The sequence below is a fragment of the Anabrus simplex genome, chromosome 14 (assembly GCF_040414725.1).
Source record: "Anabrus simplex isolate iqAnaSimp1 chromosome 14, ASM4041472v1, whole genome shotgun sequence".
Classification (NCBI taxonomy): Eukaryota; Metazoa; Arthropoda; class Insecta; order Orthoptera; family Tettigoniidae; genus Anabrus; species Anabrus simplex.
In genome coordinates this window covers 14,559,898-14,704,076 of record NC_090278.1, presented here as the reverse complement: position 1 = coordinate 14,704,076, position 144,179 = coordinate 14,559,898, and the positions used below count along the sequence as shown (strand labels likewise).

At 40.6% G+C, this 144,179-nt stretch overlaps 1 protein-coding gene across 1 annotated transcript; it reads right to left on the bottom strand.

Annotated features, from left to right (window-relative positions):
* Positions 1–49,732: 49,732 nt before the first annotated feature.
* On the bottom strand, positions 49,733–124,110 carry LOC137502973 (uncharacterized). The gene is made up of 7 exons (XM_068230254.1): positions 123,913–124,110; positions 121,950–122,052; positions 109,975–110,070; positions 109,655–109,735; positions 92,359–92,441; positions 55,592–55,772; positions 49,733–50,077 (listed from the first exon to the last, which is right to left on the bottom strand). Exons 2-7 carry the CDS (start codon positions 122,010–122,012, stop codon positions 49,733–49,735), a joined length of 849 nt encoding a protein of 282 aa, XP_068086355.1. The 5' UTR covers positions 122,013–122,052; positions 123,913–124,110.
* Between the last annotated feature and the right edge of the window lie 20,069 nt (positions 124,111–144,179).

Sequence of the window (144,179 nt, the reverse complement as noted above, 5' to 3'; positions counted from 1 at the left end):
ACCTCTGACTTCCACAGATAACTCCGTAACAAGATGAAAGGAAGATGCATTGAACATTTGGAAAGTTAACATTTCTTATTATGTGGAAGACATTAAAAGCTATGGATCATTTAAAATTCATTGAATCATTTAGAATAACTCTGCATGTTTATGAAGAGAAACCTTGTTTCTGATATTGGCACATATTTCTTTAACTTTCTGCCAAAGCAGAATATTACTATGTGCTCACCCAACATTAGTAACATCGTAAAGAAGTTTAAGTGATGCAAATCTTATCTGAAATTTATTTTTGAGGAAAAAAAATATTTACTCTGATAGCTAGGGATGTGCCGGCCATAACCTACTTAAATCTAGCACCCATCATTCTCCATCAGTTCAGCACCACCTAGCACAGCAATTTGCTGACACACGATAGGATATAATGTTAATCCCACAGAGATATTGTTACCAAACCATGGAGAATAAGAACATAATCGCACCCCCTCCAGAAATCCATATAAAAAACCAAGTCATGACGAATAAACAATAAACAGTCATTCGATGGGTACTTAGCCATGAAATACACTGATATGTCGACCTTAAGACACTGCCTATCGTGATATCATCACTAGCTGGATCTAACAAAGGCTCCGTCACTATCAATCTCAAACCATTATTCCAGTTTTTTGCCGCTATCAAACATAGAATGCACTGCTGTCTCCCTAGGATATACCAGAGAACAATTGGCCACACTGTGGACATAATCTGGGGGCTAATGCCAACAGATCCCCTCTGCTTGCCCCATGAACATTGACTTCGTGACTAACCAGACCATAGATGTTTGTAGTTCCTAAGAGTTGGCAGCCTTGTATAGCATGCACTCATGCATTCCCAGATAAAGATATAAAACAGAGACAAACCACACCTTCATGCCCATACTACAAGTGGAGACTGATGGTGTTAATGGCAGGTAAGCATATAGTAAATTTTGCCCCTGCCAAACTTATTCATTTTCTAAGGGTTAAATTCCGATCTCTATAAATCTCTATAATGTTATCTGCAATGAGACTTACAAGTGAAGCAATTGCTATCCTGTCAAGCCAGGCTGGTTCCTCTTTGATCTCCATTTCTTGATCCATTTCACACTGCAGGTGATGTAGGTAGAAGGTACTGGAGTTGTTAAGTACTTCCAAACGCCTTACACTGAAACAAAGACCACAATAATATATTATTTTATTGCTGTTGTTGTTATTTATGTTATTTGTCAACAGACTGAGCAACAAGCTTGCAATTTCTTATGACGGTCAAATATCATGATCACAGAAAAAGACCCTAAATTTTACATGACTGTTGATATCATAATCATTCCTATAGAACGTCAAATTTTCTATGACTGATACTACGACCGTAGCCAAGGACCTCCAGTTTTACATGAGAGCTAATATTGTATACATAGCTATAGGACTTACAGTTTTACATGGAACTGAAACCACAGCAAGATGATTTTTCAATTTAAAAATCTAACATACGGTGATTGAAATTGGACTGCACAAAACAACTTGAAAATTCAAAGACTATATCCTTTGCTCTTGCTCCGATCACATGGATATCATCACAACATTATTATGTTCGGTGCTTCCCTTAAAACCTAACTATATAAGATCCCAGTGCCTTCATATTTGTTTAATCAAACTTTTCATTCTTCGGATCAAATTCTCTAAAACCGCTCCCCTCTCATCAAACCCATTCACTATCTCTTTATCTGAGACATATTCTATCCATCTGATCTTCAAAACCTTCTGATAACACTACACCAGTTATTATCCATGGTTCACTTCCATACAATTCTATACTCCACACTCAATGTAAACAGAATTTTTTAGTTTTGCAAACTTTTGAATCTAAGGAACATGATGGAGAAAAGATGGAAGTTCAGGTAGGATTTAGTGATGGATGATATTTATTGATATTCAAAAGGCACCTATCAGTGTACCACAGCAACTGGTCTAGGATGCACTGATAAAAATGAAGGCAGGGAGATGAGAAGAACCAGTTATAAAAGCCATAAATGCAAAGTGAGTAAGTAGTATGAAGACTACAATAGGACAAATAAACTGGTTCAAAGTAGAAACAGGACCTCAACAAGGATGTGTATTTTCCTTTCTACTTGTCATGACAGTTATGGATGAAATCCAAAAGATTATACAACAAAAAATTGGAAGCAATAAGGCAAAAGCCTTAATCATAGCAGATGAGATATAATAATATGGGGAGAAGATGAAAGGTAAGTAAAAGAACAAGTTAATGTATGGAATCAGGAGGACTGCCGACAGTGGGATTCGAACCCAATGACTCCTGGATGCAAGCTTACAGCCGCACGCCTCTAACCGCACAGCCAACTCGCCCGGTTACAAAGAAAGAGGTGGATGGCTACAGTGAGGGAGAGAACAGAGAAGGGAGGAGTAAAGGAAGAAGAAATATTGGAGGAAGGAAGAGGTGGAGAGATAGAAAACTGAGGAGGTCCTTCATTCACAACTCAAACCAGAAGACTGGAAATGTCTAATGACACAACCGACGGCTGCTTACCACATCACCCCTTAAAGGGAGTTCTGTGACAGGCAATTGGTCTACATGTTTAGTAGTTTCTATTGTTCCCCAGGTGGTACGAAAATTGTCTGTGTTGTATACTGTGAGTGGTGCCTCACTGAATTCATTTCAGCCAATAGTAGTGTTTGTTAGTGAATGATATTTTACTGTAAGCATAAACAAACTGCACTGACAATGAATACAACAATTTCTCCCACATGTAATATGAGTTTTGTTCCTGTGGCGAATCGCGTTGATTCTTACTCATTGCCATGGAACAGATTTCCATGTAACACACATCAATTCACAAAAATATGATCAATAGTATTTTGTATATTTCAACTAGGGTACACTTCTAAGGTGCACCACATTTACTTGTTCTGGCTTCACAGGTTATTCTTTTAATATACGAGTATAACTGGTTTTACTTGTAAGTTAACTACCTCTTACAGTTTCCAGAGCCAGAATTTAGTCCTGAAGATTTTTCTCAATTCTCGCTGTTGGCTTAATGTTGCACTAACACATCGAACATTCTTGGTGACATACATATGAAAAATGGCTAGGATTATGATGATGATGATGCTTGTTGTTTTAAGGGGCCTAACATCGAAGGTCATCGGCCCCTAATGGAACGAAATGAAGGACATGAGATATGAAGTTAAAATTTTAAAAAAGTATCCACTGACTAGAGTTAAAAAAGAATGGTAATGAAGAAAAATGAGGGTGAGATTAAAACAGTCAGTGGATCTAATACGCAATGCCTTATGGTCTATTAAAATAAGAGAAAGTACAGGAAATCGAAAGAATAAGGCATCGCCCAGTAATACACATATTAACACATAATGTACGTTAGACGTTAAAATAACACATTAAAATGCGCAACACAAACTAAAATGGAGTCAATGAGATAAAAGCGCAACTGACATAAACAACACTAGGGCAAAGGACATCATCACACACGATAAAACAGACCGCTATCCCTCATAAAGCGGATGACGAGGTCTGCTGACTGCTCGTCATCGCGCAAGATAAGGGAGATAGTACTCGGAAGGTTAATACTACGGCGCAGATCGACCAGGTCCACGCACTCCGTAAGGATGTGTACCACGGTAAGATGGTCGCCGCAGGTACACACCGGAGGGGGTTCTCCTTTCAGTAGATGGGAGTGCGTCAAGATACCGTGGCCGATCCGAAGGCGACATAATACCACGGCTTCCCTCCGCGAAGCCCGAAGGGAAGTCCTCCATACCTTCGTTGTTCCTTTTATCGCTCTCAGCTTATTGGGAAGTGGGATGGCCTGCCACTCCATCTCCCAATGAGACATAACCAGATGTCTCAGCTGAGAGCGAATATCACTTGCTGGAACCTTGAAAGGCAACGGGGGCAGTGTAACTGCCTCCTTGGCAGCCTGATCCGCTAACTCGTTTCCCTCTATGCCCATGTGGCTGGGGAGCCACACGAACGTAATTCTGGTGCCGGCATCCGAACACCCGGCCAGCAGGTCCTGGATCCGCTGCACCAGAGGGTGTCGAGGGAAACAGGTATCAATAGACTGAAGCGAACTCAAGGAGTCAATACACACGAGAAAGTGTCGGCGCACATTGTCTAGTGCGTACCGCAGAGCCTCACAGATAGCATAGAGCTCTGCCGTGTACACACTACAGGTGTCCGGGAGAGCAAAAAGAAACCGTTCATTGTCGACAACGAACGCACAGCCCACCTTCGTATCTGTCCTTGAACCATCCGTGTAAACGACGACCGAACCTGGATAGCGGCCAAGAACGGACAGGTAGATCCTCCGATAAATCGAAGGGTCCGTGTCTCCTTTCGGCCAGTGTGCAAATCCAGGATGATTTCAGTTCGTCGTACAACCCACGGAGGTACCCCACTTGGTTGTCTGACAAGGCAAGGAAACGAAGGTACGTCAAACAATTCATAACTGCTATCCAAGCGTATCCCAACCGGCCGCGTCGCACGAGGATGAGCAACGCACAACAAACGGTTGCCATTGTTGAAGACGCAGGGATAGCTCGGATGAAGTGGCATCTGTCGCAAATTTTCAGCATACGTAAGTAGTAGTTGCTGGCGCCTCAGGTGTAAAGGCGGCACACCAGACTCAGCGAGCAGGCTAGCGATGGGGCTAGTACGAAAAGCTCCCGTCGCCAACCTAACCCCGCTGTGGTGGATACTGTTCAGCTTCGCAAGAACGCTTGGCCTTGCGGAGCCATATGCTGCACTGCCGTAGTCTAACCGAGATAAAATGTGTGCCCGATAGAATCGCAGGAGCACCACGCGGTCAGCTCCCCAATTAGTGCTGCCAAGAAACTTCAAGAGGTTAAGCCACTTGGTGCATTGCACTTTTAGCTCCCGCACGTGTGGCTCCCACGATAATTTACTGTCAAAAAGGAGCCCAAGAAATCGGTAGGTGTCAACAACTGGAAGAACGACATTACCTAGATAAAGCTCAGGATGAGGGTGAAGTGTACGTTGACGACAAAAGTGGACAACGGAGGTCTTTGCGGCAGAAAACCGAAAGCCATGTTCTAAGGTCCACTTCTCCACCCTCCTAATAGCTTGCTGTAACTGTCGCTCTGCGACTGCCATACTGCACGAGCTATAGTGCAGAGCAAAATCATCCACATATAGGGACGGTATTACGGCTGGACCAGCAGCAGCGACAATACCGTTTATGGCAATCGCGAACAGAGTGACACTAAGAACCGATCCCTGTGGGACTCCATTTTCTTGAACGTGGTATTGCGAATATGTCCTCCCTACTCGGACACGGAATAGACGGAGGGACAAAAAATTCGCAATAAATACCGGCAAGTTACCTCGGAATCTCCATTGATGCAGGACTGAAAGGATGCCATATCGCCAGGTGGTGTCGTAGGCCTTCTCCAAGTCAAAGAAGACAGCTACCAAGTGCTGTTTGCGGAGAAACGCATCCTGGATAGAGCTCTCCAGGCGTACCAAGTGGTCTGTGGTGGATCGAGCGGCTCGAAATCCACATTGGTACTCGGACAAGAGTCCTTGTTTCTCCAGACACCACACGAGTCTGCGATTTACCATCCTCTCAAATAGCTTACACAGGCAATTTGTAAGACAAATCGGTCTGTAACTTCCTGCATACTTAGGATCTTTGTCAGGCTTGAGGACAGGGATGACTATGCCCTCTCGCCACTGAGACGGAAAATCACCCTCTGTCCAGATTCGGTTGAACACACGAAGGAGATATAGTAAACTATCATCACTAAGGTGTTTCAACATCTGGTTATGGATGTTGTCCGGTCCAGGAGACGTGTCCTTGCAAAGCGCTAAGGCGCTGCGGAGTTCCCACTCCGTAAAGGGCACGTTGTAGTCCTCTGAAGCTTGGGTAGCAAAACTAAGGTGATGACGTTCTGCCTCCCGCTTCAGAGGGAGGAAATCAGGATTGTAATTCCCGGAGCCAGAGACATCCGCGAAATGACTAGCGAGATGATTAGCAATCGCGAGGGGATCAGTGGCGACACTGCCTGCAATGGAAATTCCCGGTACATTAGATGATCCTTGAATACCCGAAATTCGTCGAAGTTTCGTCCACACTTGAGATGATGGAGTATGTGACGTCATGGACGACACATATCTCTCCCATGAAAACCTTCTTACTTTGTCGAATAAGAACTCGCGCCTTAGCGCGGAGTTTCTTAAATGTTACCAAGTTGGCCACAGTAGGCTGTCTACGGTAACGCTTATGAGCGCGACGGCGTTCTTTGATGGCTGCTGCTATTTCATCGTTCCACCAAGGAACGAGTTTTCGGCGAGGAGTCCCCGAGAAAAACGGAATGGACTCCTCAGCAGCAGCAAGAATAACTTGGGTGATGTAAGTTATTTCCTCGCCGACGGTCCGCCTGACATCATCGCTAAAGACAGCTAGTGATGTGTACTTTGGCCAATCAGCATGTTTAAGAATCCATCGAGGGGGAGCCTCGACGGGTTTATGATTCAACAAAGTAAGAACGATGGGAAAATGGTCACTGTCACAGAGATCATCGTGTGCATTCCACCGAAACAGTGGAACCAACGTTCGGCTGCATAGACTAACGTCTATGCGAGAATATGTGCCGTAACGTACACTAAAGTGAGTTGGTTCCCCTGTGTTCAAAACACATAAATCCAGATCTGATAGGAGTGCTTCCAGCTCTCTTCCTCGGGGGCAAGGCGTCTCAGAGCCCCATATGGGGTGATGGGCGTTAAGATCGCCCAATAAGAGGAAGGGTGGTGGAAGCTGATCCAGAAGATCAGCGACATCGTTGATGTTCAGATGCTGGCCTGGTGGAAGATAAACATTACACACTGTTGCTATGACAGGCAGCGAGACGCGAACAGCTACAGCCTCAAGAGGGGTTCTTAATGGAACCTCTTCGCTGTAGCTATCAGAACGTACAAAAATGCCAACGCCTCCGGAAGCCCGGTGAGCATAGTATCGTTCTGTCGAGTATAGTTTGAAATTCCTCAAGACCGTGTGATGACCAGGTCGGAAATTGGTCTCCTGAATACAGACTATACTCGCTGCGTACTCACTAATAAGCTGACGTAACTCAGCAAGATGCCTGTCATAACCGTTACAATTCCACTGTAACAGTGCCATAGTGTGGACTATAAAAGGAGTGTTAGGTTATGAGCGACAAAATGCTCGTAAGCCTAAACACTATCTAGTTCTACATCCGTAGATGTAGAGGACAGCGCGACATCCATACCGTCATCAAAAGATGGCAGGGGTGCCGCCCAGAACTTCGACGCTTTTCGGGCGCGAGGGGGTCCCCTACGAGGAGAGCGCGCAGGTTTGGGAGCAGGAGTGCCTCCCGGCGCAGACTCATATCCCCCAGATGGAGGGCATGACTTCTCCTTCGCAGGGGAAGTCCGAGAGCGCTCAGGACGGGCGCTCTTCTTCCCCTTTTTCTTTTCAAGTTTAGACGGGCTGGGAAATGGTTTCCCAGCCCTGGTCAACGAAGCCGCCTCCGCCGGCTGGGGCACGACTTTCGTCGACCTCCTAGGGGGGGGGGAGACTTAGTCTTCCCCCCTTGCTGTGCCGGCTGGCAGTTCCCAGCCGGCACAGACTTCTGGTTGGTCGAAGGTGGGGTGGTCCCCCCCTTCGAGCGTTGACTATTTGCGACGTTGCTGGGAGCAGCAACAGTCGCCTTGGGCGCAGCGGTCTGGACAGGTGTCTTGGTCGTAAATGACGAACCTGGAAGACTCTGAGCTATCAAGCTATAGTCGAGTGTACGGGCAGGTGTATTCATTGAATGAAACTTACGGCGCGCTTCCTGGTAGGAAAGACCATCCAGGGTCTTGATCTCCTGGATCTTCTTCTCACTCAGGTATGTCGGACAATTCCGATCCCGAGGAGAATGAAAACCGGAGCAGTTAGTGCACTTGTATGGAGTTGTGCACTCCTCCGCGCCGTGAGCTACTCGTCCACATGTACCACATACAGCCTGATTCGAACAGCGAGATACCATATGTCCGAATCGCTGGCATTGATAGCATCGCATAGGAGGCGGGATGTACGGCCTCACATCGCAACGATAAGTTGTTACCTTGACTTTCTCTGGTAACACTGACAACTTGAAAGAGACAATGAAGGCACCAGTGGCAACGTCTTCACCGTTGACCTTGCGCGTAATGCGCCGGACGTGTGTCACGCCACGGTTCTTCATGTCTTCCATCAACTCGTCGTCAGTGTTCAAAATAAGGTCGCGGTGAGAGATGACTCCGCGAACCAGGTTCAAGGACTTATGCTCCTCCACTTTGACGGGGATTTCGCCAAAGTGCTCGCACTTAAGCAACTGATCAGCTTGCAGTGCTGTACGAGTCTTCATAAGCAAACTACCGTTGCGCATTTTCTTAAGTTCCTCCAGTTCGCCATAGACGCCTTCGATGTGCCGACTAAAAAGGATCGACTTCACCAGCTTAAAATCGTTCCCATAGGTTCTGGTAGCGACCAGAAACCTAGGGAAGCTGGATCCCATTCCTTCACGCTGCGCATGTTCCCAGGGAGTTGAACCTCTCAGGGAAGCAAAAGTTAAAGACTTAGGTGGGGGACCACCTTGAGAAAGCAGACTTCGTTTGGAAGCCATGCCCGATAGCATCCTCCCCGAATGCCACCCACTCCGATCAGGGGTCTCTGTAGCCGAACCAAGCAGCCAAGGCAATACCCACCTGGTCATAGCAGGTACTGCCCGGGGTCCGATGTTGGACGATGCCTAATACGGCATGACTGAGGCAATGAGTACTAAGACTCCCTTCCTCCAGTCACCCGCAATAGCATGTACCCCATAGCGTTTACAGAGCACTAAATATAGAGAAAAAATTAAAAATAATTAATAATAATATGTCCTTCTGGCATTCGGCTGTGCGGGGACCTGTGTTGTCAGGCGGATACCACTGCCAAGGTACATGGCGCTCCCACCACGCAATGGTCCTGGGTGGACAGTTGCGGGCTTTTGGGCGTAATCGCACACGTAAGAGGCCCATCTCCGGGCAGCACGCACATCAAAATTTTGAATGGTCTACATCTGACCCTCGGAAAAATAATAATAAAATAAAGAGGGGACCATGGCCACATGACCCTTTAAGTCGCCTTTTACGACAGGCAGGGATTACCTGTGAATGTACTCGACCCCTCCCATCCACAGGAGGTCCAACACGTTATACCAAACCGCAATCCATGTCCGCGCCTAGGTCGCCCCTTTTAGTCGACTCATACGACAGGCAGGGGGTACCGCGGGTGTATTCTACATGTGCGTCCCACACCCGCAGGGGGTAGTGTGTTTGGTCCGCGAGAGGTATTTTATTTCCCTCAAGTCCGCCGGCAAGCCGGTTAGGACCCCCCTATCCGCCATCTGGGACGCGCCACGTGGGAGTATCACCTCTCCCCCTGCTACGCCATCGTAGTAGGTTCGTGGTGGCTAGGATTAGGAAGGTAGCACCCGTAGCCTCAATTAAGGTACATCCCCAGCATTTGTTAATGATGGTGGGATCGAACCCATGCACAATCACCACACTCGCCTCTAATGACGCAGCCAACTCGCTTGGTCCTGAAGATGTTCTTACAAAAGGGAGGCAGCCTACTGTTAAATAAAACATGAGGACTAAATACTGAATATAGCTGTTGTGAGGTAATGATGTGATACAGAAGAATCGCCATAACAAGACTGTTATACCAAGAATTCTACACATTCAGATAATCTCTCAATGTCCTAAATGGAATATCTCTCAAGATTTCGACCCCTACCACCATCTTTTGCAGCGTACAATGTAAAGAACAACTGAAGATTCACAGCGACACTTTTAAAGCACACACAGCAGTAATAACACATCCACACAATAATTAAAGTTATACATTACGTCTTGTAATTTCTTTCTGAAACTATCATCCACAATACTTCACCTGCATAGCACTTCAGAAAAATTCCTCATACCACTAAACTTAGATATCAGATAAATTGCTACACATACAAGGGATAGACTTGCTGGCACTTGTAATGCAAAGGCTGGGAACTTTCAAAACGAAAGCCAGTTTTCAGGAGCACATTTTAATGATTGGCTAAAAATAAAATTTAAGAAATTTAAAAATGGAACTACCTCAAAACATGTAGAATTCCGAAACTGAGAAAGATTATTATTTATTTCTTATAGCTCTAAATTGAGATCTTTGAGATGTTTGACAAAAGTAAATTATTGAAACTTGAACATTACCGACAATATGTTAGAGCTTGTGGGCACAGTGTAAAATGACAGAAAGCACAATTGCTGAATGATGAACATCTGTACCACAACGGAATAAGCTCAACAACTGGCTAAAATGCGTCTTATGTAACAACATACCACACATTTCAAACCAAAACCTGATATTTTAATGAAGTGTAATCACTTGAAATAAACGCTTGAAGAATAAATTTGAATTCTGTCAGTCAGTAGAACAGGCCGAATTTAGAAAATGATTTATCACCACTGACAACTCGAGAGTGTACGACACTTGTTGAAAAGAGCACTTGATCGTTATTGGACCCCGCATAAATTGCATTCATCCATTCACTGAATCGCGTTGGTGAATACAATGGCAGTGTCGAAGCGTGTTAGTATCTACTCTTACCAGTGGTAACAGTTTAAAAATATAAAAATCGAATATTCTTTTAACACTAAAATTTAATATTCATGTCTCTTCGCCTGGACGTGCCGCAAGAAGTCTTTTGCAGTAGATCATCACCGTCAAGGCTGAGCAGGAGGCTGTTACTAGTGATGGGTCGCGTGATGCAAAGCTCTCGATGCGTTCTGAGCAAGCGATGCAGTACGTGCCTCATAATGCACTTGTGTTTCGGGAACGCAGGTTGTAGAGCCATTCGGACAATCTCGGAACATTTCGGCACTCTTCGGTTCCACGAACTATAAATACGGTAGGTGGCAGAAAGGAAGGAGGCCCAGCGTCATGAGCCACCCCCTTCCAGGAGGAACCAGCCTCGGCGGGCTTGGCCTCATTCTCCGGGATCGGAGACTGGGTACGAGGGACCCCAAGGAGGTGATGCGGTGCGGCAGGCCTTAGGCTCCTTTTATGCTTACATGCGACATGCTACATGCCACATGCTTGAAGCCAGGCATGTGGCGTTAGCCCTTGGAAAGGACCCTTTTATAGTTTCGTATTGGTCGAGCAGGTACAATGGCAGAGTTTACAACTAAAGTTTTCGCAGCTGCATACCTCTGCGAGATAATGGCAAGAAAAACGAAGAGGAAAAGTCATTTCAGTTTTCATCCTCTGAACATTCAAACATATATGATAGGAGCTTTCGAAACCGTTTCACTGACCTACGAGAAGACGAAACAATGTTTTAATTATTTTAGGATGACCCCAAAATCATTTGATGAATTCTTTGGAAAAATAGAATGCCAGTCCCATATTACAAGAAAACACTTCATGTCCATTCGTCCAATAGAGCGGTTCTGTGTAACTCTGGGTATGTATATTTTTCTTTCGGCATACACAGTAGAACTAAGTTCTACAATCTGCAGATGTATTAAATACAAAGAACATTATATAAAATACCATATAAACAACTAAATATAAATTATATCTAATACTATGTTTTTTAACTTTGGCTTTGAATGAAGTTCATTGTCCTTTGTATATTGCTGACTAGTCACTTCACATTTAAAACTATTCGGTACTTGCTGATTTCCAAGAATGTGTAGATTCGTCCAGACAAATACATATATGATAACCAACGTTGATATGGATGAATATAGTGAATTTGGAATCGGCCTGGATCAGACAAAGATGTAGAAGGTTTTTTGGGAGGACATAACTCAATTGGGACTGACCCGAATCTGTTTGGTTTCGGGAGTGTGCATTATATGAATCTTTCTTCATACGTAGGGATGATAACTCTGCAGATTTCTCCCCACGCGTTATTCCGAAGATCATGGTTTTTGTAGTCGTTGCCTGGATCCCACAATACCGGTCTACTTTGCACTTCGGTAATGAGCACCCCTGTATCTAAACCAGCATCCATTGTCCTCGTTAGCACTCGACTACACCACAAACTATACTGAACAGCCCGGCATAACGCGTCAACTATAAACATCCCCATAAGGCTTTGGTTATTTTAAAAAGTAACATATTTAGCTCAGAATTTAAATCCTGACCTCCATTGTGACTAACCAATGGTAAGATTATCTCCACTAAAAAGAAATTGTAAATGCTAATTAAACACCACTACTAAAATAGGTATATTTTTGAGATTCACACAAAGTACTATTCCTCATTCGATTCTGAAGAGTTTTAAAGAAATACCCTATAGAGAGTGGCGCAAAATTCTCTGGACACTGATAAGAAAAGATTGAATTACAAGTACAAACAAAGCTGACAATTATATTTTCTGTTCAAACTGTCTTCCATCTGCACGAATACACGTCTCAAGTCTTTTTGGAGCACTTACATACGCTGCGGCATAGCGTGATATCACTGTCCAAATCATGAAATGCGCCGTGGATATAGAATTTTATTTCAGAATTGGACCGAGGCTTTTTAGAATAAGCAGAGTCCTTGACGACATCCCATAGGAAAAATCCAAGGGCGTAATATCTGATGAACGTGGAGGCATCTGCCTTTCGACCAATCACTTTTCTTTGGAATGTATCATTTAAATAATCGCTGACGGCAGTGGCATAATGTGATTGTGCCCCATCGTGTTGAAAGTACATTTCTTGAAAGTTTTCAGCACACATCATAAGTCCACTTACCACGTAATTCTGAAGCATATTTAATACATATCCCCTGTCGATTTCTCGCCAAACAAATATGGTCCAAGCACGCCAAATGTTGACATTGCCCCCCAGACACTCACATCAGATTGATTTACTTGTTCTTCTAACAAAATATGTTAATTCTCAATATACTTGTCAACTTCTCCGCTTGGCCTCGGCAGACCACACAATTTTATTGAATAAGTTATGATCAGGTTTCTTGGTCGAGCATCAATTCACAAAACTGAAGACGTCGATCTGAATCGTCTTCATGTGTCGTAAACGTGGAATGTGTAACATACTTTGCAATGACCTTCGTGATAAATCTGGCTCAGTTGCTAATCGTCTGGTTGATTTTCGAGGACTTTGGGTCACAGCTAAACATGTATGCAGTTTATTTTCCTCAGTTGTGACTGTTTTTGGGCGGCCATATCTTGGTGCATCCATGACAGATCCATGTTCTTCAAATGTATTCTGTATGTCGTGCACTGTTTGTGTAGGTGGAGGTTTTGATCTAAAGTGTTGTCCTCATTCACTAACAAGTGCAGTAGCACCACAGTTATAACATGTTTTAAAGCAAAAAAGCTTTCTTCTTTCTTTAACATCGTGACGATTCGGAAAGCTACAGCAGTGAACACGTCTCAGAGATCACGCTTTCAATAATGCACTAGTTTGATTATCGAATTTGCTTTGTTTGTCACAGCATTGTATTCCAACTTAACAAAGTGTAACCATCGCCATTTGGTAATAACTACTTAACGGGTTAAAACTTCCCACTGTACTAAGTCTTGCTGTTATTTTCGTTTTATTTTAACCAATTGTTCAGTGACTTTTGTGCCACCCTGTATATTCCAGTGCTTTGAAATACTCAGGCAACAAATGCAGTAATAATGATAATAACAGCAACACTGTATTTACGGTACATAACAGCCAACACATAATTCAAAAAAGATTGACATTGATGCTCTAATTTAAATAATAGTCAAAATACTCAATATTAGTAAAGTTTAATATTAATCCTTCCATTTAATTCATTTTACTCCAGATTAATGGAAAAATATGTCTTAGTACTTGAAATAATAAACCCAATAACAGATCAGAGAGGGAAGGAGAAGCAACAGACTGCTGGGGCTCGTGGCACCGTACCTGCCTTGTTCATGGAATTCCTCAAAACGTTCGGACTGCCTATGGACAGCAGTTACAGCACAGTTGTTACCACCACCAAACGTGGATCCGTAAATATTTTCGATATCTCAAATCTTTATAGATATCTATGGTTTAAAAAACTTTCCACCGTTTTATTCCTGTAAGAAATATATTCCTGATAAGCTATACTTTAATGGTTTCGTAAGAAAATATTTTCCATCTAATCAATACCTTTCTTTATTTTGCCTTTGGCAATTTACAATATCATTAAGAATAACACGACATGTTTCGATCGCTTTGTAATCATCGTCAGCTGCATACACAAAAGATTAGATAAAAAACATAAAGCAAGCACATAGTTGAAAATTTGTGACTTTAAAAGTAATGTCAGTAAAGGACGTATGGGGTGGAGGGGTAGTGTGCGACGGGAGGGACGGTTGTTACAGGGAAGTTAAATTTAAAATAAATTAAAAACTACTATCTTATGAGCTAAAATGTCTTTGGAATCATTTTAAGTCCCGAAGGCTTAATAAAATCACTAATTGTTCAAACACTAGGAACTGGAGATATAATCTTGAAGAAATGTTTTTACTGAAATGTGCTTCTTCCTTACTCGACTTCTAGTTTTCTTCAAGATAACAACACCAGTTATTAGTATTTAAACAGTGAGTGAATTTATTAAGCCTTCGAGACTCAAAATGATAGCAAGGACATTTTAGCTCGTAAGGTAGTAGTTTTATTTATTTTAAATTTAATTTTTTGTAACAACCGTCCTTCCCGTCACACGCTACCTCCCCCTCCACCCATCAAACCATACGTCCTTTAGAAAGATTCAACTATGTGCTTGCTTTATGCTTTTAATCTAAATTTTTGTGTATGCAGCTGATGATCGCAAAGCGATCGAATGCCCTGTTATTCTTAATGATATTATAAATTGCCAAATGCAAAATAAAGAAAGGTACCGATTAGGCGGAAAATATTTTCTTACGAAACCAATAGATTATAACATCGATACGGCTATGACGTGGATAGTTTGTAATAAGCTATACTTTGTCAATCGTGATAACTCGTAACTGTGGGAGGAGATTTCTTCAATATATAAATACAAAATGTAAGACTACCATCATGATGTATAAAACCAGAGTCTCACTGGTCCCTCATTCATCCAACATGCTTTGATAATGATCTTCAACATTTTGTAACATCCTTTACCATTATGACTTCTATGTGATCACTGTACTTTTACCAAACACATGAGAACATATCAGTGTTCTCCTACTTACACCTAACAAATCGTTTCAAAATACAGAGAGTTCAGTAAATGTATTAACATATCTTGTAAGCCTAGCTATATGACTAAGGAACACAAATACATTACATCGGTCCCCCTCCCTAAGCCAATGTAATGCGCAGTTACAGGTTAAACGACAGCAGGACTCGTGAGCGCCACTCTGAACTCATCATGGGTGCCCCGATGAACCTGTAAAACAAGCACAGATACAAAGAACACGTACCTTACAACAGGGCGTGAACACATAGACCACAAATAGGCACTGCCCCTTGTACGTCAAACCTTGCAATAGCTCACTTGGGAGGACTGCAGTCGGAGATGCTATAGTGGACAGTGCTCGAGAGCACGGAGCTTCCAATCCCATGCAAGTAACTTTTCCTACTTACCACCAATTACCCGGGATGTGGCAAGGTTGCAGACTTAAGAGATTCCACAGACTGATTTGTTTATTGGACCTGGAAAGGACCGTTGGTATCATGCCATAGGGCATGGAGCTAGACTGGACAAGGATGATGAGGTGATTGTCTATGGCCAGGACACAGGCAACCAGTCAGTCACGTTGTACGTGTTCCAATCTTCGTACGACAAAGTAGACCCATTGGAACAGTAACATGTGATGGCTGGCTGGTATGTAGCTCCATAAACTCCTCATATCCCAGACAGGTCGCAAAACATGAAGATTATTCACTGCCTTGTGATGTATTCCTGCGAGGAATATGAGGACATGTTTCTCATCTATGGAAAAGCAAGTCATTATGCGTACCGGGCACAAAGCCTGTATCAAGAACGCTATCCGAATAGACAAGCGACAGACATGACATTCTCGAGTGTGTAAAAATGTCTGCGGGCTACTGCATTCCTGGGAAGAACACAGTCCCTTCGAGATTGCCCACAATGAAGAGGTTATGTTGAAAGCTATCCAGCATAACCCTCACAAAGGTCCACGGGCCACTGCACAGGAGATGAGCTGCAGCCGAGTGTCTGTTATTCAGATACTGCATATCCAGCGGATGACCATACCATCTGCTCTTACATCAGGAACTCTAGGGTCTTCATTTTGAAGTCCGGGTAGTGTTTTCAATTGACCCTACAGCACGTGGACAATGATCGTGCCTTTTTAGAGACAATCCTATTTACGGAAAAAGCACGGTCCCACAACAATGGAACCGTTAATCGCCGTGATATGCACGGTTGGAGTGTGGTTAATCCCCATTCGGTACAACAAGCAGCATTTCAAGTACGGTGGAGCGTGAATGTATATGGCAAGCAGGCACAACAGCCTGACAGCAGTACAGTAAAACCTAGTTAATTTGAAGTACTTGGGACGAAAAACATCTGAGTTCGAATTACGCGATTTTGAATTAAGTGCCTAATCGTAATTCAGAAATGCTTGCTTCGTCACAAAATATTCTAAGACCCATTACTGCATGCAATTAACGTTGATTCACAGTTTAATCGTTTTAAATGTCATGTAGGAAAAGCTATTTCCAAAATGTATCCAAGGTGCATTTACAGCATTCAAATTCACTTGGATAACTCCCTACCTCACGAAAAAAAAGCAGATTCAAAGACGAGGAAAAATCAATGTTAGCATCCCTGTGCAAGTCCTTTGTGATTGTACTTGCGCGGAAAGTAAATGATGCCCTTAAAACATCGTAGCTTATCGAACTCTCCTATGACGAGGGGAGAAAGTTCCTTGCTTCCGGTTGCATTACAACAAAGGACAATTCTGAAATGTATCCAACAATGCATTTGCATTATTCAAATAAATAAAATAAATAAAAATAAATAAATCACTGGCAAACAAAACCTCACGCAAAGGCAGAAGAAAACGAGGACAAATTATGCTGACTCCCCTCCACAAATTCCCTATATTTTGGATTACTCTACTGTCCCCATTTTTAGATGCTTTGTACGGTACTTGCACGGAAGTTGCCCGACACCCTGCCTTACCGAACTCTCCCATGAAGTCTCTCGCTTTCGTTGCATTGCAACACAGTACAATGACCCCCACACTTGGCTGGCAATTCTCTCCCTTAAAACGATAAGTCGGTTTAGGTTCTGCATAAAAATGCAGTTTCATTGGCATTGACAATACTGTTCGGTGTGTACGAATTGATTATTTGGTCAACGCTTTTTCGCCACCTGTGTGCATCGCCAGTGTTCGCGGATTCTGCTTCACAGCACCATTTCTGCTTCATGACATTGTGGCATTCTTTAAATCGCTGAATGCAAATAATTACGATTTCCCTCGATCTCAGCAAACACGAAGCACATTGTAGACACATCGAAGTGAGTGAAAGTGCGGAAAGCCACCCCTACAAGTTCCAGAAGACGCGTTCTATCATGACACGGATACATTTTGAACTTAAATTACTTTGTAAAATATCACTTTTTAAAATGTAAAGGCAGTTTTGAATGAAAAGTATGAATTTAAGTAATGGGAGCGACAATGTTCTTTGAATAACGTATTATCCGTATTTCGAATTAAAAATTTAAATAACAAGCGAAAGCGTACCCAATGTTTCCGGGAAGGAGAGCTTCTTCGAATTAGGCAGGATTTTGAATTAACCGATTTTGAATTATCGAGGTACTAATGTACTGCTATTTGGAGCATATGTGTAGAACAACTTCCTGAACAGCTACTTTCATACTCTCTACAATAACCTCTTCCAGTGCATTAAAATGACATGTTTATAGAAGTTAATCTTGCTGTTGGAGCAGCTATGTTCATTATACCACGTAATAAGTTCCCACCTTCTCTACCAAGACCAACACAATTTAGGCCATAATCATACCTAATGTTTCCTTCATAAGTTCTGTTATTGGCCTTGGATGTTTTGAATGACATACCGCTGTTGCTATTTTCACACAAAATTTGTAATGTACGTATTAAACCTTCTCTCTTCTCATCATCCATCAAAGTCGCCTTTCCACACAATCAGAACAGCTACAAGGTTTCTGTATTACTTCTGATAACAATTCGATATCAATAATTCCATACCCTCTTCTTCCTCCATCATATCGTTCTTCTGGCAGAATGCCTGGTCCGATTCTCTGCTTTGAAGAACTTACAGATGAATGCTGGTTCATATTTTCATGTCTGTCCCTTATCTCACCCTGTCTTTTTGATTTTATGTTGTTTATATATGATTGCTTATGCTCCATGTACAATTTATCAATACTAGGCGTTGTTTAAGTACCTAAACCGCTGAATTACACCCAGGGATCACTAAAACACTGAATTACACCACTTAAAAACACACATACACACAATTTTTGAATGGAGTCCTCCGTCATCCACAAACTTCTATATCATGCCTGGCCTTCTGTAAATTGTTTCCAGAAGTTTAACTGACAGAACTGTGTAAGAGGACATCTTGTACTGCCACAGAGGTCAGTAGTGGGCGTGACAGTCTGCAGTGCTTGATTCCTTAATGTTTTATGCGATGTGTAGTTCGAATTCAATGTAAAATTTTGGGATAATATTCTCTTTGACATATACCTTCAAAAGACCAATAGAACAAATAGTGATGTTTACATGTTTTCTGCCTACGTCTCCCCTTAAAGACAATGGCGCAATGAGATTGGCGGAGGAAATAAGGTTGCTTTGCTACTTCCGGGTACGTAATTCAAATTGGCGAACTCGACGTGCTTTAGGAAAGATACGGGGAGGGAGGGGAGTTGGGGTGTATGCTGGAGACAGAGATAATGAACCTCGCATATGCACAAGTTTCCCATTTTATATATCAAGAAGGCAATATTGTTCTCGGTGGAGGACTGCAGTGGAGTCAAAACACCAGATCATTCTGCATTCATATGATCTAGCAAAGCTCGTGTTAATGGCAGAACACTTTATCCTGACACTCAACTCTTAATCACATCTCTGAGATAAACTTTGTATTCCATCAGGAAGAGAGACGGTAAAGAGGCCACGTTCATGCACGTTGCAAGTTGAATGCTGATACTCGTGAACACCGAGGATGCATGCGTGTTACCCCGACGCACCCGTTCCTTAACACAGGAATAGACTACGCTGGCCCAATTCTCATAAAACCTGCTATGAGGTTGAACAAGACCAGAGTGCCTAGCTGCCAAGGCTGTCTACATAGACGTGATATCTGATCTCACCACAAATACATTTCCTGCTGCTCTTCGTCGACAAAGTTATTTAAGGACATTTGTGGTTCTGTAAAAGGAAAAGGAAAGTTGTAAATTACGGACATTGAATTTGTGACTTTCTGCTTGATTTAGAATGTTAAACTAGTAGTATTGTCTTTCCGGGGAATTGCTCGTTGTATTCGTGTTGTTGTAGTTGTTATTGTTGGGTAGTTATGTTTTAAGTTTACTTTATCACGTGTAATGTTAAGCTGATAGTAAGCCCGACGTATAGTATTGTTAGACGTACTGTTGAGCACTGGAAATATTTAAGTTGTGTGCAAATTCGTACATATATTATAATTTTGGACTTAGAATGTTAAACTGATTTTCCCTTTCCATGGAATTGTTTGTTGTAGTCTAGTTGTTGTTTTTGTGTTGTTGGGTAGTTAGGTTTCATGTTTAGTTCGGCTCCACGGCTAAATTGTTATCATGCTCGCCTTTGGTCATAAGGGTCCCGGGTTCGATTCCCGGCACGGTCGGGAATCTTAACCATCATTGGTTAATTTTGCTGGCACTGGGGCTGGGCGTATGCGCCGTCCTCATCATCATTTCATTTCATTCTCATCACGACGCGCAGGTCGCCTACAGACGTTAAATCAGAAGACCTGCAACTGACGAGCCAAACCCGTTTTCGGAACCTCCCGGCACTAAAAGTCATACACAATTACAACTTTAATATATCATCACTTGTGACACGCCAGCGCTGAATTACAATTACAACAAATACACCGGCCAGTACTACCTTTAAGCCGATGAGAGAAGGACAAGCAAAATCAAGGACAGATATACAAACAACAAAGGCAAAACAGGTACACACTCAGGTACTTACAAATTAATAGGTCCCAACCAACCCAGGGGATATGGAGAAAATATTCCGTTTTCTGCGTTGAATTACTTAAGACCATGAAAGAAAACTCATCCTTCAATAAAACCAAAGTTTTAATTCAGGAAAAGAAGGAATAACACATAAATAACCAAAATGGTCACCATCCATTAAATGAAAATCAAACGAATACGTCGAAATTAAAATTAATTAGTTAAACTAAATTTATAACTTAAAGACACGGGCCCGTCTTTCCTTACCAACTTAAAGAAAAAGATGGTAACCTCGGAAACAATAATAAAGAATGGGCGTCTCAGTGAGGTTTACGCAAGTGAGCTTTCACAAGAGTGTTAAATTGTAGCTCCGCAAAAAGTTAACTTCAGGAACTCGAATAACTTCAAAGTTAAGGATAACTCACAGGGAATGCAGAAAATATATACAATTGAAAAAGGAAAACGGATTGGCAAAAGCTTTACAAGCGCAAATATTAATATTCAGGAAGTAACTACATGACCAACTCGCGAAAACTTTCAGAAACAATAAATCCATCGTCATAGCAACAAATCCACATTCCAAAAACAAGCTAACGACCAATCACATAAAAGGACCCCAACAAAGGTCAGTAATGTGAAAAAAAGCAAATGAAAATCAAACACACCTAAGCCATAAATGACCAGAAAAAATATAAGGTGGGTTTAAAGGAAACGAGAATTTCATACACCTGCGTAACCTCACGTAGTTGCTAAGCCACCTTTAGTTTCAATGTACATTATCCAGGAAAACCACTTCACGGATGAATATAACTAGAAGATTAACACGTTTCTTTTACGACTAACAACATTTGACATACTTCTTGTAGAATATTTTACATCTATATTTTCACTTCCTTTAAAATGTTAACAAACATTCAAAAGCCGCCACGTCGAGGAAGTTAATTCCGAAACATTTTAACGCACTCCGTTTTCCTTGAAGTGATTCCCAAGAAGAATTTTAGTTCATGATCGCTGAAGTTAAAATTTTTATAGGCTTGTAGAACTTACTTGTACGTATCCAGTCGCCAGGAAGGATAAGTTTCATTCCTCTTGTGGGTCAACAAAATAATTAAAATTTAGTAGAAGCAGGACGATGCCAAGTAGAAATTAAATAGGGTTTTAAAACCGCGACTCAAGACCTTTCTCCAGGGTCAATATAGGACTCTAGCAGTTTGGGAGACCACATAACGCGTGTGCACACCATGGCTTCCACACATGAAGTCCATTCTATCATGGTTGGATGTTGCTCGCTAAGGTAACTTCGCCAGCATGCGCAGATGCCACGCGCTGATTGGTCGCTGAGATGTAGGAGGGGTGACCGAAGTAGATCGCTAACGGAAGATCGCAGCACTCTGCAGAAGCCGTAGGAAACGGCAAGTTTAAGTAGTACGTACGAGAATGAAGCCCTGAAGGAGTTCACCTTCTGTCCATAGATAGGAATGTAATTAACGTGGGATGAGTAAGTTCACAATCACCTTGTGGTACAGGTTAAACCACATACATTAGCAGTTTGAATTTCCACGGCGAGATAGCCAGTTTTAAATGTATCTGGGAAAGGGATTTAAACGCGTTTTTCCATAAGACTTGTAATGTTAAGCTATTATAAGCTGTATTATTAAGCACTGGATATACTTAAGAATGCTAAACTGGTAATACTTCTTGTGATACTTGCCTTCCATGGAATTGCTTCTTGTACTTTTTTGTTGTATTTTTGATGGGTTACTTTGTTGCTTTGTTGGGCCATTATGTTTTAACTTTACCTTACTATCATACTACTCTAAGCGACTGTTGCCACTGGGATATTTCCCAATTACGATGTGACTTGATTTACTTGTTTTATTTCATGTTGCTCCGCCTGAAACATAGGGCATCTGTGGGACACTTCCATCCATTCCTATTGTTGGCTAACCTCTTCACTTCGTTCCAAGTATTTCCCACAACTATACATTCTTCTTCGACCTTATTTTTCCAGGTCTTCTTCCGACGTCCGCGGTTTTTAGCACATTGGGTGTTCCTGTCGAGCGCTGTCTTTTCAATGGCTCCAGCGAGCTTCCTTAAGTATGTCCTATCCAACGCCATTTTTTCTTCCTTTTCTGTATTTCAACTGGTTGTTTTTTAGTTTCTTCCCACAGATCTTCAATTGAGATAATTTTCGGCCATTTTCTGTTGATGATACGTCCCAGGCAGCAATTCACGAAGACTTGCAGTTGTTTAGTCGTCTTCCTGGTAACTTTCCACGTTTCAGAGCTGTAAAGCAGAACGGACTGAACATTTGTATTAAAAACTCGTAGCATAGTCTTTATAGAAATGTTCTTATTTCTCCATATAGAATACAATTTAACAAAAGCAAAATTTGCTTTCTTGATACGACACCTAATGTCTTCTTCTGCTCCTCCAGTTGTAGTCTACTTGTTATATCCCTTTATTTTCTGTACACAATTTATCACCAATCTTGGAAATGATCCTCTTCCCCTTTGTCTTGAAAATGAAAACCTACAACCTGTTTTCCAGTCATTGACCGGGTCAGGGATGTAATGAATGAAACATATATAGGCTGTTATTACAATGGGGTCGCCACTCCCAAGGTGATTTTATTAATGAATGATAAATGTTATGAAATGATAATGAAGAGTGTTGCTGGAATGAAAGATGACAGGAAAAACCGGAATACCCGGAGAAAAACCTGTCCCGCCTCCGCTTTGTCCAGCACAAATCTCACATGGAGTCACCGGGATTTGAACCACGGTATCCAGCGGTGGGAGGCCGACGCGCTGCGGTCTGAGCCACGGAGGCTCTTCCCCTTTGTCTTATTAATATTTATTTTAAGTCCAGCATCCTCTGTCTCCTCCTTCAGCCGCTTAATCTTCTCTTCCATATCTCTGAACCGTTGAGAAAGTAGGCAGATGCCATCTGCAAAAATAGGGTTTTCTAACCTATCTCGTAAGCCCCGCTGGATCCCCCTTTTCCGACCTCGATACACTCTTCTCGGGACATTATCCATCACAAGTGGGAAAATCGTCGGGGAAAGAGTACAGCCCTATCGAACTCCCGAGGTCATATCTATTGGCTCAGTAGGATCTTCAATTTGCAGAATCAGACATTTATATCTCTCGTACATATCCCTTATGAGATTCAGGAATTTTCGTGGTGTATCATATTCTTCAAGTGTTTGCCACATAACTATTTTATTTACAGAGTCACAGGCCTTCTCAAAATCAATGAAAGTCGAGTACAGTGTGTCCTGCCATTCTGTACTTTGTTTCAAGATAATTCTCAGATTGTTTATGAGGTCGATACAGATACGGTGTTTACGAAAACCACCTACACCTTACTTCGTACCGAAAAAAATGCTACTCCCCTCCAATTATCATGCTTAGTAATATCCTCTATCTCTTGGTATCTTATCAATGAGGCCTTTCTTCCATTCACCTGGTATATTTTCTTCATTAAAGATCCCTTCCAAAAGGGGTTACAATAATTTTGCCGAGTTCTCAATATCTGTCTTAAGTATTTCTGACGCGATATTATCCATACCTTGTGATTTTCCGGTATTTATCTGTTTCAAGGCCTTCTCTATTTCTGGACAGGTTGAAGGATGTAAATGTATTCTTCGGTAATTATCTACTGGTTCCATTTGTTGGTTTTCATTTTGTTCTATATCTCTTTTGAGCAACTCTGAGGGATGTTCCATCTCTGTAACTGTTCTTCCTGGGTGGACTTTAATTCACCTCTCTTGCTTTTAACGGGTTTTATTCCTGATAAATCCTCACCTTGAGAGTTTCTTTGTGATACTATATGATTCCTTAGCATCTCCTCTTGCTGATGCCTCTTCTGTCATTCGTGCTCGTTCATCTACCAACTGGATGTGATCCGTTCCTTCGCTTTTCTTCATACTATTATCAGCTTCCAAATATGCCTTTTTTGCTGTGTATTTCTGTTGTCTTGTTTTACACATATTAATCTTTGTCTTAACTAACTTCCTAGCCTCTATATTTTTCCAGGTACCGTCATACATCAATTACTTCTTGAGATAATTTTGAAATCCAAGTACCTCCTCACTGACTGCTACATACGTATCCTTAACTTTCTTCCATGACAATTCAACTTTCATCATAAGTTCTTCAGAGAGGTTTCTTAATTATATCTGGAAATCATTCCCTTTCCTTTCATCTTCCGATTTACCTAAATCAAATTACCTGTTTCGCCTTTCGAATGTCCTTCTACTTGCCACAATATTCGCTCTAAACTGTGCAACTACCAAGTGATGACCGCTTCCAATATCCGCCCCTCTTTTATTTCCCACATCAGTCATTGAACTACTAAACATTCTACTTATGGTGATGTGGTGGATCTGGTTTTCCGTAACATGATCTGGCGACACCCATGCATTCCTATGGCATCGTTTATGTGGGAATAAAGTACCATCCACTACCAAATCACGCCTAGCACGGAAACCAATAAAAAGCTCCCTATTTTCACCAACTCCGTGCACTCACATCAGTTGTTGCAGACACTCATTGTTAGAACCTACCTTTGCATTTAAATCCCCGATTAACATAATATCCCTCTTTCTCACTCTCTTAAGAGTATCATTTAGCTGGCAGTAAAATTCTTCGTTTTTCAATCTCTGACATATCCGTGGGAGCATAACACTGGATTACGGTCACATTGCAAACTCGGGTCCTGTATCGAGCTGTCATCAATCTTTCTGAGATGGGTTCCGAATCAAGAAGGCTCCCCTTTGCGGTTTCATTCAGTAACAATCCTACAACTCCCCTATGTTCCGCATTCCCCCATTTGCTCAGAATAAAAGTATGTGCGCCTATTAAGAGTCTGTACTTCTCCTAAGTCTGGCCACCGTACTTCACTTAATCCAAGGATATCCAGCCCGTATTCATCCATCACTTTAGACACTTGTTTCAAACTACTGCTCTCTCTCATGGTTTTGACATTCCGCGAACCTATTCCCGTTCTCCGTTCCATGTCAAAAGTCGTCAACTTATTATCCATACGGCAGTATTTCGCTTCGGCTTCCTTAATAGTACATATTTAAGGCTGTGCCCACAGCAACCCGACCTTCGTGGTGGACTGCCAAATAAGCCTCCAAGCCTGCTGTTTTCTGTAGGGTTGTCTCTCTTAGCTTTTGAAGATCTCTCTTCACCACAAAGCAGTGGTTCCCCTTGTTTCTTTAAAACCCACAGGAAGAGAGTTGGCTCGTCTGCCAGCTTTGCCATTCCAAAAGACTACTTCTCCGCCGCACCTGCCATTGAGGACTACACTTCCACCTGACTAATTACCTGAATTAACACATTCCATTTTACCCTTCATCATTGTGTCTGTATAAACGACAGTAAGATAAGAATTCGTGTAGCAAACTGCAAAATCTACATGACAATAAGTAGAGATCGGTTGTTGTTTACATTAATTTCCTTTCTCTAAAAACATACCAATAGGGTCTATTCATTTGTGAGAAACACTTTCGACAGTTACAATTCATTCTATTACCAATTAACCCCTAAGACCATTATTTTGATTAATGACAGTTTCGTGTGGATGGCTTGGTGCAGCGCCTGAGAGCAGACCCTGAGGTTAGTGTGTCGTGTATAGGAAACGGCGTGGAAGGTGTTGTAAGTTGCAGGGATGTTGAGTGGTGGTGGTCGTGGTGATTATTGTGTTACGAGTAAGTACAGCTAGGCAACTATCCTCTATATACACTAATCAGAGAGGAAAATTGAAGGGATCCGACACTTCGAAAAGTATCGGCCAGAGGAAGACAAGGGCCACGAAGAGCGTGAAAATAAAAGACTCCCTAGACCTCGAGTGCTGTAATACCGTCGGGTCGTAAAAGAACAAGAGTTGACCAACGGTGGTTGGATAGAGTAGATGAAACTGTGGGGCCTGGCACAAGTGAGCGTAAGCCATACATGGACTCAGATCAGGACCCGCTGGTTACCAGCCCACGCTGCTCATGTGAGAGCCCATGGGGGGACTTTTAGTTGCCTCTTACAACAGGCAGGGAATACCGTGGGTATTATTACACTTGGTAAGAAAATCCACACGAAATTTTGTGTGGTCTAAAGACCTTCAAAGCTTGTGACTGAACAATATAAAAGGACGGTTTGTCGAAATAGAGCCGAAAGATATGCAATTACTTGCACATGTATAGACGAGGGCGGTGGTGAACTGTTCTCCCCCCTGCTTGTCGTGAGAGACCACTAGATGTGTCGTTAGCTTGTGGCAGCTTTCCTACCCAACCTCCACTATGTTCGACGAGATGTCGAGATTTTGTCCCACAGAGGTTCTTTTATATCTGACGTATCGGACTGGTGGTGATGGTAGAGTTCCAGCAGTTCAAAGAATGAGGGTGTCGGCAAAACGCCCTAGGCCTGGCACTGTGAGCTGGTTGCACACTCAGGTAGGGACAACATGATCGCCCCAACCACAGAGTCTTCCAATGTTGCTTGTGGACAGCTGGTACCTGATAACTCCTTTGAATCAGCAATTAATATATATCTTCCGCTGCGAAATCAGCGCTTTGATAAATGCTTCATTTGTGAGTAACGATGGTGGCGGCTGGTCTCTGTTTCCTTCCACTGACGTCCCTTATCTCCTCTCAAACTGAGGACGTTGTCCTTGAGTGACGTGAACTCTTTACTGCAGACAGGTCACATGCCTATCGGCACCTTCAAGCTGTACAACATAATCAAGACAAATGACGACAGGCCGAAACATTTCAATAATACAGCGAGCATGTCACCGAAAAGATTTCTGAGGGAAATGGAAGAGCACTTTAGAGAAAATAGGATTCCAGAGGATAACAAGTTGCGAGTAATAGAGAAACACTTAGACTCTAATCCTAATTTATGGTATCACGCATTTAAATATATTTTCCATGATTACGACGAATTCAAAAATGCTTTTCTAAGAAGATTCTGGCAATGTGAAGTTCAACAAAACTTATGGCTGGAATTACACTGACTGACAGAGCAAATGCAACACCAAGAAGGAGTGGTCAGAACTTTATGCCAATTGCAGGGTAGACTGACGTCACTGAGGTATGCTCATGATGTGAAATGCGCCGCTGTGCTGCGCACGTAGCGAACGATAAATGGGACACGGCGTTGGCGAATGGCCCACTTCGTACCGTGATTTCTCAGCCGACAGTCATTGTAGAACGTGTTGTCGTGTGCCACAGGACACGTGTATAGCTAAGAATGCCAGGCCGCCGTCAACGGAGGCATTTCCAGCAGACAGACGACTTTACGAGGGGTATGGTGATCGGGCTGAGAAGGGCAGGTTGGTCGATTCGTCAAATCGCAGCCGATACCCATAGGGATGTGTCCACGGTGCAGCGCCTGTGGCGAAGATGGTTGGCGCAGGGACATGTGGCACGTGCGAGGGGTCCAGGCGCAGCCCGAGTGACGTCAGCACGCGAGGATCGGCGCATCCGCCGCCAAGCGGTGGCAGCCCCGCACGCCACGTCAACCACCATTCTTCAGCATGTGCAAGGCACCCTGGCTGTTCCAATATCGACCAGAACAATTTCCCGTCGATTGGTTGAAGGAGGCCTGCACTCCCGGCGTCCGCTCACAAGACTACCATTGACTCCACAGCATAGACGTGCACGCCTGGCATGGTGCCGGGCTAGAGCGACTTGGATGAGGGAATGGGGGAACGTCGTGTTCTCCGATGAGTCACGCTTCTGTTCTGTCAGTGATAGTCACCGCAGACGATTGCGGCGTCGGCGTGGAGAAAGGTCAAATCCGGCAGTAACTGTGGAGCGCCCTACCGCTAGACAACGCGGCATCATGGTTTGGGGCGCTATTGCGTATGATTCCACGTCACCTCTAGTGCGTATTCAAGGCACGTTAAATGCCCACCGCTACGTGCAGCATGTGCTGCGGCCGGTGGCACTCCCGTACCTTCAGGGGCTGCCCAATGCTCTGTTTCAGCAGGATAATGCCCGCCCACACACTGCTCGCATCTCCCAACAGGCTCTACGAGGTGTACAGTTGCTTCCGTGGCCAGCGTACTCTCCGGATCTCTCACCAATCGAACACGTGTGGGATCTCATTGGACGCCGTTTGCAAACTCTGCCCCAGCCTCGTACGGACGACCAACTGTGGCAAATGGTTGACAGAGAATGGAGAACCATCCTTCAGGACACCTTCCGCACTCTTATTGACTCTGTACCTCGACGTGTTTCTGCGTGCATCGCCGCTCGCGGTGGTCCTACATCCTACTGAGTCGATGCCGTGCGCATTGTGTAACCTGCATATCGGTTTGAAATAAACATCAATTATTCGTCCGTGCCGTCTCTGTTTTTCCCCAACTTTCATCCCTTTCGAACCACTCCTTCTTGGTGTTGCATTTGCTCTGTCAATCAGTGTATATCAAAGAAATATGCGTCTACAATTCAGACAAGGTTTAGCGATTATTTTGCGTATCAGTTCCATCGACTCCAAGATTTAGATGCAGCATCCAGTGAATTAGAGGCGATTAAAACAATACAGAAATAGTCTCCGCCAGACGTATAAAGATTATTAGACGCTGCGAATGTAGAATCAGCGATTGATATGTAAAATATATTGAGGCAGCTAGACATGACGACGGTACATCCTGCAAGCAGAGTAATACGTAACCAAAATAATGTAGAAACAATAAAAGTATGAACAAAAGACAATAAAGGTATGAACACACCAGGTGAACAAAGAAAAATTCGAGGAACTATGAACGGAACGAAAGGAAGGAACGAGAAGAAAGAAGAGATAAAATTTGATGCCACTGTAGAAGAAGTAACCAATCTTACGAAAGGATATAACGGAAATAACGGATTCATACCATATTACAGACCTTGTAATCGATTCAGAGCAAATAGAAATATATGTAATTACGAAAGAAGTCCAAAATATGAAGGTAGACAAGATATAAATTATAAGGAAAGAGAATGCAGGAATAGGAAATAATCCAAGGTCTGCGAGAGGCTACCTAGTATAACGAAAGATGGCAACGCGCAATCAAGGATCAATATGTAAGTGGTGATTTAGAGGACGCAGAAAGTCCAGAGTTACAGAGGCATAAGCGAAAAGAAGGAGAAGAACTATACCCTATCGCTGAGTTATTTAATATCAATTCAGAGGCGTCTGCGAAGAAAATCCCTCAATTTCAGAGTAAGTAAGCAGGGACAATGTAGTTGACAAAATTTCATGTTGGATTGTAGCGCAGATCAAGTCATGGGAAATACGACCGGATGAATTGATGGATAACATTTTAGATTCTAGAAAGAAACAGCAATTTAATCTGCCTATAATTGTAGTCAAGATATACGGAATGAAGACGAATTGTTTAGTAAATTCTGGGGCAAGCATCGGTGTCATACCTCAAGCATTGAAATTGAGAGAAAAATGTAGTTACCAACGATACCAGAATGAAGGGTTAAGATAAGAGGAATCATACCAGATAAGTCGGTAGAATGCAAGATACAGACATATTTGAGGATTGGAAACGGAGGCATGAACTTTGAACATCCTTTCATGGTAATGAACAAAATGAAGTAAATTATATTTTATATTGATTTTATGATATTCACGGGGATGAAAATTGATTTGGGAAAACAATAAATCCGATTTTCCATTAGCAAAAATTATGACAAGGAAATAACTGAAAATTTAGATTAAATGAGAAAATAAATAATAATGAGCACATGAGGATAGGGAGGGAACTAAATAACAACCTGGAAGAATGCTTAGAACAAGATAAAATGCAGAATGATACTAATAGTATGGAGGTAGATATGATGTATAACATGGAATAGATAATGACCATAGAAGAGGAAGAATAAGAGGAAGGTTCAGACATTGGAAGAGTGTTGCAGAGACCAAGATTTTGTCAGTAGGAAAGACAAAGTTATTTGAAATTTTAAAGCAATATTCAGAAATTATTAAAAACTAGCTGATGTACCCGTGCTTCGTTACGGGATTCTCAGAAAGACTGACTTTGTGGTTTTCTTAACTGAAATTCCATAGGTCATTACAAAAACGTAAGTATGAATATAGCGATTAAAAGCAATGCTATCATATAACATACTCGATCAAATGGAAAGCCGCACGTTTTATCACTTTTAACGAACTGTGCTGCGGTTAGATTGCGGTGCCAATCTAATAGTCCAAAGTTCCAGAGCTGGGATGACCAGGCCGCAGATTGCCATGAACACTCATCTGCCATTATTCCGCTAAATATGCACACTGTTCATTCCAATCAGTGCCTCAGAGTAGGGATTGAATAGCCCGAATGCTATGATGATCCAGTGTGTTACATACCAGTAGTATCAGAAAATTTATAAACCAGGGGAATGGCATGCTAAAGAAGAAAGTTACCTAACTCCCCAGCTACTTCCCATCAATATCAAGTCAGCCTGTTACACTCTGTACGACTGGGCGAGTTGACCGTGTGGTTAGCGGTACGCAGCTGTGAGCTGGCATCCGAGAGATAGTGGATTCGAACCCCATTGTCGGCAGCGCTGAAGATGGTATTCCGTGGTTTCCCACTTTCAAACCAGTCAAATGCTGGGCCTGTACCTTAATTAAGGCCTAACACACTCCTAGCCCTTTCCTGTCCCATCGTCGCCAGTAAACCTATCTATGTCGGTGCGACGTAAATCAAATAAAAATACTCTGTACGCAGCAGTAATCCTATCTACCGGAGATGAGGGGCAACAGAAGACACAAAGCACATCACGACAAACAATGGTCAATATAATGTTATTGTTGATCAATGTTATGAGCTTTCTATATTGTAGGCCTTCACATTTAGTTTTATTGCGACTCTGATTTGTAAAATATTTTATGCCGTAAACTGTACTTTCTTATTCTCCGACTTTACATTCCGATTTTCATGAAATACTGTTTGCCAATTTTCTCGTAGCTCGGCGCTGATATGGACTTTGTAACAAAAATCCAAATTCATGAATATCTTTGTGATCATAGTCAGTACGGTAACAATGTATAAGACATGAATAATAGGAAATTTAATCTATATAACCTTAGTAATGTAGCATTCATTGATTACGCCTTAAAAAAGAAGTATTTGAGAATTACATTTTAGGCCTTCCCCTAAACTACCATTTCACTCAGCGTGAATACAATAATTTACAGCCTAGACTATAGCGACTTATTTCCTGACTTTGCATATCGATTTTCATCAAGATAGGACTACTAAACACCGGGCGAGTTGGCCGTGCGTGTAGAGGCGCGCGGCTGTGAGCTTGCATCCGGGAGATAGTAGGTTCGAATCCCACTATCGGCAGCCCTGAAAATGGTTTTCCGTGGTTTCCCATTTTCACACCATGCAAATGCTGGGGCTGTACCTTAATTAAGGCCACGGCCGCTTCCTTCCAACTCCTAGACCTTTCCTATCCCATCGTCGCCATAAGACCTATCTGTGTCGGTGCGACGTAAAGCCCCTAGCAAATAAAAGGACTACTAATAACAATTTTTGAGAATTAAATTTTAGGCCTTCCCCTAAACTACCATTTTTCTCAGCGTGAATACAATTATTGATAGCCTAGATTGTAGCAACTTATTTCCCAACTTTGCATACCCATTTTCTTTAAAATACGACCACTAATAACATAAACAGTTGAGAATTCAATTTTAGGCCTTCCCCTAAACTGCCATTTCACTCAGCGTGACTAAAATGATTTCTAGCCTAGATTGTAGATGCTCATACCCCGACTTCACATACCGATTTTCATTAAATTCTCTTCAACCGTTTTTGTTATGCGTGTATATACATACACACATACATACAGACAGACAGAAATTAAGGAAAAGTAAAAAGTTCCTTTTTTGTTACTATGGACATGACCGATACAGATATACCATTATTTTTAGATTCTGAGCAATGTACAGACAAAACTCTTATTTTATATATATAGATAAACCTTGGCAAATTACAGATTTTAAGTAAAACAATTTGGCGAATGATTGGACTCCATATAGAGGCACACTTATTGATATCCCGGAAAAAAGTTTCACCAAGCTAAAGAGCGTATCCAAGAAATGTTAGATGACGGTACGATAACTAAGACGACAACACCGTATCTTAATCCATTGGAAGCGGTATGAAAAACAACGGAACCCTAAGAATATATTTTGATGCTAGACAATTAAATGAAAAACTAATCCCAGAATATGACCAAGCCCCAAAATAATAAGATACAGTGAAATTTAGATACATGCAATATTTTACAAGCATGGACTTCAGGTCATCATTCCATCATATTGTTCTGGAAGGAAAATCAAGTTTGCGTACCGGATTAATGTTTGACAACCAAACATACGCATATTACTGGTTACCTTTCGGTCTTAAGAATAGCAGCGAAGTGCTAATGAGGGCCTTGGATAGAAATTTAACATCCGAAGTAAAATAGTTCATAACGTGTTATGTGGACGATCTGTATTTCGCAAGGGAAACATTCGAAGAACACTGAAAAATCAGCGAAGTTGCTAGAAAACGTAAACAAAACACGTTTCAAGAAAAACCTAGCGAAATCGAAATTCTGCCAAGCGCAAGTATTATATGTGTGGCATGTCATAGACGGTGAAGGGAAATGACCTCACACTTTAATGAAAAAAGCAATATGTGACTTGCCTCGCCAAAAAGGATCAAACAATTGTGTCAATTTCTAGGAATGACGCATATATTCGCAGACCATTGCAGTGGATATACCAAAACAGCATCACCGTTACAAGAATTACTATATATTATTCAAGATTAAAGATAAATAACAGATGGAAGTGGAATGATGAAACAACGGACAATTCTGGATATGAAAAATGTAATATTTAACACCATAAAATTAGGCTATCCAAATTACGAAAAGAAGTTTGTTTTTACAGTCAGATGCATCCAGTATAGGAATAGGTGCGTGTTTATACCAGAAAGAGAAGGATGATCCTAAAAGACGAATATATTTAGCATTTTGTAGAAGAAAACAAAGAAGTCTCGAATGTCATTGCAAAACAACAGTGTAGGAACGTTTGGCAATAGTCTACGCCTTGCAAGAGTGGAGGATAATCGTATATGGATATCCCGTAATTAAAAGCTGCTGTGACTAGTGAAAGGAACTCGAGATGGATGTTATTCACGCAGCAGTTCCAGATAGAGGTAGAACTAAAACATTGTAGCAGAAAGGATACTGTGTTGGCGGATGCCTTGAGTACAAATCCGACAGAATAGGAAGGAATAATCCATTACATAGAGTTGATACAACGAGATGAGGAATTACTAGAGCGATTACGAGATATAAATATATTACAGATGTCGAATGATAATCTAGCTCGCATGATAAGGGAATTGGAAGAAAACATCCCTGGCAATGTCGAAAAATCGACGTAAAACGGTTATATGCAATATTAAATGGAATGCTGGCAAGTTACATAAATAAAAACAAAGACAAGACACGTATTGTGGCACCGAAGGAATTGCAGAAAGAAATTATTAGCATACCCACAGGCTAACTTGGCATGGTGACATTGATAAGGCGACATATACGACATTGGAGAGATTCACTTTGTAAGGGTTAAGGAGAATGATCAAAAATACTCTCAGGACATGTGACATCTGTCTAAGGGCTAAATGTAACACATTCTTAACCATACATAAACCTATCGCCATACCGCCGATCAAACCAAGAGAAATATATGTCATATATATCGTTGGTCAGTTACCAACCGCGAAGAAAGGCTGAAAATGTATTGTAGTCATCTTTGACGCATTTTCCAGGTATATATCATTGAAGCCAATCCAGAGAGCCAACTCGTAGCAAGTCTTACGATATATACTGAAGAACGTATTGCCAAAAATGGGAAAACCAAATGAAATTCTAACAGACGGAGGTACCCTATTTATGTCAATGTAATTCTAAGAAGCCTTGAAAGAACATGGTATTAAGCATATACTATGCTGGGTCAGACACCCATCTTCTCACCCAGTGGAGATATATATGAAGAAAATATATAAATTCCGTAGAATATACTGTAGAATTTGCCTTTGGAAATGGATAGCTGTTATCCAAATAATAGAAAAAGCATATATTCCACAATTCACGAATCCACGGGACAAATACCCAGCGTCGTGCATAATAACAAATATGAAGAAGACCATGGGACATAATTAGCTGAAGAAAGACCAAACATTGAGGAAATAGATCAAATGGTCAGAGAAAGGATGGAAAGGCAATCCAAAAAGGGAGAATGAAAGGAATGGAGAACAAATGATTTCATCCACCACTGAAAGAAAACGATCTAGTGATGATAAGAAAGTTTGCAAGTTCTAACATATACACAAAGGTATTCTTAAAATTTGTACATTTATATGATTTTCCTCATATTATTAAAAGAGTATTTGGAAACAACGCCCATGAAACAGAAAACATGAAGGGCACACATATAGAAGTATCCATAACGCAGCGAAGCTGAGGTTATAATTGAAAGAAAATCAAGACCATACAAAGAATTTTACTTATATCCTGTCAGAAGCATACATAAATTTTAAATTAAATGTGAGGATAGAACATAAACATAAAACATAATATAAATTCTTCAGTGACGGAGAGCCACATTAAACTATGTGAGCCCAAAACCTTGCGACATCAAGTGCATTTGACTGCGCATTAATCAGATCTTCTGTTGTGCAACGGAATGGGCATGAACTACACTGCAGCAAATGAACTGTGGCCTGCTTTTCTTCTTATACACACAAAGTACTATCCACTTCGAAACTCCATTTATTCGGGTTGACCCTGCTCTTCATTACACCAGAGCACAGTCTATTCAGTGCTCTCCAATTAACACAATCTGTAACATGCTAGAATTGTGTGAAGGAACAAATAATTCTGATCTTGAATATGAAACTGATAACATTAATGAAGCAGTTTAAGCGAATATTAACAAAGCCGCAGGTCGTCATTATTACAATGCGAACGTAATGAAACGTTGGACAAAATAACGATATGAATTTGTTCCAGTTTGAAAGCCACGCGGAATAATAAAGTGTGAAGATATCAATCTGGAATAGTGTAAAGTCTCATATGAGCAGAAACAATGCATGTAAATATATCGCAAGCAATATGTTTAATCAGAGTAAGAAGAGACATGTACCATCCATTATTCCAGAACGCGATTACTGACAAGGAAGTTAAACACAATGAATAAATTATATAAAATGTTATGGAAGTTCAGAATTTTGCGAAGTCGAAATGTATAAAATAATAATGGCAGTGGTAAAGACTAAATAAGGATTAGATTTGTTAGGACCAATACTGTAAAAAGGGCAAAATGAATAAGCAATCCAAGGGAACGGACGTATTTCGATCTAGAAACTGATTAAGTCGTATACAGCTATTGAGATAGAAGAGAATTTAAGAAAGAAGGAAAAGTTATTTACAGCGTTTAAATATCAATATAAGGGAAGGGTAATTAAATACTTGTTATATATTAAAATAGACAATTGGGGAACTGATTAGCAACGACGTTGTAAACTCCAAGGACAAAGCCTTGACTACAGAATCTAATATTCAGTATAAAGCAGCATCGACGTTTAATAATTGACATAAAACCATTCTGTACGAGATAAAAAGTTAAATAATTGCAGAAATGTTGGTGATCTAATAGCAATTGAAATTACACGGACCTATATTAAGGGGAGTCTAATAGTAAAATTTGGTTAGAAGGCTTTGGAAACGTTAAAATGTTACAGCTGATTTCATCAACGTGTTTTGTCTATTCAATTGAGCAATTCAAGAACACCATGGTTCTCTAAGAAGACTTGAAGTACACTATCTGGTGATCCCGAGCTGGACCGACACGGCAGAGAGGAACCTTTGGACCCGATTGCAGTACGATGACCGACCAAGCAGGAAAACCAGCAACCAGAGCTGCGGAGAATGAATGAATGATGACAGCATTCCCGAAGCGAAGGAAGAAGATAAGTTTTTAAAATAAAATGTATATATATTGGTAGATAGTAACAAAGGTATCCCATTTTTAGTTAAAGCCTAGATGTTTTTTCGTAATTATCTTCAGAATGACCTAAATTGTGTTAGATTCTCGTGAGTGATTATTATTTTGATATAAGGGAATAGGTAGTATTCTTAAGAAACAAGACTAACCCCAGGTAGTAATGCAATGTAGTAATGTGATAATGATATTTCAATCAAAGGAAAGAATTGCAACATGTTATGCCATATCAGTTATGAACTGTTTAAGAGTAGAATATTTTTAGAATCTTCAGTAATATGCCCAGTGTTACAGAGGTTATATGTTACCATAATGAATTCGGATAATGTTAGATATGGATATGAGGGCAGACAGAGGACATGTTAACGTTATTTAAGAAGATATTGATCTAATTATATGAATATTCGAGAATAAGGTTATTTACGCGTCAAATAAGTTAGATACGCGACAGATTTGAAAGAATGGGAAGAAATATGATGGGAAATGAGTAATGATGAAGATACTACAGTATTATATGAAAGAAATGAGGAAAGTATTGAAGGAAGACATATAATGCTAGAATGGAATATGGGATGAAAATGGAATATTTTAAGATAAAGGAAAAATATTCACACATATTACGATCGTATAATTAATGATGCAACGAAATTGTATTTGTTCGGAAATCCGTGATAATGATGACGTGGTTTCATATTTATAAAATACTAGCAGGGCCCGCGACTTGGTACGCGTGGAATTATTTCTGACTTGTTAAGCTTCTTTGCATAAAATGTTCAATGTAGTATCATTGAAGACATGAACAAATAGTGGCATTTACAATTTCGATGCGCTTAAATTTCTGAACAGAATATGTAAATATATCATATGAACGCTTCTCCTTAGACAATGTTTGATGTTATATTATTTTGTGGCATCTGGATATATTGTCTTTCGGGTGATCCAACTCGAGATAAGGCAACATACAACTGTCCATGCGAAAAACAGTCCTTCTTCACGTCGATGCCCACAAGTGAGAATGTTTGTTCCTGTGACTTATTTATTGTGATGGCAAATTACATCTTCACTGGAAATTATGAGCGTTCAAAATATATTGGGAATTCAGTTGGTGTCCTCGGAATATGTGCAATGTGCGCTAGCTCTCCAGACGCTGGCCTGGTGAGAATTGTCGCTTCGATGACATTATCTCGCAACCCTTTTATTAATAGTCTTGTGCCATTGCACGTGTTAGGCGGGCTTAAATTTCTTAACAGCATGATGGAGGTACCAATTATTAACATCAGGTCATGTGGTGGCAAGCCATGCGGATTTGGGGAATTCAGAAATTCTTGTGGGTATTGTATTGCGTCTTGAATATTGTTGAATTTATCAATTGACTCATAATGTTTTATTTGACCAGGAACGTTTTGCAAAATCAAATTGTTTATTTCATTGACACTTTCGTTTCTGGGGGATACTATTGCTCGTGAACGTGTTCAAGCAGCTGTAGTAGGAAAGCACTATCGTTATGTTCGATTACATTTTCTCCCATATTAGTGCCCAAATGAAGTGTTTGAACTGATCCCCATAACACAGATGACTTAATACACGCTTCAACAATGTCTGTACGTGTTCTCTTGCTACGACAGGAAGTGCTTGTCGGAAATCTGCAGTAAAACAGTAGTAATTCCGCCAATGATATTGTTTGGATTTTTGGGATATTTCAGCGTTCGATTCGTTGTTTCAACGTGAGATCTGTGACTCATAGTACACTCATCCCTGATAATTAATGAAGTTCCTTTCAACAATACTCCAAGCGGTCCATTTTTACGTATAGAACATACTGACTGTTGCTTCAAAGATACGGTTAATGGCTTTTTAAATGTGGAGTGGGCAGTTTTCTCATCATGTAGAGTTGCGGCAATCCTTGAAGAAGCGACTGACTTTTGTTATTTTCTACGCTCTCAATAATTTCGCCGAAAGCTCGTTTTTGGTCGATAACCAACTTCTGTAAATTTTGTTCAAAAAATTGGTAAGTCATTAACATCGAACCTACGGTATGTGTATGTGTTAGCATGTTGTGTACTGCATTATTACATGATCGATTAGGAGAAGGTAAACCATAATCTTGTAAAGTTTTGTCGTTTAATTGCGAATGACTGTTTTCTACTTGTATCAAACCTTCTTTGTTCATGTCGTCATTGAAAGACAAAGTGAAGTTCTGATTTCGATGTCGAATTCTGTGTCTAATATCTTCGCATAGATATTCTTTGAATTCATTCCATAGCTTGAGAAGTTCAGAGGGGGTGACAAAATAATATTATCACAACAAATAACTCCCTTAACTTTAACGGACTTGTGAAAGCGAAGATTCTCTCATAGTGTTCCCAAATGATCATCAATTTCCGATAAACCTCTATAACGCCAAGCTGCTTGATATGTTTCCTTTACAACACCGTTTACGGTTTTGAAATGCTGGAATTAGGTGGGGCAACGTACGTGATGCAATAATATTCTCGGAGAGAAACACTCAGAAAGGGAAAGATGAATTGTATATACAATTCCTAAAACAGAATCTCTTTTAATACCAGGATGCCCGTCGACATCTCGACCTCTCTTTCTGCGTGTAAATTTATTATTCACACAGGTGTAGTATTGAGAATTTCGTGATACAGTAATCTTTTTGCGAATTCATCACCATCGCAGATTTCAAAAATTGCCGTGGGTGTGGTTTACGGCGGATTAGCGAGTATATATTGCACATTCTCTGGTGTAAAGTACACTCTTTGTCCATTTTCCAAGTCTACAGCTTAATGTACAACGGTAGAGTGTCGGTCATATGTAGGAGACTCAAGTAATCTCCAAACCGCTTCCGATGTACTTATGTACCGTCCGTTTCAGTAATTTTCCACTTCGTAATGAGCATTTTTGAGACTGAAAGTGGCCTGATCCGATCCCTTATTGATACATTTATATATATATTATAGCCTGCACCGAATGACAGTTTTCAACGTGATATGTGATTTGAAAGTACGTCACAGCATTGGAGAGTAAGGAACAATCCATCTGTAATAGATCGTAACAGTTCTTCCCCAAACATTTAAAGTGGTGACCTGTCCACCATTATTACTGTGTCTTAGGCGATAAACTGGATAATCACACCCACCGGTTTGGGTTTTATGAATGAAACGCCTAGGATATTTCTTGGACCAGATGCCGTTTTTCATATATGGTGACGTAAGATTATCTTGCCCGCATGGTCTGTGTGCCATATTTTTGGTCACGATGTTAAACAATGCCGGATATTCGTCTTCGTCAGGTTGTTCAGCAGATAGAGTATAATCGATTTCGTCCGGTTTAATTTTTATTTCCAGCGAAAATAACATATGGCTATGCGGCAATCCACGTTTTTACCACTCAACGCTGATCATATGACAGTTGACTTTTCCAAAAATCTCGTCTTTGTAATAAGTTTAACATTTCTTTAATTTTCAAATGAAATACTCTAGCTATTATGCCATGTAGGTCGAAAGGCCGCTGACCAGGAAATAGTTCTTGTATAATTTTGTCCACTCGGAGATGAACGTTAAAGTGACAAAGAAGTCTGGTTTTCTGAAATGATGAACAAAGGTCACGGCATCTTGCGTTTTTTCGTGCATATACAGCGGGAAACCTGTGAAAGGTGAAGGCAAGATGATAAGTTGTAAAATATGGGCAGTATTTATATTAGCATCTTGATTCAAAGCATCCTTAAGTGAATATAATCGTCGGCTCTCCTTTTTGCTTGTTTCGACACATGTAATTTAGTGTTTCCGGTATCATTTTAGCCATCATGTCGACGTACTACTGACTGAACAAATCTCTGTAATAATGTAACGCATTAAAAGAGTTAGCCCTAACCATCAATCTGTACGCATAAAATAGGATACATGAAATCGCTTTATTACTTGCGGACTGTTGTTGCAGGATGTTCAGACAATAACATCTTCTCTTCTGACAAACATCAAGGGATCATAAGCTCGGTGTAGTTCAGAAACTCTTTTCAGCTTGCCATCTCTACCATGCAGCACTACATCTCTACGTCCTTTGTCTTCATCCACTAATAGAACGTCCACCTCATTAAATGTCGGCGCATCGTATCTACCTTCATGTTGTTTTTGTGGAGTGCTATCGGCGTGAATAATTAACTTTCTGTTTTCTGATGAGTTCCGTTCTAGGTTGCACTTTAAACTTCGAAAGTAGGTGCTACGGCTATTTAGTGTATTCTCTAGGTCAATTATCAAATCGATTTTTAATCTTAGGTCACTGTTTGAACGCAGTGATAGTTGATCAGCATCGGAGATGAAGTAAATTTTCAGAAATTGCGTATTTTGGCCTGATGGCGGAAGAAGGCTGCCGATGAGATAATATACCTGCCCCTCAACCTTAAAAGTAGGCATATAATTGTATTGCCGAATTTCTTTCGCACCGAACGATGTCGTCTAAACAGGCTATTGTACCAAAGTATGTTTTGCGTAAAATGGCAGATAATAGATTATTGCCCATCAAGAGGTCTTTTATTGGTTGAGGTGGTTCCTGAATATCTGGAAGGATTACCTTTCCAGGAGCACAACATACACTGTTCGCTTCATCGTTCCATTCTTTTGCAAAACACATACAGCATGCCTTATCCATTCCTCCAATTTTAACGGCGCTCCACTCAGCATAATCAATGTTTGGGTCATAACCAAAAGCTGATCTGTGACTGTGTGCTAAATTTCTATTACGCGATCTAGATATAAATACCTGTTTTCTCTGTGTCTGTGCTGCAAGTCATTGTGAACGTTCGACGCTATGTTCTCGAGCGCGAGTCCGCGATTTATACTGTTTTGCTCGGCAAGGCGCTGTGAACAGTCAGCGGTAGATTCTAACTTTCTAGACGATTTGTATTCTCAGAGGAAGACTCTCCTATACGACGTAGTTTGGCTGCCCTTGACTCAGATGATTGTCTATAAAGTTGTGATTTTATTTGAGGCATAACTTTTATGTGTTGTTTACAAATAAAAATTAATATAGCGTGCAAGTATATAGAATAGGTTAACTTACGTATAATGTAACTTTCTAATATTAAAATAATTGGTCCAGTAGGTCCTGAGAGTACTGAAGTATCATACAAACACTGCTTTCGAGTTAAATATAAACGCTCTATTTCCTGGCTGCAGGTATGAGTAACTTCTTTATTAAGAGTTGAGATTTTCCGGTTACACAAGTAACATTGAATTGTAACTACCCGGGTGTATTATCCGTGTCTTAGGTGTTAAAACAATCATAAGTCATAATTTCCATAAGAAAATCAAAACAATTATCGGTCAAATATTCGCGGACACTCAATCACAGGTCGAAAAATAAGGCAAACCACGTGTTTTCATATCCCTCTCCCCAAGTCCTGCTCTCTTAACCTATCTAGCTAAGTTTGAAAACCCTCACTACGTTACCTTACTGCTGATTCCACTCAACACAACACGATAGACCATGACAAGCTCGGTCGTACAACTGCTACGACTTGGTGAATAAGTTTCTCTTTACATTTTACTAACGTTTATGTTGTATGGTATATAACAGCTAAACACCAAACAGACACATCTACACTGACTGAGCAAATGTCATGGGATAGCGGAGCACTGCTGGGCAGGTGTGTTGTCTGTGCACCACACGCCCCCTGTGCCAGCGGCAGTTGTATAGGAGACTTTGGGAGCAGTGGCTGTGCATGTGACAGGTGTAACATGGAACGTTGTCGTGAGCTAGCTGACACCGTTCGAACGGTGTATGGTGGTCGGTGCCCGACGGATGGGAAGTGCAATTTCGGAAATGGTGCGGGAATTCGGCTTCACACGATCAACCGTGTCCAGGGTGTATCGCGAATCGTTGAATGCGGGTGTCACCGTCCACAACAGACGAACGGCCGGCCGTCCAGCCACCCCCGATGACCGGCGACATCTGAGACTGATCGTCAATAGTGACAGATGGGCAACCAAGCAACAAATCAAGACTCAATTCAACACAGGCCGTGCTAGACACGTCTCCCAGTGGACAATCCGTAGGAAAATGGGTTCTATGGGGTATGGGAGCCGGCGCAGCACACGGGAGCCACTGTTAACCCAACGTCATCGGGCACAACGACGCGCATTTGTCGCCAGTCACCAGGGATGGACACTGGAACAATGGCGTACCGTGATATGGTCGGACGAATCACGATTTCAACTGCACCATGCCGATGGGAGGCACCCTGTATCGCGTAGACCACATGAAGCAATGGATTCCGCTTGCGTCGAAGGTGTGGTCCACGGCTCTGTTGTGGTCTAGGGTGCATTTTCCTGGTATGGAATGGGCCCCTAGTTGTTCTGAAGTCCGCCTGTAAATTTTCTGATTATTGTCCGTCTAGTCCTTGTTAAAGTTTTATATTAACTTTGATTTGGTAGTTACACCCATTCACCCCAGGCACCTTCTTTCACCTCTGCTAATCCACCAACCACGGTAACAAGTGGTAGAAGAGCGTGATTGAATGGGTCTCAATTAAGCCCCGTTTACGGCTAAACATTGCATTTGTTTTGAACTCTAACCATTTTCTCAGTCGCTGGAATTTTTCGTTCGTATCTTTTTAAATTTATAAATTTTCTGTCGCAATGTCCGGCCCTCGCGAAGTCCTCCACCCCGGCTATTTGCGCGAGGAGGAATTCATTTGTGAATTAGCTATTAGAAATGTTCAATCTGGAGGCACGGTTGCGGCCGATGCCACCAAGCTTAAAGAATCCCTTTGAATTGCCAATTAGTATCCCAACTTTGGGAGAGAAAGATATTGATGAGGCTCTCTCCACTATCACTGACAACACCACTGAGCTACCATCTGTAGTTAGTTTTTTGAAGTAAGTGGTCCATCCCCAAATCAACTTAAAAGTGTACAGCTAGACTGTTCCATTTTTACCATGGAGTTAGTGATCTATTTTCTCTGAAGTTACGCTACGTTCAGGGTAAAGAGGCTAGTGCTCTTGTTGAACACCTTTCCAATATATCTAGTAAACTTAGTCAATTGTTAACTGGGACGGTTCCTCCCAAAACTGACCAAGCCCCTGCGGTAAACATAGTAAGCGAGGAGGATTCTTCCAAAGGGGAAGACAGTAGTACATCTGCGGCTACTCAGCAGACGCCTGCCCCATTAGGAAAGGAGTCTGACCGTCGTACTTCAATTCCACCCTTCTTTGTGAATAACGCTGTCTCTGAAGCCTCTTCCCCCGAGGCCATTACCTGTTAAGTCACCGGGCTTTAGTAGTTTGCCTCATCCTTTGGCTGTGTCACTTAGGGGAATTTCTAAATTTTCGGTCAAATCTACTAGCGATGTCATTTCATTTTTACGAGTTTTTGTTGAGTTTCAGGATCACGCTCTCGAGTTTTCGCTTTCCCCTTCTCAAATTCTTCAGATTATTTACCCTTACACCATTGGTGTCCTCTAAGACAAAATAGTCAGAGCCATAGCTGAACAGTCTTCTATAGAAAACTTCCACGCCCATCTGCTAGCTAATTTCATTCCGGCTCGAGCTAGGTCATCTCTAATTCAAAAGTATGATTACCGAGTACAGCGACTGGATGAAAATCTTGCCGACTTCATCTATGACATTAAATTCTACACTAGGGTGTTTGCTCTTCATTTTCTAGAAGACCAAATTGTGCAGGCTATTGTGGAAGTGATTTCACCACCCTACAGGTCATACTTGTGTTTTGCGTCACGTCCGCAAAATTTTGTTGAGTTAGAAGCTATGGCTGTCTCAGCCGAAGGAGTTAGATATGCTGACACACTACGTGTCGCGAAGGAGCCCCGTCCGTCTTCAAGTAATTTTCGGCCTCAACCTCGCCGAACTTCCATAACCCTCAAATGTTATGCTTGTGGGTCGGCAGATCATCTCCGGAACAAGTGCCCTTTGATCAAATCCAGCGGGACAAAGAACGGAGCAGGGTCATCCCAAGGCTGTTTTAAATGCTGCTCGTTTTCCCATATCGCCAAGAATTGCCCTAATGCTAATAGCACCCCCTCCTGCTCAACGTCTGGCGCAACCTTCACCAACGCAAATAACCAAAAGTGACTAGTGGCATCGGCTGAGTCGGCGTGCTCACCTTTCAGGCTCAGGCCCCGTTAAACTCGACGAAAGCTCAGGGAAAAGTCAAGGCTCTTCTAATTCATCATTCGAAGGTCCCAAAGAATGTCTTAGGATTGCGGCGGAAACCCCCGCACTGGTTCCTTTACTCAAAATTGAGTTAATCAATGAACCGATTACTGCTCTATTAGATTCTGGGAGTGTGTGTTCAATTATGTCGGCTGAATGGTACTCTAAAGTCTGTCTGTAAATTTTCTGATTATTGTCCGTCTTCCGTTCACTGCGTTTCGGCTAACACTTCTCCATTAGAAATTTTAGGCTTTACATTCACCAAAATTAGGATTGCTAAATTTACTTGGATAATTTAACTGTTTGTGGCTAAGCATTTGTCTTGCCCCATTATAATGGGAGCGGATTTCATGTCTCATCCCGGTCTAGTGATCGACATTCAGAGCACGTCGTGCACTTTCAAATTTGCAGTGTAATAGTAAAATTCCCTTCTTAAAATGTAATTATGTGTCATGTGCATCTGTGTCGCCTACCCAGGATGAGATATTGTTAGACCTTAGACATCTACCTGAGGAGCAGGCTGAGAGTATTCGTAAGTTGTGTCAGTCGTTTCCAGATGCTTTCTCTGATACTCTTGGTGTTATTGACGTTATTGAATACAAGATTGAGGTTACGGATTCGATTCCAGTTCGATTTCCACCTTATAGGTTATCTCCACCTAAAATGAAGGCTCTCAAGGAGATCATCGATCAAATGCTGAAGGATGGTTTTATTCGACCCTCTATGTCGGCGTAATCATCCCCTATTTTCTTGGATCGGAAACCCCAAGGTGGCTTCAGGCCCGCAATTCACTATAGGGCTTTAAATCGGAAGGTGGTGTTACAATCTGTGGCCCTTCCCGACCTTCACTCTTGTCTTTCATGGTTTCGAAAAGCTAAGTTCTTCACCATCTTAGACCTTAATCAGGCGTATAATCAGAACCCTCTAGCCAAAGAATCCAAACATCTAACAGCATTTGCCACGGATTGGAACTTGTACGAGAACAACTGCGTGCCTTTCGTGCTCCCCAAGGGAGCAGCCGTGCTTATGAGACTGCTAGATAGGGTCTTCTCCAACATCAAGTTCGAGTACTTATACCATTATCTTGATGATGTCGTCGTATTTTCTGAGACCTTTGAAGAACATCTGGATCATCTGAAAGAGGTCCTCAGTCGCCTTCGTAAGGCAGGGTTAACTGTGAAGTTATCTAAGGTTGCTTTCGCTAAGCTTTCCATGTCATTCCCAGGGCATATTGAGTCGCTCGATAGTGTCGCAGTCGATCATTCTAGAACACAGGTCATCCGTGAATTCAAACCTACTAAGGACATTAAAGGTATTGCCAGGTTCATCGGCATGGTGAATTTCTTCAGGAAATTTATTTCTAACTTCGCTAACAGAGCGGCGCCCTTGAACTTATTCCGTAGGAAAGGCGTCAGATTTGAGTGGTGTCTTTCTCAAAAAGCCGCTTTCGAAGACCTGAAATTAGCTCTTTGTAACGCCCCTGTCCCTGCCATGCCGGATTTCTCGAAGGAATTCATAGTCCAAACCGACGCTTCGTCGTCGGCTCTGGCTGCACTCCTTCTTCAAGAGACTTAACTCGGAAGGCGACCTATCGCCTATACCTCTAGCACATTATCGGCTCAAGAAGCCAAGTATTCCATCTATGAACTTGAAGGTTTGGCAGTCTTATTTGCACTATAGAATTTCCGCCTCTATCTGGAACATGTCAAGTTCGACTTGGAAACAGATAATCAAGCCTTAAGTTGGGTCTTAGCTAGGCCGCGTCGTACTGGTCGTATAGCCCGCTGGGCCATCACAATTTCTGCCTTCTAGTTTGATGTTAGGCATATAAGAGGTACTGAAAATGTTGTGGCGAACGGACTAAGCCGTATGTTTTCTAATGACGTACATACCTCTGAACAGGAAGACAGTTCTTCACTTCCCGAGTCCATACCTCCTGGTGTAAATGTCATTCTAACTGATGCCCCCATGTTGTTTAAGGACATTGAAAAATATCAACGTGAAGATCCAGTGCTCGCTCTTATTATGGAAACCCTTTCCTTTGGGGAACATGTCGTCCCTTATGTGTTGAGGAATGGGGTTTTATGTTGCCCCTCGGGGCATGATAGGAAGATGAATGTTGTGGTTCCAGCTGTTCATGTACCTATGATCTTCAAGTACTATCATGAGACCCCATTAGGGGGGCACTTAGGCATTTTCAAAACCCGAGAAAAGATTCGAGAAATGTTCATTTGGAAAGGTATGGACGGCGAAATTCGTGAATTGGTAAAAGCTTGTAAATCTTATTTGCTTAGCAAGCCCACCTTGTCCACTAAGCTTGGACTATTATCTTCTTATGAAGCATCGCGCCCCATGGAACGCCTCTACATAGACTACGTAGGACCCTTCCCCCAATCAAAGGCGAATGCCAACAAATTCATTCTCGTGTATGTAGATGGTTTCGCAAGATTTTCCTGGTTATTTCCGACTAAGTTGGCTACCGCTCAGTCCACCATTTATTGTTTAAATACCAGCTTTGCCTCTTTTGGTCCGTGCCAATACTGAGTTTCTGATAATGCTGAAGCCTTTACCTCCAATGTCTTCCGTAAATTCTGTCTTGATCTGTCCATCTCTCACGTAACTACTTCGGCGTGTTATCCCCAACCGTCTCTGGCTGAGCGGGTCAATCGTAATCTCAGATCGGCTCTTATTGCCTATCATCATGATGATCATTCCAGGTGGGAGACATCCCTGCATTGGTTGGCCTTCGCGTTGAATACGGCGGTTCATGAATCTGATAAGTTCACTCCTGCTTCCTTGATGTTTAAATTTGTACCCAACACGCCGCTCTCCAACCTTTGGTCTCTTAGTGATATTCTACCTGAGACAATAGATCCCGATAATATTAGAGATCTCTGGAAGGAGGCTAAGGCCAATCTTAAAGTTTCTCATGAAAAGGTTAGGGAAAAATATGATCGTGGACGTAGGCGCACCAATCTAAAGGTAGGAGCTCAAGTCATGGTAAAAAACTTTTTCCCGCGGGCAAGCCTGCCCCCAGATTTAATGGGTCGTGCACCATTTTGGATTTCCTGACTCCAGTAACGTTTTTGGTGAGCAATCAGGTGAGCAATCAGCACACACCTACACATACAGGGGATACACACACACTTTCTCGGCTACCGAGGAAATTCACGCAAACACGCGCGCACACACACACGCACACACTCTGCTATCGAAGACACACACGCACATACGCACACACTCTCACGTACATACACAGACAGGTCCGTGGATACTTACCTACTTACCTTTTTAAAAGGCCGTAGACGGGCTGGAACAGACTAAAACAGCCTGGAGCTGAACTCGAGCCTAATAAGAGTAAGGGGAGGAACTGGAATGGAAAGAACCCAGATCCCTTCCCAGTAAATGAAAAAATGGGCTCAAAAATATGGAGGTTTATTGATAAACATAAGGCAAAACAAGATAGATGAAAAGAAAATGAATAGGAACAAATGTTACTCACTGAGGTTTACGTCAGGTGTCTATCTCATACATCCAATTGATACCAAGAGGCTCACCAAACACAAATCAAACATGGCCACATTCGCCTCTTACAACACCAAACACCACCAAACGTACGGTTGGATTGCCCCACTTTATATCGTATGCGTGACATATGACGCGTCGCTCCCCACAGTGAAATAATAAAACGCACATGCATTAAAGGAAGTTCACACACATCAAAACATTAGATACATCCAGATCACAACTCAAATATCTCCGCGTATAAGAACGAGCGCATCACCGGAGACGCGATTCATCACAACAATCCCCCATCTCGAATACGCAGCATCTCAAAGAACAAAGGAAAGATAAAAGATGGTTGCCAAAGTTATGAGGCGAGTAAACCAATCTAACAATGAAAGAAGACACATTCAAAGGAACACAACAAGCGTTAATAAATAATTAGGCCAGCAAATAGCCCAAAGAATGAAAATAAAGAAAATGTAACAAAATAACATGTGAGAAACGGAGAATACTATTAATCAGGCAGACAGACAGCACAATCACACATACACACGCACCACAGAGACCCAAGAGAAGTGTACGTAAATCAGAATAATCAGTATGTCCAGACACATAACAAATATACAGTAATCCGCATAGCAAGACATGTGCTTTCATGGACTCATGAGCTCGATACAAGATGCGTAAGAATGATAAAGGATCGCCGCATCGAGGCAAGGCATATCCCAACTTAAATCACCGCAACATCATCATAACCAGCACGCCCACAACGTATCCATATCGCCTCTCCATGGACGAACATGAATACCAGTCATAACGTCAAAACACAGCATCACTCATCCAGAGCTCGGCCATGAAAGAAATCGACGAATGATAAAAAGTAGTAGGTCTCAAGCATCATATCACATGCACGCAAAACAATCACACAACAGACCAATATCATCCTCCATCCTCACAGGTTTATATGACACGAAAAATAGAGCACATATAAATCAATGGAAACCTACAGTAAAATGAAACGTGAAATTAGCAGAAAAATATATAACTAATATGCCCACGCAACCATAACAAGCCAAGAAATGAAAATTACCTGAATAATCGGGTAGAGTGCATTGCCTTTAGGTAGTCACAAAATAGCAACTCAAAGGAAGAGTCGGGCAATTGAGTGGATAAATCCACGGCAGGAAAAGTAAACGACACAAGTAAAAATATTTCACATCTCAAGATGTGAATTGTTTTGTAGACTGCCATGTTGGCTTCACCGTCTAACGTTCTTATTCCATAGAAAGTGAGCTGAAGACTCCTGGGGGACACTTCGGCTGATGGCCGGAAGCGCTCTCTGTCAAGGAGAAAACAAGTCATACGTCACGTCCAGGGAATAGATCGACAGAAATGTCGATAGCGGTCAAAGAATGTGGTATGTTCTAAGAAGTGCGTCACCAAGGCAAACTTGGTGCGGCACAGCAATCCAGCGACGGACAGGATATTCAGAGTTCACCTATCGCAGGTGAAACCTGTGTAATGTCATTGTAACTTAGCCATCAATATTTAGTAGTAGTGTGAAGGTTATATTTTGTGTGGCCTTCTGCCCCAATTATAGTATTTTGCATATTGTATGTACGATCTTCCCCTCTGGTTATTCTGCTGTCCTTTTCCTTTGCGGCCATTACCAGGCCCCCGTCTCCTGCAAAACCACACTAGTGGCTAAAACCTTCCACGCCGCCCGGCCCTCAATATCACCAACAGAGATCGTACACTAAAATCATGTCACCAACAAATTTCTGCCGCCGAGATCTTCCTGTTTCAGTGCCCCGCAGCCGTTCGTCGCTGTACCTCCACTGAGGTGGGGTACGGGCCCACTCCACTCCCGTGATGTCAACCTGTGAATGGCGCACCGGAGTCATCTCGCGCCAACTGATCTGGGGACTGTACACATATCCCTGATCTGCGGCGTCCTTCACCACGACTACCCCTCTCATAGTAGCGGGAGAGGTGTATCTGAGAGGTGCGGGCGATCTCATTTGGACATTGGCCGCGGCGGCTGGTCTTGTCGTCAAAATTATCGACATGTATTTGGCATTCTACGGCAACAAAGACACTCTAAAGCTGGAGTTTAACTAGTTATCACTTCAAAAAAGATTTTGAAAATGTTTTTTAACTTTCATCAAAATTCTCCTACAAATCTACGTTATTCTTCAACTATTAATGTCTCGTCCATATTCTTCCACAAATCTATTTGCAAGGAATTAGAAATTTTCTTCAACAAATGAGAAATTTTTTAAATAGGAAAAGAAATACTTTTGTGTCACCCCTTGGAAGGACATTTGGTGGGGGGAGGTCTGTACCGGGAGGTACACCTCTACGCCGCACGTTTAAATCTTGCGCCAATAAATCCTCCTCTACAGGAGAAACTCTGAACTTAAAACTGGACCTACTTAAACTTTTCCTCTGAAGATGTCACTGTGTGAATTTCGACTTGTTTTTGTTTACTATTTATCATGAAGTATGGACATTCTCTCACAGATGTCACTGCAAAAACTATGATCATGCACCCTGGTGCGAAGTGAAGGAACTTTCTTGGAGAAATTTTGTACTCATAAGTGTTTTGCCTTTACTAAATTTCGTTCATTCTTTTGTGGGTTGGCAATGTTTAGCTTTTCCTTCCGCCAGTTTTGAAGTTAGCCAATCAATAATTTCTGTAATTAATTTTCAGCCAATCCCGTATTTCTTCTTCGATGTTGCGTGTAACTGTGTAATGTAGCCAATACAATTCTGGGGGTGTGTCTTGATTATTCATGAAAGTTCTCAACTTTCCCCGAGGGTATAAAAACTGCTGATTTTCTTGTCTCTCGGCCACTTCATCAACATCTAAGAGTGTGGACGTGACGCAGGACGCGGGTAGCGCCTCTTCCATCAGGCAGCAGGTCTTCAGTAAGGTAATGGCCGTTTAACATCTTTATTTCCTGCTAGCTCATCAGTTTAACCCGCGGGAAAGGTCCGAAACTTTTACAATGTAACCTATCTTTCGAACATGTAATTTTCTGCCGTTTTTGTAAAACTTCATAAAATCTGTAACTGTAATTCGGGGACAGAGAGTGATCTACCCTCTCGAGCTCCCCTTCATATTGGTTGGAGGTGACTACGTTTTGTAACTGGTTTTCTCCCTTTCTGTAATGTCTTAAATTTTTGCTATACGAGTCACCTTCCTAAGTTGAACTGGTAAACCAAAGTTATCAAACATAAAGGAGTACAGTTAAACCTGACTTATAAGTATAACAAAGGGAAGAGAATAAAGTACTTGTAACTCAGAATTACTTAGAAATCAGACTTACACAATACACCAGATAGTTTCTGAAAAACCAATGGAATAGACCTACATGTGTAAATCCTTGCAAATAATAAATACATTAAGACAGAAAATATTATATTATTTTGAACTTGGTCCCCCCTTAAAGAAATCAGACAGTTTGCCATGTTTCACTTTGCTTGGATTAAGAGTATAAACCTCCTTTTGCTAACTTAGTAATGAATTTAAAGCATTTTCAATACAACTTTTCGCACTGATGTAACGCCAACACATAACGATTGCACTTAACACTTCACCCAGTTCAGGTGTTTGAAGATTGAAGTCGTTATCTACAACTCCGTCACTGTAACTCTCGCTTGTAGCTGGTCCATCACCCCCGCGTTGTTGGCATACATCAGCAATAATCTCTTCATCCAGTAGTTCCCCACATACAGCCAGATTATCATCGAAATGCGCAAAAGTATCGAATTCTACACCCTCCGGTAGCGTTAGCTCATTGCCAAACAAAACTTCGTCCCCATAATCATCATTAGAGGCAGCCCCTTCTAGTAAGACACCAGCTTTGCGGAAACAGTTCCTGGTTGTGGAGGTTGACACCTGCTCCCAGGCAGCCGAAGTAAAGTCCGTGACTTGTAGCAAATTAATGGAGAGGTTCATTTCCTACATCACACAGTGTTATCAAATGTTGAACCTGCATTTTTCTATAATGGACTTTGAAATTTGCAGTGACACCCAAATCAAACGGTTGTAGAACACTGGTACAGTTAGGAGGGAAAAATGCACTCGGAAATTTTCCAGAACGATTTGCGGTGGATGTGTTGCACACCGATCCATAAGAAGAAGGATCTTCTTCTGTTTCCTTTTCATTTTAACGTCCAGTTTTTCAACCACTGTTCCATTAGAAGCATAGTCATCCAAAAATTTCTGTTGGATTCGTATTCCGTAGGTTCTGATTTTGCACCCTTAAAATATCTCGGATTCTTCCATTTTCCTATCAAAAGTGGAGGAAGTATATCAGATCCATCTGCATTGGTGACGAGAAGAACTGTTACACGAATTTTAATTTTCTTGCCTCCATGGCATGAGTTACAATTTTCAGCTAATGTTTAGAAAGGAGATTGCAGAATAGGCCGGTCTCATCACAACTGTAGATGTTTGGAGGCTGATAATCGCTTACGATACCCGGCAGAACTTCTTCTTTCTAGTGTTGCACCGTGTTGTCGTCCACAGCTTTTGAGTCACTGCAAATTGTTCTCCCTGCGACTCCATGGCGATTTTTAAATCCTTGCAACCATTCTGATGATGCCTGGATATCAGCCTTGATACTCATAATTTAAGCTAAATCTTTCGCATTTGCCTTCAATATGTCGCCACTAATTGGTAGAGCTGCAGCCCGCTTTTGCTGACGGCTGCACTTTGCTAATCTTGAACCCAGTTTTAAGAACTCATTCAAAATAGCGTTTCCTTAAAGGATGACTGTACATAGCGCGTTATAAGCAGTCCCTCTGAAGCAATTTCATTTTTTGTTTTGTGTAGATTAGATACCGGTATCGTGGACATTTCACTTCTCCGTTGTTCCCATTAAAGAAATTGTCGTATTCAAACAAATTTATTGTATTTTCTTTTATTTCCGCACCGAAACCGCCCACCTTGCTTGCAATGTATCTTAATTTTTGGTGGCATTGTGAGGGTCAAAAGCGACGAAGGTAGAGGAGCGAGATAGAGTGGGACGGGGACTCGCTCGGTTGGCCTTTGTTAAGCCGCCAGTAAGTAGGGGTCAACAATGTCATTCAGCAAAACTCTTTGTGTTCAGTTTCAGCATCTAAACCCAACCGCTCTAATTCCGGCTACGCCTAATAAAAAGGAAACTTCGTAAATAGAGTATTTTCTTTTTAAAAACAAGTGCTCATTACAATTACGCAAAACTCAGTTATATTTCACTGACACTTAACACGCGTAACAGCAAATTACGTATAAACGGATTACGAATAAATAAGGCTTAGCTAACACGATTTAAATTACATTTTGCCGGGACCTAAAGGAAATTACGTACAAATACGAATTACGCAGAACAGAGTTACATATAAAGTAGCTTCAACTGTAATTATATTTTATAACTAATCTCTTTTTTTTTTTTTTTTTTTTGCTAGGGGCTTTACGTCGCGCCGACACAGATAGGTCTTATGGCGACGAAACTAATCTCTATACATATCGGTGGTCTCTTTAACCTGTACAATTAACCAGCTTTGAATATATGTATGTGAAATATGGTATGTGTTGGTATATGGAATTGGGAACAATCAAGCGTCCGGAATAGGAACAAGTCTGCCCATCAGTCAAATTTTGCACCATGACCTACATATTACCACCCACAAATTGCCTTGTTAAACCTTTAATTTTCATTACTACAGATTCTCTTACTCTCAGGTTGTACATTTTCTGAATTGAAGTGAAAGATAAGAATAAATATAGTCAACAAAAAGTATACGAGGCGCATTTTACCGTGTTTCTTTTGATTTTGTGTGGAGCAAGCCATTCACTTTACTGCAAGAAGGTGCTGTCATCTATTGATCTGTTTCGAAGACATATCTTCCGCTTATTTCAGGTGCATACCACATAGCCGTTAAGAGTGTCCGGAAATGGAAGCTGCCGGGATATTGGACCCCTTCCCAATGATTTAAAATTTTGTACAGGAATGTAAGTCAATACAGATTAAAGCTGTTGGATTATCGATTTTCATTCGTTCCGATAATACGTCCATCAATCCCAATGACAGAAAATTTTATTTTGTGTCAACGTTACCTTGATCCCACGTTAAAAATATAAATGTACCTGTCAACCCTGAGAGACTGGTAAGGATTCCTGTACGTCACCCATCCTGGACTGAGCATGCGTTTGACTTTACAGCCCTGCTCGTTCGCATATGAACTGTTAGACTGACATTCTGGTTGAAGGATTTGTCACAGACAGTTCAATCGTATGGTTTCCCGCCTGTATGCGTTTGCATGTATAATGTTAGATCGACTTCCTGCCTAAAGGATTCGCGACGTACATTACAGCAGTCTGCGTGATTCCGCATGTGCACTGCATAACTGCCCTTCTGGCTGAAGGATTTGCCACAGACAATGCTGCACTATGACTCCGCGTCTTAAGAACCCGCATGTGGACGCTCGAATTTATTTTCTGCCTGAAGAACTCGCCTCAGACAAAGTGCCAGTATGGATTCTCACCTGTGTGATTGAGCGTGTGAATTGTATGATGGCCTTTCTGGCTGAAGGATCTGCCACAGACATTGTAGCCGTATACCTTATCGTTTGTGAGTCCGCATGTGTACTGTATGACTGCCTTTCTGACTGAAGGATTTGCCGCAGAGATTGCACCAAAACGGCTTCTCGCCTGTATGACTCCGTATGTGAGCTGCTAGGTTGCCTTTCATGCTGAAGGATTTGCCACACATGTCACAGCAATATGGTTTCTCCCCTGTGTGAGTCAGCATGTGAACTGTTTGAATGCCTTTCTGGCTGAAGGATTTGCCGCAGACATTGCAACAGTATGGCTTCTCGCCTGTGTGAGTCCGCATATGAGTTGCTAGGCTGGCTTGCAGTCGGAAGGATTTGAAACAGACTTTGCACAAGTGCTGCTTCCCGCCATTTTGCATGTTATCTCCTGAATGCGTTCGCATGTGAATTCCTAAATAGACTTTCAGCCTGAAGAATTTGCCACACATTTTGCAACAGTGTGGCTTTTCAGTCGTATGCTTCCGCATATGAGCTACTAGAGAACGTTTAATCCGGAAGGACCTCCCACATATATGACATGAATGCGGCTTCTCGCCTGTATGTGATTGCATATGAACAGTTAGTGTGCCTTTATGACTGAAGAATTTACCACAGAAACTGCACCAGTGTGGCTTTTCGCCTGTATGTGTGCGCATATGAACAGTAAGATTGACTTTAATGCTGAAGGAAATACCACAGGTATCGCAAAAGTGTGGCTTCTCGCCTGTGTGAGTCCGCATGTGGACTTTTAAATGAATTTTCTGGATAAAGGATTTACCACAGATATTGCAGGAGTATAGTTTTTCTTTCGTGTGTGTTCGCAAGTGAAAAATATGACCGCCTTTCTGACTGAAGGTTTTGCCGCAGACATCGCAACAATATGGCTTCTCGCCTGTGTGAGTCCGCACGTGAGCTGCTAGATTGGCTTTATGGCTGAAGGATTTGCCACATATTTTGCAAAAGTGTTGCTTCACACCTGTATGATGTCGCATATGAACTGTTAGGTTTACTTTCTGGCTGAAGGATTTACTACAGATATTGCAGCAGTATGGCCCCTCGTCTGTATGAGTTCGCATGTGATCACTTAGCCTGCCTTTCTCGCTGAAGGATTTGTAACAGATATTGCACCTGAAACAAGTTACTCCACCATCCGGAGGTTGATGATCTCCGTAGCTCACCTCGGGTCTCAATCTACAATGGAAACATTAAAATGATGTTACCAGTAGTTCAACAGTCAACTCCATACAAAGAAAATGCTACTGAACATTTCATTCACTGATATCACATGCTAAGAGCTTGTTATTCATGAACATCACATTCCTGAGCGTAAACATCATCTGAGGTCTATTTCAGAATGTAGTCGTAAATAAGAAAAACTTTCAACTGTTACGAGGATATGCTGCGTCTTTCCTCTCGAATCACGATATAACGCGCAAGAAACTTCTGACGATTTACGAATGTAGAGCACATAGACAACCTCATTTAAAGAAGGCTTGATAAGAAGTGGCACAGCATAAAATGAGAAACACAACCTCTTAAATCCGACATTTATCTATTGAAATCCATATATTTCAGTCCTCGTACATAAAGGAGAGCATATGCTTTGTTGATTCGATCTTGTTCAAAAAATACTCTGCAGTTTGTGGCAGGGAGTAAGAAAATGCATTTGCTGGCCATACAAACTAGATTAAAATCAGTCAAAGTAGACGAACGGCAAATCATTTTCTTGAATATTTGTCAAATTGGACTCTCATGCACATTTAGTACACAATAAACTGATAACAGATTGTGTCAATCTCTTGGTGACAAATATTTAGAAAGAATTTAATCAATGAAATTAATAAAATCTTTTCTTGGTGTGATTAGTTAACTTGGATAAAGAAAGTTCAATCTTGAAATTTATAAATGACAACATTAATTAAGATCACCTCGAAATAATTAGTTATCTTAAGTGAATAATGTTCATTCTTGAAGTTCATAACTAATGACATCAATGAAGTTCACCTTGGAGAATACAGATCATTCCTGAAATTAAACTAACGAAACTAATTAGAGTTCCATTCTGAAATAATTAATTGGTACGACCAAATAAAGATTAATCTTGATATGCCTATCAAAATTTCGAGCTAATATTCATTCTTCAATTAGCTAACTAACGTAATATGGAGATTAACAAAATTTTGATTCGTAGAAATGTTAACGAAGTGGCCAAAGTTCAATGTTCCCACTCGTTATCGAGTTTGTCGGTGCCACTTAATATTACTCTGGCTTTAGGAAATAGCAAGTCATTTGAAAATTGGAATGTATGGGTTCAAAATCATAGTGAATGCATACCTGCCAACATTCAAAAAGAGAAATCCGGAAGATCCTAAGCGGAACACACGCATGCGTCGCAAAGTCTTGAACGTAAGACGGCAAGGGGAGGGGGAGATCATAAACAATAGTAATACAAGTCAAAAGTATGTTACGCTCACCCCTGGAATGAAATACTTACACAAAATTACACCTTGACGAGTGCTCGTCTGTTCCTGCTAACACTGGAAACACTTTCCGTGATCGTATTAATTAAGCAGAATATGTCTCCCTAAAAGACTGATATCGTTTCTCAGTTGAACTCATTACAAATACCACTAGAATATACTAAATCGCTTACAAATTCGTCACAGCGTTCCACGTGTTTGAGAACTACCGGCAATGTTACTGACACACACAAACAAAGCATTTCACAGCTGCTACGAAGCACGACGCAGTTAAAGTTGTTATATAATTTCACAGCGTGCTACGTTCACAGGTTTCCTTCCTTCAAAATCACAGTCTGCTACTTGTTTGGAAGCATCTCAGTGAATAAGGTAGCCGTTGAGGTCGAACAGGTGACAAAAGCACAGTGATAATCGATAATGTGACTATCGATACATTTACCGGTCGAATTTCAAACATTGCATCTCGTATTAACAGCTACTATCGGAGGTCAAACAAATCCGATTCGACCGCAGAAAGAAAACCAAGAGCGGATAATTCAAAATCTGTACAATAACGCTGTTCACCCGGCTAACCGTAAAACACACTCAAAATCCGTACATTTTACGGAAAAACCTGAACACTTGGTAGGTTGCTGGAAAGTTTAAAAGTGACTTGCTGAATTGAAAGTTATTTGATAAGAAACAGTTTACACTATTCTTAAATGACACAGATGCATATCCCCTTATTGAACAACTGGCTCCGTTTGACTCTGTCCTCACAGGCTGTAGTACCGTGTCTACCATGGATCAGAAACACCATCACCACGTCTCTCGAAGCTACCAAGTCTACCACAGATCAGGAACACCACTACCACGTATGGTTCGGAGTTACCACGTCTCGATCGGCGGGAGTTCACAAGACAATACGGGCGGTCGGAGTATGCATGGGGTGTTAGTTTACACACACCAGTTCGAGTGATATTGCACTGTTCGTTCCAAGTAGCACGTCTAATATGCGCAGTAATTTGCACCAAGTCCTCTAGTAAGGCGAATGGCTTGTCATGAGACACTGGGTTTACTGAGTTCCACTTGCAAGTTTAATGCAATTCAATAAGTTTTAAACAAAGTCTATGCTATGATAATTGAAACTTCACGTTACCCTGACTTCACTAATTTCTGACTGTCAGGTTAACGCAGTTCAAGTGAAAAGTGTAATGAAGTCTATTCATTCCACCTCACACGTGATCTTAGGGTAGGATTCAGTCCATGTTCCCGATGCGTTGAAAAACAGTTTACTCTCACTCTATCACGACGGAATATTAAATAGTTAATGACACTAACCATGAAGTATTATGCAAGTAGTTTCAACAAAGTCGTAACTAGTTAATTTATTCGTAGAAGTTAACACGTAGACTTGTCGTATTAATTTATAAGTTAATCAACAGTTCTATCACACACGGTATTAACATATCCGATGCCTAACAATTGTATAAGTCCCGCGAAAGGTTTAAGCATTTGGAAAACCTTAGAATGCAGGATTCATACCGCTGTCGGAGTTAGAGTTCTCAGCTGTACCTCGTGGGTATTTACTTCGACGTTCGGAATCGACACTGGCGCACAAAGTTGAGCTGTACTGCCGGCACAACCTTGGGCAGCAGGTCTTTACTATGCTGTACTGTCCCTATACTGACCTCTCGTTGGAGAAATTGGCTTGTCTTATGTATCCGGGCTTGACCCTGAGCATACACGTCATTCAAATTATCTGATATCATGACGTAGCGATATCTCCTTAACTAAAACAGCTATTAACATGATATTTGGATATGAGCTATATGTTGTTGTAAGCTACACGGTCCCGTTGTCCGTTAGTAGATATCTCCTCTGGAAGCGAAGATATATGATAAAGCTGCCAGATGGTCCTCTCTGACGTGTGGGCCATGCGTTTCGTGATGTCGTAGTCGATACTTAGCAGGCTACAACGAGCTCGCTCTCCGGAGGCGTTGCATCATAGCCTACAACGCACACATTTTGAAAAGATGAAACAGACCGTGCGGTCGCCAGTTCGATTACGGGCGGTTCCTGTTTCAATATAGACGGACGGAAGGTTTATACAAGGAAGTTCATACTTATTACCGTGTATTCTACGTCTTAATTAATGTCTTTAACAGCAACATGGGAACGACTAATTCTGATGAAATCCTCTAAAAGCTGAAAGATAACGTGCAGATGACGCTTTCATTTTCACCTCCAGATACCGCTGTCATAGATATTATGATAGCGACACAGAATATGGCCTTTGTAGTAGTGTTTTAGTACAATGTCCTGATATCTTGAAATATTTGAACCCAAATGCAGCCTATCACGTCCTTAAATATTCTTACAAGCGTTCCTTCAACACTACAGCTACAAGGAACATGAAAATCAAGGTTTGAACCAAAATTAAAGATGACAGGAAATTGACCTGCACCCGTAGTGGATACTGCTGCTATGTAAAGGAAGGAATGAGATTCCTTTTATTACAAAAGCTTCATGGACAAAGTGATTGTGTTTAGTGGAATTATAACATCGTCAGTGCCTGTCTTCCCACCAAAGAGTGGTTTTAGATATTCTAGGAAAGAAGAGCCAGAAATACAAATTTTCTGGTTAAAGGTGAGATTCGCTTACAGCAGAAAAGTGGGAAAAGCCGATCATGCAGGCCAAAACACGTCATAACATGAAGCGGTAATTCCCAATTGATGCTGTGTGCACTGAATTCACATGGCCCGGTGGAATGCATGACTTCCTCACAAGTAAAGTAGTGGGAGGCTCGACCGCGTGATGTTACTGCACTCTTATGAGAAAATAAGTGGACAAATAAACCGGGGACACTGATTCCAGATATGACAGACCAGACCACTTGAACAGCCACAAGGCAACAGGGGCCAGAGATTACTACACGTCATACATTCTGTGGCATATCACACCAAGCAAAAGTACAATATTCTGTGGCAATTCTTCTTTAGGTGATTACATGATATTTGATACAAGTTATTTATCAGGTTATCAATTAGTTTTTCAATTTGTGTTGATGAATATTATCCAAGAACCAGTCGCACTGCGGTAACACATGGCGCGTCCCAGGTGAGGGATACTGGTTCCCTACCGGCCTGCCGGCAGACTTGAGCGAAATATAATAGCTCTCGTGGACCAAACACGCACAAATTCTTTAATGGCAAATTGGCGGAGATGGAAACGTTCGGTAAGGACCAGTTGGCAGAAAAGGTACTCTACCTTTGTGGAAGTTGATGCAGAAAGGAGCGTAGCACTCCTCCTACAGAGACGCGGCTGCAGAAGGCGTCTGTTCTCCATGTCCAGAGCGGGGTAACAACCTGCTGTCAGGAGCTGTAATATGTTTCATAACAGGCAGCACGTAAACTAACACCATCACATCATTATAGGAATGCCTCACGAAATCGGAATCAAGGTTAGGTCTTTCCGTGGAAGAGATGCGCGTTGGCAGGGTCAGTAAGCGTGAAGAGTATGCAAGGTTATCGTCGCACGGGCTGTGATGGTTAAACAACCGAGTACCCTTATTCTGTTTCGCATCACTGAACGATGTCCGGACAAAGTAGCGAATTAGCCACAGCACATGAGAGAAGGCATAAAGGCATCTGCAGGTGCAGGAAAAAAGATGGAGAGGGAAAAAGTCATGCGAAATGGGGTGCAGTTTGTAACTGAAGTTCAACGGAGCCCGAAGAAAAATGAATGATTTTGGTATAGTTATATCAGCAAAATTTTACGGTCCAGTCTTGGAGGTGCAAAAGTATGACAACCGCTTGATGTTACTCGTCTGCGTTGGGGATAGAAGGAAATTCCAATTTCTCAGCGCAACGCTCCACAAACTGACCTGGTCACGGAAACCAAAGATGCTTTCTCGACACCACATAACAAGAAGACCGCTGACTATGTTTTCTTTGCCAGCGATCTGAACTGATACCTCGGATGGAGGAAAGAATACCACACAACCCATGGAGTTCATGGATATGGAGAGAAGGACGACGACGACTAATGAATTACCAAATATGCAGAATCTGATCATCGCGAACACAAAGTTCAAAAGGCGCCCATATTCATCTAGTCACGCACCACAGAGGCTCCCATCCAACTCACATTGAATACATTCTTGTGAGACGAAGGAATCACAAAGCAAGAAACTCGTGGTACAGTTGTTCCTTCAACCTTTCTGCGTCCTTAACATCGTCATTACGAAGCCTCGTGTCACTGTTAATCCTTCGTCTCCGTCGTCCGGACAAAGTCACCAAGAGCCCAATACTTCGCAGGAAATGGACCAAATGGGATCAGGTGGAGGTGCCTGAAGGAGGAGGTCGCAGTTGTTGCAAAAGTTACAGAGCCACAAATCACCATATTTGAAGTGAGCCAGACTAAACTGAAAGAGGCCGCATGCTTTAAGGTTGGAACAACTAAATCAGGACGACGAGAACGAAGGATTAACAATTACATGAGTCTTAGGAATGACGATATTGAGGATGCAGAAAGGTTGAAGGAACAACTGTACCACGACTTTCTTACTCGATGGAATGCCTACTAGGCAGCCTGTAGTAAAGTGAAGGTCATTGCGATAACAAAAGCAAACCGCTATACAGGTCTATGTGTGAAAGTTGACACGGGCGAAGAGGAGCGGGATATGTAACGGCTAGTAACATCCAGGCATCGCGAAACGGAAGAAATCCAAAGTTTTTACAGCATCAATGAGGAAACAGGCGATTTGCTACTCGACTGGCGGGAAGCGGGAGAACGCCGAAGGCAATACTTTGACAAAATTTCAATCTTGGTATTTTCGTATCAACCAATCCAAATCACCTCCGCTGTTGAAGGTCCAAAGAAGGAAATTGAGGTCACCGAAATCCAGGCTATGCTGAAGGAATTGAAACCAGGAAGGCTATCGGTCCCAATGTCCTTCTACCATAGTTTTGGTTCTCTCAACTGTGAGATGCAGCAGTGTAGCTAACATAAGCTTTCAATCAGATCATTAAAGAAGATCAAAAACCAACAGATTGGCGACCGAGTATCCATTCAAAAATAAAGGAAGCCCTGCCGATTTTTCTAACCACTGCCCGATCAGACCTGTGAGCCACGCAATGACAGTTTTCGAACAAATCCCAGACGAAAGGATTAGCGATTTAGCGAAACTTGCGTGCCAAGCTGGGTTTTTGTAAGAATGTGGCACAACAGGAGCAATCCACGCTGCACAGCTGGTAGTTGAGAGACAGTGTGAAAAGAATAACAGGCTTCATCTTCACTTTCTGGACGTTGGAAAGGCCTTCCATCGGGAACCTCATGACCTTATCTGGTCAGCGCTACAAGAACATGGCATTCCAGACCGCCTTTTTCTGCTAGTGACTTTACGTCGCACCAACACAGATAGGTCTTGTGGCGACGATGGGATAGGAAAAGCCTAGAAGTTGGAAGGAAGCGGCCGTGGCCTTAATTAAAGTACAGCCCCAGCATTTGCCGGTGTGAAAACGGGAAACCACCGAGCTCGATAGCTGCAGTCGCTTAAGTGCGGCCAGTATCCAGTAATCGGGAGATAGTGGGTTCGAACCCCACTGTCGGCAGCCCTGAAGATGGTTTTCCGTGGTTTTCCATTTTCACACCAGGCAAATGCTGGGGCTGTACCTTAATTAAGGCCACCGCCGCTTCCTACCCATTCGTAAGCCTTTCCCATCCCATCGTCGCCATAAGACATATCTGTGTCGATGCGACGTAAAAGCAAATAGCAAAAAAATATGGGAAACCACGGAAAACCATCTTCAGGGCTGCCGCCGGGGGATTCGAACCCACTATCTCCCGGATGCAAGCTCACAGCCGCGCGCCTCTAACAGCACGGCCAACTCGCCCGGTAGAGCACCTTTCTAAGAGTATTCAATTGCTCTACGTAGAACCAAGGAGTTATGTTCAACCTGCCGCAGTAGCGTCTGACTGAAGGAGCCTGCCAAGGCCCTGCCTTCTCACCACTGCTGTTCATTCTTGTGATTACATCAGACCTGCACAAGCCAATACCATGGACACTTCTCTATGCTAATGATGCCGTTTTGGCTGCAGAGATTAAGCTTGATCTCCAGCTCCAAACAGAAGACTGGAACAATCGACTGGCGCAATATATCCCGCGCCTCAAAAAATAGAAGAAAGAATACATTACATCGTCGAGAAGTTGGAGTCATGCATGTTGACGGTGAAGATATAGCACGCGTACAGAAATATAAGTATCATGACTCTACAATCTCTGATGATGGCCAACTAACTGATGAAGTCGACTTAAGGACACAAAAAGCCTGACTGACGTGGAGAATTACAACGGGAGCCCTTGCGACCATCAGATAAAAGACCAACTGAAATCTAAGATCAACCGAACTGTTATCTGTCCTGTCATTTTCTGCGGCAACGAATGCTGGCCAGCTACAAAGGAGCTAGAACGCCAACTAAGCATCATGGATACGAATATACTTATGTGGAAGGCTGGCATAACTGGACTGTTTCTCATTTCAAATGATGTTATTCGGAAACTTTCAGCGTTGCTCCCATCGAGAAGAAAATTGAGAAAAGCCGTGTGTGCAGGTTTGGGCGTGTGTTGCGTGCAGAGGACGATGTATAGTGAAAGTCAGCATGCACACAGGAAGTCGGTCGAAAGAGGCACAGGGACAAACAAGGCAGCGAACGACAGATACAGTGCACAAGGAGCAAAAATCGGAGATTGCATACAGACATAGCCCGAGACTGAACTAACTAGAGTCAATGAATCACACCACCGGACCCTGCCACCATAAAGGACTAACACTATACAAGCCTCATTTAACAAGAAGCAGATTGACGAATATTCCATTGTAAAAATGGGATACAATGGATATTTTACACATCCTAGCATTCAACTCAATATGTTCAAATTCTCTCCCATAAAGCCTATGTCCTATATCTACAAATAACTTATTTCACAAAATAGTGTTCGAATGACAGAACTCTTCTGGATTTCGTATTTAAGTGACTCCATTAGACGCACTACAAAGAAAAAATATGTAACTCAACAAAGGAAACAATTAGGATTATCTGTGTTAATCGGGAGTGACAGTTTGAATATCCAGTGAAATTGTACGAATGCCAACCAGAGGGGAGTCTGTCAGTGTAATCCAATATGAATGGAACTTCGCAATTCATATTTCTGCTTACATTCGTCATAGATAGCAGTTAATCAGAACAATCAATTCGTTATTTTCACTCCGATTAAGTCTATAAATATGCAGACCATGGAGGAGTGGCACAAAGTGGTCAGCTCAGGGCCATGTGACACTCTACACGTGGAAGGAAACTGTGGCACTAAATGGCTGGTTCAGGACCATGGGCATCTACACAAACGAAAATGAACCTTATCACCAATTATTTAGCTCAAAGCAATGTGTGTCTCCAAAAACGGAAGGTAACCTCATCACCAATTGGTTATCTCAGGAATATGTGTCTTTCCACACATCAGCAATTGGTAATTTTATTAACCTTCATTACCTGTTCTTACGTAATTCAGTACTAAACTGACACGGCAAATCTTTTAGACATTTCGAAGTAAGTCATTTAAGTTAATGCATATTTGTAGACTTTTGAAATGAGAGCTGGATAGCACAATGCCAGAGGTGATATATTAAAAAAGTGGGAAGCAGTAGATACAGTAAGATCCGATAGACTCAATCCTTCAGAAGCATCTAAAAGCTATGATATACAACGGACTAAGCTACGTAGAAAATGGACTGTCCTCTGCCTTCTATACAAAGGAAAAAGAATACACACAAAAAGCTTGTCGCTTTGCTGGTTGGAGAGGGCCATTGCAAGAGCTATATTTAGGAAGAAAGCTAAATTAAACTCCAACATAAATGGATATAAGCATTGTGAAATAATGAGTTTGTGTGTGCAAAGTATTCATAAGCAACATTTTGATTGGTGGTAATATTAAAAGATAGTTTTCTTACACAGGAATTACAAAGAAACAGCAGGATTTGAACCTCAAAGAGTTTATGTATTTGGGCGCTCCTCAACTGTGTGCATGGTTCTACTCTGACTAATGAGAGAGTGTAAGCTAGTAATAGGCAGTAATGAGGACTGAAGTGAATATTTCTTGCCACTAGTTGTGAATGTACAGTAGGAACGAGTCAATCCATCACAAAACAGACGAGACCGCTCTAACAACCCTCGAAAGCAAATATACCTTTCAGAATTCGTAGTTTCCATCACTAATCTGGTTAAATGTCAAACCTTCGGATATGAAGAGCCATTGCCGAACCTGACGATACAAGGACAACTAACGCCACAATATCACGCACAAAACTCTTCTGACGACTTCGAAATGTACGAGATCACAGACCACCTCATTTAAGGGGACCCGGAATGCCCTATTTCAAGGACTACCCATGGCAGGTGTTATACGTGTTTAAGATATGTACCTCGACTACTTATTGACGCGGATATAGTTGAAACATTTAGCAGAACATAACTTTCATTAAGGTGAATATACATTACGCAATTAGAGAACTTCAGGATTAATATAACACTTGAAAAAACAAACTGTGAAAGTTTGAAGCTCCTACGTGCAGTAGTAGTTGAGAAAAGACACATTAAGTAATAAATAAAAACGGTAAACTTATGAGAAAACAGCGTCCAAAGTTAGAATGTCAAAACAAGCCTGCCCTGTAATTTGGGTCATCTTCTTCCTCTTAAAACTGATCCAGAATTTTTTTTGGCAGCTCTATGTCTTTTAATGACTTCTTTGGTAAATTCCTGGAACATTCGGTTAGCATTTCGGAATTTCCTTTGTAGCAGATTTTAGAAGGAAGTGAAAGAGACAAGGAAACAAAAAGAAAGGAGGAACCCGATACCGAGAATTCATTAAGATGTGTTTTTGCTTGTAAGGTCTTATTTTTGTACACACAGCAGAGTAAATAAATGCATTGAATACTAATTAGTGACCAGCAGTTATAACCAGTAACATTGGACACCTCTGACGTGATAAAAATAACGGCAAGTTTTCAGAGTGTAGTGAAGTGAAACATAAAGAAGCCACCAATTAAACAACAACACACTGTTACGTGAGTAGAAGTTCTCAGTCACATTTATTAGGCCGTAGACTGTGTTGTAAATTGTGTATTCAGAAACATATACAACAGAAACTAACCCCGAAATGGCAACTCAGGAAAACAAAGATATCCCAAACGTTTTCGTCTGCGAAGCCCGAAATTTGGTTTTCCCAAATAGAAGACCAGTTCAACATCAACAGAATCACATCCGAAGAAACCAAATTTAATTATATAATTGCCCAACTCGAACCTAAATATATCGAGAATATTTGGGATATAATAACAGGACCAAGGAACAGCTAAATATTCGGCCGCAATATCTCGACCTTGGATATTTTTAAAGAGAGTGAAGATGTGAAAATCAAAAAATTGTTTACTGGTGTAGAGTTAGGAGATTACAAACCTAGCCAGCTTCTTATAAAAATGCAGTCGTCAGCTGGAAAGGATGTGACTGATAAGGTTATTACAACGCGTTGGTTAGATAAGCTTCCAGATTCGATAAAAAAAACTACTCTAGTCGTGAGCGAAGAGTGCCTGTAACGTGTCCCAGTGATGGCTGATAAGATGTTGGAGATGAACCCCCGCAATGACGTATTCAAGATTGAAACCCAAGACAAAAAGATACTATTATTAATGAGCTAGTTACTAAGATTGCTCATTTGGAACAACAAATCGCTACGATGTCCTTAGGACAAACCAGCAGTCGGAATCGTAGTCCTCTCTGGCGAAGCTCTAGTTTTAACCGCAGCCGAATAAGAGTGGACTACAGTTCTGTTGAAAACTCAGAGAGGAATAGAGCTGTTGCACACGTAACGAAAGAGATCAGACGAAAAGCTAGATCGCAATACAATATTGACAGATTGTAATAAGAATAACCGTTGTACAACAAAATACGTATTTTGTATTCTCAGAATATTGAGGCAAGTGCTGTATACGAATATTGTAAATAATATTAATGCATGTAACCCTACTCTAACAAATAATTATAAGTTTCAGGTAACATGAAGCAAGAGACCATTGGATACGATTATGAGATGTTTATGAATCCCAGCATGTCCAGTTAAATTACGATAGGATATCGACAGACCTGACGAGAACTGGGTAGGACACCAATGGTTGAAACAAATACCTAGATGATGGTGACACGGGATGACGTTTCCAGCCCATAAGGACCGATAACCAGCCGAGGCAGTCCCAGATGTTCCCAAACAGATGAGGGAAAAGCCGTGAGCTGTGTCCGCATGTCCATCCACCCGGACATGAGATGACAACGGGAGAATCAGAGCAGAGATAAATTTCCTTAAGTCAATGCTATAAGTGAATATTTATTTATTTTTCAAAGTGCTATTATAATTAATATCAGTGAAATTATTATATACGGGAAGACGAATACCATAGTTAGTGTACCGGGCGGTACACCTCCACGCCGCGAATTCAAATATTGCGCCAGTTGAAACTTCTCTACAGGAGAAAGCCTGAACTTTAACATACTGTATTAACTCAACGGTTTCTCGGAAGATGTCACTACTGTAAATTTGGTAATTTTGAAGTGTTCTGAACTGTGTCTATTTTGATTTCTGTTTGTTTGCTCCGTATCAAGAAGTTTGGACATTCTCTACCAGATGTCTCTACCAAAACTTTGATAACGCACTCTGGTGTAAAGGAATGAACTCTCTTGAAGAAATTTAGCATTCATAAGTTTTGTTTTTACTAAATTTTGTTCTGTGGTTTGGGGGTTGGCAACAGTTATCCTTTCTTTCCGCCTGTTTTGAATTTAACCAATAACTAATTTTTGTAATTAATTTCTGACCAATAGTGTCTTTCTTTCTCAATGTTGATGTGTAACTTTTAGCGACCCAATAAAATTGACGGGGTGTGTCTACTTATCCGGTCTAGAAAGCCAAGAATAACGGCCGAGAGGATTCGTCGTGCTGACCACACGACACCTCGTAATCTGCAGGCCTTCGGGCTGAGCAGCGGTCGCTTGGTAGGCCAAGGCCCTTCAAGGGCTGTAGTGCCATGGGGTTTGGTTTGGTTTGGTGTCTACTTATTCTAGAAAGGTCTCGAATTCTCCACGAGGGTATAAAAACTGCTGATTTTCTTGTCTCGGGGCCACTTCAGTAACATCTTTCTTAGTGTGTGAATATGGAGCAGGGGGCGGGAAGCGCCTCTTTCTTCAAGCAGCAGTTCATCTACAAGGTAATGGCCTGTTAACATCTTCATTTCTTGCTAGCTCAGCAGTTTAACTCTCAGGGAGGTTTCGAAACCTTTAGTATGTAACCTACCTTTTTAAAATGTAAATTCTTTTCTATCTATAAATTACAAATCTGTACAGCGGGGATAGAGAGTGCTTCAACCTCTCGAACTCCCCTTCATTTTTAAAAAGGAGGTGACTACGTTTTCATAACGTCTTCTCTTCTTTAATGTAGTAAAGTTTTCTCATACGTGTCACCTCCCTAGCTTGGGATTAGCCCCTGTATGATCGGCCTAGCGCCACAGAGGTTTTAGACAAACTTGGTGTAGGAGTGCAAGTTATCGCCTCCATTCATTTTGTATTTTGGGCCATTTACTTAACCCGTTTTGTTTTCCTTCCTGCGAAGGCCCACTAGATTGGGTATTAGTTACCCCTGTTTCCTTGTGTGCCTTTAGGGCAGATAGAAATGAAGTGTGTTGTAGATTTTGATAGGCTTGTAAAATTGAGAGCGGGCCTGCTCTTTTTCTTAACATTGTAATTACGAGCAAGTGCTCCTCGTACTTTGGGGTTTTGTGCCCTTCAGCAATTGCGGTTGTGAGCTGAGAGCTCAGGAATTAGACTTGGGGCTCGAAGCCCAAATCTTGTAACAAACTGTAATTTGTTAATTTGTTGATCTGCTACTTGGTGCCTGTTATACTTTGTTAATTGTTGATTTTGAAAAGAAAATATAACCTTTGTTAAAGTTTTAAATTAACTTTAATTTTGTAGTTGAGACCTATTTCAGCCCACACCTTCTTTCACCTCTAAGTACCACGAATATCTCCGTAACAAGTGGTAGCAGAGCGTGGTTGAATGGGTCTCAATTTAGCCCCTTTTGATGGCTAAACATTGTTTTCCATTCGAACTCTAAAAATTTTCTCAGTTGCTGGAATTTCTTTATCTTTTTTCTAAAAAATTTCTGTCATCATGTCCGGCCCTCGCGACGTCCTCCATCCCGGCTAATTGCGCAAGGAGGAATTGATCTATGAATTAACAATTAGGAATGTGCAATCTGGAGGCACGGTTGCAGTAGATAACAATAAGCTTAAAGAATCACTTGATTTGCCTATTTCCATCCCCACTTTGGGGGAAAAAGAGATTGATGACGCTCTCTCCACGATCACTGATAATACTACTGAGCTAGCATCTGTAGTTAGTTTTTTTTAGAAAATGATCCTTCTCCAAATCAACTTAAACGTGTGCAAGCTAGATTGTTCCATTTTTACAATAGGGTCACTGATCTATTGTCTCTAAAGTTGAATGACATTCAAAAGAAGGAAGCTAGTGTCGTTCTCGAAAATCTTTCTGATTTGTCCAGTAAGGTTAGCCTTTTGTTAACTGGGGCAGCCCCCTCCCCAAACCGACAATCCCACTGAGGTAAACGTTGTCAGCGAGGAGCATTCTCCCACCGGGGAAGGAAGTACTAAATCTGTAGAAGCCCAACAAACTTCTGTTCCATTAGGAACTGAGTCCGTTCGTCGCACATCCATTCCACCCTTTGTGTTGACTAATGCACCCTCTGAAAGAGCTTCTCCGCCCCTTAGAACTTTACCTACTATGTCACCCGGGTTCAGTAGATTGCCTCATCCGTTAGCAATGTTGCTCAAGGGTATTTCTAAGTTTTCTGTTAATTCCACCAAAGATGTTATTGCCTTTCTAAGATTTTTTGTTGAATTTCAGGATCATGCTCTTGTGTTTTCCCTTTATCCATGTCAAATCCTTCAAATTATTTATCCCTATTCCGTTGGTGTTCTCTCAGACAAGATAGTTAGGGCAATTGCTGAACAATCATCCATAGAAGACTTCCATGCCCATCTGTTAGCAAATTTTATCCCCGCTCGAGCTAGGTCATCGCTCATTCAAAAACTACTACCGAGTACAACGGTTGGATGAAAACTTGGCAGACTTCATCCAAGATATTAAATTCTATACCAGGGTGTTTGCCCTTCACTTTCCTGGAGATCAGATTGTACAGGCCATTGTGGAAGGCATTTCTCCATCATACCGATCATACTTGTGTTTTGCTTCGCGCCCGCAAACTTTTGCCGAGTTAGAGGCTATGGCTGTCTCAGCCGAAGGAGTTAGATATGCCGACACACTACGTGTGGCGAGGGAGACCCCTCCTTCTTTTAGCAATCCTCGGCCTCCACCTCGCCGACCAGTCACTGCCCGTAAATGTTACGCTTGCGGGCCGCCTGACCATCTTCGGAACAAGTGCCCCTTGATTAAACCCAATGAGACCAGGAATGGAACTGGGTCATCCCAAGGTTGTTTTAAATGCGGCGCCTTCTCTCATATTGCCAAGAACTGCCCTAATGCTAACAGAACCCCCTCCTGCTCAACTTCGGGTGCAACTTCCACCAACAATCATAAGTGACTAGTGGCTTCGGCTGAGTCGGCTAACCCCTCTCCACAAGGCTCAGCCCCGGTTTAACCTTACGTAAATTCCGGAAAAGGTCAGAACTATTCGACATTACCATCTGAATGTCCCAAAGAATGTCTTAGGATTGCGGCGGATACTCGCGCACCTATCCCATTTCTCAAAATTGAATTGAATAATGAGCCTGTAACTGCCCTTTTAGACTCAGGCAGTGTTCGTTCTATTATTTCGGCCGAGTGATACTCCAAATTGAAATCTGTTTGTAAACTTCCTGATTTTTGTTCGACTTCGGTTCAATATGTTTCGGCAAATTCCTCTCCATTAGAAATTTTAGGTTTTCTGTATGCCAAAATTCGTGTATCTAAATTTACTTGGAAATTTAAACTGATTTTGGCCAAGCACTTGTCTTGCCCCATTATATTGGGAGCTGATTTCATGTCTCACACCGGTCTAGTGCTCGACCTTCAGAGCAAGTCGTGCACTTTCATATTTGATAGTTATTCCAAAATCCCTTTGTTAAAATGTTCTGTAAGATGTTCATCTATTTCGCCTACCCAGGATGAGATGTTGTTAGACCTTAGACATCTACCTGAGGAGCAGGCAGAGAGTATTCGTAAGTTGTGTCAGTCGTTTCCAGAGGTTTTCTCTGATACTCTTGGTGTTACTGACCTTATCGAATACAAGATTGAGGTTACGGATTCGATTCCTGTCCGTTTTCCACCTTATGGGCTATCTCCACCTAAAATGACGGCATTGAAAGAAATCATAGATCAGATGCTAAAAGATGGTATTATTCGCCCCTCTAAGTCGGCGTTATCATCGCCTATTTTTCTAGTCCCGAAACCCCAAGGTGGCTTCAGGCCTGTAATTGATTATAGGGCTCTCAATCGGAAGGTGGTGTTACAATCCGTGCCCCTTCCAGAACTTCACTCTTGTTTTTCGTGGTTCCGTAAAGCTAAGTTATTCACCATCTTAATCAGGCGTATAATCAGATACCGCTTGCAGAGGAATCTAAACACCTGACAGCGTTTGCCACGGATTGGAACGTGTATGAGTACAACCGCGTGCCTTTCGGGCTCCACACGGGGGCAGCCGTGCATACGAGACTGCTAGACAGGGTCTTCTCCGACATCAAATTTGAATACTTGTATCATTATCTTGATGATGTCGTTGTGTTTTCTGAGATCTTTGAAGAACATCTCGATGATCTGAAAGAAGTCCTAAATCGTCTTCGTAAGGCAGGGTTAACAGTTAAGTTGTCCAAAGTCGCTTTTGCTAAGCCTTCTATGTCATTTCTAGGGCATATTGTGTCGCCCGATGGTGTCGCTGTAGATCATTCTAGAACACAGGCCATCCGTGATTTCAAACCTCCCAAAGACATCAAAGGTATTGCCAGGTTCATTGGTATGGTGAATTTCTTCAGGAAGTTTATTCCAAATTTCGCCAATAGAGCGGCGCCCTTGAACTTACTTCGTAAGAAAGGCGTCAAATTTGAGTGGGAACCTTCTCAACAAGCCGCTCTGTGTAATTTCCCTGTTCTTGCAATGCCGGATTTCTCGAAGAAATTCATCGTCCAAACCGACGCGTCGTCGTCGGCAGTGGCTGCGGTCCTTCTTCAAGAGACCGAACTAGGGAGGCGACCCATCGCCTATGCGTCTAGGACTCTTTCGGCTCAAGAAGCCAAGTATTCCATCTATGAACTTGAGGGTTCGGCTGTCTTGTTAGCGCTAGAAAAGTTCCGCCTTTATCTGGAAAATGTCAAGTTCGACTTGGAGACTGATAACCAAGCCTTAAGTTGGGTCTTAGGTAGGCCGCGTCGTACTGGTCGTATAGCCCGTTGGGCCATCCGAATTTCTGCCTTCCAATTTGACGTTAGGCATATCAGAGGTACTGAAAATGTTGTGGCAGACGGACTAAGCCGTATGTTTTCTAATGAGATAGAGACCCCTGAACAGGTTGATCGTTCTTCACCTCCCGAGTCCATACTACCTGAGATTAATGCCATTCTAACAGATGCTCCCATGCTCTTTAGGGATATTGAAAAATATCAACGTGAACATCCGACGCTGGCTCCGATAATAGAAACCCTTTCTTCTGGGGAAGGGTGTTTTATGTTGCCCGTCGAGGCATGTTCAAAAGATGAAAGTCGTAGTTCCAGCTGTTCTTGTACCAATGATCTTCAAGTACTACCATGAGACCACATTGGGGGGGCATTTAGACATTTCAAAACTCGAGAAAAGATTCGTGAAATGTTCATCTGGAAGGGTATGGACGGAGAAATCCGTGAATTGATAAAATCTTGTAAAACACGTTGGCTTAGTAAACTCACTATGTCCACTAAGCAAGGGCTTTTGTCTTCTCATCAAGCGTCGCGCCCCATGGAACGACTCTATATCGACTACGTCGGACCCTTTCCCCAGTGAAAGGGGAATGCCAATAAATTCATCCTTGTGTGTGTAGATGGCTTCACCAGATTTTCTTGGTTACTTCCGACTAAGCTGGCTACCGCTCAGTCCACCATTTCTTGTTTAAATTCCATCTTCGCTTCTTTTGGTCCGTGTCAATATCTTGTTTCAGATAATGCTAAGGCTTTCACATCTAATCTCTTTCGTAAATTCTGTTTTGATCTGTCCATCTCTCATGTGACTACTTCTGCTTACTATCCTCAACCATCTCTAGCTGAACGGGTCAATCGTAACTTGAGGTCGGCTCTTATTGCCTATCATCATGAAGATCATTCTAGGTGCGACACGTCCCTGCATTGGTTAGCTTTTGCTTTGAATTCGGCGGTTCATGAATCTCATAAGTTTACTCCAGCTTCATTGATATTCAAGTTTGTTCCCAACACGCCGCTCTCTAACCTTTGGTCTCTTAATGATAATCTACCCGAGACAATAGATCCAGATAATATTAGAGATCTTTGGAAGAAGGCCAAGGCCAATCTTAAAATTTCTCATGAAAAAATTAGGGAAGGATATGATCGTGGACGGAGGCCCACCAACTTAAAGGTAGGAGACCAAGTTATGGTCAAGAATTTTGTTCCCGCGGGCAAGCTTGCCCCCAGATTTCATGGGCCGTGCATCATTTTAGATTTCCTTACCCCGGTGACGTTGTTACTAAGCAATCCAGCCACCGAGAGGATATTTAGGGTTCACTTGTAGCAGGTGAAACCTGTATAATTTCCGTGCTAACCTTGCCTTTATAACTTTGTAAGTATCCTGAAGGTTATATTTTTAGTTTCATTTTAAGGCCTTCTGCCTCTTATAGTTTTACATTTGGTTGAATCTGCTTTGTATAAAATTTGTGAAACCTTCCTTGAAGTTACCATGCTGTCCCCTCCATATGGCCATTACCACGCTCCCGTCTCCTGCTAAATCACACCAGTGGCATTAAAATAAAAGTAATGAAATAAAAGTTTCCATGCCGCTGGCCCCTCAGCCTCAACCACAAAGACAGTACCCTAAAAACATTTCTGTCCAACAAGAATTCTGCCGCTGAGATCTTACTGTTTCAGTGCCCCCGCAGCCGTGCGGCGCCGTACCGCCACTGAGGTGGGGTACGGGCCCACTCCACTCCAGCGAGGTCAACCTGTGTACGGCGCGTCGGATCCCTCCTTCCGGCCAAGGCTGATGTGCGGCGCACCACCCGCAAGCTACTTGTGGACTGTAAACAAACGTCGCATCTGCGTCGTGCAGCACGACTACCCCTCTCATAGTGCGGGAGAGCGGTATCTCAGGGTACTTAAGGGGTCCGAGCGGCCTCCTCAGGACACAGGCAGCGGCGGCAGGTCTTGTCGTCAAAATTAAGCGACAGATAATGTTTCTCTTCAGCAACATTGACACTCTATTTCTCCTATTAATACGGCTTTGCTTCAAATCAACATTCGGTGGACTTAGAAAAAATGTTTTTCTTCCAAGAATTAAAGTTTTTTTTTCTGGAATTCAACTACTACAACCATAGAGACCTTTCATCAAAAGCTACTAGAAAAAAATTCTGAAACTGGATTTTATATAATCCCACTAATATCAAACAACTTCTGAGACCTTCGACTATTGCAAAGTTATATTTTTCTCTTTTAAATTCTTCAACTCATCAGCAAAACTTGGACTTTTTAAAACAAATTTGTTGTTTTCTTCTGTGTCACCCCTTGGAAGGACTTTTGGGGGGGGAGGACTGTACTGGGCGGTACACCTCCACGCCGCGAATTCAAATATTGCGCCAGTTGAAACTTCTCTACAGGAGAAAACCTGAACTTTAACAAACTGTATTAACTCAACGGTTTCTCGGAAGATGTCACTACTGTAAATTTGGTAATTTTGAAGTGTTCTGAACTGTGTCTATTTTGTTTTGTGTTTGTTTGCTCCGTATCAAGAAGTTTGGACATTCTCTAACAGATGTCTCTATCAAAACTTTGATTATGCACTCTGGTGCAAGGACTGAACTCTCTTGAAGAAATTTAGCATTCATAAGTTTTGTTTTTACTAAATTTTGTTCTGCGGTTTGGCAACAGTTATCCTTTATTTCCACCTGTTTTGAATTTAACCAATAACTAATTTTTGTAATTAATTTCTGACCAATAGTGTCTTTCTTTTTCGATGTTAGTAGTATAATTGGACAGTTCGGCCGCCACCTCCACCTCAGGCTCCCAGAGGCCACCTCCACCTCCACCTCAGCCAGAGGCCTCCCAGTGGCCACCTCCACCTCCACCTCAGCCAGAGGCCTCCCACATGCCTCCTCCACCTCCACCTCAGCCAGAGGCCTCCCAGAGGTCTCCTCCACCTCCCGCGGGAAATTTGAATTTGTAAACAAAGCCACGTGCTTTTTGACAGCTGTCATCGACAACAACGCATCGCTAACCTCAGTACTACCATCTTGACGGGCCTAAACCTCAGTAGTGCCAACTTAACCTAACTAGCGCGAGGTAAACAAAGCCACGTGCTTTTTGACAGCCACGTGCTTTTTGACAGATTTGTAAACAAAGCCACGTGCTTTTTGACAGCTCTCATCAACAACAACGCATCGCAAACCTCAGTACTACCATCTCGACGGGCCTAAACCTCAGTAGTGCCAACTTAACCTAACTAGCATGAGGTAAACAAAGCCACGTGTTTTTTGACAGCCACGTGCTTTTTGACAGATTTGTAAACAAAGCCACGTGCTTTTTGACAGACAACAACGCATCGCTAACCTCAGTACTACCATCTTGACGGGCCTAAACCTTAGTGCTACCAACTTAACCTCACTAGCTCGAGATAAACAAATCCACGTGCTTTTTGACAGCTACGTGCTTTTTTGATAGCTGTCATCCGCCATCTTTAATCTATAGAGTACAGTGCTGCCCTCTTTAGCTACTTACCTTTGAAATGTGGTGGCGGATAATTTGAAAAATGCTTTTCGACAAGCAGCCATCTTTAATCCAGAGAGAACAGTGCTACCCTCTATGTGGTGGCGGCAAATTGAAAAATTCCACATGCTCTTGTTTGAAAACAAACTCACGTGCTTTTTTGACAGCTGTCATCTGCCATCTTTAATCTATAGAGCACAGTGCTGCCCTCTTTAGTTTGAAATGTGGTGGTGGTAAATTCCACGTGCTCTTGTTTGGAAACAAAGCCATGTGCTTTTTTGACAGCTGTCATCCGCCATCTTTAATCAACAGAGCACTGTGCTACTATCATGCGGGCAATTTCATCACCTGTCATCCGCCATCTTTAATCCACAGAACACCATGCTGCCCTCTTTGTGGCTACTACCTTAAGCACGTAGTAGCGGGCAATTTGAAAAGTTCTGTTAGCTATCATCCGCCATCTTTAATCAAGAGAGCACTGTGCTGCCATCTTTAGCTAGATACCTTTGAAATGTGGTGGCGGCAAATTGAAAAATTCCACGTGCTCTTGTTTGGAAACAAACTCACGTGCTTTTTCGACAGCTACCATCCGCCATCTTTAATCAACAGAGCATAGTGCTGCCCTCTATGTGATGGCGGCAAATTCCACGTGCTCTTGTTTGGTAAACATAGCCATGTGCTTTTTTGACAGCTGTCATCCGCCATCTTTAATACAGAGAGCACCGTTCTGCCCTCTTTAGATGTAAATTCGTCACCTGTCATCCGCAGTGCTGCCATCTTTAGCTAGATACCTTTGAAATGTGGTGGCGGATAATTTAAAAAGAAAAATTCTACAGCAGCCCTCTCTCGACGCTAATTGCATAAGATGGCGGCTATACATGACTCCTTAAGGGTGCTTACGCAAGATGGCTGCTATACACAGGTTCTTATGAGACGCCCTTGGGATGCTTGCTCAAGATGGTAGTTATACATGGCTCCTTATGAGATGCCCTAGGGATGCTTGCTCAAGATAGCGACTGCTCTTATGGGACGGCTTAAGTGTCCTTGCACAAGATGACTTGAGACGCCCTAAGGATGCTTGCGCAAGATGGCGGACACAAGATGGCGGCTATACATAACTCCTTATGAGACGCTTTAAGGGTGCTTGCGCAAGATGGTTGCTACTCTTAGCTTAGAGGCTAACGTTTCGTGATAGTTCGATTCATTAAATTTAGGGCTTAAATGCAAAATGTTAAATATATCGAAAACGGTGCACCGTAGAGCAAAACGGACAACATTTTTCTGCCTAATACCTAGGTTCGCAGTATGAGGAACAAGAAAATCATAGTCTAATGATGGGATCAACGGTTCGGTTCCTACTTAGGCCCTTTGGCATTTGCTCTGTTTTAGCTTGTATTGAAGCGAGTCTTCGTAACATGATCAGGTCTAGCTATGGTAGAGAGTATAACGTACCGTGCAGGTTCGATTCATTAAATTTGGAGGCTTAAATGCAAAATGTTAAATATCTCGAAAACGATGCATCGTAGAGCAAAACGGACAAAATTCTTCCGCCTAATACGTAGGTTCGTAGTATCAGGAACAAGAAAAAACATAGTCTAATGATGAGATCAACGGTTCGATTCCTACTTAAGCCCTTTGCCATTCGCAGCTATCTATTTCTACAAGATGCTGGCTGCTCTTATGAGAAACAAGATGCCTTGAGACGTCCTAGGGATGCTTACGCAAGATGGCAGACACAAAATGGTGACTATACATAGCTCCTTATGAGACGGCCTAGGGGTGCTCGCACAAGATGGCGGCTACTCTTATGAAGAAAGCTAGCTTAGAGGCTACTGCGCAAGATAACAGCTGCTGTTATGCATGTGGTGGAGGGCAATTTGAAATTCTATGTGCTTAATCAACAGAGCACCCTGCTGCCCTCTTTAGCTGAAATGTGGTGGTGGATAATTTGAAAAATTCTTTTGACAGCTATCATCTTTAAACAAAGGCGACTATACATAGGCTGTTAAGGCCTTATCATTCTCCTCCTCCTCCTCCCCCTCCTCCTCCTCCTTCTCTACCTCCTCCTCCGCCTCTTATGTCAAGGCATAGCTTTATATCGAACAAGTTTAAACCTGCATCGCGAAGGCAAGCGTGTGCAGCGATAACATTATTGTGCATGTTTAGACTTTCGAAACATAAGAAGAGTAGAATCAAACGCTGTACTCGATACGACATGTGATCAGAACATTGATTGATGCGTTCAGAAAACAAAATAAGTGATCAAGACTAGAATCGAACAATGTACTCAATACATCATGTGTTTAGAATATGTCAGGGGATACGCTTGTTCTAAGAAGATCAGATTGAAACATAACAAGACTAGAATAGAACACTGTAATCGATGTTGTTAACTTCAACATGTGATCAGAACATTGATTGATGTGTTCAGAACACAAAATAAGTGATCATGACTAGAATCGAACACTGTACTCGATACAACATGTGATCAGAACATTGATCGATGTGTTCAGAACACGAAATAAGTGATCGAGACTAGAATCGAACACTGTACTCAATACAACATGTGTTTAGAACATGTTAGGGGGTACCCTTGTTCTAAGAAGATCAGAATGAAACATAACAAGACTAGAATCGAACACTGTAATCGATGTTGTTAACCTCAACATATGATCAGAACATTGTTTGATGTGTTCAGAGCAAAAGTACAATTTTGATGATTTGCGCAGCTAACTCGCTCGGTAAACGATATAGCCAAAGTATATCTTCAAATTATTTACCTTCCATCATTCGTCTTGTGTGTAAAAATCAGTCGAACAAGTTATCGCATAAACATGGCTGAAAAAAAATCGTGATAGGGTATGGAACCCAGGGGTTACATCTTATCAGAAGGGCAAAAAGGATGAAAGGACTCTTCCTCCTCCTTACCGCACATTCCTTGGCTAAAGGGCTAATGGGCTAAAGGGCTAATGGGCTAAAGGGCTAAAGGGCTAAAGGTGCAACAACTTCATCGATCGCTATCAGCAAGAACGCTTGTACTTTGTTAAGTGTAGAAAATTAATCTTTATTGGTAAATGGTTTTATGTTCAGAACAAGGAATGGAACCTAGGGGTTACGTCTTACCTAATAAAATCCCCGAGGTGCGATGAGTTACGTTTTTCGAACTAGTGTTTGGAACACTGAACTTTTCAAGATGGCAAGAGTGAGGTTAGCAATGTTCTGTTGTTGGATTTTAAATTCCGCGCTACAACATGCATAAGGTGGTAGCCCTTGAGGTTTACCGCCGTAAAGATGGCAAGAGTGAGGTTAGCAATGTTCCGTTGTTGGATTTTTAAAATTCCCCGCTATAACATGCATAAGGTGGCAGCCTTAAGGTTTACCGCCGTCAAGATGGCAGCAGTGAGGTTAGCGACGCTCTATTGTCCTTCAAAGTGAGGTTAGGGTTCGTCAAGAAGACAGCTGTCAAAAAAGCACGTGGCTATGTTTACCAAACAAGAGCACGTGGCTGTGACGTCACGGTCACGTAATCAATCCTTAGCTCGACGTCGTTAAGAGCAGTATTAGGATTAGCTATTCTTAAAAGTCTTGGGAACAGAGCAGCAGTATGAATTGCCATGTTTCAAAGCGTGTACACATCACCAATCGATTTTACATGCATCGACCATCGTACTAAACTTCATCCGCTAGATCGTGCTGCTATCTTAGCATGACTTTAAAGTACAATGAATAGCCATGTTTCAAAGCGTGTACACATCACCTATCGAATTTGCATGCATCGACTCTCGTACTAAACTTCTTCCGCTAGATTGTGCTGCTATCTTAGCATAACCTATACGCGTGACCTTAAGGTACAAAGAATAGCCATGTTACAAAGCGTGTACACATTACCTATCGACTTTGCATGCAACAAATATCGTACTAAACTTCTTCCGCTAGGTTGTGCTGCTATCTTAGCATAACTTATACACATTACCTTAAAGTAAAAAGGTGTGTACACATCACCTATCGATTTTGCATGCATCGAATCTCGTACTGAACTTCGTCCGCTAGATTGTGCTGGTATCTTAGCATAACTTATACACATGAACTTAAAAGTACAAAGAATAGCCATGTTTCAAAGCGTGTACACATCAACTATCGAATTTGCATGTATTGACTCTCGTACTAAACTCCTTCCGCTAGATCGTGCAGCTATCTTAGCATAACCAATACGCATGACCTTAATGTACAAGGAATAGCCATTTTTCAAAGTGTGTACACATCACCTATCGATTTTGCATGCAACAAATATTGTACTAAACTTCTTCCGCTAGGTCGTGCTGCTATCTTAGCATAACTTATACACATGAACTTAAAGTACAAAGAATAGCCATGTTTCAAAGCGTGTACACATTACTTATTGATTTTGCATGCATCAAATCTCGTACTAAATTTATTCCGCTAGATTGTGCTGCTATCTTAGCATAACCTATACCAATGAACTTAAAGTACAATGATCAGTCATGTTTCAAAGCGTGTACACATCAACTATCGAATTTGCATGTATCGACTCTCGTACTAAACTTCTGCAGGTAGATTGTGCTGCTATCTTAGCATAACTAAGACGCATGAACTTAAAGTACAAAGAATAGCTATGTCTCAAAGCATGTACACATCACCTATCGATTTTGCATGCAACAAATATTGTACTAAACTTCTTCCGCTAGGTCGTGCTGCTATCTTAGCATAACTTATACACATGAACTTAAAGTACAAAGAATAGCCATGTTTCAAAGCGTGTACACATTACTTATTGATTTTGCATGCATCAAATCTCGTACTAAATTTATTCCGCTAGATTGTGCTGCTATCTTAGCATAACCTATACCAATGAACTTAAAGTACAATGATTAGTCATGTTTCAAAGCGTGTACACATCAACTATCGATTTTGCATGCATTGACTCTCGTACTAAACTTCTTCCGCTAGATTGTGCTGGCATCTTAGCATAACTTATATACATGAACTTAAAAGTACAAAGAATAGCCATGTTTCAAAGCATGTACACATTACCTATGGATTTTGCATGCATTGACTCTCGTACTAATCTCCTCCCGCTAGATTGTGCTGCTATCCTAGCATAACCTATACGCATGACCTTAAACTAAAAAGAATAGCCATGTTTCAAAGTGTGTACACATCACCTATCGATTTGCATGCAACAAATATCGTACTAAACTTCTTCCGCTAGATTGTGCTGCTATCTTAGCATAACTAAGATGCATGACCTTAAAGTAAAAAGAATAGCCATGTTTCAAAGTGTGTACACATTACCTATCGATTTTACAAGCATCGACTCTCGTACTAAACTTCTTCCGCTAGATTGTGCTGGTATCTTAGCATAACCTATACGCATGGCCTTAAGGTACAAAGAATAGCCATGTTTCAAAGCGTGTACACATTACCTATCGATTTTGCATGCATTGACTCTCGTACTAAACTTCTTCCGCTAGATTGTGCTGGCATCTTAGCATAACTGATATACATGAACTTAAAAGTACAAAGAATAGCCATGTTTCAAAGCATGTACACATTACCTATGGATTTTGCATGCATTGACTCTCGTACTAATCTCCTCCCGCTAGATTGTGCTGCTATCCTAGCATAACCTATACGCATGACCTTAAACTAAAAAGAATAGCCATGTTTCAAAGTGTGTACACATCACCTATCGATTTGCATGCAACAAATATCGTACAATACTTCTTCCGCTAGATTGTGCTGCTATCTTAGCATAACTAAGATGCATGAACTGAAAGTACGAAGAATAACCATGTTTTAAAGCGTGTACTCATTACTTATCGATTTTACATACATCGACTCTCGTACTAAACTTCTTGCGCTAGATTGTGCCGCTATCTTAGCATAACCTGTACGCATGAACTTAAAGTACAAAGAATAGCCTTGTTTCGAAGCGTTTACACATTACCTAATGATTTTGCACGAAACGACTATCATACTAAACTTTTCCCACTAGATTGTGCTAAAATCATGTAAGTGTGCTGCTATCTTAGCATAACCTATCGATTTTACATGCATCTACTATCGTACTAGACTTCTTCCGCTAGAGCATGTAGCAATCGCTTTTGTGTATCCCTAACCCATGTGCACGAACTTAAAGCATAAAGATGAGCTATGTTCTAAAGCGTGTACACATCACCTATCGATAATGTATGTATCGAATATCGTACTAAACTTCTCCTGCTAGAGCGTACGAGTATCGCTTGTGCGTGCACGAACTTAAAGCATAAAGAATAGCAATGTATAAAAATCTTGTAAACAAAGCAGCAGCATTACGTATAGTCAAGATTAAATGCGTGCACACATCATGTATCCCTGACGCACACAGTACTAAACTTATTCCATTAGAATGTACAAAGTTCGCATGTGTTTGTGCTGCTATCTTAGCATAGCCTATGTGAATGAACTTAAAGCATAAAGAATAGTGATGTATAAAAATCTTGTGAACATAGCAGAGTGTTAACTACGTAGGTGTAGACATTGAACTTTGCATGCTGAGGCAGCATACTACGTGACCGTGACGTCACGACCACGTGCTCTTGTTTGGTAAACATAGCCACGTGCTTTTTTGACAGCTGTCTTCTTGACGAACCCTAACCTCACTTTGAAGGACAATAGAGCGTCGCTAACCTCACTGCTGCCATCTTGACGGCGGTAAACCTTAAGGCTGCCACCTTATGCATGTTATAGCGGGGAATTTTAAAAATCCAACAACGGAACATTGCTAACCTCACTCTTGCCATCTTTACGGCGGTAAACCTCAAGGGCTACCACCTTATGCATGTTGTAGCGCGGAATTTAAAATCCAACAACAGAACATTGCTAACCTCACTCTTGCCATCTTGAAAAGTTCAGTGTTCCAAACACTAGTTCGAAAAACGTAACTCATCGCACCTCGGGGATTTTATTAGGTAAGACGTAACCCCTAGGTTCCATTCCTTGTTCTGAACATAAAACCATTTAGCAATAAAGATTAATTTTCTACACTTAACAAAGTACAAGCGTTCTTGCTGATAGCGATCGATGAGGTTGTTGCACCTTTAGCCCTTTAGCCCTTTAGCCCTTTAGCCCATTAGCCCTTTAGCCCATTAGCCCTTTAGCCAAGGAATGTGCGGTAAGGAGGAGGAAGAGTCCTTTCATCTTTTTTGCCCTTCTGATAAGATGTAACCCCTGGGTTCCATACCCTATCACGATTTTTTTTCAGCCATGTTTATGCGATAACTTGTTCGACTGATTTTTACACACAAGACGAATGATGGAAGGTAAATAATTTGAAGATATACTTTGGCTATATCGTTTACCGAGCGAGTTAGCTGCGCAAATCATCAAAATTGTACTTTTGCTCTGAACACATCAAACAATGTTCTGATCATATGTTGAGGTTAACAACATCGATTACAGTGTTCGATTCTAGTCTTGTTATGTTTCATTCTGATCTTCTTAGAACAAGGGTACCCCCTAACATGTTCTAAACACATGTTGTATTGAGTACAGTGTTCGATTCTAGTCTCGATCACTTATTTCGTGTTCTGAACACATCGATCAATGTTCTGATCACATGTTGTATCGAGTACAGTGTTCGATTCTAGTCATGATCACTTATTTTGTGTTCTGAACACATCAATCAATGTTCTGATCACATGTTGAAGTTAACAACATCGATTACAGTGTTCTATTCTAGTCTTGTTATGTTTCAATCTGATCTTCTTAGAACAAGCGTATCCCCTGACATATTCTAAACACATGATGTATTGAGTACATTGTTCGATTCTAGTCTTGATCACTTATTTTGTTTTCTGAACGCATCAATCAATGTTCTGATCACATGTCGTATCGAGTACAGCGTTTGATTCTACTCTTCTTATGTTTCGAAAGTCTAAACATGCACAATAATGTTATCGCTGCACACGCTTGCCTTCGCGATGCAGGTTTAAACTTGTTCGATATAAAGCTATGCCTTGACATAAGAGGCGGAGGAGGAGGTAGAGAAGGAGGAGGAGGAGGGGGAGGAGGAGGAGGAGAATGATAAGGCCTTAACAGCCTATGTATAGTCGCCTTTGTTTAAAGATGATAGCTGTCAAAAGAATTTTTCAAATTATCCACCACCACATTTCAGCTAAAGAGGGCAGCAGGGTGCTCTGTTGATTAAGCACATAGAATTTCAAATTGCCCTCCACCACATGCATAACAGCAGCTGTTATCTTGCGCAGTAGCCTCTAAGCTAGCTTTCTTCATAAGAGTAGCCGCCATCTTGTGCGAGCACCCCTAGGCCGTCTCATAAGGAGCTATGTATAGTCACCATTTTGTGTCTGCCATCTTGCGTAAGCATCCCTAGGACGTCTCAAGGCATCTTGTTTCTCATAAGAGCAGCCAGCATCTTGTAGAAATAGATAGCTGCGAATGGCAAAGGGCTTAAGTAGGAATCGAACCGTTGATCTCATCATAAGACTATGTTTTTTCTTGTTCCTGATACTACGAACCTACGTATTAGGCGGAAGAATTTTGTCCGTTTTGCTCTACGATGCATCGTTTTCGAGATATTTAACATTTTGCATTTAAGCCTCCAAATTTAATGAATCGAACCTGCACGGTACGTTATACTCTCTACCATAGCTAGACCTGATCATGTTACGAAGACTCGCTTCAATACAAGCTAAAACAGAGCAAATGCCAAAGGGCCTAAGTAGGAACCGAACCGTTGATCCCATCATTAGACTATGATTTTCTTGTTCCTCATACTGCGAACCTAGGTATTAGGCAGAAAAATGTTGTCCGTTTTGCTCTACGGTGCACCGTTTTCGATATATTTAACATTTTGCATTTAAGCCCTAAATTTAATGAATCGAACTATCACGAAACGTTAGCCTCTAAGCTAAGAGTAGCAACCATCTTGCGCAAGCACCCTTAAAGCGTCTCATAAGGAGTTATGTATAGCCGCCATCTTGTGTCCGCCATCTTGTGCAAGCATCCTTAGGGCGTCTCAAGTCATCTTGTGCAAGGACACTTAAGCCGTCCCATAAGAGCAGTCGCTATCTTGAGCAAGCATCCCTAGGGCATCTCATAAGGAGCCATGTATAACTACCATCTTGAGCAAGCATCCCAAGGGCGTCTCATAAGAACCTGTGTATAGCAGCCATCTTGCGTAAGCACCCTTAAGGAGTCATGTATAGCCGCCATCTTATGCAATTAGCGTCGAGAGAGGGCTGCTGTAGAATTTTTCTTTTTAAATTATCCGCCACCACATTTCAAAGGTATCTAGCTAAAGATGGCAGCACTGCGGATGACAGGTGACGAATTTACATCTAAAGAGGGCAGAACGGTGCTCTCTGTATTAAAGATGGCGGATGACAGCTGTCAAAAAAGCACATGGCTATGTTTACCAAACAAGAGCACGTGGAATTTGCCGCCATCACATAGAGGGCAGCACTATGCTCTGTTGATTAAAGATGGCGGATGGTAGCTGTCGAAAAAGCACGTGAGTTTGTTTCCAAACAAGAGCACGTGGAATTTTTCAATTTGCCGCCACCACATTTCAAAGGTATCTAGCTAAAGATGGCAGCACAGTGCTCTCTTGATTAAAGATGGCGGATGATAGCTAACAGAACTTTTCAAATTGCCCGCTACTACGTGCTTAAGGTAGTAGCCACAAAGAGGGCAGCATGGTGTTCTGTGGATTAAAGATGGCGGATGACAGGTGATGAAATTGCCCGCATGATAGTAGCACAGTGCTCTGTTGATTAAAGATGGCGGATGACAGCTGTCAAAAAAGCACATGGCTTTGTTTCCAAACAAGAGCACGTGGAATTTACCACCACCACATTTCAAACTAAAGAGGGCAGCACTGTGCTCTATAGATTAAAGATGGCAGATGACAGCTGTCAAAAAAGCACGCGAGTTTGTTTTCAAACAAGAGCATGTGGAATTTTTCAATTTGCCGCCACCACATAGAGGGTAGCACTGTTCTCTCTGGATTAAAGATGGCTGCTTGTCGAAAAGCATTTTTCAAATTATCCGCCACCACATTTCAAAGGTAAGTAGCTAAAGAGGGCAGCACTGTACTCTATAGATTAAAGATGGCGGATGACAGCTATCAAAAAAGCACGTAGCTGTCAAAAAGCACGTGGATTTGTTTATCTCGAGCTAGTGAGGTTAAGTTGGTAGCACTAAGGTTTAGGCCCGTCAAGATGGCAGCACTGCCGATGACAGGTGACGAAAGAGGGCAGCACGGTGCTCAAAGATGGCGGATGACAGCTGTCAAAAAAGCACGTGGCTGTCAAAAAGCACGTGGCTTTGTTTATCTCGCGCTAGTTAGGTTAAGTTGGTACTACTGAGGTTTAGGCCCGTCAAGATGGTAGTACTGAGTTTAGCGATGCGTTGTTGTCTGTCAAAAAGCACGTGGCTTTGTTTACAAATCTGTCAAAAAGCACGTGGCTGTCAAAAAACACGTGGCTTTGTTTACCTCATGCTAGTTAGGTTAAGTTGGCACTACTGAGGTTTAGGCCCGTCAAGATGGTAGTACTGAGGTTTGCGATGCGTTGTTGTTGATGAGAGCTGTCAAAAAGCACGTGGCTTTGTTTACAAATCTGTCAAAAAGCACGTGGCTTTGTTTACCTCGCGCTAGTTAGGTTAAGTTGGCACTACTGAGGTTTAGGCCCGTCAAGATGGTAGTACTGAGGTTAGCGATGCGTTGTTGTCGATGACAGCTGTCAAAAAGCACGTGGCTTTGTTTACAAATTCAAATTTTCCGCGGGAGGTGGAGGAGACCTCTGGGAGGCCTCTGGCTGAGGTGGAGGTGGAGGAGGCATCTGGGAGGCCTCTGGCTGAGGTGGAGGTGGAGGTGGCCACTGGGAGGCCTCTGGCTGAGGTGGAGGTGGAGGTGGCCTCTGGGAGCCTGAGGTGGAGGTGGCGGCCGAACTGTCCAATTATACTACTGATGTTGATGTGTAACCTTTAGCGACCCAATAAAATTGAGGGGGTGTGTCTACTTATTCTTGAAAGGTCTCGAATTCTCCATGAGGGTATAAAAACTGCTGATTTTCTTGTCTCGGGGCCACTTCAGTAACATTTTTCTTAGTGTGCGAATATGGAGCAGGGGGCGGGAAGCGCCTCTTTCTTCAAGCAGCAGTTCATCTACAAGGTAATGGCCTGTTAACATCTTCATTTCTTGCTAGCTCAGCAGTTTAACTCTCAGGGAGGTTTCAAAACTTGTAGTATGTAACCTACCTTTTTAAAATGTAAATTCTTTTCTGTCTATCTATAAATTACAAATCTGTACAGCGGGGATAGAGAGTGCTTCACCCTCTCGAACTCCCCTTCATTTTTTAAAAAGGAGGTGACTACGTTTTCATAACCATCTTCTCTTCTTTAATGTAGTAAAGTTTTCTCATATGTGTCACCTCCTCAGCTTGGGATTAGCCCTGTATGATCGGCCTAGCACCACAGAGGTTTTAGACAAACTTGGTGTAGGAGTGCAAGATATCGCCTCCATTCATTTTGTATTTTGGGCCATTTAGTTACCCCGTTTTGTTTTCCTTCCTGCAAAGACCTTTGGGTATTAGTTACCCCTGTTTCCTTGTGTGCCTTTAGGGCAGATAGAAATGAAGTTTGTTGTAGCCTTTGATAGGCTTGTAAAATTGAGAGCCGGTCTGCTCTTTTTCTTAACATTGTAATTAGGAGCAAGTGCTCCTCGTACTTTCGGGTTTTGTGCCCTTCAGCAATTGCGGTTGTGAGCTGAGAGCTCAGGAATTAGACTTGGGGCTCGAAGCCGAAATCTTGTAACCAACTGTAATTTGTTAATTTGTTGATCTGCTACTTGGTACCTGTTATACTTTGTTAATTGTTGATTTTGAAAAAAAAATATAACCTTTGTTAAAGTTTTAAATTAACTTTAATTTTGTAGTTGAGACCTATTCCAGCCCGCACCTTCTTTCACCTCTAACTACCTCGGATATCTCCGTAAGACTTAGGTTAAAGGTTGATAGGTATTCATCGGACCTAAATGTCAAATCCATGTATAGGACATAGTCAACCATTGATAATAAAGCATCTGTTCGTAATGCTGTCAATATAATATGAAAGGAGATTACATTTTTATCACTTGGTGAATTATATACGACGTTGCGATAAATACTAGGCTTCTGTGAGAACTTAAGACATCAAATAATAGAGAAAACGAGATCGTATGTAGGATATGTTTACTAAATAGAAGGAAATGGTAATAATTTACAGAATTATTAAAAGATTAAGACTATGACAGAGCAGTCAGGTACACGGTCAATGATGACAATCAAACATACATCGAGTTGGAATGAATCAACGCGCTTACTAGGATGTGAAGTGTTATGTATGATAAATAATGTGAAATGATGGTTTTAAATGTGAATAATGATATGAGGTTATGATGATTAATGTTGGTGATGATTGTTCTTCGTGAGTAAGGTCATAGTTTGTTTCAATGAAGATAGTATTTCAAGTCACGTACTTTTGAGATGGCGAATGAATACAATTTGTCTTCAATCGACCGTTGATCCTTGAATAAGCCATATGCAGAGTAGGACACGATCTAAATGACGTCCGTATGTTGATATTTTAATTGTAGATCCTCAAATGATTCTTGATAGGGAAGATGATATGAAATTAACCTACATCCATGTGTTTCTTCTGATCGTAAGTGTTACAGGGTTACCCGTGGAATGCAGAGGTGAAAGAAGGTGCGGGCTGGAATAAGTCTAACTGCAAGGCCAAGATATAATTAAAATTGCATTAAAGGTTATATTTTTGATAATAGCAAAACTTAACAATTTTCACATAGAATTTCAAGGTTTAACAACTAACCAAAAGTCAACAAATAACTGATAATCAGGTACAAGATCAGGAAAAGCCAAGATTTAGAGACAAATTTAACAATGTGGGTTTCGAGCCCCACGTTTAACAATTTCCGAGCTCTCAGCTCACAAACACATATTACCAAAGGGCAGAAAACCCCAACTACTTAGAGCACTTGCTCTCCACTTTCAACCTCAAGCCTCCCAGAAGCTTGCTTACAATACCAGAAAAGAGCAGACACGCTCTCAGTTTTCAAAGCCTATTACAAGGCCATATCAAATTTTACACTTAATTGCCCACAAGGCACAAGTTACATCAAATGAAACGGGGGTATCTCGTACCCAACCTACTGGGCCTTAGTCGAAAAATAATAGGTTAAATGGCCCAAACTGCAAAATAAATGGAGGCGTGAATTTGCACTCCTAAATACACATTTTAAAACCTAAGAGGCACTAGGCCGAAGAAAAGGGGGCTATTCACAAACTACTGAGGTGACTCGTATAAGAAAAGTTTAATACATAAAGGAAGAGAAAAAAAATCAGTTACCAAAGCGTAGTCACCTCAAGGCAAAATGAAGGGGAGCTTGAGAGGGTAAAGCACTCTCTGTCCCCGAATTACAGTTATAGATTTAAGTTTTACATAAGCCGGCAGAATTTACATTTTGAAAAGATAGGTTTCATTTGTAAAAGGTTTTGGACCTTCCCCGCGGATTAAACTGCTGAGCTAGCAAGAAATAAAGATGTTAAATGGCCACTACCTTGTTGAAGGGCTGCTGACTGATGAAAGAGGCACTTTCCGCCTCCTGCTACATGTGCATACACTAAGCTAGATGTTGATGAAGTGGCAAAGAGCCGTGAAAATCAACAGTTTTTAAACCCTCAGGGAAAGTTTGAGACCTTTCATGAATAAAACAGCCACACCCTCTTTCTTTATTGATCAGTCTTGAACATACACATCAAAATCGAAGAAGAAAGACATGATTGGTCAAAAATTAATTACAGAAATTCTGGATTGGCTAAGTTTAAAACTGGCGGAAAGAAAAGATTAATATTGCCAACCCACAAATGAAAGAACGAAATTTAGTAAAGAGAATAATAATAATATTATTATTATTATTTATTCTTCCAAAAAGTTCCTTAACTTCACACCAGGGTGCATGATCATAGCTTTTTAGTAGAGACACCTATAAGAGAATGTCCACACTTCTTGATCAATGGAAAACAAAAACAAATCAAAATTAACACAGTGACATCTCCTGAGAAACTTATGAGTTGATACAGTTTATAAAGTTCAAAGTTTCTCCTGTAGAGGAGGATTCATTGGTGCAAGATTTAAAATTGTGGTGTAGGGGTATACCGCCTGGTACAGTAAGTATTTTCTCACATATTAGGGAAGCTTTGAAGTTTATTCCAATGCATTATCCGATATCACTGGTGACTTATCTTCACAACTAAGAGTTGTTGGTAGTAAGTAGAGCCTTCTCACAAGGTAGACCACCCAATTACGGTATGATTTGATTGAGGGATGGTCACGTACACTTGATAGCACAATGTTATGACATAGATATGCACTTGAATTAATTAATGCTCTCAAATAAGAGAACAGTTTACGTAATTTCTAGATATGAGGTTTGATCATAATATTTTAAAGAATATATTGACTTGAAGGGGTTTGTCTTTGTCTCTGCGAGAAGAAATGCCAAGAAATCTGAGAACATGTTTGAAAAGTATGATACATGTTAACTGTTTTAAATATTTCTGAAGATATTTTCTCATGTGAGCCTCCATGGCTCAGGCGGCAGCGCGCCGGCCTCTCACCGCTGGATACCGTGGTTCAAATCCCGGTCACTCCATGTGAGATTTGTGCTGGACAAAGCGGAGGCGGGACAGGTTTTTCTCCGGGTACTCCGGTTTTCCCTGTCATCTTTCATTCCAGCAACACTCTCCATTCACATTTCATTCATCTATCAGTCATTTCTCATTGCCCCAGAGGAGTGCGACAGGCTTCGGCAGCCAGCACATTTCCTATCCTCGCCGCTAGATAGGGCTTCATTCATTCGATCCCTGACCCGGTCAAATGACTGGAAACAGGCTGTGGATTTTCATTTTTCTTTTTCTCATGTCAATCTGGTTATGTATTTGGACATAAATAGTTTGAGTCAAGCAAAGTTACCTTATTGCAAGGAATTAACAAATATTAGATGAAAGCATGTAGGATTTTCGGAATAATTTTATAAGAATTTACATAATGAAAGATGTGATTTAATTTTAATTTACTCGTTACCAAATATGGAAGCTGCATCCCATATTTAAAGACCCTCAATCCACAACAGAGTATACATTGTGATTCAATGTAATTTTCATTCATTTATTTAGATGCATCTATTTTTTTTAACTAAATTTATTTTATTTTCAATCAGATATTTTCAATCTAGTATTTTTCAATTAATGTGTTTTAATGTAACGTTTTCATTTTTTTTTATTATCCCAATTTGAGATCTTATTTCAATTCAATGTTTCCTACTTAACATTTCAAGATGAATTTCAAGATATATATCAATGCTTATTACTTAACATTTCAAAGAGGAATTCTTGACAACCTTTTGCGTCTGACCTTTCTTGATTTACAATAAATGATGCATGATAAAACGTAGCCTTCTTTTAATGACTTCTAGAATAGATGCTTAGATGTAAGTGTCAACCACTTGGTAATTGCATAAGCCGGAGGTGGAAACTAACTAGGAATACAGGTAGGAGGCGTCCACTGCGTAAGTTAGGTATTTTCCACTAGCATAAATAGGTGATCTTTCTCTAATGTGGAACCCATAGTCCATAAACTTTGAATAGCAGGAAATGGAATTATATACTAGCTAGCCTGGATCTCATGCGACTCGACCTGGACGCGGGAACGGCGCAATAATATGGTTAAAAAAAAGGATTAAATTGACAAACAAGGCTAAATCACAGATATTAAATCCTACCACTGAGCACAACAGTGACCAGGTATTACTAGAAATTTATGGGCTAAGTTATCATGAACAGGCCCCTTACATACATGCAATTTGGCTGCCTGCTTGTCAATTTAGATGTTCCATTTTCCTGTATTCCTGCTAGGTGGCATCTCCAGCATCAACAGTGAAAATTAATGAATTTTGTCAAGTAAACGCCAGAGAATGTACAACATGAACTATAAAGTGGACATTCCTTAACTCCTTCAAAAGTCTCATTGTCTGCATCAGGATTGACCTGCAACTTAGGGACCCGGAGAACAAATCGACCACTTGTACACAGAGGGAGCAAGTGAGCAGATAAACAACAAATTCTGTATTTTGCAGGATTAGGGATGTAAAACCTAAACTGTACTTACATGTTTTCTTCTTTGATACATTGGACCGGTTGACCTACTGGATGTTCCTCTATGACTATTTCGTCCTTAACTTCTGCAGAAAGCTGTAAGCAAGAAATGTGGAAAGTAAATTACGAGGTAAAGAGGTAACAAGAATAAAAATATACAAATAAACAAGAGACAGATGGCAAAATAAAAATATAAATTAATTCTCCCAATATAAAAAAATGCAACTGAACAAAAAAGTGTCATATCATTAAAGAGAAAAGATCAGAAAAAGAACACACAATAGTATGAATATAAGAAGAGGACAGCACCGTAAGAGGGAACACATCCACACACACAATGCCATCTCCTCCAACATCATCCTGTCATTGTCTGCTTGTCTTGCACATTTTACATGAATTGTCACTTGTAGCTTTCCATTAATTGCATTCCCATCAATGATTCTGATCGTCAAGAAGACATCAATTGGTCCTCTTCCCAAACAGAGCTCCCCAGTATTACAAAATTACTGTAAAGTTGGGACTGGGAGTAAGGAATAGAGCTGTTCAACTGAGTTCCAAACTTCACTGTACTCTCAAATGAAAGACTTGAGGATTTCCACCTTTTCAGTACAATTCCAATTACATTTTGTGTTTAAATTACATAATCAAAAACTTGGCAGTACATGTTTTGTCTCATACAACACATCTTCAGCTGTTGGTTAATAGTTTAGATTAAAATGGACATAAAGATACAACGCAGAATAGTGAAAAACATGAAAGATTCTTAAGACTTAACAGGCATGCACTGAATATACTACAATCAAACTGGTGCTTAAAACTAATTATCAGGGCCTTGAGGACAAAGAAACCACCATTCGTTTCTTCATGTTCCATTTAAAAAATTTACAATTATTAAAAATCAGTCTGTCCTGATAAAATGGTTATTTATATGAATCCATTATCCATAATACTATTGCAAACTATCGTATACTTTCAAGGAGGTATAGCACGATAGTATTTGCATGACCCAGAGCAGTATGAACAAGGAAATTCCCAATAGAAGGTCGTAGTAGCATGTGGAAAGTACTAGGGCCCACCAAGGTCAGGTGGATAAAGAATAAATAAATTACTACTAAATAAAATAAGTTACTACTGACTAAAATAAAAACAACGATTTGAAGGAAATTAGGAATTTAATAGGAAATGAAATATTTAAAAGCCTTCTATAATATAACTCTTTTGGAATAATAAAAGGTAAAATTGCAAGATCTCGTTTTTTAAAAAAAGTAAACAAAGCCCTTAATCAGACCTTGGGATCCCAGAACTACACCTAGCAAATTACAGTGAGTTAATGCAACAGAAAGTATAACTTGACTGTAGCACAAGAGGAGAAAACGGTTTCTTATGAGACTATCTCTGGTCACCAAAGAGAAAACTCCATACAATATTTCACCAGAACAAGTTCATAAAGGATAATACTCAGAAACAGAATTAATACTCAGGCAGAACGAAACTTATAAGGAAATAAACATTAAACTCTTAAACACCAATCTCGCGGTTAACTCAACAGTATTCCCATTCACATAATAAGTCAACATCATATCCATGACAACCCCCAATAATCCTCGCTACAGAGAACGCCCGTCAGCTGTTAGCTCATAACAGAGACCTCCATGACAGCAATATTTACAAGTACTGTCATAGTAACGGGTTCACGACCGAAAGAAAATGGCTGCGCATCAACAACCGAGATAGTCAAACGAACCGCTTTCTGCTCACTAACTAACTTTTCTCCAGGATGAACCATTAACACACTCCAAAAATCAAAAGACATTAAGAATAAACCCACCCACAATATAATGATTGAAAAATGCCTTTTAGATGCCACAGTCAATGAACAACATCGGTTTTTGCAATTACATCTAATTTGAATTTTAAGATAAAAAGCACAAGATAACTTGTTTGGAATTAATTAACAGGCGTAAACATAGCCAAAATCTTACATTAAAGAGACCCCAATAACTTAAATCATATCGTTATTACGAAGTGATAATCTGTAACATGTTGAAACATATTCAAATGTAAATCCTTTGATTATCGAAAGATCATGCACAATATAGTTAGCATGCATTCCTTCAAGTTAATCCAGTCCCCAGATCAAAATTTTGGGTTATCAGTACTTACAGACTCGCCGAACATATAATAATGAAATAAAAAGGAAACCCAGACATTTTGGCTCTCGCTGGATGGCGAGTAATTCATCCAGTGTCGAACACCATGTATCCTGCTTCTTCTTTACTTAATTTTCAATGTGTATTTTCCAACAGCAGCGATGAGGACGAATCTTTTCACACCGACAAGCTTCGACCACCACAATAATCAAAACAAAAACCGGTCGGTGTATATACATATTCACGGAGATCACGAAAACAAGTTGAGTACTGAGAATGCCGCTAGATGGCAGTCCAATGCAGATAGCGGGTTTCACACAAGATTAGGGCTTGCGTGAATTATGCAGATAACTAGGAGTTTGCGGGCAAATGCAAAATCTAAAGTGATGCTCAAATACAATCAACGGAGTATGACGTTGTTGGAAAGTTGACTTTGATTAGATGAGTCAAACTCCAGGTACTCGGATACTTTTAAACTCTTCAAATATCGTCAGAAGACAGTACAGACATGCTGATGGAGATGGAAATTGATCTTCAATGAAGAATGCGACTCCACAAAGCCAAAGGAAAACTGCATCAAAAACTTAATGGTGTCATAACTGGTATGAAATTTGTGAAAAGCAATATTTGAAGTGGTTGTCTGGAAGAAGAAAAGAACAAAAAAAAAAAAAAGAAAACTGAGAAAATGATAAAAGCATAACTGGGGTCTAAAGTGTGAGCAGGGAGAGATAGAGAACATATTTATACTCATGTTATTCCTTACGGCTGATGCCACTCACGTAACGTGGACGGTTTTGCCGGCTGCTGTTACTTGTCTGGTATTGTAACAGTGTGTTGTGCCTTGCCCAGGGGCTTGATCCAGCAAGGGTGGGGAGGGATGGGCAGATTGAAGGGGAGAGCCAGAAGCAGTAGTAAGAGAAGAATATGGAACGGGTATTTTGATTTTGAAAAATCCAGCTTTTTCAACTAACAAGCAATTTAAGAAAGGATGGTCCTTGACCATATAACGGATTTTGATTTTCTTGAACGTCATTTAAATTCAAGTTATTGTTATAAAATGGATCTAAAGACATCCACACGGTTCCCTTGTAAAATAGTCAGATCTTGATTAACTGAAATGAACGAATGGTCAGCTTCGCTCATGATTACTCATAGAGGAAAATTCACAGTGTTTTCTGCATTAAAATATTCCAGGTATCGAGTTGTGAAACTGCGTCATGTCTGACTGATGTAAGAAGCCTTGCATTGGTTACAGGGTAGCTAATAAATGTCTGAGGCAGAGAACCTATCATTTTTAGAATTAACAGAACTATGACTAGTAAACAACTGGTGATCAGCATTGTTGGTTGAAAAAGCTCCTTGAAAATAATTATTCTTGAATAAGTTTGTTCTTTGAAAATTGCCAGGATTATTAAAACTGAAAGTTGTGTTTTCAATTCTTCCGTATGGTTTTGGAATTAATATAGTACGTCATTTCTTACAAATTTCACCAATTATTTTATTTATGGTGTTGATGTTAAATCCATTGAACGTAGCCAAACTATGTCCAAACTGTAATTCCTTATTCAATTCTTTGTGTGAAAGACGTAAATGAAACATGCGATAAACACAATTATAATAGGACACCGATTTTCTGAACACTGAGATGAAGAGAATCATTCTTAGTAGTAATAGAAGAGGAAGTTGGTTTTCTATAGAACTTATAGGATATTCTTTTTGTTCTATACTGATAGGGTACCGCTGTAATATTCAGTGAAGTAATATTTTGGTCGAGTAAGATAAAATAAATTATCTGCGACAAAATTAAGAAGATTGGGATATCATAGTAATCTCACAATTCTAGGCTAATACCATACGGAAATAGACATTATCACGACGGCAGTATATAAAAAAAGTATGAGATTTGAATTGTTGAAGAGAGCTAACACTGAAATAAATATAGACTGGACATCTTTACATTCAGAAGAACAGAATTGAAGCAGCAGATTTAATATCCAAATAATGTCAAGAAAAGAAGAATATTAAAAGGAAATACCTTTGTGAAGGTGAATTATTAATACAACATGCAACATTGTGAAGGATACACCAAATATACTTAATATCAACGCAGATCAATAACACAATCGGAAGACCAACTAGCTATGAAACGCCAACACATTGAGACAGCTGAAAAAAGAAATAGATCGCAATACAGATTAACATTACCAAAATCTACTAAAAAGAAGAATAACCCACTAGTAAAGGCAGTAGATATATGCAGAATCTGATATTATCATAGGGAAGAAAACAAGCACTTCACTAAGAAATTGAATTAATTTTTCAGAAGGGTTTGGAGATTCCCACAGTAATTTATGATTCTGTTGTGTTTGCTATTTTGCTTTACGTCGAATTAACACAGATAGGTCTTATGGCGATGATGGGATAGGAAAGGCCCAGGAATGGAAAGGAAGTGACCGTGGCCTTCATTAAAGAACAGCCTGGTGTGAAAATGGGATACAATGGAAAACCATTTTCAGGGCTGCCGACAGTGGGATTCGAAACCACTATCTCCCGGATGCAAGCTCACAGCTGCGCGCTCCTAACCGCATGGCCAACTCACCCGGTAATTTACGATTCTATGACTGAGTACCGCAACATGGCGAATCTGTAAGAAGATGAGGCAGTGGACTTCAAAAGACGACCCGAGCCAAACCAAGATGATCCCATACTGTGGATGACAGAAGGGTCAGATACCAACCATGGACGTCGGTCAGAGATGAAGAAGAAGGAGCAGACCTAGGCCAGTCCCCAGGCAACAGGAATAAGATAAGTTTCTAATAAAAATATAAGTAAATATTTAGTAGATAATATTTGTCTTGACTTCATGTGATTGGAAGTTAGGTGTGATACCACATAATTTGTCATAAAAATAAGCAGTGCTGGATGTTCTCGTGAGTAACTTCACTAGAGATCAATTTATAATTCATCAGGCAGTCTTCTTTAATATATAAGTAAATTATAATTTAATAGACTCAGCAGCAATATTCAACCTAAGATTCATTGTGCCATAACCAATGTTGTAGTTCTTATTATAACAATACGATGGAAGTGAACTACATTTCAAGTAGCAATGTCATATTATTGAAGGCAATGTGATTCAGAACACATATATTGGAAATACGTTGTTGTATTAAGGAAGGTTATGTGATCTTAAAGCGACATCAGAGAAGAGAAAGGGTACGATGTATTGACAAGCTAAGGATCCAATTGAGTGTGCTAATATATATAGGAAGGTATTTGTGTGTCCAGAGAGGTTATTAATATTATGAAGAGGTATAGATTTCAAGAAATATGAATTGAGATAGATGATGTATGATAGTAAAGTGTTACGTAAAGGAAATGAATGAAAGAGTAAATACACTGACTGACAGAGCAAATGCAACACCAAGAAGGAGTGGTCAGAACTTTATGCCAATTGCAGGGTAGACTGACGTCACTGAGGTATGCTCATGATGTGAAATGCACCGCTGTGCTGCACACAGAACGAACGATAAATGGGACACTTCGTACCGTGATTTCTCAGCCGACAGTCATTGTAGAACGTGTTGTCGTGTGCCACAGGACACGTGTATAGCTAAGAATGCCAGGCCGCCGTCAACGGAGGCATTTCCAGCAGACAGACGACTTTACGAGGGGTATGGTGATCGGGCTGAGAAAGGCAGGTTGGTCGCTTCGTCAAATCGCAGCCGATACCCATAGGGATGTGTCCACGGTGCAGCGCCTGTGGCGAAGATGGTTGGCGCAGGGACATGTGGCACGTGCGAGGGGTCCAGGCGCAGCCCGAGTGACGTCAGCACGCGAGGATCGGCGCATCCGCCGCCAAGCGGTGGCAGCCCCGCACGCCACGTCAACCGCCATTCTTCAGCATGTGCAAGACACCCTGGCTGTTCCAATATCGACCAGAACAATTTCCCGTCCATTGGTTGAAGGAGGCCTGCACTCCCGGCGTCCGCTCAGAAGACTACCATTGACTCCACAGCATAGACGTGCACGCCTGGCATGGTGCCGGGCTAGAGCGACTTGGATGAGGGAATGGCGGAACGTCGTGTTCTCCGATGAGCCACGCTTCTGTTCTGTCAGTGATAGTCACCGCAGACGAGTGTGGTGTCAGCGTGGAGAAAGGTCAAATCCGGCAGTAACTGCGGAGCGCCCTACCGCTAGACAACGCGGCATCATGGTTTGGGGCGCTATTGCGTATGATTCCACGTCACCTCTAGTGCGTATTCAAGGCACGTTAAATGCCCACTGCTACGTGCAGCATGTGCTGCGGCCGGTGGCACTCCCGTACCTTCAGGGGCTGCCCAATGCTCTGTTTCAGCAGGATAATGCCCGCCCGCACACTGCTCGCATCTCCCAACAGGCTCTACGAGGCGTACAGATGCTTCCTTGGCCAGCGTACTCTCCGGATCTCTCACCAATCGAACACGTGTGGGCCTCATTGGACGCCGTTTGCAAACTCTGCCCCAGCCTCGTACGGACGACCAACTGTGGCAAATGGTTGACAGAGAATGGAGAACCATCCCTCAGGACACCATCGGCACTCTTATTGACTCTGTACCTCGACGTGTTTCTGCGTGCATCGCCGCTCGCGGTGGTCCTACATCCTACTGAGTCGATGCTGTGCGCATTGTGTAACCTGCATATCGGTTTGAAAAGAACATCAATTATTCGTCCGTGCCGTCTCTGTTTTTTCACCAACTTTCATCCCTTTCGAACCACTCCTCCATTGTGTTGCATTGTCACTGTCAGTCAGTGTATAAAGCCATTCCACGTCAAGTTGAAGCAAGAAATGGAAATGTATTGAATATTTCATGGAAAGAATGGTGCAAATAAGAATCACAGGGGCTTTGAATTGTGAAGTTATGAGGATTATCCAGTAATCAGATGCTGCAGATTTACTCCAACGTATCTTAATGTGTAAGAATTAGGAAGATAGGCTGCAGTCATAGAATAAAAGCATATCCCTCTTAGAACAAGCAACTTATTAGACTTGGAACTAGTAAGATAGAACTTGAGGTAGATGGCTATATTCTTTTAAGCAGACCAAGACACAAACAGGTTATGCAGTGAACCAGGCTTGCTGTATGTGATTTAAGAAAAAGTTAAGGTCAATATGTCTTCAGAAATGAACTGCCGATAACATTACTTGTCTTACGCAAGATCTTATGATTCTATTCAGATGCATTTAAGTTGATACATATCAGATGATACTTCATAATTGTGTTGTTGTGCACATGAATGCTAAGATTTCATGGTAGATTATGAATTAAATTTAAGTATTGTCAGCATATTTTTGAGCTGAAATAAATGGAAACATATCTTATATCCTGCAGCTTATGAAACAATGCATGAGCATGAGATAACACCACAAAACAAATCCAAAGGAAGGAAATTAAGCCATGAAGTGATATATTAGTTAACTGTGCCAGCTTCATACAGAGACAGGTTAGATATTGAAATGCTATAATTTGAGCAAGTGTCTGCATAAATTAATTTACCTTTTTCTTAAGAGAAGAGTGTACAAATCCATTATTATATTTGATTAACGTTGAACATCATGGAGACTTTAGCAAATTTCAGTGCAATTTCAATGTAAATAAGTGAGAGAGACAAGATCGAGATAATCATTACTAATGAATTTAATGTAAGAGACATTGATTTATTAACCAGTTCTGAGTTTGATAACCCATATTAACTTTATTTTCTTCTTCCTAAATATTATTTTCATACTTTGTACAATAAATAATTCTAAGTTTAAAGTTGCTTGAGATGTCTATTTCTGAATTCTACATTAGTATAAGATGCATTATTATTAAGATGACAAGTCTTCGAGTACATTAAATTAAGCCCCGTAGGTTGGATGGACATTCATCAGAGCGAATGATAGTTAGGTAACGCTGCAGACGGCGCATCGGCATCTGCTTTCCTTCTTCAGAATCCACATTGAACTAATTGAATCAACCCAGAGAAGGTGGCTGGAATTCCTCAAAAGGGTGGAATAGTAAAGTCCAGAAAATTGACAGAATTTTTGGCCTGGTCTTCAACTGTAAATTTAATGTTCAGATCTAATGACTTGAGGAAATCTAGGATGTCAGAGCTACTTTTAAATCACTGGTCTATTATGATGAATGTATCATCTACATAGCCTTGAATTTGTCCAATGACCTTTGTATGTTCCAACAGATGGAGGTAAAGGTAAATATCGGCTAAAATACACCTAATGACTGTACTGTCTGCACAAGTATTATGGATAATAGATTTTTATAAATACCCATTTTATAAAGACTGGTCTACTTCAAGGACAAATTTTTAAAGTGTAAATTTTTAAACGGAACAAGATGAAAAGAATGGTGTTTCTTTCATTCTCAAGGCTCCGATCACTAGATCTACGCACCAATTAGATTTCGGTGTACTCAGTGCATGCTTGTTAAGTTTCAGGAATCTTTGATGTTTTTCATTATTCTGTTTTGTCTACTTATGTGCATTATAATTTAAACTACATTATTAACAAGCTACTGAAGATGTCCCTCATGAGATGAAACATGTTCTGACAATTTTTTGATTATGTAATTTAATTGCAAAGAGTGATTAGAATTGTGTTGAAAAGTTGGAGTAAGCTGTATATTCCAGCTGTCAGCAGAGACATGGTATGGAATGACATCAGAGAAAAATAAGCTTTAATAGGAAAAGATAGGACTGGAACTCATGAGGTCAAATAGGAGCAAATTTTCAAATACAGGAAGAGGAATTAGGCACTGGAATAATTTACCACGGGAGATGTTCAATTAATTTCCACCTAGTTTGAAATATTTTAAAGAGAAGACGAGATAATTTGCCAACTGGGCAAGAGAGATCAAAGGAGACGGATAAACTGACTGCGGAGTAATACAGGGGATCACTCATCTGCTTTATATAGCCTGGCTATGAATTTCAATCTAGAGCAACTATCTGAAGAAAAAGCATCCTCAAAGTAAGAATATCATCTTGTTCCAGCAGTCGAAAATTAACATAAGTGGGTGTTGCTAATGATATATTCATTGTCAGCAACAGCCGAGAACATGCTACGATATTGGCGAGAACAGTTGTTGAATTATGTTATGAAATAGGGCTACAACTTAACACTTCAAAATTTGTAGCCTTCAACATTGTGAAAGGAAAGATCCATAGTTTACCTATGATTATATACAACAGTTTCTTAATTCATGGTAGTGGTAAGAACGAAAATATCTGTTACCTAGTTGTTGATACTGCCAATACGTTAATTTTAGACAAATATAAGAAAAAAATTACTTAAAAAAGGAACTTGATATCCTGTCGAATAGCCCTTTTCTAAGAACCGATCACAAATTCTTAGTTGTTAATCAGTTTACCTTGCCCTTACTTAGGCCTATCTACCAGCTACAGAACACTAGCTTGATCAAGGGTCACAGACACTTTTCCAGATGTTGATTAAATAATTAGAAACTCCAAGGATACAATCCATTTTCCTGTCGATACAACAGACTGCACTCCTAGGAAACTAGAAAGGCTAGCTGTATGTAGAACCAAATGAGGACCAAAGTTACAAAATCTTATCGTATGTCGCATCCTAAGAAAGTCAGGAAATGAATACATCATGAAAAGATATGATCTAGATGCTGAACTTATGAATTGCATTAACAAAATTAGTCAGATCAATGAAGCAGAGGAACAGAACAAAAACAGCACAGAATTAAGGGGGCTGTTAAGAAAGCAAGTATATGACACAGTGTGACCTGAAATGGGAGGCGACGCTTGTATTGTTGCACAATTCATATTTCTATGTAGTGCATTGAGCAGAATATGTCAAAGTATCTATACCATAAAAGTTTTGGCTGCTGTGATCAGTAAACAGAGCAGTTGTGAGTCTCGATATGCGTACACATAAACTAGTAAAGTGCAAAGAAATGAATATGAATACATATTTACGAGAAAAAATGGCTCAATAAATTAAAAATGATTAAACCTTCAAGCTCTAAGCAATAACAGACCTTGTTCTGTGCCAGCTCCAAGTTTATTTTGACAGAACAGTGACTTTAGGTTATGCATACACAATAATTAATAAAATAATAATTCTCAAATGTGAGGGAGGAGTACTTGGCACAGAAGTATCTATTTAAATAAATTCAGAATGTTATATTTTCCAAAACAGCCCCCCTGAGTGCAGTCCTGGTTTCCTAAAATAAGCACATCATCCAGAAGATCTGCAGATAATGCTTTAGCAAAAATACATCATTGAAAAATGTCATTTTTTATCCACTCTTCAGACCAGTATTCTTCAACTGATGATTTTGGATTGAAACCCATATTCCAAATGACACTGAGATGTCTTCAAGGCTGGCAAAGTAACATCAGTCCAAGTGTTCCACATGCTCCCATGCTATATTGGGGAAAACACTGGTAATTTTTGATGACTGATTTTTGTAATTTTTTTAAACTGATCGTAATTATATATTGTTGTTATTACAAAATTCAACTGGTTTTTTACAGATCCTTTTGCTGTAAAATGATAACTTTTGTTAAGCTCTTTTGAATAAATTGAGAAAATTTATATGTGCGACTGTTTCTAAAATTAAATCTAGGTCTTGAGTAAAGGCCTGACTGAGTGAAGTCTTCAATTCATACTAGTTAATTTGGATATTTTTTCTTCCCTAAACATGAAATGAATATTTTTAAGGATTTGTTCCAAACAATGTTTTTTATATTATTAACCCATTCAAATACCATTTAAATACCATAGGAGTTCACTAAGAAATCACATTTAAATACTGCTCTACAGTCGTCATCATCACACTATTATTTAGAAAATCATACAAAACCAAACAGTAAATATTCCTTTCTGAAAATCTGACTGCATGATAATGAAGTAATAAACTTACCAATGCTGCTATTTTAGTACGTCTGTTGAGTGTGGTACACCTCAAAACATTCTTCTAAGTGAAGAGCTACACCACATTTTTTGCACTGCCAGCAACTTTCGCTTCTTTTACCTCGGCTGTAGCACACAACACACATTCTTGTGATATTTGATTTCTTCTCTCTAGAGGGAATACGCATGGGAAAGTGGACCCATGATTTAGCTTATAATCTGGTTGGGGTGGGGCTCGCTGAAGGTCGACCTCAAACCAAGTACTCCGGCAACTCAACAGTCTCTAGTAGCTGCTGCGCAATGCTAGTTCTGAAGTCCGTGTAGCTCGTCTTTCTGTTAGCAGCGATCTTGTGATACACAGTGAAGGAAATGAATTACACATATCTAGGAAATAAAAGAATATTTTCCTGTATCCTTTCACTGTGCATCGCATAACGGGGAAAAGAGCTGTAACCTGATCCTGAAGGTCAACACTACCCATCCCCTTCTGATATTCAAGGCCACACTTGGGCTTTATCACTTCTTCCCTCGGGGTTTGTCCTCTCTTTCATCTGAGTTTGCCTGTCCCTGTCATGTCAGCTGATTTGTGTTTAGTGGTGAGAAAGCAAGCATCCTTATTATGTTTCCACTTCACACACAACATACTGTTGGCAGCCCACGTCTCGTACTCTCCACGTTTTAATTTCATCTTACTGATATCGCGAGGCATGTCTTTTCGATTCTGTCTAACAGTTCCAATTACATTCATCTGCTTGTCGTGTAGCCTTTTGAATAAATCTGGGAAGAATACCAGTTATCTAAAAACAATGTATGTCCTCGGCCTAACAAGGGTTCACACATGTTGAGCATAACGTTTGTACTTGCTGGCAGACTTGGATCCATTACATCATCACCTACATAAATTTTGAAAGACAGACAGTAGCCAGAACTTGATTCACAAATGTTGTAAATTTTTATTCCAAACCTAGAACGTTTAGACCTATTACACTGGACATATGAAAGGCGGCCTCTGAATTTCATTAGACTTTCATCTAGAGCAATGTCTTGTGAAGGTATATATAATTCTGAAAATTTGGAGCAAAAATGTTGTATTATAGGCTTAATCTTTCTTAGTTTGTCACTACTATCGACTTGTTCATCGTCAACAAAATGTAAAAATCTTGAAATTATAATAAATCTTCCCCTGCTCATGGTTTCACAAAAAATAGGAGTGTTTATACACCTGTTTTTACTTCAGTATAACTGTATTCTTGACTTTCGCACTTGTGACATTAGTATAACTAACGCAAAATATGCCCTAATTTCGTCGGGTCTAGTCACAAACCATTTGTCGTCGTCTTTCAACTTTTTTCTGTCAGGAATGCTCAACTGTTTTGCTGCATATGAATTTGTATCACTTTTGTCACTTTACAAAAACAATATAAATATAAGTCACCACCTTATCAATACAAAATTTATTCACATTCAGCTAGTAAATATGGTCAAGACCGGTTTCGACCCCTAGGGGGTCATCTTCAGTTGACATGCATAAAAGATATATTTTACAAAAACATCACATATAATGATTAAAACTTAAATTAAGTCCAACTGATCATAAATGTTGGTATGTATGTCTTGGTACATTTGAGCTATTGTATGTGTCAATCCTAAGTTTTCCAGCATACAGTGTCAAGGTAAGTAGTTAACTAATATACATCATCCATGAAATTACATGCTATTTTTCATGTTATCACTATCTAATTTGGGTTGTACAATGTGGAATGAGATATACATACATTTGTGTAAATTAATAGTAGTAAGTTCAGTAATATACATTAAAAATTGGTTCTTAAATTACATTAATTGATTATTGATCAGTCATATGAAAATGTAGAATTATTGGTTTGGACACTTGTGATTAAAATATTAGTATGCAATACCTTGTTGGCATATATCTTAAATACTAAAGTATCAGTTTATAAAGCCTATTATTCTTATTTTATGTCTTGGAATAGGGTTGAACTTTTAGAAAACTATTTGTTTTGTTGAGCATAGGCATTGGATAATCTTGTTAAATTGGACACATAATTAAAACAGTGGTATATATATACCTTGTTAAAAATACATTGCATTAACATTATTAATATGTGGTGATATATATACATTGTTTGGGGTAAAATGGGGTTAACGAAGTTTTCACAACAGTATTTGATTAGTTATGATGTTCCGATATAATGGGTCCGTAAAAATATATAACTATATACATAATTGTGCTTAGAAAAGTATTTGTATAATCTGTTTGCAATTTAGGTAATATTTGGTTGTAATGTCTGGCGATATTTTGGGCAGCTACTGTTGTTAGAGCTATTAAGAGTCTTGAATATTATTGATGGAGCATGTTCTTCTTTTCATGGGCCGTAATATGTTGAGTTGGTGACATATTAAGAGCTATTAAGGTGACATGTCACCAACTCAACATATTACGGCACATGAAGAGACGAACATGCTCCATCAATAATATTCAAGACTCTCAATAGCTCTAACAACAGTAGCCGCCCAAAATATCGCCAGACATTACAACCAAATATTACCTAAATTGCAAACAGATTATACAAATACTTTTCTAACTGCAATTATGTATATAGTTATATATTTTTACGGACCCATTATATCGGAACATCATAACTAATCAAATACTGTTGTGAAAACTTCGTTAACCCCATTTTACCCCAAACAATGTATATATATCACCACATATTAATAATGTTAATGCAATGTATTTTTAACAAGGTATATATATACCACTGTTTTAATTATGTGTCCAATTTAACAAGATTATCCAATGCCTATGCTCAACAAAACAAATAGTTTTCTAAAAGTTCAACCCTAAACCAAGACATAAAATAAGAATAATAGGCTTTATAAACTGATATTTTAGTATTTAAGATATATGCCAACAAGGTATTGCATACTAATATTTTAATCACAAGTGTCCAAACCAATAATTCTACATTTTCATATGACTGATCAATAATCAATTAATGTAATTTAAGAACCAATTTTTAATGTATATTACTGAACTTACTACTATTAATTTACACAAATGTATGTATGTCTCATTCCACATTGTACAACCCAAATTAGATAGTGATAACATGAAAAATAGCATGTAATTTCATGGATGATGTATATTAGTTAACTACTTACCTTGACACTGTATGCTGGAAAACTTAGGATTGACACATACAATAGCTCAAATGTACCAAGACATACATACCAACATTTATGATCAGTTGGACTTAATTTAAGTTTTAATCATTATATGTGATGTTTTTGTAAAATATATCTTTTATGCATGTCAACTGAAGATGACCCCCTAGGGGTCGAAACCGGTCTTGACCATATTTACTAGCTGAATGTGAATAAATTTTGTATTGATAAGGTGGTGACTTATATTTATATTGTTTTTGTAAAGTAATATCTATCAATACGGAAATGAAACTTATAAACAACAGATATTTTGTCAAACAAAGGGTTTATGTATTCACAAAAAACTGAGAGTTCAGACAGTGGTTGCATTTCAAAATTCTTCAGTAAGTTTTCACTAACCCCACTGTATTCACTAAACTTATGTACAACAGGTTTATTGTCACTTTTTGTCCAGTTCCAGTCAGTCAAGCAATTCTGTGCCGAGGTACGAGCTCGTTTCGAAAGACTCAGCACACCGTCGTTATTTGCATCACTTTCTGTGTCATCAGAACTATTATACGCGTCGCTAGAACTTGAACTAAGTATTGCAGGCTCTATTTCGTCGTCACAAACATTACTGCCTTCAATATCAATCTCTAAAACACTATCTATTAGCTTCCGTATTCCTTCTTCATCAACACCAGCACATCTGCTTGACGCCATGATGGCAACTGACAAGAGTGAAATTATATGAAAAAAACGATTGTCTTATCTCTTGTTCCAGAAGTGTGTGAGAACCTGGTGAATGAGAAAAAACCGAAGCCACATGTGTAAACTTCAGCTCAGAATACATACAAGTGGCATCTGTGGGTTAGTAACTGAACTACATGCATTGATGTACAGCTGTGCATCGCCGCAAGCAGAGCTCGTCATTTGATTCATATGCCACGAATAACTATGACGAGCTAGGGTCGTCAAATGATGAGATTGGGTAAATAGGATCTCTCTTTATTTTGGAACATTATTCTTTGAGAAAAACTGTTCAATGAAATTAACATGAAGTAGAGGCCCTGTGCAATGACTGGTAGAAAATTCTGCACCTGTGGTCCAATTTATTATCAGATAGCTTACATAGATCACAAGTTAGTAGGGTGACCTGGACCAGATTGACTGACAATGTCAATCAAGGACGTGGCACTTTGAGAAGAAGAGTAATTTTATGTCAATGTACCAGTTGTATTACACTTACCAGATTTTTATTATTGAATATCCTGACAATTCAAACCATACTTTACATGAGTATTTTATGCTTATAGTTTATGATCTGTTAATTATTGGTCTGCAACAAAAATTGGGAATCTAAATTACTGAAAATGTGGTGAATGAACTTACGGAGCTGGTTGTAACAGCAGAATTTTTTAAACAGATGGTATAATTGCATAGAAAGGTCCATATTACAATGATTATGTGACACTCAAGACAATATCTTACCTTCCAAGAGAGTCAAAGAGTAAATGGTCCACTGATTGACAAGAGCCGCAAAACCACAAATGTTTGTTTGCAATATTAATTTCAAAGTGTTTAATACTCCAAACAAAGTTGAAAGCAGAGGATGAGCTGGCAGGGGGCGAATATTTTGGTTTCAAAACTTGGAAAAAGTGGACAGGTACCATGCACTTGCATCAAGACATCAGAGACAGCTGACAAAAGATGCATAAATCCAAGACGCAGAGGAGAGTGGAAGAGCCAGGAACTTAAGACACAACAGAGGAGGGAAAAACAGATGGAAAAAGAGCCATTGGTTCTTCTTTGTAATTTCAAGGCTACTCTAGATAATTGTCCTCTTTGGCTGATTTGATTTGTTTATTCTGCTGAGAGACACACACACACACACGCATGCATACACACACAAAATTGGTCAAGAAAGGTTGCTTTAGAGGGCCTAATTAATAGAGCTGACTAATAAATCATAACAAGGAGACTTCAATATAAATTACCAGCAAACTTCTTGTAACATGTGATGTAAATATGAGCATTGTGCAGCCCACAGTGGCATGGCTATAAAAAAATTGGGAATGACTACCAAACAACTGAATGCAATGATGTAATGATTAGATATCATTTTAAAATCCTCTTTAGAGACCATGTTGTTATCTGAGATTAAGCACAGATTTTCAGAACATTTCAAGCAGCATAAAAGAACATGAAAATTTGCTAACCAGATTAATCAACCCTGTGAAATAATTTTATAATTCCAAAGGAGAATCCTTGATTTATGCCCTTTTATGCAGGACACGGACTGTAAAATGCTTAAAAGAAGAGTTTCCTTTGATCCCATGTCAATTCTACACAGATGCTCAAGGCATACTCCAAGTGAAATTATGCCTTGGTGAAAACAATTTTTCGGTCCTTCAAAGGTCCTCAAGGCACTTTGTGCTGCGGTTGAAATAAATTATCAGTACAAATGCAGTACTCAAGGCATAAATCATGACAGTTTTTGCTGTGATAAAAACAGTTATTCAGTTCCATTTCAGTGTTTGAGAGTTTGAAGCCAAATCATATTATGTCACGAGTAGGATGTCATTTACGTAATGGGAGAGACAGGCTTCATAGTAGAATTTGCTAAAGCGTAAAAAATGTTTGGGGGCAAACACAGATCAGAACCTGGTTATATGTATGAAGGACACATAGCTGACAGATTGTGAGTTAACACAAAACTCCGTAATGCGAGCGAAAGATTAGCAAATAGCCAACTGCCGAATGAGATATGTTTAGAGGGGTCTGAAACATTTCCACGTAGATCAGGTGTGTGTTGAGGAGATCCTTAGGAGTAGCAATGTTCAAAATAAGAAATGTTCGGGAATAATTGTGTCTGCGTAGATATACCATCATTCAGAGTGTGTAAGGGATAACGCCACGACAAGATGTCGACACCACATCAGGCGTTAACTATCCACAGGAAATGGGCATCTCAAACAGTGTTTAAAAACTGTTCAGCAGTGACCTTACAAGTTTTTTAATCATAAAACAGGGTATCAAGCTATTACAATATCTTGCATGTTTACCTGTGTTTGTCGCAGCTCTGTCAACTCTGGTTTAAGTTCTTCTTTCAAATGGATCATCTCTGACACAAGTTTGTAATTTTCCTGTGGAAAAGTTAATATATTAGGTGCACACTTCCGATCATGCAATCTAGTCAAAACAAATGAGCATAGCAATTCATGATATCCCAGACTTAGTGTGTTTCAAATCTACATAAGGCATCTACGAAATTCATAAAACTTTGTACTGGACATATCTAAAATTTCTTTAACCTTTCTAGGAAAATTTTTACATGTGGAATAACATTAAAAGCAAGTCACAGTTAATCAAATTATTACAATACCTCCACTGTATTCACCTGTGTTCCTCCCAGCTCCATCTCCTCTGATTTAAATTCTTCCTTCAAATTTGTCATTTCCGATACCAGTTCGTAATTTTCCTATGGATAAGTTCATTTATTAGTAACAATCTTCTGACACATCACACATTCTGGTGACCAACAAATGAGCTTGGCAACACATGACATCCCAGAATTAAAGTCACTTTCAAAACTGCATAAGAAGTCTACAAAAACAATAAAAATTGGCAGATGCACATAAAATCAAAAGCCTCATAAAAACGTCTACAATATTGCTTGGAAAATTGCTACATATGGAGCATCATTAAAAGCTTGTCTCCTTGGTGTCCATCAGGAGGAGGAACGTGTCCCTTTGAATGCTAATTGATATTAATGTATTGCAGAGCAATATTTTACCACACAAAAATCTTTCAAAAATAAGATCAGGTTGGAAAAATGTATAGAAAAAATTACAATTATCCTCATCAGTGTACACAAAGTGAATCTGTAGATTCAAAACTAAAAAATTAATTACTGGCATTTTTAAATTTTAACAGCCTATTATGAAATACACCTATTTTATCTCTCCTGTTATATTTGGAAATTTGTTATAGATTTGTTATTTGCAAACATCTATCATTATTGTGCACAGAGTTGGACCTATAATGCACCATCCATGTAAGAGATCTCCCTCAAGCCATGGTCATCAAATGAACAACAACGATTTTAACCTTTAGATATTCGCGCCCATTCAAGTCTCAGAAGTGTTCGTGCTGTATCAATTGGACATCACATGAAAAGAAACCTCTCCTGTGTTAAAGGGAATGGTTCTTGTGGAAATTAGCACAAAGAGTCATCGTACCAGCCCCAATAGTTCTGAATTATTCTAGGCTATTAGCCCAATTCCCTTTCTTGATGGCAATCAAAACGGAGCACCAAAAAGTACTAACACTTTTAAACATGAAGTTGTTTTGTAACCCCTGTCCCAGATTGGTCTAATTTAGTATAGTTTTTAATTATGTAAATACTGGTGAAATTTATACTGTCATTAATCAAGTCAAGGGTCATTATTTGACAAAATAAGTCTGGGTTTATGTGATAGTGGTGAGGGATGCTGTGGGCACAACCAAATTTGATTATATTTTTTTACTATGCTCTGGCATTCATATTACTAACAAATTCACTACACCATAGTAATATTATCCCTGCATACATGGCACCTAATATTGCTATCATCCATTCCAACATACCCCTCTTCATCGCTTTCGACAGAAAAATCAGAACATCTACTATGAATGTCTTCTACGACTGTTTATGGTTCATGATCAATGTCATGAGGATCAACTGATATTTCCCCTTTCCTCCATTTATATGATAACTGATGGAGAGCCAGCAAAGTTTGACTGGGATCTGATAATATCATTTCCTGTACAGACAGAGCACTGCTATTTGTTTGAAACTTGAATTTATATAAGAATATATTTTAAAATTCAATACCTCTATCCATATCGTGATCCCCTGCAAATGTACATTTCATCCAAACAGTGAAGCAATACAAAAAAAAATACTGAATAAAAAAGGAATCAGTAAATAAAATATATATTATTGCATTATCGCTTGCACTGCGGTTTGTAGAACACTTGAATTTGCACTGCGGCTTCCCGACTGCACTCAATGTCCAGTCGCGAGGTCTTTAATTTTCACAATGAATACTGTAAATATAGAGATTTGCCATTTGCACAATTTATCAACCCACATCACAGCTCAGGATCCCTATCCCTCCTGCCGTTGAGTACCAGTTTCAAAAATATAAAATATACAATCCAAATGCAGTGCAAACGACGGCCTGAAGATTGAGATAGTGGATGAGATGCACTGTATGAATGATCTGAAAATTTTATTGTCCTGAGCTACAATGCTGAAATATTCCTACTTTCTGAGAAATGGAACACCAAGTTCCTGGAGAACATATTTCCATAACGGCTAATATAACATCTTTTCAGCAGCCCTGAAGATGGTTTTCCGTGGTTTCCCATTTTCACACCAGGCAAATGCCGGGGCTGTACCTTAATTAAGGCCACGGCCGCTTCCTTCCACTTCCTAGGCCTTTCCACTCCCAACGTCGCCATAAGACATATCTGTGTCGGTGCGACGTCACACAAAATAGCAAAAAAAAAAAATCTTTTCAAATGATTAGTTCAGTATAAGAGAGCTTTCAGTGCTAAATTGTTATTAACTATATAATTTTTCATTTAAGGCACAAGAAGTCCCAAAAAGGCTAAAACATGTACCTTGTATGTCTCAATTCTTATGGTTTCTTTAACCCAATCGCATCATTTGACGACCCTAGCTCGTCATAGTTACTCGTGCCATATGAATCAAATGATGAGCTCTGCTTGCGGCGATGCACAGCTGTACATCAATCCATATAGTTCAGTCAATAACCCACAGATGCCACTTGTATGCATTCTGAGCTGAAGTTTACACATGTGGCTTCGGTTTTTTCCCTTTCTTTTTTAGTATTAAAAACTTCATTTTTTGTCCGTATTGACTCAAGATTTTACAATGCTTAGTAAAGCTAAAGGTTCCACCTATTCAATACGTTATCGTAATGGTCTATTTAGAACATCACATATTTATTTAACTTATCATAAAATACATCTTTGGTACCGGTTTCGGCAATCCACTATGCCATCATCAGCCATTGAGTTTTTTATAGCAAGGAACATTCAAAAATTTAAAAATATGCAATAGCAAGTCCTATTCTTACATGAAAAACATTAAAAATATAGCTAAATAGCATAGGCCCATTGTACTATACAAATTAACATGTCTTTTTTGAAAAATACAATATTATGTAGTGCATCTAAAATTATTTTATATATAATTAGCAAAGTCTATGATTTGGTATACCTTATGTACAATAGAATCATGTAAAATTGATAAAAGAATCTACTTTTTTGCCATTTAACCAGTTTTTAAAACAACAAGTCCTATTTTACATGGAAAATATTAAAACTTGGCTAGTTAGTATTAACCCTTTTTTTATGTTATACAAGTAACATGTTTTGTTAAAAAATAAAGTATATTTTTGTGCGTCTAGAATTGTTTTTTAGGTGCTTAAAAAGACTATGGTTTGATATAGTTGATACACAGGAAATTTGATGTTTCTATAAAAACCTCTGTCATTTTTAACACAGTTTCTTAGTTCCTCATAATATGCGACTTATACTGTTTTAGATCATAAATACAGGTTCTTCTTCCTTAAAACTTATTGAAACAACAGTCTGTTTGACTATGTAAGTCCTGATGTGTTTTTTCTTGTTTGAGAATTGCTTCTAGTATTTTCCAATGTAAATAACTGTGTGGCTGAGGCCGAAACTATGGTTAAGATCTTGAATATTATTTTATGTGCCAGATGGAAATGGGCCGTAAATAGTGTTAATCTCGAACCAGTACGGACCTAAAAAGGAAATAGTGAAATAAGTATGAATTATTGAGAACGATACGCGGTACTATAGAAAAGAATTGAAGATATGAAACTCACCTCAGGTTGAATGTAACAGCGTGCAGAGAGAGTGAGGAACAACTGCTGAATGTCTAACGCCAACCAGCCGGCTCAGCTGTAAGGCGGGGCGTATTATGTAGGGGAAGGGGACGCAGGAGAGGTTGCGTTCGCGTGTGCCTGTGTGTCAGGGGGGCGTGGACTTTGCCGGGGATAGTAGGCTAGCGCGTTACATAATATTTTATATACGGATTGATTTTTAGGAATTTTTAAACTGTTAATTAATGAAATAAGCATATCAAATAAAATTGTAGGTTTTTCCGAAATATCATTTAGATTGTAATTGGGATTATAATATTGATCTAAAGTAATGTAACATTGCTCTGTTAGGTCTAGGAGTGGGCCTTTATTTATTGTTTCGATGATGTCCAAGTCCTTGTTGATACCGTAAAAATTGTGTTTGTATTCCTGTATGTGCTGACCTATTGCCGAAAATTTTCTATATTTTATGGCATTGACATGTTCATTGTATCTGATATTAAATGATCTCCCAGTCTGTCCAAGGTAAACACTGGTACAGTCGTTGCAATGAAACCTATATACACCTGATCTATCGAATGGGTTTTGTATATTAACCGATTTTGAGTTGTAAAAAATATCTAAATTTCTATTATTGGTTTTGAAGGCAATATTGACATTTCTTTTTTTTTTTTTAAATATTGGTTAAACGGAAAATGTCAGAGTTAAAAGTAAAAGTAGCATATGTTTTTGTTTTGGGTGTTTCTTTTTGTAATTTAGTATTGGGTTGATGTTTAAATTTATTTATTATGCGTTCTATAAAACATTTGTTGAAGCCATTATAAGATGCGATTTTGCGTATAGTGTTGAGTTCTTTTTTACGTTCTATATTGGACATGGGTACATTAAATGCTCTCTGTATTAAATTATTGTATGTAGCTCTTTTATGACTAGGAGGATGTTCAGAATCGTGTTTGATGGTCGTGGCTGTATGTGTCGGTTTTCTGTATATTTTGTATTCAAAAGAGGATGGGCGCCTGGTAATAGTTAGATCTAAAAAATTTAGGGTTTTATTGCTCTCAGATTCTATTGTGAATTGTATATCATTATCAATGTTGTTGAGATGTATTAAGGTGGAAGGGGCGTCGGTAGTGCGTTGATCCATTATTATAAATGTATCATCTATAAATCTGGCCCAGAAGGCTATATTATTGAATGTCTTATTATTTATGATTTTAGTGTGTTCCAGAAAATCTATATAAATGTTAGCTAAGATACCTGATGCCGGCGAACCCATTGCTAGTCCGTCCTGTTTATAAATTACTTTGTTGAAAATGAAATAATTATTATTAGTTAGGAACATTCAAAACGAAGTCAGGTATGAAGCTAAAAAACAAATTAAAAACATCTTTAGCACACCAGCTAAAGATTTTAACACAACCCAGCTTGAAAATAGAAAAAAGATCTGTCAACTTAAAAACAAAATAAAAAATTCAAATGTTGTCATCACAAAAGCAGATAAAGGTAACGCCACTGTTGTTTTAGACCAAACAGATTACATTACAAAAACACAGAATTTCTTTACAGACAAAACCTTCACAATCATAGATAAAGATCCAACGCAATCTATTCAAAGACAACTTAAACAAATTCTTAAAAATACAACATGCCTCTTTACTGACAGCGAAAAGAACAAATTAATTAATATGAACCCCAGTCTACCAACAGTAAAAGCACAACCTAAAATACACAAAAATGGTGTTCCTATACGCCCCATAATAAACTTCAGACCTAGCCCTCTGTACAAAACAGCTCAGTTTATACAACAATTTTTAAGCAAGCATTATACATTTCAAGCTAAGAAATCAATAAGAAATACTTCAGAACTAATTAAGCAACTAGAAATTTTCAAATTACAGGCACATCATACCATGCATTCATTCGATATAACCAATATGTACGCCAACATCAAACCTGAAAAAGTTATACCAATCGTTCTAAAAAATTTGCGCACTCACAGCAAACTTAGTCAACTTGAAATAGATGATTTCATACTAATCTTGAAGTTCCTAACTAATAATAATTATTTCATTTTCAACAAAGTAATTTATAAACAGGACGGACTAGCAATGGGTTCGCCGGCATCAGGTATCTTAGCTAACATTTATATAGATTTTCTGGAACACACTAAAATCATAAATAATAAGACATTCAATAATATAGCCTTCTGGGCCAGATTTATAGATGATACATTTATAATAATGGATCAACGCACTACCGATGCCCCTTCCACCTTAATACATCTCAACAACATTGATAATGATATACAATTCACAATAGAATCTGAGAGCAATAAAACCCTAAATTTTTTAGATCTAACTATTACCAGGCGCCCATCCTCTTTTGAATACAAAATATACAGAAAACCGACACATACAGCCACGACCATCAAACACGATTCTGAACATCCTCCTAGTCATAAAAGAGCTACATACAATAATTTAATACAGAGAGCATTTAATGTACCCATGTCCAATATAGAACGTAAAAAAGAACTCAACACTATACGCAAAATCGCATCTTATAATGGCTTCAACAAATGTTTTATAGAACGCATAATAAATAAATTTAAACATCAACCCAATACTAAATTACAAAAAGAAACACCCAAAACAAAAACATATGCTACTTTTACTTTTAACTCTGACATTTTCCGTTTAACCAATATTTAAAAAAAAAAAAAGAAATGTCAATATTGCCTTCAAAACCAATAATAGAAATTTAGATATTTTTTACAACTCAAAATCGGTTAATATACAAAACCCATTCGATAGATCAGGTGTATATAGGTTCCATTGCAACGACTGTACCAGTGTTTACCTTGGACAGACTGGGAGATCATTTAATATCAGATACAATGAACATGTCAATGCCATAAAATATAGAAAATTTTCGGCAATAGGTCAGCACATACAGGAATACAAACACAATTTTTACGGTATCAACAAGGACTTGGACATCATCGAAACAATAAATAAAGGCCCACTCCTAGACCTAACAGAGCAATGTTACATTACTTTAGATCAATATTATAATCCCAATTACAATCTAAATGATATTTCGGAAAAACCTACAATTTTATTTGATATGCTTATTTCATTAATTAACAGTTTAAAAATTCCTAAAAATCAATCCGTATATAAAATATTACGTAACGCGCTAGCCTACTATCCCCGGCAAAGTCCACGCCCCCCTGACACACAGGCACACGCGAACGCAACCTCTCCTGCGTCCCCTTCCCCTTCAGCAGTTGTTCCTCACTCTCTCTGCACGCTGTTACATTCAACCTGAGGTGAGTTTCATATCTTCAATTCTTTTCTATAGTACCGCGTATCGTTCTCAATAATTCATACTTATTTCACTATTTCCTTTTTAGGTCCGTACTGGTTTGAGATTAACACTATTTACGGCCCATTTCCATCTGGCACATAAAATAATATTCAAGATCTTAACCATAGTTTCGGCCTCAGCCACACAGTTATTTACATTGGAAAATACTAGAAGCAATACTCAAACAAGAAAAAACACATCAGGACTTACATAGTCAAACAGACTGTTGTTTCAATAAGTTTTAAGGAAGAAGAACCTGTATTTATGATCTAAAACAGTATAAGTCGCATATTATGAGGAACTAAGAAACTGTGTTAAAAATGACAGAGGTTTTTATAGAAACATCAAATTTCCTGTGTATCAACTATATCAAACCATAGTCTTTTTAAGCACCTAAAAAACAATTCTAGACGCACAAAAATATACTTTATTTTTTAACAAAACATGTTACTTGTATAACATAAAAAAAGGGTTAATACTAACTAGCCAAGTTTTAATATTTTCCATGTAAAATAGGACTTGTTGTTTTAAAAACTGGTTAAATGGCAAAAAAGTAGATTCTTTTATCAATTTTACATGATTCTATTGTACATAAGGTATACCAAATCATAGACTTTGCTAATTATATATAAAATAATTTTAGATGCACTACATAATATTGTATTTTTCAAAAAAGACATGTTAATTTGTATAGTACAATGGGCCTATGCTATTTAGCTATATTTTTAATGTTTTTCATGTAAGAATAGGACTTGCTATTGCATATTTTTAAATTTTTGAATGTTCCTTGCTATAAAAAACTCAATGGCTGATGATGGCATAGTGGATTGCCGAAACCGGTACCAAAGATGTATTTTATGATAAGTTAAATAAATATGTGATGTTCTAAATAGACCATTACGATAACGTATTGAATAGGTGGAACCTTTAGCTTTACTAAGCATTGTAAAAAGTTTTTCCCTTTCACCAAGTTCTCGCACACTTCCGGAACAAGAGATAAGAGAATCTTTTTTCACATAATTTCGCTCATGTCAGTTGCCATCATGGTGTCAAGCAGATATGCTGGTGTTGATGAAGAAGGAATACGAAAGCTAATAGATAGTGTTTTAGAGAGTGATATTGAAGGCAGTGATGTTTGTGATGACGAAATAGACCCTGAAGTCCTTAGTTCGAGTACTAGCGATGCGTATAATAGTTCTGATGACACGGAAAGTGAAGCAAATAACGACGGTGTGCCGAGTCTTTCAAAACGAGCTCGTACCTCAGCACAGACTAACTTGCCTGACTGAAAATGGACAAAAAGTGACAATAAACCTGTTGTACATAAGTTTAGTGAATATAGTGGGGTTAGTGAAAATTTATCGAAAAAGTTTGATATGCAGCCACTATCTGAACTCTCAGTTTTTTGTGAATACATGAACCCTTTGTTTGACAATATATCTGTCGAGACAAATTCATATGCAGCAAAACAGTTGAGCATTCCTGACAGAAAAAAGTTGAAAGACGATGACAAATGGTTTGAGACTACACCCGACGAAATTAGGGCATATTTTGCGTTAGTTATACTAATGTCACAAGTGCGAAAGTCAAGAATACAATTATACTGGAGAAAAAACAGGTGTATAAACACTCCTATTTTTCGTGAAACCATGAGCAGGGGAAGATTTATTATAATTTCAAGATTTTTACATTTTGTTGACGATGAACAAGTCGATAGTAGTGACAAACTAAGAAAGATTAGGCCTATAATACAACATTTCTGCTCCAAATTTTCAGAATTATATTTACCTTCACAAGACATTGCTCTAGATGAAAGTCTAATGAAATTCAGAGGCCGCCTTTCATATGTCCAGTGTAATGGGTCTAAACATTCTAGGTTTGGAATAAAAATTTACAAAATTTTGAATCAAGTTCTGGCTACTGTCTGTCTTTCAAAATTTATGTAGGTGATGATGTAACGGATCCAAGTCTGCCAGCGAGTACAAACGTCTTGCTCAACATGTGTGAACCCTTGTTAGGCCGAGGACATACATTGTTTTTAGATAACTGGTATTCTTCCCCAGATTTATTCACAAGGCTACACGACAAGCAGATAAATGTAATTGGAACTGTTAGACAGAACCGAAAAGACATGCCTCGCGATATTAGTAAGAAGAAACTAAAACGTGGAGAGTATGAGACGTGGGCTGCCAACAGTATGTTGTGTGTGAAGTGGAAAGATAACAAGGATGTTTGCTTTCTCACCACTAAACACAAATCAGCTGACATGAGAGGGACAGGCAAACTCAGGCGAAAGAGAGGACAAACTCCGAGGGAAGAAGTGATAAAGCCCAAGTGTGGCCTTGAATACCAGAAGGGGATGGGTGGCGTTGACCTTCAGGATCAGGTTACAGCTCTGTTCCCCGTCATGCGACGCACACTGAAAGGATACAGGAAAATATTATTTTATCTCCTAGATATGTGTATTTTCAATTCCTTCACTGTGTATCACAAGATCGCTGCTAACATAAAGACGAGCTACACGGACTTCCGAACTAGCATTGCGCAGCAGCTACTAGAGACTGTTCAGTTGCAGGAGTACTCGGTTCGAGTTCGACCTTCAGCGAGCACCACCCCAACCAGATTACAAGCTAAATCATGGGCCCACTTTCCCATGCGTATTCCCCCTACAGAGAAGAAATCAAAAGTCACAAGAAGGTGTGTTGTGTGCTACAGCCGGGGTAAAAGAAGCGAAAGTTGCTGGCAGTGCAAAAAGTGTGGTGTAGCTCTTCACTTAGAAGAATGTTTTGAGGTGTACCACACCCAGCAGACGTACTAAAATAGCGGCATTGGTAAGTTTATTACTTCTTTATCATGCATGCAAATTTTCAGAAAGGAATATTTACTGGTTGGTTTTGTATGATTTTCTAAATAGTAGTGTGATGACGACGGCCGCAGAGCGGTATTTAAATGTGATTTCTTAGTGAACTCCTACGGTATTTAAATGTGAGGCGAATGGGTTAAGACATATTGTGTATTGATTAAGGTGGAAATTTTAGTTCTATATTTTCTTATACCATACGGTCAATCCAGAACAACATACACATGAGAATCTTAGGCTCCAATGATAGTGAAATGGTGGACGTGACCAGTGTGTTTCATGACTGTCATCATGCCGATCGCTTGAAGTGAATAGGAACTAACCAATCAGTATCGGCAAATATGAAGAACAATAGCCTAAGTATGAATGTCAATAATTTTGATTAAATCCAGGAAAACAAACTCAATGGCACCAGAGCCCTCAACGATCTTTGACCTTTGACCAACAAGCAACAACTGCTGAACTCGATGGCCTCCAGATTATGAGCTGTTACATGGTCACTTAGATAAAAACTCTTGACCGTTATTCTTTGGTTTCTATATCCGGGCCATTATTTGAAGACAATCTGCAGTATCACATATAGTAATCTTCGTCCACTCTGTACTTCGATCAATATGTAAATGTTGCACTTCTAGCCATGAAACACCATCAGCTAATAGAGCACTGGGCGAAGAATAGAACAGAGAGTGCAAGGGAAAGTGGCGTAATGTCAATGTTCCGATAACAACTACTCACCATTACCCCAACAATTAATGACTTATAAGAAGTCATCTAATGGCCATCGAAAACATAACACTGCAACATGTATGAGCCTACAAGTATGTGGTATGATGATAGGTGAACACAACTATAGTACCTTTGATCACATTTCACGCATTTTCCCCATGAAAAACTCTGTTAAAATTATAAGTGTGAAATTCCTTGAATTATTTAGAATACCAAGCTGGATTTGGAAAAGGAAGGTCGTGTGCTGAGCAAATTTTTAATTTAAAGAATACAATAACATACTTCCATACCACAGCAAACAAGAACAATGTGTTCTCATTCGTTGATTTCAAAAATAGCATGTGAGTAGAGATCGAGATTCACTACTTAATGTTTTAATAGAATTTAGACTATATCAAATAACAAGATATATTATCAAGGAAATGCTTACCTAAACTATAGCTAAGGTAAAGTACATGGGTGAATATAGTCCAGAATATCAAATAAATACAGGAGTCTACAAGGAGATGCGGTACCTTTTCAATTGTGTTCTTGAGAAGGTGGTCAGAGAATGGAGGAAAGCCTCCATTTAGGACCTAAGAATAATGATATGGCACTTATAGCCAAAAACATACCAGATGCACGAAAGAAACTTGATATTCTACAATAACAAGCAGCAAAACTCTGACCTCAAGCATATAACGAAAAACCTAAACATATGACTGACAAAAAATTCACCACAAGAAATTATCATTGGCACTAACAAAATCTCAAGGATGAATGTATTCAAATACCTTGATGAATGGATTATAGAAAACTGTAATGAAAGGAAGTCCATAACTTCAAGAATTCAAAAGATGGAAACTGCTTTCCAACTAACAAGAACTGATTACAATAAACAATGTCTTTCATGGAACAATAAGATAAGACGTTACAATACAGTAGTTAACCAGAAGCACTCTATGCTGCAGAAACTCTCAACCTACAACAAAAGGGATTAAAGGAACAATTATAAATTAAAGAACAAAAAATCATGCATAAAATCTTAGGACCAAGAATCATAAATGGAACTCATTACCTAAACCTAAAAGTGAAATAAACAAGCACATTTCCAAAATTAGAGATGCAACTGAAATGCCACAAATCCAATTTGCATGACATTTTTAACAAATGAACCCTAAGAGACTTCACATGAAATTTACAAATTTCTACAAAACAAGGCCACTAGACCAAAGTGGTACAAATTATTAGAGAAATACCTCACTGAGTTAAGATTGTCAAATCTACAAGATAAAAAGGAAATGCAAAGGGGTGATCATTCAAACAAAGGGATTTGAGGAACAAGAAAGGAAAACCACAAGATCGACATATTCAGAGGACTGGAGATGTGTACAATCCTGCTGGGCAAAAAAGAAGGCCAAAAATTGTTGATTCCTACTGGTGCTGAGTGACCATAATTACCATAAAGTTTTACGATATGATATTTACAAACGATATACTTACTGTTCCTTCAAGCCAGACTGGTTCCCCTTTGATATGTCCTTCCAGGTCCATTTTATATGGCATATAATATATTTAAACTGTGTTGCAGTTACAATACTTTGCACTGAAACATAAAACACAACAGTATACTATTATTGTTAGGTCATTAGTTTAGAGAAGAACCTATCAAAGCCAGATCCAACACCTCAACCATGATACAACTCCTATTACACTAGCTGGTCTATTTAAATTATTTCATTTTATTGTAACCCTTTCTTTGCAATGCTTCTACAGTTTAATGCTAGTTGCACAAGAGTACCTCATCTCATCACTGCTCCTTATTCTCGCACGTTTAACTGTAACTCTTCCAAACAAACTCTGTAACTTATACGTACCACCGAATTTCAACTGAAGGCCATTTGAAGGTAGATCCTTATTACGTACCCATCTAACAAACCCCTCCATAATCCACAGTTATCCTCCAGTCAATCTCCCTTAACCTCCTCCTCTTCTCATACACCCCAAATTAGACTAGTACCTGTTCCTGCTTGCCTTGTGTTCTTGGTACCAATGTGAAAAATCACCACCTTCTCCTTAGCCTCCTCTTTCCTTTCTACTTTCTTCATCTGCCTTAATTAAATCATGGGTAATACTCCATCATGGTTCCCTTTCCTCACACACTTTCCCCACATGAATATCAATTGAGTTGGACATAACCAGAGCCTCAAATTCACCTTCCTCGCGTGATCTCCCTCATTCCTCCTCCCTTCTCTGCCTCTCCTTCCCCAGCGCCACCTCTCTCTTCCTGTCTCTATGCTACATTTCTTAGCTTTCCCTGTCAACTTGCCTTGTCTCTCCACTGTAGCACTTCCATATTTCTAATCTTCTGTCCACTCTTCTACCTGCATTGACTCATACCTCTTTTGAACTTCCTTTTAGAACATGAGCCCTCCTCTCTTCCACTACTTGTCATCTGACTATCTATATTAAACTCTCTATCTCTTCCCGCATGTTTCTTAGCTCCCACTCACAGCCACGTTCCCTAAACTTCCCTCCCTCAGGCATTTCTTCATCTTCTTCAAAGGAATATGAAGTAATATGGAAATATCGCCAGAAATGAAACAATGTTCTATGAGTAAAATATGTATGTCAGACCTCGGTTTATTGAACCACATTTTATTATATACGTTATAGACTTAGGGGTGATTCTAACGTACCTTGCAACACGACAATTACTGACACTGTAAATAATATGTGCTTTCAACGTTACTGTTCTCCATTATTTCGTGAAAGGAAGTTATTGCGTGCAAATGACTTACCGGTATGCTGAATGTATGACTGCGTGCTTATTTAGAATGGCAGCAACTTTTCGATATTCCGTAAATGGCATTTATGAATGGTCCATCGCTGATTTTCAGTACACTAATATGTTCAGATAACGTACAATATAAACGTCGTCGTTGAGATCAAACAGACCGACAACACCAACCGAAAAAAAAACGAACCTAGAAGTTTCGGCCAACTGTTAAAATGAAATACAAAATTATTCCTTAATGAAGTATATCATACGGAAGTAACACAATTAACGGAATACAACTGTATTATTAAACAGTGCCCTTGTAGTAACGGTATACAGCAGCCAGGATATTTTACCTGAGAGGTAAAACAACACCAATGGCGAATTAACATATCTACCAGTTCGACAACGAACCAGACTATGTTTGTTGGTTATCTGTAACCATTACGGTATATTCATCACACTCGTGTAATTCACTGAACTCCATCTAACTTGCATACCGAAGTCGTCTGGGAACTAACTTCCCTACTGAAGTTGAAAGAAGTACCTTGCATTCTTCAGTTAAAAGTAAGTCGTCTGAGACACATACGGGCAACAAGGAAAACAAGATTCCAAACTAATTATCGGACACATATTTCACTCGCGAAATTCTATCATATTTGGTATCTCATAATTCCAGTTACTTACCAGAGACAAGAAGTGTAGGCTATTTGATAAGCAGCCATTTGTAGCATTGGTATACAGCAGCCCATCACCGAAGGTAGGCCTATTGGCCAAGAAAAGAAACCCAGGAATATGCATAAGTAGATATGAAAACAGTAATTAGAAAGCGGAATTAAATCGCAGAAATAGGCAGCGTAAAATTGCACATCGTGTGCTACATCATCATTATTAGTCTAGGACAGTATTCAAGAGTGAACCAAACGCTTCAATTCCTAATAAAGACACAATGACACGGGCTTGGGCACATTCTAGACTGTTACGCAAGACTGAGAGAAGCAATTCCAGGATAACACTGGTATTTACAACTAGCGAATGACCCGTGCTTCGGTACGGTATTCTACATTGTATACCGATATCGAAATAAATGACTGTACATGCAGTGAATAAGTTTTTTAAATGTATTCTCTGAGCGTTATCCGAGAAACAGCATGGAGAGGTTCCCATGTGTTTTTTCAATGTGAAGTGTGAGTTGCGGGGTTGTGATGATAACGGTAGGCTAACTTGCCTACCGCCATTCACAATCGAGTTTGGGAAGTTTTCATTATAATGGAAGAGCCCCGTTGCCTACTTCCAGACAGATTACAGTTGAGGAGGTTTTATTATACTGGCAGGCACATTTCCTTCTTTCTTTCTTTCTTGATATTTGGTTGGGCTCTGTATAGGCACATTTCCTACTGGCAGCGAAGTCGGTGTGGGGAGTGCTGATTACAATAGCAGACACACCCTTTCTCGATCGATACAAATCGACATCAATGAATATACATAGATCGACATACGAAAGTAAATGCATGTTTACAATATTGCAGACCTTCATTTACTGATTAACTGCTGCTAAACGGTAGGTACGTCATATCGACGAAGGATTGTAACATAAGACGCAGTATTTAGCGGCCTATGATATTTTCTCGCATCTCATCTATCCATGGGTCAGATTGTGTTAGAAACGTTGAATAGGGTGAAATTTGTTTAAGATTATCTTACATTGCATTACTTTTCGGATAATTATGTGACAAAGCATTTGGCTGACATATGGGTACTGCGTGGGCCAATGTTCGTGAAGAGTTTGATGACTCTATCTTTCTTATAAGTGATTCAAAGTAACAATTATGCATGTAAAAAGTGTAAAATTTAGTTACAATCGAAAAATAGAGACAAACCTAACGTATAAAGGATTGAGATACGACAAAAATTCATAGGGCCAAAGTTGTAGATCTGGCGAAATTGAACGCAGATTGTACCATCCGTTTTGTGATAGGATTTACCGTTTAGCCACGAAACACCTTCAAACGGAGGTCTTCACCGTCATTAAAACTGCCGTCATATTTCGATATCCATCGGGGATAAAAAAAGAAACACAATAAGTAATAATAAAGAATTTATTGCGACCGAATGGCCATATGATATGAGGTCTTTTTAGAATTTGACCTACATCATAATACAGCATATTTCCTAGATCTGGGCAGTCACGTCACTCCTTGCTATATTCCACGATTGACCTGGTTCGATTTGGGCACGTGATTATGTGGTAAGTTCCGCATGTATTGGCACATAGTTCACACACGCAATTTTCATCTACATCATGAAACACTATTCGGGAGCAAATCTTGTGTGGGTAACAATGAACTGCAAGCCTGGTCACGACTTGCCTCATGTCACACAGAGGTTGCGTCCATCTTCTGCATTTGTTGTGTAGAATTCCATCGGTATATCCCGCTTTTTTATTCTGTAGAATTTGGAGCAGCTTGTTGTAACTTTCCGTAGTCGGTAGTAGTAGAGTTATCCGTAGATCCTCTATTAGGAACGTTTCTCTTGCAAGCTCGTACACCAGTCTGGATCTAGTTGTCTTTGATACACCAAGGGCTCTTTTGAGAAATCTGGATTTTGTCGTTTCTATCTCTTACAATTGCCTGTAGTAAAGGAATTCCCATATTAGCTCGAGTCCATATGTCAGAACGGGCAGCACCTTCGTTTGAAAAAGTGCCATTGCTGTTTCCAGTGAAATTAGATTTAGATGTCCAATGTCGCTTGTAGCTTTTATTGCGGTGGCTGTTTTGATCATATGTGTAGCCTAAAGCTTCTTCCTGTAACCTGTAGGGTAATGCCTAGGTTGTTGAAACTGTTGACTATTTTCAGTTCCTTGATGTTGCAAGTCACTTGGTCGGAAAACGCTGGCCTTCCACCGTTTCGAAAAATTATCATTTCCGTCTCGTCCTCATTGACTGTAACTTCGTTTCTCTGGGCCCAGTCACTTAATATGTCTACTGCCTTTTGCTAGTCATTTATCGGCTCTGAAGCTATTGCCAGAAAACTACATAAAAGTTTACGTCGGAGTTGGGATTTCAAACTGGATAATGCAAACAAATGGCGTACTTCAAGGTGATCCCCTGAGCCCCACCCTATTTAGTGAGCTTACATACGACGTTGGTGACAGAATTCGAGAAACAGCAAAGGCAACATTATACATATATGCGGATGATATGGCAGTGGCACAGTGAAACATGATAAGATCTTGGAAGTTTTCCGTTGGTTACTGGCTCAAACACATAATTTTGGAAAATTTCAATTTTCTACCTCGTCTGGCAGATTGAGCAGCAATCCTGATTTTGGGGGAAGGGTAAAATATAGGACTTTCTGGAAAAGAAAGCTAAAAAATGCAGATGGTCATCGTTACCCCTTAAACGGATAACTGTACGAAAATATGGCCAAAATAGTCAATGTACAGACACATGGTCATTACAAATTTATTTATATAGATAAGTAATCTGCTCAACATAAAACAACTTTTGCGCTATGACAGCTGCAAAACTGGACGTTCGTGCGATCTCCCTTATTACTCCTACTGTCGACAAAATTCGCACGAGAAAAAGTTTCATAAATGGATTTCCATCGGGTTGGTCGATTTCCAGTCAGGTTGGTCTTGTATATATTGTGGGAGAGAAAAATCACAGTTCCGGTTCCCTATAAAATCCCAGTACATCCCGGGAATTTGAAATGGTATGGACCTTAAAACCTACCTTTGGATAGGTGGATGCTAAATATAAACGTTGGTTGAAATATTTTCAGGAGTTTTCAACTTATAAAAATACGCCTGACACGCACTCGGTTTCGAGTTAAGACATTGGGACTTGTGCTAAAAAAAGACCGCTAATGATATTTCCTTTATTCATCCTCCTACCGAAATGGTGCATATCAGAGAAAAGTTTTCGAAATTGATTTTCTTTAAGGATGGTAGATTTCCAATAATTTCGGATGTGCACATTTTGTGGGAGTACAAAATCCTGGTTTCGGTTTCGGCTAAATCCCCAGTAAATTTGGGCATTCAGAAACAATATTGGCCCTAGAACCTAGTAAAGGTCAGGCGAATTCAAAATATCAAGTTTGGTAGAAATACATCCAGTACTTTTAAAGTTATAAGAATTCAGACGAACAGACAGCAAAGCTAAAAATATGCAAATAATCATTATTACAGCTGAAACGGATAACTGTGCGGAAATTTCGCCAAACTAGTCAATGTACAGACACACGGTCGTTATGATTGTATTTATATAGATGAAAGATAAGCATAGGCACTTTCATTTCAAAATGTATTGCTTCTAAACGGTAAATCATGTCAACCCATTTTTCATGTTTGCTTCTATCATTTTCTCGTATATCCCATATTTATGAGTTAGACTGCGTTTGAAAATTTGAATAGGGTGAGCTTTGGTACATTTTTAACACTTTACGTTGCTTCTTGCGTTCTTATGTACGGTATAAGCTAGAATCATGAAATTTGGTTCACATATGACCATCTATCGCATCAATGTGCGTACCAGATTTGATGACTCTATTTTGCCGTTCCATTGTCGTGATTGCTAATGCACGAAGTCAAGATGCTTATGATTACCGTACCGCGAATGAAATTAAATACTACGCATTAAAAGTTTCTAATAAAGAACGTTGGAGAAATATAAAGTTACCGTATACGATACAGATATAATCTAAATGATAGTGGCCACGAACGAGACAAATGTGACATAAAAATTGGTGGCTTTGGAACTGACCAGATGGAAAGTGACGATGCTTCCTATATTTGAGATGTATATAAGGTCAAAGTTGGTTATTTTTAAATATTTTGTCATTTAAGGCGTGCCAGTCATCTGAAGAAAGTTTGTGAGTGTTAGCTACATTTTTCTTACCGTGAAACAGAAATTTACATCACAATTTTATATTGAAGATTTCTCGATTCGACAGTTTTTTGTTATCCTGTATACCGTATATTTTTGCGTATCCCATTTTTACATGGAATGATAAAGCTCAGCTAGGTGTACATAGGTACGGAAGAATTATCTGGCGCGCAAGTTATACACATATTTTATATTTTTTACTTCAGTAGCTGCTAGAACAGAAGTAACATTCAACAAGAGATCAGTACAGAAATTACATATACATTTTTTGTGCATTCCTTAATTTCGTATCAACTCCAATGAGTTTAGGAACGAGATATTCTATGTATAAATGACAACTGACCATAAAGCAACATATAAACTCGCATTACCCACAACGCTCGTTGACACATCGTTAGTTCCCAGACGTTTAATTTCATCCTGAATTATCCTTTATATATTACCATCAACATGACTGATATTACTTATGACAGTTATAATGATCAGAAAATCCCTTGTCTGTATTGTGGTAAACAGTACAAAGGACTTAAAATTCATAATATCAAAGCCCATCCAGTAGAATATCGTGAATCACTTGTAAACACAACCCCTTTGACTCCTACACCTGACCCAAATGTAGGGTTGGAAGCAGTGGCGGCTCGTGGATATCAACTGTGGGGGGCGCACCTTTGTTTCATAATTCCATAATATATCTCAAGTTCTTCAAACCATGTTATCAAGATACACACTTCGAACACAATACGGTGCAATGCATATGCAATTATTATTATTATTATTATTATTATTATTATTATGCGCGAATGGTCCCTTTTGGAACACACGAAGCTTTATTTATGATATGCTTTCATCTGTTGACTAAAGATCCTCTTCCTTTCTTACGTCCACTTGGTACCTGCTCTTTTTGGTACTTCATTCTCTGGAGTAACGTCCCACGTGTCAATTTTCTTTCTATATATACTTCGATTCAAAATGTTTTCGGGGTGAATTTGTGCGTTCTTCATGTCCGCTTTTGTTTGTATTATTATTATTATTATTACTATTAACATTTGTCTGTTCTTGTCCACGATCGAATTAGGTTTACGAATAGTTTCACTGTAGTGATCACTCAAACAAGACACGACATTGACTTTACCAAGCATTTCAGAGTCCATGGTACTATTGATATCAGTTATCTCCTTTCCTAGAACGGGAGAATAGCATGCAAGGAGAGCAGTAAAAGGTTTCTGTGATATCACTTCCACATATCCGCGCGTTCTTGTTATATACGTCAGGAGAATTAATTTGTCTTTGAAAAGCTCTATTTTCAGTTTCCTTGGTCTCCGGTCTTTTCAACGAGAATTCTGGCATCGGCCTACCACACTCCTTCAGTTCGACTTTCTTTTCGATAGAAAGAGAAGAAAACGTTAGTTCTTTAATATGTTCGACGGTACTAATACTATACAAAGTGCAAACATAACACTCCGCCTACATATAAATCACAACCTTTCTCCTACATTTCACCTCGTCACAGTCACCTCAAGAGATCATTCATCAACACACAGCTAAACATCGCGCTCTCCAGTGAGTATGGCCAACATGAGTCAAGTGCGAGGAGACAGTAGTTACAGTCGTTACTCGTTTCATTATAATTATAAGACTATTTTAAATATATACCGGCACATTTAACTCAGGTAAGTGCCTCAGAAAAATAATTCCCAGTTTTAGGAGAGAAATGGGTCAATGACTCGACAATTTCTTTGAAATGAGATATACTTCAGTTAGTTACCAAAATTGACACTAGTTGGCACTTACTTACCTGGAAGTTTCATTTCACTCCACCAGCTGTCTCTAGTTTGTCAGCTGTTGTTTGTTAAGCTGAATTGCGTGCATTTTGTGAAGAATTGTGTGATTACCTAATACAGTTTTATATTTATCTATTGTGCTATTTAAAGCACAAATAACAATGACTTAAAAACAAGAGATGATTTTGGGACTCAAAGCAGAAGGATTCTCGAATAGGGAAGTTGTTAGGAAATTATCAATTGACCACAAAACTGTGGGAAATATATTGAAGAAACAGTCTGAAACTGGAAAGTCAAGTTTGAGGTACAAATGTGGTCGGAAGATAACCTCCAGTCGCAGATTGTGCAGGACAATGAAAATGATGGCAAAGCAAGACAGAAGACTGAGTTCAAGGCAGATTGCTTTTAAGATTGAGCAGGAGTTTGCCACCTCAACTTCCCATCAAACAGTGCTAAGACGCCTTTCTGAACTCAACCTGAAGAAGGAAAATCCTACAAAGAAAGCCCTCCTAACACAGAAGCATGCTGAAGAAAGAAAAGGGTTTATCCATCCGTATCAACAATGGACATACGAGGACTGGAAGGGAGTGATTTTTCGGGTGAGAAAAAAAAATGATTATGCATAGCAATGACAGTGGATTGAAACTGTGGATGGAGCCAGGAGAAGAATTAAAAGAAATACTCTGTAGTGAAAATGAAAAAGTTCAGTGAAAGTGTAATGGTGTGAGGAGCAAATACTGCTAAAGTAGTGGTAAGAATTAAGGTTTCCGCAGGTTCAATTACAGGGTTAAAATACTGTTATATGTTGCATTCACCTGGTTCTACAATTCACCTTCGGCGGTTGATATTGGGTCAGAGACCCGCACTAGTCGTTTCACCATATCCTACACATTTTGGATTGGCGACAAGTCCGATGACAACAAAAAGACACGTCCTGCTGGAATATGGCGTCTGGTGTGTCGTGCAGAAAGGGTATAGGTACAGGTCTCAGGATGTCATTCACATAGGTCAAACTGGTCACAGTGCCCAGGACACGCTCCAACTGTGATTTGTGGTTGCACCCAACAGTACCCCACACCATAAGGCCTTGTGTTGGCGCTGTATGTCTTGTGCGAATGCAGACAATGTGATGCCTGTCCCCGTGTCTGCGGCGAATCAAAATGCGGCCATCATTTTCAAACAAACAGAATCTGGATTCGTCCGAAAACACTACCTACCGCCATTCCTGTCCACAATGACGTCGTTCCATACACCATTGCAGTCTAGCATGTTTATCCACATTAGTCGAATGTAGGCGGGGAATTGGACGTGGTACCCCAGACCGTAATAAACGGGGAAGAAAAAACACTCCTGATAGTGTACGATGTGGTACATTTTTCCACTGTTGAGCCAGAGCCGAGGAAGACGTAGATCTGTCCTGCAATGTCATTCGGATCTTCTCGGGAGTGGGAGTGATCTACGTGGTGCAACCGGACCCATCTCGTCGTATTCTACGGCCTTCTGTGGACCATTCTGTACACACCCAGTGCACTGCCGATACACTTCGTCCCATTCGATCAGCAATTTCCCACATTGATGCATCACGTTCTCTCATGAAATAGTGCGACCTCTTTCAAACTCACTCATTTGGCGGTACGATTCTCGTATACATCTGCGAGGCACCTTTCACGTCTGCTAAAGTCACACTGATCCATTACCTCCGGTTTATAACGACAACGAGAGCCGTAGGCACATTTTACCAGTCGGTGGGGATGCGGCGAGATATCGATGTGGACCATGAACCAAAGGGGTAACATGGTTCAAATGCTAATAATTTCTTCAGATTGTACTAATGCATATGTCCTGTGAATATAAACTTCCTATCTCTAGTCTTTCAAGGTGTTCAGGTTTTTAAGGTTATGAGTGTATATAAGTTAAATGTTCACGCATGTACAATTAAATGTGAAAAATAATCTCATCTCTGTGTTTACATTACATTTACATACTTGAATTAAAGACGGATCATCTCAGGCGGTGGTTCGGCTGGTACGCTACATTTGCCTCGCAATCATGGCTACCGTAGTGAAACTCTATTGGGAATTTTGGTAACAATCTGTAGCTAGCTTCAGGTAGTTCATGTCATTCTTATTAGATCGCGCTGGAGATCATTCGCAGCTTGTTGATCGTTGTAGACAGGTTCTGTAAATGGCAAGCAAGTAGGCATTAAATGAGGGATTTTAATAATGAGAGGCTGTTTGACTCGAGGTGGAGTATTTCAAAGTCTAACGTCAATCAGTGGGTCTTCCTGCCAAAGAATTACTCATATAATGCCAAGTACTGTGGATGTAATGCGGTTGATTTGCATTGAATCCGACTTTACTCAATCGACGAACCAAGACCAAATACAGTACAACTTATCAGACCTTAATGCAGAATCCAACATGGCGGAATCAATGGGCCACTGTCTGCTGTTGGGCACCAATACATAACAATATAACTAACGCTGAAAACGTTCATAATCCTCATAAATAAGAATCAGTGTGTGAAACATAAATCATGTTTCTAGAGTTAGAAAACATAAAACGCTTTATACACCAAAATCGAGACAAGTATTCGACCAACTTACATAACCCTAACAATGTCAAAATGTAAGTAATTAATATTCGTTGGTAAAATAACAACACACAACACATTACAAGATAACCACAAATCATCCATAACAGTGAAATGACATATCGCACTCAGTAAATAAGATTTTCAGCAAGCAAGACTACTTGAAATATGCACATGACTCACTTACATAATCCTACAACCCATGCACTTGAAAATGACAAATTTTAACCAAAATTCGTTGGTAAAACACAACAACACACACACACAACACATTACAAGAAAAACACCCATAGCACCGAAATGGCATACCGTACTCAGTAAATAAGAAATTCAACAACCTAGATTACTGTTCTTTAAATATGCACATCACTCACTAGCATAACCCACAGCCAGTACACTTGGAAATGAAAAAATTATACCAACATTCGTTGGTAAATCACACAAATGCACAACATATTACAAGAAAAACAAAAAATTACATAGGACAACGAAATAACATTCTCAACAAATACATATTCACCTGCCTAGTCCGACTTGAAATATGCAATTAAGTGTGTATTTATAAGAAAATCATAATTATTGATAAAACGTTTGCTAACACCTTCATGCAATTTTTAATCATCGTTCTAAACTTAACACTACACTGACACTCATCAAGGTTACGTACATACTCTCAGTTAACTGAAATTCTAACACTACCGGTGCCTCTCTTTGATACCGTAACTTAAGAAATTTATGGTTGTAACTTTCACTAATCAACAGCTGGAAAAGTCTGAACACGTAACAACACAAGGACATAACCATCAATTATGGATACTTCAATCCAGCTCTCTTCACTAGATTAAAATACGTCATCATTTCCGTGTCACTATCGACAAGCAATTCATTTTCAGCCTGAAACATTTTAACACGCACATCACACTATTTACATAATATTTCAATCACTTGCAAACTGGTGAAGCTGGAAAAGCAGACCAAAATCCGGTGTTTCAAGGTGTGACGGCCGATTGCTACAATACAGGGACATCATTTGTTTATGTGACGGCTGTTTTGGTACGGTTACAGTTACGGTTAGGTTAGGATGATGATACACAGTGACCGTCGGTTATATAAATACGATGGGATCAAATTCAACACTGTGATGCAGTGCTTGTACTGGGGAAGTAATAATGCATACCAATGTGTTAAGTGGCACACATTTATACACGGGGAGTTATAAATGCACCAAATAATGTCAGTAATCCGCAGTACATAGGGGACCCAATTAAGTACAGACACAGTAACTTAGTAACGAGCAGCACCAAATGAGTATAATCAAGTAATGGCACGACGACCAACTGGTAACAAACACAACTCAAGCCCCAATCTTACAGAGTCACTCCACAGAAGTACTGTGACGCACGGTTATACAAGGGCGAGTTATAATGGAACAACATAATCCTGAGACGTGCGAGTTGCAGGTAACTTAAAAACACTGTGACATATGGATCACTCAATTAAAAATACCACACCAACACACTAGACCCAGAAAATTGAAATCAAGGTATCACGATGGCTAGGCAAGTAAAATAAGATACCCAGTACCAGTTTCAGGTTAGGTTAAGAATGACACATCATACACTTACACCCACAACACAATTTCCACAGTGGTGTCATAAAGCACAATGTAATTCAAAGGTAGTATTAAATTAGCGTGCAAAACAACTTACCTCAATGGGTAAATATGTGAAGAGCGAGCTAGGAGTGGATCTTGCAACGTGACCACTTAATATCAGTACCAACTTACAAATTTCAGAGGATAATTACCAACGTTGTCTCAAAGGATAACACAGTATTAGGAGCATAAAATTTAATAAATGTATATGAAGGTTACAAGGTTAAATGATCTGCGTTGTTATTTTTTTTTTTTGAAAAATATTTGATAAGGAAAGGAACAAGTAATAGGTAAAATAAACAGGGAAATAAGGAGAGAAATGAAACCAGAACCTTAGTACGGAGTAAATACCTTTAAAGTATCACAGGAGCTGAAATCCGTACCAAGAAGAGAGGGCAAATCCCGAAATTAAATAAATGAAACCGATGATTAGACAAGGACTGATCATAAAGTCATTAACACCTAGTACGAGGTCATGCAATGGAGTGAAAACACTAAATTACCAAACTACGTATAATTTCAAAATCAGCAGAATCAACGACTTGACACAGAAGGCCAACCAGAGAGGTGATATTCAATAACAAGAATATCACCTTAAAATCACCAGACCGAAGTTCACAGGGAGTAGTGCACACTCGCTAATTCAACATTTTCATACGTAGAAGGTAGAGTTTATAACAGAGATAATCGCAGATAATCCGGAACAAAACTAGGCTGAAAATAGTAACAGGAAATTAAATATCAAACCAGTATATGCAGGGTAGATCTCACATGGAATAGAGACCTACGTGTCACACCACCAAGTCCAATCGGTCCTAACTTCTTTTTTTTAAACAAAACATCAAACAATAGTCACCAAGGGGATCCCCCCAAAAAACAAGCGGACAAAACATGCACAAATCACCGCAATAAAGGTGGTTTCATTTTTCTCTATACATACTGGTACTTCTTTACATTAAATGATAGTCATTTTCACGATTAGCTTCCTCAACTGATGGATAAGATACATGAAACTCCTTTCAGTATTTAAAGTGAAGATGATATAATTCAATCTAAGAATTGGGTAAGATTTCCCATGAAACATGATATAATACGAGTGGTATCTGACATAAGCAGAATAAAAACCTGCGAGATTAAAGATGCAGAATTACAATGGTAATGTACAAGATTGAAGGCCTCCTAAACGGAAAGGCGTACCGTACAGAAAATTACTGACCTTGGTAAATAAGTCCACAAACCAGAAGGAAAGGAGTTTTAGAAAAGGGTCAGTAATGAAATTAAGAAAAGTACACATCTAAGAATATGATATATACTAACCGGAATACCGGAATAGGATGGGAGGTTGAAGGAGAATGCAGTTCACACTATAAAAGGATTGAGTTTACGTACCAGATAGATAAATAACGGTAAAAATAAAACCTTAACAAAATTCTCCCCAAAAGGGGGTGAAAAACGGGATAAACCCCAGAAAAATAACTGGAGACTACATTGCACGTCTGTCTTGTAGAAAGATGAGGCAAAAACTCTCAACATGGCTACCCCCAACACTCACCAAGGCCATCCGCATCCGCTCAGCAATACCAAGAAGGGGAGGGGATAGAGCCATACGTGCAGAGTACATTACAGGACTATACGGACAAAGGTCCATACAGTTCTGTTTACATGTTGAGAGGGACTTGGATTAAGAAATTCATATGTTAAATTATCCTCACAATTCTCCCCCACTTAAAGCCCCCCCCCCCACCGGGGAATGCAAAGAGTATACCAGAGTAACATTAATTTAAGCATTATGCAGCCTCCGAAGTCGGTACATCATCTGGCCAAAGTTCCTATCACACACAGTCATACAGATGAAGAAATAGGGAAGATGTTGACTTCCACAAGAAAAGAAATGTGGTGTACCGTGGTCAAAGTCCCTTAGTGTGGCAAACATAGAGCTCCAGAGCAACTTTGAAACAAAAGTGGAAAGGCCACAGCACCACCAGAACAACCATAATCCAACTACAGCACAATTATCTAGAAATACAATACGCCATTACGGAAGCACCAGTATCCGTTACAAATATTTGCAAGGATAATTTTAGAAGGAGCAAGAAATAGGTTTACATAATTTAGTACATGCCTACAAATGACGGTATTTTTTTTTTTTTTTTTTTTTGGTTTTCAAAGCAAGGTTATATTTCATGAGGTGAGTAAATTAAACAGTACCTTCCCCATAGAAGTTTGCATAGTATAATAATATTTACAAAGGGTAATTTACAAGTGACAAGTAATATGGTGTTGATGATCATAATTGTCCTCAGTGCACCTTGATTTCAGGTGCTTATTGTGTCGCTGATACTCCGTTTTATAAGCGACGACTGCCGTTGGGATGGAGACCTTCTTAGGGGGACTCTAACTCGGACCGGGAGATGTGACCGTGTCCATGACCTCGCTCCCCCGGGGGCGGTGCCACTCGCAGGTATATTCTGAGCTGCCCCAGAGGAAGATGGTAAAGGCTGAGAAGCCTGAGTTAAGGAGTGGCGCTCCCGGAGGATCGAACCTCGGTCTCTTTACTGACTTCTGACCGGGGCGGAACGAACGCAGCAGTGTCCGTAGACCCGATAGTAGGTAAGGTGAGTACGGGTTCTTCCCGTGGTTTTGTCCTCTCGTCTCTCAAGAATCATTTTCGAGACTACTCTCCTCTTTAATTTATTTAGCGGGTGAAACGCTGGGTATTTAGACGCCAACTTAGTGGGGACATGGCACTTTGAATGCAGCAAGGCTGCAGTTTCCGCAGTAAACTCCAGAGAGTCGTAGTCAGGTAAGGCAGTAATTTTCGACTTCATTACACTAGAGACCTCCGAGGAGGTGGTCGGAGCGTAAGAGAAAACACTACCCCCGCCTCCCGGAGGCGGCGTACTCGCCATCATGATAAACAATACGTTACCGCTCGTAGAAAACCCACCCAACAAATCCGACTACCAAACCAATCGCCAGAAATTCGAGGACCAGCCGCACAGTCTTGCATCGATTTGTGGATAAACTGAAGCCACAATTCTCGTTGGTGGTGGGAGGTCCCGGTACCGGTGGGGGTTTATAGCCCTTGAGTGCTATTTTTTATATTTTCTACCAACGACTCCATTGCTGTGGTAAGTTTGTGGACTTGTTTATAGGGAATGAACTGGCGAGAATATGGCCTGCATCCCTAATCGAGCTGCTTTTAGGATGGTTTAGTTAGGATATCCTTGGCCCTACGGTAGCACAGGCCTTCGGTATCGCAATTCGCCAGGCTGGAGATGAGGGGGTTGATGCTCAGATGGAGCTTGCTGTAGAGCTGGGTGGCTGTTTGACTGATCCTGCTCTGAATGGTAGCGGGCTGGTACCGTTCATGCAGGTCACTATTTCTCTCATACCACTGAGCACCTGTCAGGTGGCGGAGCGCGCAGTTCTGTACGCTGCGCCCCCCTAAACAGGGCTGGCATACTTTGGGATGGGCCTGACCATCGACTTATACAACAGGAGCCGGTTTTTTATTGTTAGCCCATTGTCGGCTTTTATCATAGGCATAATTTTGAAAAGGCACACATTTGCTTGCGCAGTAATACCAGTAAACGTTAGTCCTCTGTCTAGGGTGACACCTGGGTACTTAGTTTTAACGGTCCACCTGATGACTTCGCCAAAGAATATCAGGGGCTCGGGGGCATCGGGACGACGTTTAGTGAAAAGTGTAGCACAGCTTTGTCTACATTAATTTTGATTCTCCACTCCTCTAGCCAGGGCGCGTCTTGGAGGTGGTCTTTAATTTTAGGTGCCTGACACAAGACAGAGGGTATCGCTGTATCGCCCGCATACAAATATAATTTCCCATGCGTTGGTTTAGGCAAGTCTGTCATAAATAGTTCGAAAATTAACGGTGAGATCACGCTGCCGTGCGATACTCCCGCCTCAATGGGACGCGGGTTCGACAGTGCAGCGTCGACCTGTACCTGAAATATTCGGTCAGCTAGGTAGCTCGTCAGTAGGCGTAGAACATAGGGGGGAAAGCCTAATGTCCTTAATTTGTATATAAGTCCATCGTGCCAAACCTTGTCGAACGCACGCGAAATATTGAGAAAACAGACTCCTGAGCGTGTTAACTGCTGGGTAGTGGAATGGCCTCGCCGGAAGTGGAAGAGTTCCTCGTTCATAAGTTTCTTGTCTTCTATAATTATATTCAGTAGGGTTAGGAAAATGGCTTCAAACATTTTGGAATTGATTCTGAGAAGGGAGGTAGGTCGGTAGTTCTGTGGGAACGTCTTGTCTTTCTGGGGCATGGGGATCAAAATTACTTTCGCAATTTTTCAGCAGGCCGGGAAATGGCCGCACCGGAAAATTGCGTTAAAAGTTTTTAGTCAGACATGTCAGCGCCTTTCTGGGAAGTTTCTTAAGAAAGGATGCTGACACGTTGTCAAAGTCAGGAAATTTCCTATTCTTGAGACGTTTAATGGCGGCGAACATTTCGGACGGTGTTACAAAATTAAAGTCGTGGGGGAGGTTTGTCTCGCCAGTTTCGTGAAGTTGGTTTACGTTTTCGACGAATTCTACGAAATTTTCGTCGCAAGGCTCGTCGTTAGGCGTGCACGTGCTCTCGAACGTGTTCGCCAGGGCGTCGGCATTCTCTTTGTCGGTGTAGGACATTCCATTCCTCCCGTGGAGGGTGGGTATACGAGACCTATTGTTTGTGAATTTCCGTGCCAACCTGTGGAGAGAATTATCAACCAAGCTCAAACACGAGAGCCTAGACCGCTCCGCTTCCCTCCTGTGGTTCCGCATCATAATCTGGAGGTTCCTTTTAGAACGGCTCCATTTATTCTTGAGATACGGGTCTTGGTTTCTCGCCACAGCCTCCGTACTTTATCCTTAATTTCGATCTCCACCAGGATCTCTGGGGGGGCCGTCTCCTCCCGTTGGACGATGCAGGGACCTCAACGGCGGACTGTGCAGCATTAATAATGACAGTGGGAATCCTGTGGGCTTAGTTATCAATATCGCCCGGTCCTGACGTGTAGACCGCAGCTACCTCAAAGCCCTTGGCCGTCAGCTCGTCCATGATGCCTTGAGTGACCTCACTGACGTGTAGATCGCGGATCACAGCTTTGCGGTATCGTCGCTCAAGTAGTGGATGTGTGTGTGTGTGGTATTGCCCATTACAGGCAGCGATCAGGCTCTTCAGGGTCTCGTAGACTTGCACTGTGGTGGTCTGAATGCTGACTCCGTCGAAGAGAATATTCATTCTGTAAATAATTTGATTCTCCCTGAGCAGAGTGCTGAGGTTGTTAATACTGTTTACTTCCCTTATATACATAGAGTGAGGAAAGCAATGGCAAACTACCTCACTCCTCGTCTTGCCTAGTACGCCTTATTTTGGTGCTGCCATTGGTTTTTGCGGTTTCCTTATAACCGCATAACCTTTGGTGGTGCTATTTGAGGATCCAACCAGCCTCTGGGCTGATGACCTAACAGACATATACATAGGGGGATCTTGATCTTAGTCTCCCTAGTGGGAGCTTCCTATTTCTCGGCCCGGCTAGTCGAGGCTGTAAAACGGGTGAGGAGCCCAAGAGGTATTTGGGGCGGCGCCTGCTGCGGCGGTGCTGGTGTGAGCAGCGTCTGTCAGGGCGGGGCCAGTAGAAGCAGAGTTCGACGCGGCGGTGGCGCTGGGAGCTTCGTCCGCCGGGCCGTTGCTGTTCGTCTGATTCTTGTTAAAAATTTCGTAGGCGTTGGTTAAAACGAACGACTTACGCTTGGTGGAGACGTGAAAGTAGAACTTCCTGCTCTGTTGCCTCCCACTAGGGGACTGGGGGATCCTTCTCACATGACAGTGTCATCATCAGTGCTAGGCGTGACCGGGGCTTAGTGCTCGGGTGAGGGGTATAAAGGGGTCTCTATCCCCGTAGCTCTCGTGGCTGAAGGTCATCAGCGATTCTGCTGTTCCTCCGTCCTAGTTTGGCCTATTGCGGCTCTTCCGTGTGAGGATGGTCATTCGATTGGGCAACGGAGGTTCATTAGGAATTTGTCTCGGTACGTATTGACCCATAATTTGAGATGAAATTGCAAAAAATCTGTCCAATTAATTTAAATTACAAGCTTAAAGGCCACCTGCAGGAGCAGGGGGCCGGGTCTGAAGTTGGGACGGCACAGTCAGTGGAATGTTCGCTTACCACAGAAATGCAGACGGAATATAAGAAAGCCGGTGAGCGACTGTTTGTGGGGGGTTGTCGAACACGCGACGGTGCACTGTGGGTCGTGAACTTGTTGTCCCTGTCGTATCAGGGCGAGTTTTTAAAGTGGTTGAGGCCACGTACAAGATACGAGCAGTGATGCACCAAGTCTACGTTGGCCGCCGGAGTGACTAAAATCGGGGACCTAGAAGTAGGCCTAAGGCCCGCACTGAGACGCTAATTTCCTCCGCTATCCTACCAGTCTCAGTACGAGGCCAGCAGAGTAGCACAGCCGAGAAGGTCCAGTAGGTCGCTCCCCACTGAGGGCCCGTGACGTCAGAAGACAAAGGCCCCTCGTCACTTCAGTAACGGTCGCGGGCACGTGGCACAGTGATTCACACGAGACAAACAGCTCACGTTTTGGTCTGTGTTACAACTTAATATAAAGACAGCCCCTGACACATGCTTGGCGCCTTAGCTGTATCGCGCAGAGCGAAAGCTGATGCGGCGGGAGTGTGTTTATTCATCACGCCCCGTAGCACTACGCTTCCGCTGGTCTCTTCTCTTCTCTTACGTAGAAAGCTCAAGTGTTCTGGCCGAAGCTCCCTAAGCGAATTGGTGTTATTAGAAGCAGCCACAATGCTCATCGGTGCCGGCAAGTCCCGGTACCAGTGAGTAATTTTAGCCTGTCGCCCCAATCAGGGCCATGATGCTATTTCTTAATAGGTTACTAGTAAAAACTGCATTTTTGTTGGTATGGTTGTGAACCTTGAAGTTTCTAATTCACGCTGTCCGGGATATTGTCTGCACCCCTCTATGGGGTGGGGTTAGTTTATGATATCCCTAGGTCTTCGGTACTGAGGACCTACGGTGTTATAGTTTCCTATGTTCCTGATTTGCTCTCAGTGAGCGCGTCATAAAATTTCGCGGCTGGTTGCGAGTCCTGCTATGAATGGTGGGGAGTTGGTACCGTTCGTGCAGGTCGTCGTTTGTTTCGTACCAATGGGCAGCTGTGTACCTTTAACACGTGCGTCTTGGCTGCAGTGCCCCAAACAGGGCTGGCATACTCTAATATCGGTCTTATAGTCGATTTGTAGAGCAGGGGTCGGTTTTCTATCGTTAGCCCATTCTCGGCTCTAATCATCGGGAAGAATTTAAATTCGCGCACATTTGCCTGCGCAGTGTTATTAGAAATATGATTTCCAAACGTTAACCCTCTGTCTAGGGTGACACCTACATACTTGATTTGGTTAGTCCACCTGATGTGTTGGTCGAAAAACATCAGTGGCTCTTGGGGAGGGGGAAGGGGGGAGGGGGCGTCGTTTAGTGAATAGTGTGGCGCTACCCTCGTCAACATTGATTTTAACTCTTCTCTAGCCATGGCTCAGAGCGCGTCTTTGAGGTAATATTTCAACTTAGGTGCCTGCCACGAGATAGGGGATATCGCCGTATCATCCGCGTGTAAATGTCATTGCGCCTTCGTTGATTTTGGCATGTCGGACATGAAGAGGTTGAAAATTGTCGGCGAGATCATACTGCCCTGTGGTACCCCAGCCTCTGTAGACCACGGGTCGGACAGAGCCGTGCCAATCTGCATCTGGAATTTTCTGTCGTCGAAGTAGCTCGTCAGTAACTGTAGTACGTAGGGCGGAAAACCTAATGTCCCTAATATAAAAATGAGTCCTTGGTGCCAAACCTTGTCGAACGCACGCGTAATATCAAGAAAACAGACTCCTGTGTGTCTACGGTAATTGTACGTCCTAGTAATTGTCTCAGTCCGCCTCTGTGGTGTAGTGCTTAGTACCTCCCGGTACACCCACCTCAGCCGTCCTGGAAGTGTTCTCCGTGGTTTCCCACTTCTCCTCCAGGCAAATGCCAGGATGGTACATAACTTACGGCCTCTTTCTTGTCTATCCCTTCCAATCTTCCCATCCCCCAACAAGGCCCCTGTTCAGCGTAGCAGGTGAGGCCGCCTGGGCGAGGTACTGGTCATCCTCCCCAGTTGTATCCCAGACCCAGAGTCTGAGGCTCCATGGCACTGCCCTAAAGGCAGTAGAGGTGGGATCCCTCACTGAGTCCGAGGGATAACCGGACACTGGAGGGTAAGCAGATTAAGAAGAAGAAGAAGTAATTGTCTCACTGAGACGAATCAATTGGTGACAGGTGCAAAGGCCACGCCGAAACCCGAACGGTTCGTTCATCACTTTAAGGTCGTCGATAATTACATTTAGCCTGGTAAGGAAGAGGGTCTCAAAAAGTATGAATATGACACTGAGAAGGGATATCGAGTGGTAGTCTTTTAAGGGTTTGGGGATCGTAATTAGTTTCCCTCTTTTCCAGCAGGCCGGGAAATGGCCAAACTAGAAAATATCGTAAAAAAAGTTTAGTTAGACAGGTCAGTGCATTTCTCGGGACATTCTTAAGAAAGGACGCTGACACGCTGTCAAGTCGAGGCGATGTCCTGTTCTTGAGTCGTTTAGTAGCGGCCAGCAGTTCGGACGACGCAATAAATTTAAAGTCCGGGCGAGATTAGTCTCGTCAGTCTCGTATATTCAGTTTTCGACGAATTCTACGAAATCTTCGTCGCAAGGCTCGTCGTATGGGGTACACGCACTCTCGAACGTGTCCGCCAGGACGTCGGCCTTTCTTTGTCTGAATGAGCCATTGCATTCCTACCGTGGAGGGTGGGTATGCCAGTCATATTGTTAGTAGATTTACGAGCCAGCCTGTGGAGAGAGTTGGCTAGTCGCACGCGGCCCTCTCATTCTTAAAAAGAATCGAAAGGGGCGCAAAATTTACACCATACCACACAACCGCTTTGGGAGCTTCGGCCAGAACACTTGAGCTTTCTACGTAAGAGGAGGGAAGAGACCAGCGGAAGCGTAGTGCTACGGGGCGCGATGAATAAACACACATTCGCCGCATCTGCCTTCACTCTGTGGGAGACAGCTAAGGCGCTGAGCATTTGTTAGGGGCTCTCTTTATATTTACATGTAACACAGACCCAAACGTGTGAATCACTGTGCCGCGTGGGACCTCTGTCTTCTGACGTCACGGGCCCTCACTGGGGAGCGAGCTGCTGGACCTTCTCTGCTGTGCTGCTCTGCTAGCCTCGTACTGAGAATGGTAGGGTAGCGGAGCGGGCGTTAGGCCTAGGCGTAGGTCCCCAATCTTAGTCGCTCCGGCGACCAACATAGACTTGGTGCACCACTGCTCGTATCTTGTCTGAGGCCCCAACCACTTTAAAAACTCGCCCTGATACGACAGTGACAACAAGTTCACTAGCCACAGTCCACCTTCGGGTGTTCGACAACCCTCTCAACATTCGCTCACCGCCTTTCATATATTCCGACTGCATTTCTGTGGTAAGCGAACATACCACTGACTGCCCCGCCCCAGCCCCCTGCTCCTGTAGGTGGCCCCCTCAGCTTGTAATTTTAAATAATTGGACAGATTTTTTACAATTTCACCTCAAATCATGGGTCGATAAGGACCACGACCGGTTCCTAATTAACTACCAGCGCCTAATCGAATGACCACCCTCACACCGAAGAGCCGCAATAGGCTAAACATTGCCAACCTAGGAGGGATCAACAGACGGCTCCTGATGACCTTCAGTCACACACCTCACCAGCCACGGTAACTACTAGGATAGAGACCCCTCTCTCCCCTCAACCGAGCACTCAGCCGTGGTCACGCCTAACACTGACGATGACACTGTCATGAGAGAAGGATCTCCCAGTCCACTAGTGAGAGGTAACAGAGGAGGAAGTTCCACTTTCAAGTCCCCAACAAGCCAAGGCCGTTGGTTTTAACCGACGCCTACGAAATATTCAACAAGATTCCGACGAACAGC

Excerpts from the sequence above, each read along its gene's own strand:
- LOC137502973 (XM_068230254.1), bottom strand. The coding sequence starts at position 122,012 with ATGCCATATAAAATGGACCTGGAAGGACATATCAAAGGGGAACCAGTC. Across the intron at positions 109,736-109,974 it reads CACAGGTGAATACAGTGGAG|GAAAATTACAAACTTGTGTC; the intron begins GTATTGTAATAA and ends ACTTTTCCACAG. Across the intron at positions 55,773-92,358 it reads TGTATCAAAGAAGAAAACAT|ATTGAGACCCGAGGTGAGCT; the intron begins GTAAGTACAGTT and ends TTTCCATTGTAG.